Source organism: Phyllobates terribilis, unplaced genomic scaffold (genome assembly GCF_046119375.1).
Source record: "Phyllobates terribilis strain yellow unplaced genomic scaffold, ASM4611937v1 Scaffold_4__5_contigs__length_816908805, whole genome shotgun sequence".
Lineage (NCBI taxonomy): Eukaryota > Metazoa > Chordata > Amphibia > Anura > Dendrobatidae > Phyllobates > Phyllobates terribilis.
The window spans coordinates 215,056,377-215,200,555 of NW_027362764.1; the positions used below are offsets into that span (position 1 = coordinate 215,056,377).

The following is a 144,179-nucleotide window of genomic DNA, read 5'->3' on the forward strand; positions in this document are numbered from 1 at the left end:
TCAAGCTGTGCGTCGTCTGTCTGTTAATGTTTTATGGTTATGCATATTGTCTTTGTTTATTGTTTAGTCCCGGAGTACTAAATTTTACTAGGGGGGAATGTGTCACCCTGGCCTGGATGCCACAAGTGTAATAAAGCTGTGTCTGAGAGCAAGGGGGAGGTTCTCTAGTCAGGGGAACATAAGCATGCAATACCTCCTGTCTCAGGCCAGTAGGGGGAGCAGGCTGCCCCTATAAAAGCTGGAACTGGGGGCAGGGTTAGGGAGAACTGGACGACCTGTCTCAGGACTGAGACTTGTCCCAGAGCAGAGCAGGGACAGAAAGTTGTATTGCACCTAAGAGGAAGTGTGGCAGGAGGAGAGCCACAAGCCAGAGACAAGAGGCGAAGTGAGCCTGTCTTGGCAGATAAAGGACTTAATTTACCAGACTTTGGTGTCTGAGGCTGGGAGGATTCCACAGCCTACAGCAGATAACCAGTCCACAGGGGACTGTATATTCCTTGGCCTAAGAAGACTGGAGGCTCTGCCACAACAGAAGGGACCAGCACAGCCGTACCAGGCTGGGAGCAGAAAGGAACCCACGTCGCAGGCCATACAGGTGAGAATACACGGAGAGCTCGGAAACGTGGGCTGTTACCCTATAAGGAGGAGATAGCCAGAAGGAGCGCAGAAAGCACGGTAGGCCTACACCCTCACCCTGACCAGGGCCAATTTCCCCATTGCTCTCAGACATCCAGGTCCCCTCCTAGCCAGGACTGTTTGTGGGTCAGTTTACCTGTTCTAGTAAAGACCCTGGACTGCAACCTGTCGTCTGTGTGCTCCTTGCTCCTCCAGCACTATCAGCACTGGGACTCTAACCACCATCACTCCCACCATCCACTACACTGCCCTGGGGCCGCACTCTTCCCGTGGGGAGTCACACCATCCCAGCTGCATACATCATCAGCCCCAGCGGTCTGCCTTGCAGCGGCGGTTCCTAATGACCGCAAATCCACGGGTGGCGTAGTCGGACATAATCAACAGCACATAATGGACTACCACTGGCCTGACCCCCCTGAGCCACGGAACCGGGTTGCCACTACTACTCCCATCATTCCCCTACTGCCCGGATCCGAGTGCCCCACGGCCCAGGGGGCGAGTCAATTACACTTGGGGTTATTTACTTTGGAAAAGCGAAGGCTTAGGGGTGATCTTATTACTATGCACAAGTATATGAGTGGACAGTACAAAGACCTTTCTACTGATCTTTTTATTCTGAGGCCTGAGACGGGGACAAGGGGGCATCTTCTACTTCTGGAGGAAAGAAAGTTTAATCATAATCACAGATGCGGATTCTTTACTGTAAGAGCAGTGAGACTATGGAACTCTCTGCTGTATGATGTTGTAATGAGTGATTCACTACTAAAATTTAAGAAGGGCATGGATGCCTTTCTTGAAAAGTATAATATTACAGGTTACATATACTAGATTCCTTGATAGGGCATTGATCCAGGGAACTAGTCTAATTGTCATATGGAGTCAGGAAGGAATTTTTTTCCCCAATGTGGAGCTTAGTGTTTGCCACAGGTTTTTTTTTTGCTTCCTCTGGATCAACATGTTAGGCTACGGGTTGAACTAGATGGACTTGGTCTTCCTTCAACCTTAAAAACAATGTTACTATGTTACTATGTTATGTAGGTGATGGGCATAAAAATTCAAAGATTGAAAATTGCAAAATGTTCAATTTTTCGTTAAATTTCCAATTTTTTTCATAAATAAACGCAAAAAATGTTGACCAAAATTTACCAGTAGCATGAAGTACAACATGTCACAAAATGTTCAGTCTCAGAATCACTGGAATATGTTGTAGCATTTCAGAGTTATTACTCTATAAAGTAACACTGGTCAGAATTGTAAAATTTGGCCTGGTCAGGAAGGCAAAAACAGGCTCAGGGCTGCAGGGGATAAAGATCCCGTTCCTGTCTGAGACTCTTCCTGTCACTGAAATTTCTTGGTCTTTTACTTGTGGTTTGCGTGGTCTTTATTTGTTGTTATCTTATAATATGCTGGCTGATTTATACAGCAATTAAAGATGCAAAATATTGCAGTAATCATATTATATAGGACTATATACTTACTATATACTCATATTGCCCTTCTACCCAGCTAATTATATTTACTCTGCTCTATGTAGAAACAGGAAGCCTCTTTTCCCTGCTTGAATCATCCCCTTCTTCAACCCCTGATCAAAAAGCTCTGCTCCTTTTCCCTTACATGGATTTTTGCAGTGATTCATGCAGGGAAAAGAGACCTACTGTTTCTACATAGAGCTTAGATGGATTCAACTAGCCTGTTTTTAATCACATGATATCATGGACCTAATGGAAAAGAAAATAATTACTGTATATACTCGTGTATAAGCCGCCTTTTACAGCACATTTTTTATGGGCGTGAAGAGGAGTGAATATTCATTCTCTTTAGTAGCGGGCACACAGCATCACTGAGCAGCAGCAGAAAGCCTGCGGCTGTGACTGACAGTGTGCTCTATTAAGGAGAATAAATATTCACTCCTCTCCACTCTCATAGTCCTGGCAGCTGATATCAGAGTGTGAGGGCGCATGGCAGTGACGTCATGCGCTGCTCGCATGCTGGCAGAACAAGACGCAGCGCTAGAGCAGAGGCAAGGAAGGTGAGTAGAACTATTTTTTTTTCATGTGTGCAGTGATGGGGGGCCATGCATACCAGGATTGGGATGAGGAGCCCATGCATACCAGGATTGGGGATGAGGGAGCCATGCATACCAGGATTGGGGATGAGGGAGCCATGCATACTAGGATTGGGGATGAGGGAGCCATGCATACCAGGATTGGGGATGAGGGAGCCATGCATACCAGGATTGGGGATGAGGGGGCCATGCATACCAGGATTGGGGATGAGGGGGCCATGCATACCAAGATTGGTGATGAGTGGGCAATGCATACCAAGATTGGTGATGAGTGGGCAATGCATACCAGGATGGAGAAATTTAACACCCTAGGCTAATACTTGAGTCAATAAGTTTTCCCATTTTTTTGTGATAAAATTAGGTGCCTTGGCTTATATTTGAGTTGGCTTATACCCGAATTTATACAGTAACTGGGTAGAAGAGAAAATGAGCAATTGTAAGCACACAATGCTATATAATATGATGATTGCAATATATTAAGTTTAAACTCACCTCATTTACATTGCATTGTACATAAAAAGCATTTTTATGTAATTTTAGTTTCCTACATTTTCAGGAAATTCACATGTATATAAAGGAAATTATTTGTGAAATACAAAAACTATAGCACATACTTGTTCTCCTTGTGGCCCAGCATACCCCTTAGGTCCTCTTTCCCCTTCTTTTCCAGATTGGTAATTCTGTAAAAAATAAAACACAGTGTGAGGGTGCAGACAAACTGCTCAGATTTAAAGCATGTTGCATTGATTTATCTATGACAAATGAAGCAAGTAGGGCAATACTGTCACAGCACATGTTCTGACTTTCTGTTAGAAAAAAACTTTAAAGGGTTTTTCCACAACAATTTCAGAACAGTGGGTGTCCAAAACACAACACCTGCATCGATAAGCTGGGATATTTGAGTATGAGTGTACCTGTACTACGTGGCAGCAGCTGGATATAGACAGTGTAAGGAGCAGAACACCACAGCTCTGTTACACTTTTTAGTGGCCACTGCTGGGTGTTACAGATCAGCTCCTATACAAATAATAACATCTGATAGGTGGGCGTGCTGGGTGTCAAATGTGCATTTCTCTAATAATGATGACTTATCTTGGTGATAGGTCATAAATATGGAAGTGGTGGAAAACCTTTTTAATTCGAGGTGATGTTTGCCTTACACTGTATATCATTATTGCAATTTCATGCTGCAGGTCCGTTCAATTGTACATATGGAAGACCAGGTTCTCACAGAGCAGGTTTGGTAAAGTTTTTCCTAAAACTGGGACTAGATATAAACATTGTGAATAAATGGACTTACATCACCTCCATCATCTCCAGCTAATCCTTGTTCTCCTTTCATTCCAAGAAAGCCTTTTATTCCCTACAAATAGGAAACAAATTTTTTAAGGAGTACCGTTCCCAATATTTTATTATTTAAACTCTATATATCACTAAAATGGGAGAGACTGGCTGATTACAACCTTTTTTTCCACTGCATTGTGGAGATATTGTCTTTTGAAGGTAAGTGCACCCAATGGGTAAGTTTCCCTCCAACCAAAAAGGCGGTAGATTCTTCTTTCGTGAGTCAACTTTTTCCCTCTATGACAATGCCAAATCATAAGAAGACAGCATCATAAAGGGGCAAACAAGCAAAAGTTATATAAGGCATTTTTGGCATGATCTCATGAGACTTGATGTGTCTCATTTGAAAACGCTTCACTCCTATCGCTTCCTGTCATTACAGCTCCGGGAGAGGACTAGAGCTGCACAGGGAGTGCCAGAGCAGAAAAGATCATCATATTAATAATATGAATATAAGAAGAAATAGCTGAAGCGTGTCACAAAGCTATGCTGCAAGCTATGGCAATGAAAGTTCAATGCAAACAGTACAAATCAAGTTTCACAAGCTACTCTAGGCTAATTATCTGGCTTTCTGCTAATTGGGTCACGCTGCTACAGCTTCCTAACTAAATAGAAAACTGAGCTAAACCATAACACAGTTCAACACTGGTGTTTCACTCACAATTGTGCAGATCAGGAATAGATAGACAGCTGCTGCTTAGTTCTGATATAGCTGAGCCAGATGAGTTATGCTTGAGTTCTTTCTCCTATATTGGATCTCTTTCCCTCTGCAGGTCAGGGAAGTCTTGTTTCACTTTCAATGATGAGAGATAGTTGACACTCTGTGTTATCTGTTACCTCAGGTCACCAGTATTCAGAAAAGCTGTTCTAGAGAAGTGATTCAGCTCTTTACTTTTGGACACAGTCCTGACAAAAAATCTTGTAACAGTCCGAACTTTATCTTTCCCCAGAGAATATCAGTTCCTCTTATTATCTCTCCTTGTCAGGACACCGGCAAACGTCCTGTAAGTTACCTCAGACACACACACGAGGTCTCTCACTTCCTGGTTATTCTTCCTTCAACAGCACACACCAAAACAACAGGGGGAGAGTCGACTAGTCCAAGAGCAATAATCAGAGGTGAGCAAGTTCTCTTAAAGCCACAGTGTCATTCAATGTCAAGTAAGGGCTGAGCCCCAACATGCCTCCCCACTTAAAGGCGGCCGTCCTTGGCCTTGCTGCATAGTCAGGAAAAGAATAAAGACTATGCAGCGGTATACATAACAGGGCCACCTTCATCACAATACATACGAGTGGACCAAATAAACGGATCAGCATTGTACCTGTCTGGTGGAACCCCTGCATTAGACCTACTGGATCTTTGGAGATCTTGACTGTCCTCCATGGGAACAGCAGCCATAGGACTGTCCTCTTCAGCTGAAGGTTCGGATGGAGCCTGAGGTTCCTCCCCTCTGCGAGCTGGCAATGGTTCTGTGTCAGGAAGGTCAACATCCATGGACTGAGGACCTTCCGCGGTCTTAGGAACGGTACACCAGTCTTCACCAAAGTCACTGTCCCGGAAAGCCGGTCTTGATGAAGGAATAGGAGGAGTAACTCTTGGGACAGATGTAAGATCTTCAGAACAGCATGCCCGTAACACATTCCTGTGTAGAGTTCTCAGATCAGACTCCTCATTTCTAGCTTGCACTTCGTACACTGGACCGTTGGGATACACTCTTGATCACTTTGTATTGTTGTACCTCCCAACGTTTGATCAGCTTCCCTTTGGGGCATTTTTCCAGTTAAAGCGCTAACAGGCCCCATCAGTTGTCTGGACCTTTCGATTCCGTACAGTCGGTACTGTTCAACGATCACTTTACCCTGAAAACACTCTCCTTGATCTAAATGAATCCACTTCGGACACCCGTAGACCCGGACGAAATCCTGACAGATGGCTCGTACAGCAGACTCAGCCATCTGGTCCCAAGTCGGGGTGACCACACGCAAACTTGGAGAAGAGGTTGGTTACGACCAGGCAGTACTGTGGACCTCTATTCGATTGTTCCATGAGGAGGTAATCTATCATCAACACTTCAAGTGGTTCTTTGGTTTGTATGGTCTGTACGGTTGCACTCTGTTCTGTGCTTTTGGTGAGGTCACACACTCGGCACTGTCGGCAAGCGTCCTCATCCGTGTCCTCCAACCGGGGGCAATATGCATAACTCTGCAGCCACTGGTAGATCTTTCCTGGTCCAAAGTGAGGTCCAACCTCATGAGCCTCTTTGGCAATTACTCGTGCTACTCTTTCAGGGATTACTACTTGCCACCTTGCCTCTAAGTCAGCCAACTATTGCCATTTATGATATAGAACGGCTTCTTGAACTTCTAACCTATCCCACTGGCGCAGTACGGACTTCATTTTGAGATCTAGGTCAGCTCTTTCTTCCTTGTCAGGCACTTATCCCTGGGCTACCCAGCTTTTCACTTCCTGCAACCCTGCATCTTCATCTTGAACTCGACCCCATTCTTCGTTAGTCCTCTCTAGTGGCTTGGGTAGAGATCGAGCCTCACCACTTGACTGTGCCGCTACTGGTGTGAATTTGTGGAAATCTGGGATCTCCTCTTCTTTTAGATGTTCATCACAGTCTTCTCCCAGATTCTTGAAGGTTACTCTTGACAATCCATCAGCATTGGTATTCTCCGTGGCAAAGCCGTAGCGAATCGAGAAGTCAAATTTTGCAAGGCGAGCAACCCAATGTTGCTCCAGGGCCCCCAGCTTGGCAGTGTCCAGATGGGCCAACGGGTTGTTATCAGTCCACACTAGGATCTTGCCTCCCACTAGGTATTACAAAAATTTCCATTTCATGGCCCACACTAGGGTGAGGAGTTTCAGCGGGACGTAGCTGTAGTTGTGGGGGTTCCGTTCCATATCCCTACTGGCATAGGCGATAACTCTTTCATGCCCATCTTGAAGCTGTGAAAGGACTGCTCCTAGTCCATGAAGACTGCCATCCGTATGTAAGAGGAACGGCCGGTCAAAATCTGCATAGGCCAAGATGGTGGCCGATGTCAGGGCACCTTTCAGTGTCTGGAAGGCCTCCTCCTGTTTCTGTTCCCAGGGTATGCCCTGACTCTTTGGTCCCCCAGCAGTTCCTCATCAGTTCGTTCAGAGGGCTCACTATTTTTGCATAGTCTTTGATGAATCGCCGGTAGTACCCGGTCAATTCGAGGAAGGTCTTCAACTGCCACAGGGTTCTAGGTGCTGGCCATTGTTGTATCGCAGCTACTTTGGCTTGGGAAGGCAAGACTCCATCCTGAGACAATATGTGGCCCCGGTTCTCGATCTCTTTCTTGAAAAGATGACACTTCTTCAGCTTTATCTTCAGGCCATGGGCCCGTAGTCATCCGAGCACCTTCCAGAGTCTGTCCAGATGTTCCTGAAAGGTATCAGAGTACACAAATATATCATCCTGGTATATCAGAGTAGCTTCAAAGTTTAGGTCACTCAAGCACTTCATCCACATGACCCCTGTGACTGGGATCGGTTGCTGATTAGCCGCTGTTACTCAAATCAACGTCTCCCGCTCTGGCTTGACCATCGCTTGAAAGTAACGGTTGAAGTATGACTCAGGCATAGTCATTACCTGTGATCCAGGATCCACCAAACAGTCCACTGGGATTCCTTCAAACTCGGTTCGCAGGATGGGACAGCTTGCAACCAGACGTTCAGAGTTGTGCTGGGTGGTTTGTCCTTCTAACTCTCCTTCTACCTCCCCTGCAGTACACCCCACTACTGCAGAGGCCGGAATTTTAACGGCGGCTCTGGGAATCTCTGCAAATTGCTCCGACATTCTCTAGCGAAGTGTCTTTCACTTCCACATCACCAGCACTGTGCGATATGACGATCCTCTCTTTGTTTGAGTGTGGGAGGCGCCCTTGACATCCAACTGGCTGGTCGCGGTGAAGAATGCTGGGGTCTTGGGTACAGTGGCTCAGACCGAGAGACCGCTGGTGGGTGATATTGAGGAACTTGGTAAAACGGCCAACCCACATACGTTGTAGGCGGGGGACCGTAAGGGTTCAATGGACCAGCATAAAGAGGCCCAGGTTCAGGATCCTGAGGAAAGGTCCGATAAGGATTTGGTAGGGCTGGGTAGGTTGAATCAGTGGCAGAGCCAGTCCCCATCCTCTTTTCCATTTGCGTCACTTTTTCTTGTATAATATTCAGGGAACTCTGCAGGTCTTGCACTACCCTGAACAGAGTCTCATTATTCCCTCCACCCCTGACGATTGTGATGGCCTAGGTCCGCACCACTCCGGAAGCACAACTGTCTTCTTTGCTTCGGGCCACCGCTTCTGCTAATATTTGTTGAAAGCTTAAGGTAGAATCCACTCTTACTCGCTCATGCAGAATCTGTCTCAGGAAAGTACTGTAGAGTCCGAGAATAAATTGTTGTCGTAATATCCCGTCCACAGATCCCATGCTGCATACTCCGTCTGCCTCTTTCTTTTGTACCTCTCCAAGAATTTCCTTTAGTGCTGTGGCGTATTGGGAGACTCCCTCCCCTTTTCGCTGCAATTGGTAGAAGAATTTTGCCTGGAGATGCCCCACACTAGCTGTTTCACCGTATATCTCTTCCAGAAATTTTACCATCTATTCTAAGGTGTTACGTGTGGCTTCCAGTTGCAGGAAGACATTTCTGCACGCCTCACCCTCCAGGGCAGTCAGAGCGATCTCAACTTGTAGTTCTGGGCTAACATTATTAATCTCTGCAATCTGGTGACCCAGTCCATCAGTGGCATATTCTGGCCATCGAATTTGGGCAGCACACTAAACAGCATGCTTATAGGGAGGGCCCTTGCAGGGGTTCTACCATTGCCCGCGGTACTCACATTAGCCACATTGCTGACGGCCGCCTCCATCTCTGTTACCAAACCCAGCTCGCAGCACCAAAGAAAAGTGTCCAAAGAACACCGCAAGGCAGGATTCAAGTACGGCACAGCAGACGATGAGGCAGAAACAAAGCACCGGCTTTATTGTATAAAAAGGGATTATGTGCCGGAAGATAACAATAACAGTGTTTTCAATGGTAATATTAATAATATGAATATAAGAAAAAAGGCCGAAGCGTGTCACAAAGCTATGCTCCAGCTATGGCAATGAAAGTTCAATACAAACAGTACAAATCAAGTTTCACAAACCACTCTAGGCTAATTATCTGGCTTTCCGCTAATCGGGTCACGCTGCTACAGCGCCCTAACTAAAGAGAAAACTGAGCTAAACCCCAACACAGTTCAACACTGGTGTTTCACTCATAATTGTGCAGATCAGGAACAGATAGACAGCTGCTGCTTGGTTCTGATATTGCTGAGCCAGATGAGTTATGCTTGAGTTTTTTCTCCTGTATATTGGATCTATTTCCCTCTGCAGGTCAGGGAAGTCTTGTTTCACTTTCAATGATGAGAGATGGCTGACACTCTGTGTTATCTGTTACCTCAGGTCACCAGTATTCAGGAAAGCTGTTCTAGAGAAGTGATTCAGCTCTTTACTTTTGGACACAGTCCTGAGAAAAAATCTTGTAATAGTCCGAACTTTATCTTTCCCCAGAAAATATCAGTTCCTCTTATTGTGTCTCCTTATCAGGACACCGGCAAATGTCCTGTAAGTTACCTCAGACACACACGAGGTCTCTCACTTCCTGGTTCTTCTGCCTTCAGCAGCACACACCAAAACAACAGGAGGGAGAGTCAACTAGTCCAAGAGCAATAATCAGAGGTGAGCAAGGCCTCTTAAAGCCACAGTGTCATTCAATGTCCAGTAAGAGCTGACCCCCTACAACTAGGATGACTAGTCCAAGACATAAGTCCCCTAAGGCTTCTCCCCACCATGCTCCTCTTGACTGACAGATCTTTCCTTATACACAGAGAGAGAGAGAGACCTGTCAGTCAAGGGGAGCAGGTTGAGGAGAAGCCGACAGAAACCTGCCTCTCGGGAGAGGGTCAAGGAGAAGCTGGCAGAGACCTGCCTCTTGTACTAGTAATCCTAGTTGCATGGTGCCTAGCCACCATTTCCAATTATGCATTCTCTGAAATGCTGCATCCTTTCAGAGTGAAACATACATGGCTGCAGTAACAGAGGCGGTCACTGATTCATGCTGCCTGGGGTTCTGACATCATGGATCAGCAGATAGACTCTATTTAAGCATTATAGAAACATAAAGGTAATGCAATTAAAAAAAAAGAACACAATTAAAAACTGGCTTTGCAATAACATAATGAATGTCTCACAAAGGAAGCACTTTTCTTATTTGAGCCTCAGAATTTAGCTTGGACAGACTTTTGTTATTGAAATGTGTGGCATCACCATATTCAAAATTGTTGCTAAATAGTGGGTCACCTGGTTAACCACTATACAGAGATCTTTAAAATGGAGTCTTTGATTGGAAAAATTCTGAAATAATGCACTCTAGACAGACGAGTCAAAAGTAAAGGGTTTTGTTCCCAGCACCCGAAGACATGTTGGGTGAAAATCAAAAAATGGCAGCTGTGCAACATGTTGATAAAAATGTTATGGTTAGGTGTTTGGCTGCATCGGGGCATGAATAGCTCACAATTAGAGAATCTATAATGGACATTAGTTTCAGCACTTAGCAGTCTACATCACATGATGCGTAGCACGTGCAGGATGGTAAAATATTGTATCATTTATACATGCTGTTAAGTATGGGACAAGAATAAAAATTAAGATAATTCTGGTAGATAATTATGTTTCAGTTTATTATTTTTTTTTGAATACTGTATCTTTCATATTGTCTGTATGTCACGGATTTCTTGAATACACACACATAAAAACCAAGCATTTTAAAGTATGTACCTTAGGACCATCTGCACCCCGTAGTCCAGGAAAACCCTAAAAGAAAATATTGAAATTAAACCTTTAGACTGGGCTTTTTTTGCCAAGCAAAACAACATATTCTGCTGACAAATGAACAAAATATAAGAATTTGGCCTGCGAGCATGACTTATGGTAGTTGAGGAAGGTCAGATGTTCGCATGTGCTCAAGCTCTTTCAACTTTTTTCAAGAGATTTTTTTACTTTTTTACAACTTATAATCTCCCTTATTTAACCCTTTCCTGACATCCGCCATATATGTACAGCGCATGTTGGCGGCGGATATATTGAGCTGGCTCAGGTGATGAGGCCCAGGCATATGCGGTAGGTGCTGGATGTGCTATACAGCCGGGACTTGCCTCTGACAGCAGTAACTGGAGTTAGCTCCAAATTTCTGCTATTTTAACAATTTGAATACCATTGTCAGTCACTGATATTGACATTTAAATAGGCTGCTTGCCGATGTGCACACAATCACAGGATATCCATAGGTTGCCATGATAACTGGGGGCCTAGTTAAGGCCATGTCACTGTCTTCTTGAACCTACTACGAAGCCCTGCTACAAGACTGTCATTTTCACTCCATGCTTACATGTGTAGTCTAAAGTAAAAAAAAAACTATAAAAATATAAAAAATAACCTTAATATTATTCTTCAAATAAAAAAAACAGATTTCTATCATCACATCTGTAAAAGTCCTGTCTATCAAAACATAAAATGATTTAACCAGTTGGGCAAATGTTGTAAGCAAAAACAATTAGAAATGCCATATTTGCCATTTTTTTGTTGAGGCACAGCCCCTCAAAAATGCAATTAAAAAGAGATAAAAACATAATATAAACAAAAAAAAGAAGCTCTCACGCAACTCAATCAACGAAAAAAATCAACATTTACAGCTAGGTTTCAGAAAATGTACCCCATAATGAATCCTGTAAAAACAAAATCCAAAAATCAATTGTGGAATTGCATTTTTTTTTTTACAACACTTCGCCCAATGGCACTTTCAAAACTACAACTCGCCTTGTAAAAAACAAGCCCTTATGTGGCTTTATCATCCTGAAATGAAAAGAAAAGGGGTTGAAAAGGAAGAAAAAAAAAATGAAAGCTAAAATATGAAAATTGTCAGCAGCGAAAAGGAGTTAAAAAATGAGTTACAGTAAAAATATTTTTGCTGGCATCTCTCTTATAAACATCAGTCTCAATCATTCCAGCAGTGATGGGTAACAACTCTGGTGATCTAAGGGAGTGAAGAGGTTAATATCATCTCTGGTGGTCTAAATCAGTGATTGGTGGGCTGGGATAATGAAATTAGACTCAGGGAATGTGTGAACAGGGACTAAAGGAGAGAAACACATTATTAGTTTTCAAAGGGTCATCAGCTTTTGAATCTTTGAACAAATGCCACCACCTTTATCTGCTCTTATTTTGAGTTCCACAACATGTCTATCATCTCCTAACTAGAAATGAGCGGTGTTCGACTCGAACTGTTCTCCAATCTCAAATTTGAGCTGTTTTGGGCGGTGTTCGAGTCGTTCGACGAATGCGAACGATTTGCAAAAAATTCGGCTGTTCGAGGTTATGTTCGATAACTGTTCGTGCACCAAAAGCGTAACTGGATTTTTTCACATCATGCAGGGATTGTCTGCCACTCACTGCAATGCCACAGCCATGGTGGTTGTGGCATTACAGTGGTTGCCCAAATCGATGGGAACAGTGCTCACAGTGAAACATGAAAAGCCGCCAATTCAGCAGCGGCATACACCGGTACCCGACAATTTAGAACAGAAAGAATAGAGCATCACACATAGATTAGATAGATAGAAACATTTCAGTCACATATATAAGAAGTACAGTGACAGTGTTGGTTACTGTACTTGTCATTTAGTGTTAAAGGATTTATTTAAAAAAATAATAGTGTTTTCATGCACCGTCTCTTTAAAAAAGCTGTCCGGCAATTCAGCATTGGTACCCGACAATTTAGAACAGAAAGAATAGAGCATCACACATAGATTAGATAGATAGAAACATGCCAGTCACATATATAATAAGTACAGTGATAGTGTTGATTACTGTACTTGTCATTTAGTGTTAAAATAAAGGATTTATTAAAAAAAAAATTGGCATGGGGTTCCCCGTAATTTTAGTCTCTAGCGGAGGTTAAGCAGATGGCTGGGGCAGATGTTTGAAGCCTGGGAAGGGGGTAATACCCACGGAGCTTCCCAGGCTACTAATATCAGCCCCCAGCTGAATACCTAGCCTTTATTAGCTATTAAAATAGGGGACCCCCCCAAAAAATGACGTGGGGTCCCCCCTATTTTAATAGCTAGCAAAGGCTAGGCAGACAGCTGGGGGCTGATATTAATAGCCTAGGAAGGGTGCCATGAATATTGGCCCCCTCCCAGGCTAGAAACACCAGCTGTCAGCCGCCCCAGAAATGGCGCATCCACAGGATGCGCCAATTCTGGCACTTAGCCTCGCTCTTCCCACTGCCCTGTAGCGGTGGCAGTGGTGTAATAGGGCTGGGGTTGATGGCAGCTTATAATGTCCGCATGCCATCCTTCATAGACACTGCAGAGCGCAGGCATGCTTGCGCTCTGCAGTGTCTCTGAAGGGTGACAAGCTGGATGGCAGCGCTCAGCTGCGATCCAGCCTGTCATCAGAATGCCATCCCAGCATGGGAGAATTCTCCTACTCAAACGCTGAGCGCAGAAGAATTCTCCCATGCTGGGATGGCATTCTGATGACAGGCTGGATCGCAGCTGAGCACTGCCATCCAGCTTGTCATCCTTCAGAGACACTGCAGAGCGCAAGCATGCCTGCGCTCTGCAGTGTCTATGAAGGATGGCATGCTGGATGGTAATGCTCAGCTGCGATTCAGCCTATCATCTCAATGCCATTGCAGCGTGGGAGAATTCTCCTGCTCACCGCATGCGCAGGAGAATTCTCCCACGCTGTCAGTGACGTGCATGAGGTGAGCTGAGGTCATTGGAGATGAACTCGGCTCATTTGGATGCCGTCACAGTGAGACACTGAGGAGCGCAAGCATGCCTGTGCTTCTCAGTGTCTGCGGCATGGCAAGCTGGATGGAAGCTTTCGGCTGCGATCCATCCTGTCATGTGAATGTAGCAGAGCTGGAGCTGTCCTGGGAACCATGGAAAGGTAAGGATGAGGTTGATTTATTATTTTACTTTTATTGCAGAAGACATTGGCTTCAGCTGGAATGGGCGTGATGGTAAGTATGGTTTAATTTAGAGCATTAAAGAATTGTGTGTTTATTTCAATTAAAGGATCTTATTCTGGGTGTTTGTGTTTTTTTAACTTTGACTATGGGGTTAGTAATGGGGGTGTCTTATAGACGCCTCTCCATTACTAACCTGGGCTTGATGTCACCTGGCATTTTAATCTGACATCAACCCCAGCCCTATTACCCCACTGCCACCGCTACAGGGCAATGGGAAGAGCGAGGCTAAGTGCCAGAATTGGCGCATCCTATGGATGCGCCATTTCTGGGGCGGCTGACAGCTGGTGTTTCTAGCCTGGGAGGGGGCCAATATTCATGGCACCCTTCCTAGGCTATTAATATCAGCCCCCAGCTGTCTGCCTAGCCTTTGCTAGCTATTAAAATAGGGGGGACCCCACGTCATTTTTTGGGGGGGTCCCCCATTTTAATAGCTAGTAAAGGCTAGGTATTCAGCTGGGGGCTGATATTAGTAGCCTGGGAAGCTCGGTGGGTATTACCCCCTTCCCAGGCTTCAAACATCTGCCCCAGCTGTCTGCTTAACCTCTGCTAGAGACTAAAATTACGGGGAACCCCACGCCAATTTTTTTTTTTAATAAATCCTTTATTTTAACACTAAATGACAAGTACAGTAATCAACACTATCACTGTACTTATTATATATGTGACTGACATGTTTCTATCTATCTAATCTATGTGTGATGCACTATTCTTTCTGTTCAAAATTGTCGGGTATCGATGCTGAATTGCCGGCCGGCTTTTTTAAAGAGACAGGTACATGAAAACACAATTTTTTAAAATAAATCCTTTAACACTAAATGACAAGTACAGTAACCAACACTGTCACTGTACTTCTTATATATGTGACTGACATGTTTCTATCTATCTAATCTATGTGTGATGCTCTATTCTTTCTGTTCTAAATTGTCGGGTACCGATGCTGAATTGCCGGCCGGCTTTTTTAAAGAGAGTTTCTTCTGAGCAGTTTGTCAGCTTTTGGACACCTTTGAAGGTATTTTCTATGTCGTTTTGTTTGCCTGCCATTGGTTTTAACGGTGTTCGACGGTGTTCTAAGGTGTTCGATGAACAGTTCCACGAACATTCTGGTGTTCGACGAACCGAACCGAACCCGAACACTACGGGGGTGGCTCAACACTACTCCTAACTCCCCCTGTATACCACCAAAAATACCATATTAATTGTTCCTGCACTGTAAATGAGGATGGTCTGGTCCGATGGGCGTCCTGTCGCGGCATCTGTTCCTCCTCACTGATCCTAATCACTGTCCTACGGCTTTGATTGATGTGGATGACGCGTCCTGCGTCACTCACACAGAAAAGGAAATATTGCGCCTGCAAGTAGCCTCGTAGGCGCATTTTGGTCTGCCCTACAGCAGGTAGAGCGTAAAACATCAGTGTGCAAGCCTCTAATTAACTTTAAAGTTTCTCCTAACTAGTGTGTGCCATGCAGTGTTATGCAGTGTATATAAAAAAAGCCATACAGATAACAAATGCATACTACATCAGATATTGTGCAGTTAATTCAATAGGTAAAAAGCATTTGATGCCATGCTGTAAAACTCATTTTTCATCAGTGTCATAACTAGAGTCCAATGGGCCCTGGTGCAAAATTTGGACCTGGGCCCGAAACTTCATGTTGGTCAGATGCATGGGCCCTTGTAGAGTTCTAGATCCTATAAAGACATGCATGTTTGCCCCCCATGTAATAATGTCCCCACCCTGGCCCCTTCTTGTAATAATGTCCCCCTTCCTGGTCCTTTCCTGTAATAATCTCCTCCATCCTGGACCCTATCTTGCATTAATATCCCCCATTCTGTGCTCCTTCTTATATTAATGTCCCCCCACTCGTATTGGCCCTTGTCAACCTTGCTGCCGGAAAAAAATGACATGTCTGTGTGTGTTTTGCACAGACACACGTTTTTTGTAAAAACACGGACATGTTCACAGCAGCATAGGTTATAATGGGTACATGTGTATCTATGAGAAAAACAGATGCCACATGTACTGGAAACACGAACGTGTGAAGAAGGCCTTACAAAGACTTTTTAAAGGCTGGTTAACCTCTTCTATATTTTGTATCTGGCTGCGTGCCCACGATGCGTTTTTCATGCGTTTCCGCTGCGGAATTTCCGCAGCGGAAACGCATCAAAAACACATGGTAATCCGCACCACATGGTCCTCAATGGCATTCCGCAATGTCAATGCACATGCTGCGGATTATTCCGAAGCGTTTCTGCGGCGCTCAAAAATCCGCAGCATGTTCATTAATTTTGCGGAAGCGCAGCGGAATTGCCGCCATTGACTTGCATTGAGACGCATATAATCCGTGTCTGTACATTTGTACACGCGGATTATATGCGTTTCAATGTGCGGATGGTACCCAGTTCTGGAGGAGAGAAGACTCTCATCCAGACCTGGGTACCATTGTACCTGTGAAGAAAAGAATAAAATAATAAAGTTTATATTCACCTTCTCGTGCGCCGGCAGCTCTTCTCCATCCAGGACCTGAGATGACGTCGCGATCATGTGACCGCAGGCTGTCTCACGAGATGCCGGCAAGCCAGGAAGGAACCAGGAAGGAGCACGACAGCGCACGCGGCGGCATCGGTGGTAAAGTATAGCTTTATTTTTTTATTTTCACGGTCACACTATATAAATCCATGCTGGTTGCATGGATTTATACAGTGTGACCTAGTTGTCAAGCACTTTCCAAGTGATGCTATCGCCTGGAAAGTGCTTGTCAGTCCACATGCGGAAACACATGCGTTAACGCATGTGGATACGCATGTGAATCCGCATGTATTCTGCCGGAAAAACGCATGCACAATCTGCATGCGTTTTTTCTGCCAGGGAGATGCAGAAATGCTGCAGAAATTTTCTGCTTCATTTCTGTATCGTGGGCACATAGCCTCTAAGTACTGTATTGTGACGGCTGACTGTCTTTCTGACATATAGGCAATATTCAGTATGGTAGCCTGATCTGAACTAAAACCTCAATATCCCTTAAGCATAAAAAACATTGGACATCAAAGAGGGTGCTGAAAATAATGACAACAGCTTGAGCATCTGGGCCTACTACATTAGAGCCTTGCCAATGATTGATAAGAACCGTGGGCTATCATGTTCTTCCAAACCGGGCATTTTCAATTTTTGCTCTTTCATTTTTCATCTCCTTTTAATAGCCATAACTCTTTTATTTTTCCATCGACATAACCATAGGATGCTTTGGCTTGCTTTTTTGGCGATGACTTGTAGTTTAAAATGACATTTATTTTAGCATACAATGTAGTGGAAAAAATTCCAAGTGTATTGAAATAGCATATAAAACGCATTTCTACCATTGTTTTTTGGGGTTTTGGTTTACAGTGTTGGGCAGTACAAGGTACCTGGCAATTCTGGCATTTTGATTTTTTTCACTTTGTGGCTTTTACCGTACAGCTTAATTAATTAAACATTTTGATTGATCACACTTTTACAAATGCAGCAATATCAAATATATATTTTTTTAATTCTTAATTTTTAATAGGGGAAAATGTTGTGATTTTAATTTTTATATATATATTTATATTTATTTTTTTGTTTCCTTTGGAGACTTGAACCTGTGATCGTTTGATCATTTGTTCCATACAGTATACTGCAATACAATAGTACCGTGGTTGATGACAAATGCACCGACAATAAAAAGCTGGTACCCTGATATTTTTGTAAAGGGTATAGAAATACGAGATTCCTACACAGGTATTAGACAAGTATTAGCTAACAATGATGGGTCTGCAATATATAGGGTGGTCCAAAAGTAGGTGGCAGAAAATAATAACATTTATTTTGATTTATATATAAAATTATATTTACTAACACAAGCATAACATTGACAATTAAATTTTATTTTGAACAATAATACAAAAGCCCTTAAATTTTATCAACGCAGGCGCTCAAACTGTTTTCCATTACAATTTGCACAGCTTTAAAGCCTGCCTCTTACGCTTCGACAAACTTTTTTGCACAAGTCTCTTTGGGTATTAATTTCTTGAAATGCATCTCTTATGTAATTTTTCAAATAACTGACACTTTTGTCCTTCAGTACTCCCCAAAAGAAAAAATCAATTGGGGTCAAGTCTGGTGAACGTGCCCGCCAATCAAGTGGGCCTCTTCGGCCAATCCATTTATTAGGAAATGTTTCATCAAGATACTTGCGGACTACTCTTGAATAATGTGGAGGGGCCCCATCTTGTTGGAAATAAAGGTCATTTGAATTAGGCTGTTGCTGTAACTGGGGAACAACTTGATTCATTAGAATTTCGAGATACTTATCTCCTGTGACTGTTCCATCAAAAAATATTGGTCCTAAAACACCAAAACTTGAAATACCACCCCAAACATTGACACCAGGCTCATTTAGTTGTTGCTCTAATGTTAAATGCATGTTCTCATTATACCAGTAAATATAATTATGTCTGTTAATATGGCCGGATAATTTGAAAGAAGCTTCATCACTCCACATAATGTTATCTAAAATTACTGGATTTTCTTCAATTTCGTTAAGCAGAATCTCACTAAATTGCAGCCGCCTGTCTGCATCATCCTCCAATAAACCATGAATTAGACGTGGACATATCTTTGTATATATTCATACAATAGTATTGCAGGATATAGAGAAAATCATGGTCTCTTATGAAGCCGAGCCTCAGGTGTAGCAGAAGGGACAGATGGGCATGTGGAATGGTGCTCCCACAGACCACATGCTTTAAATGCTACTGTCAGAGATTGATTGTGGTGTATAAGTGGTTAATAGTAGCCAGCGGCTCACAGCCTGCGTTTGCCGGTTATGGAGAATGATGCCAGTACGTCCAATATTGGGATGGGGTAAAGAGATAAGCGCTTACATTGAACATGCAATACTTTCTGCAGGCTATAGACCAGGTGGAATATAACAGTTATATAGTTTTGTAGTGAAAGATTGAGTATAACGTGTATTTTAAGTGTCTCTGTATTTAAAAGTGACTATCACATTTGTTGTATAAAGTCACCCCACTTGGTGCCCTCCATTTACTTCCTGCTGTTTGCTTCACTGAGTCCTGCTATTTGATCCACTTGCATTCAAGAAAACTGGTGATCACAATGGTAGTTCTTAATCCCACCTCCCTGCCTTTCAATGCTGTGAAGTCGTTGTTGAAACTTTCCACTGCTCATTATACCACTGCAACGGCCATCTTGGATGAAGAAGATCTGGAAAGCCGGTCACATATTAGAGGTGAGGGCACCAGGTAGAGTGACTATGCATGACAAATGTATAGTTACATTTCAGTGGCAGAAAGTAACTTTAAATCTCTGCTTTTTTATGGTTAGGAGTCCAATGGGTGGTCCTACTCAGTGATTGAAAGCTATCTCTGTATACAATCATATAAGGCTGGCTAGTAATCACTAGTTAGGACTACCCACTGGACTCCTAAGCACAGAAAGAGCAAAGACTTAAATACATGAAAAACATGTTATACTGAATCTATAAGGTTGCTTTTTTCATAACTAATACACAAGTAAATACACTACAAGAAATAATTATTTAAGTGGGTTATCCAAAAAACAGCAGCTCTTCTGTGTATGGGCAGTATCTGCCATTAAAGCTTGGCCTTATTCACTTAAATGAGGGTGTAACATACGCTGTATGCATAATTATTAGGCAAATGAGTATTTTGATCACATGATACTTTTTATACATGTTGTCCTACTCCAAGCTGCATAGGCTTGAGAGCCAACTACCAATTAATAAATCTGATAATGTGCATCTCTGTAATGAGGAGGGGTGTTGACTAATGACATCAACACCCTATATAAGGTGTGCTAAATTATTAGGCAACTTCCTTTCCTTTGGCAAAATGGGTCAGAAGAGAGATTTGACGGGCTCTGAAAAATCCAAAATTGTGAGATGTCTTGCAGAGGGATGAAGCAGTCTTGAAATATCCAAATTTTTGAAGTGTGATCACCGAACAATCAAGCGTTTCATGGCAAATAGCCAACAGTGCCGCAAGAAGCGTGTTGGCCAACAAAGGCCATTCGCCACCAGTTTTGCCATATTTCAGAGCTGCAACGTTACTGGAGTATCAAAAAGCACAAGGTGAGCGATACTCAGGGACATGGCCAAGGTAAGGAAGGCTGAAAAACGACCACCTATGAACAAGAAACATAAGATAAAACGTCAAGAATGGGCCAAGAAATATCTTAAGACTGATTTTTCAAAGATTTTATGGACTGATGAAATGAGAGTGACTCTTGATGGACCAGATGGATGGGCTAGAGGCTGGATCAGTAAAGGGCAGAGAGCTCCACTTCGACTCAGACGCCAGCAAGGTGGAGGTGGGGTACTGGTATGGGCTGGTATCATCAAAGATGAACTTGTGGGACCTTTTCGGGTTGATGATGGAGTGAAGCTCAACTCCCAGACCTACTGCCAGTTTCTGGAAGACAACTTCTTCAAGCAGTGGTACAGGAAGAAGTCAGTATCGTTCAAGAAAAACATGATTTTCATGCAGGACAATGCTCCATCACATGCATCCAACTACTCCACAGCGTGACTGGCCAGTAAAGGTCTGAAAGAAGAAAAAATAATGACATGGCCCCCTTGTTCACCTGATCTGAACCCCATAGAGAACCTGTAGTCCATCATAAAATGTGAGATCTACAGGGAGGGAAAACAGTACACATCTCAGAACAGTGTCTGGGAGGCTGTGGTGGTTGCTACACACAATGTTGATCGAAAATAGATCAAGCAACTGACAGAATCTATGGATGGAAGGCTGTTGAGTGTCATCATAAAGAAAGGTGGCTATATTGATCTCTAATATTTTTGTTTTTTGTTTTTGCATGTCAGAAATATTTATTTCTAAATTTTGTGCACTGATATTGGTTTACCTGGTGAAAATAAACAAGTGAGATGGGATTATATTTGGTTTTTATTAAGTTGCCTAATAATTCTGCACAGTAATAGTTACCTGCACAAACAGGTATCCTCCTAAGATAGCCAAATCTAAAAAAAACCCACTCCAACTTCCAAAAATATTAAGCATGGATATTTATGAGTCTTTTGGGTTGATTGAGAACATAGTTGTTGATCAATAATAAAAATAATCCTCTAAAATACAACTTGCCTAATAATTCTGCACACAGTGTATTATATGTTGTGAGGCAGTGACGGGAATTATATGCGAGGGACGGTATGTATCCCCTAGGATGCACATAGAGGTTTACTGAACCCGCTGGAGTGCACTGCAATCACAGAAACACCTGTGGTTGCAGTGAAAAATAAAAGCAAAGTTTGGACTTGGCCAAACTATTTGATCAAGTCGGATTTAAGAAAATCCGGCATGGGCTTTTATTTTGGGAGTGATCTACAGGTGGCAGTGGGGCGGGTCACTCCCTCCAGCCAGGTCTTACAAGTGGCTCATGGCCACAGATTCCATTTAAAAATCTTCAGCAAAGGTTTGGGTGTGTCAGTTTTTGGTTTGCAAGCTGCAAAGCAGGAGGCTCTGTGCTATACAGGCCTGTGTGAAGTGAACACAGAGCCCTATGAAAGCAAAGCTTCTGACATACCTCGGAGTGATACGGTGGTGCAATCACCCATGGCAACAGTGTTTTGTTTGTGCGGGCTATTGTGGACATCCCGGCTGCGATCCAGAGGATAAAGCTGCCTTCACTGTGTGAGTTTTTGGACAATAAAAACTTTAAGTTGGACATTTTTGGGTCACTGCCTGTTAAATTGCACTGTGTGAACACCACCGCACTACAATATGGTGGAGAATGTGGGCAGTGTCAACTGAGGCATAACCCAAAAGCTGTATGTCTGTGATCAAGCCTACAAAGCTACAGCTCAGGCCTGCTGACAACATGGAGGAGCTATTAAAGCAGTTGGTCCTCACCCAGCAGCAGCTACAACAGCAGCGCAATCAGCAGCAGAAGTTACTGTATCAACAGCAGCAGAAAACTAACGAACTGATTTTGCAACAAATTGCAGCCCTACAAGAGACGCTCCCAACTCCGACCCCGATTCGTTCTGAGTCTTGGGACAAAGTCAGGTCAGCACTGAGAAAGATGAGTTCTGAGGACAACATGGAAGCTTTCCTCACCGTGTCTGAATGCACAGCGGAGTGAGAGAGCTTACCAATTTCTCAGTGCGCTGAGGTGGTGGCCCTGTTCCTAATGGGAGATGCCCAGAAGGTATACTTTGACCTCCTCTTGGAGAATGCCATGAAATACGGGAAGCTGAAAGATGAGATCCTTGCCCGACTGGGGGTTAACACTTATGTGCGGGCACAACGTGTGTACCAGTGGTCCTTTGCGAAGTCCCGACCCGCTAGGTCTCAGGCATATGACTTGTTACAATTAGTCAAAAAGTGGCAGAGACCTTGAGCCCAGCCCAAATGGTGGAAAGGGTAGTGGTTGACCTGTTGGTGCGAACTCTGCCACCAGCCATACAGCGTTGGGTGGGGCAAGGGGACCCAGGTAACCTAGACCAGGTGGTTGGCCTGATCGAGCGATATACAGCCACCCAGGAGTTTGTACGGGACACTGCCCCACTGCGGGTAGCACGCCGGCCCCTGCAAGCCCAGGAGCCTGGAAGGAGGTCATGTCCCTCTGCGGGGGACAGTCGAAACCAAGCCCATACTGAGGGGGTATCCCGAAGTGAGGGTGGCAGGAGACCAGTTTCCCCTAAAACGGTCTCAAGGACTAGTGGTGCCACTGCTATTAAGTGCTGGCGATGCCAAGGGCCAGGACATATGGCTGCCAACTGCCCCCTGACTGTGGAACCCATAGACTGCGGGTTTAACCGCAGGTAGTCTATGTATGCTCGGACCGTCTACACCGCAGACCCCGACAGTCCAACGGGTGAACCCCGTCTGTACCAGATGCGCGTCAATGGACATCGAGTGGAAGCTCTCTTGGACTCAGGGAGCCTAGTGACCCTCATCCATGGGTCCTTGATCTCTGGGCTGGAACCCACTGGGGGAAAGGTCGGGGTCATATGCATACTCTGTGAGTATCCAACGTCTTAGGTTACCTTTTCCACTCCGTGCAGAGAGGTTAAACATGTGGTTGAAGTGGTAAAGACTCTTCCTTTTGGGACTGTGCTGGGAAGAGATTTACTCCTATTTTGGACCTTGCGGGAGAGGAAGATTAACCCTCCCAGAATAAAGATTTGTCTGGTACGGAACCCAAACTTCCCGATTCAGGGATACCTGCTGTAGGGGTCGCCAACCTAGGGACAGAGTGTAACCCCGATAGGTTTCCCCTAGAGGTATTAGCATGGGAGGTCGAGGAAACGCTATCTATCCCAGAGCTGGAAGTGTCTCCTGGTACTCTTGGGACAGCTCAGCTCCAGGATCCCACTCTAGCCCGGGCACGAGAAAGGGTGGTAGAAATAAATGGGGTGTCTCAGCAACCGGGTGCCGAGGTGGTTTTCCCACTCATGGCTGTCAGCCAGGATTTAGTATATAGAGTTGATAAAATCCCAGAAGAAGTGATGGAACAGCTGGTAGCACCCCAGTCGTACCGTCGGGCAGTGCTAGAGATGGCTCACACACACATGGTGGGTGGATACCTAGGGGTGAAAAAAACATAAGAACGTATTTTGCAGTGGTTCTTTTGGCCCAGGATTTATGCTGAGGTGCAGAGGTATTGTGAATTGTGTCCCAAGTGTCAACTTACCACACCCACTGCAAATTTCCTGAGTCCATTGGTACCTCTACCCATTATAGAGGTACCTTTTGAGTGGATTGCGATGGATCTGGTGGGGCCTATAGTAAAATCTGCCCGTGGCCACCCGTTACCTGGAGGCAATACCACTTCGCCACACTTCGGCAAAACTTATCGCCCGTGAGCTGTTTGCTATGTTCTGCTGCCTTGACTACCTAAGGAGATCCTTACAGATCAGGGGACTCCTTTTATGTCCAACGTGACACGGGAACTGTGTAAGCTGCTCCGGATAAAACAGTTATGCACATCGGTGTACCATCCACAGACCAATGGGTTAGTGTAGAGATTTGACAAGACTCTTAAATCTATGTTAAAAAAAGTGGTCTCCAAGGACGGGAGGGATTGGGACATGTTACTGCCCTATTTAATGTTCACTATTAGTGAGATACCACAGACTCCCACGGGGTTCTCACCCTTTGAGCTATTGTATGGCAGGCATACAAGGGGGCTGCTGGATGTAGTCAAAGAGACGTGGAAACAGGAGCCTACTCCACATAGGAGTATAATTGAGCACGTGGCAAGTATGCAGGATCGGATCGCGGCGGTCATGCTTGTAGTGAAAGAGCATCTAATGGATGACCAGGCAGCGCAGAACCGAATGTATAATAAAAAAGCCACGGTCAGGTCCTTTAAAGAAGGGGATCGGGTGTTAGTGTTAGTGCCCACAAAAGTGAGTAAACTCATGGCCAAGTGGCAAGGGCCATTTCAAGTCCGGGAAAAGGTGGGGGAGGTGTATTACAGAGTGTACCAGCCCAGAAAGAGAAAACCGGAACAACTGTATCATGCGAACCTGCTAAAAGCATGGAAAGACCGGGAGTGTATGCTTACAGATGCGACTCCAGTCGTACCATCTGAGAACCCTCTAACACCGGCCAGGGACGAGGCTGGGGGAGAGGTAAAGATAAGTGACGCTCTCACTAAACAGCAGCGACGGGAGGCTCAGAATTTGGTGCAGCAGAATACGGACGTATTCTCAGGACTGCCAGGCCGGACCTCTGTGATCCGATATGACATTGCCATCGAGCCTCGGGTGAGGGTACGAATGAAACCGCATCGTGTGCTGGAGGCCCGGAGGCAAGCCATCGCGGCTGAAGTAAAACAGATGCTCAAACTAGGAGTTATCGAGGAATCGAGGAGTGAGTGGGCTAGCCCCATTGTGCTAATTCCGAAGCCTGATGGGTCGTTACAGAAAATTTAATGAGGTGTCAAAATTTGACCTTTATCCAATGCCCCGTGCGGACGAGCTGATTGAGATACTGGGGCACGCCCAGTACTTCACCATGCTCGATCTGACCAAGGGTTACTGGCAGGTGCTTTTGACAGAAGCGGCGAAAGGAAAAAAACACCTTTATTACACCGGAGGGTCTCTATCACTATGTCATCTTGCCTTTTGGGTTACATGGGGCCTCGGCTACATTCCAGAAGCTGATGGACATAGTGTTGGAGCCCCATCAGAAGTATGAGTCCGCATATTTGGATGATATTATCATCTTTAGTATTGACTGGCATACTCACTTATCCCAGGTACAAGCAGTAGTGGATTCACTCAGAGCAGTGGGACTGACAGTGAACCCAAAAAAATGTGCGATAGGTCTTGAGGAAGCTTAGTGCTTGGGGTACATGATTGGCCACGGAGTTATCAAGCCTCAAATAAACAAGATTGAGGCCATTCAAAACTGACCCAAACCTTTGACTACTAAACAGGTAAGAGCATTATTGGGTATTACCGATGGTTAATAACTAATTTTGCTGGGAGATCGGCACCCTTGACCGATCTCTTAAAGGGAAAGAAGTCGGTCATGGTTCGGTGGAACCCTCAAGCGGAGGAAGCGCTCCAGTCCATGAAATTGGCATTGTGACGACAGCCGGTCCTCACCAGCCCCAACTTCAAGAAGGGCTTTATAGTGCAAACAGATGCTTCAGAGGTTGGCCTAGGAATGGTACTGTCGCAAGAGGAGAACGGAGAGGAACATCCTGTCACCTACTTGAGTAGGAAACTTACCCCGGCAGAGAAAAATTATAGCGTAGTGGAGAAGGAGTGTTTGGCCATTAAGTGGACCTTGAAGTCCCTACGCTATTATTTGCTCAGGTGACAGTTTCGCTTGGTGATGGACCATTCACCCTTGCTATGGATGAGGTATGCCAAGGAGAGGAATGCTCGAGTCACCTGATGGTTCTTGTCACTACAAAATTTTAGTTTTTCAGTGGAACATCGAGTTGGGAAGTCGCACGGGAATGCAGATGCTCTGTCACGGGCACCCTGTATGGTGACAAGTGTTCAACCCCTCAAGTTTGAACAGAGGGGGGGATATGTGAGGCAGTTAGGGGAATTATATGTGAGGTACGGTATGTATCCCCTAGGATGCTCATAGAGGCATATTGAACCCGCTGGAGTGTACTGCAATCACAGAAACACCTGTGGTTGCAGTGCAAAATAAAAGTAAAGTTTGGACTTGGTCAAACTATTTGATCAAGTCGAATTTAAGAAAACCCGGCATGGGCTTTTATTTTGGGAGTGGTCTACAGGTGGCTCAGGGTGTCACGGGTGTGTCAGAAATGACAGACAGTCGCACTGCAGTTAGTTGCAGAAGATCTCTACGTTTGGCATTACAGGTATCTTCTTAGAGGCTGTCTCTAGGACCCAGCGACTCCCTTCGTCTGGCTAGTTGACACCCTGTCTGGGTGTATAAATACCTGATGTGTTTCAGAGGGAGGTGCCGGCGATATTCATTCCTGCTTGTGAAGGCTTTAGCAAGATAAGTACTTCGTCCTCTGGACTAGTGCTCATTTCCTCCCTTCCCTATCCTTAGACATATGCCAGGGAAAGGGAAAGACATGGCGAGGCACGAGTGCGGCGATAGGTGAAGAGCCAATACAGGGACGTTAGGGGAGACAGGGTGACGCTAGATCAACTTAGGAGGTCTCCACTTCCCCCCTTTCCCTAGAGCCTGGGCTCTCTTTCCCTCCCTTGGCTGAGTCTAGGCTACGTCGCCTTCAGCAGGGGAATCGGTCAGTGGAGACGTACAGATCGGAATTCCGTACATGGGCAATAGATTCCAAGTGGAATGACTCTGCCTTTAAAAGTCAATTTTGTGAGGGGCTTACTGAAAGGTTGAAAGATGCCTTGGCAGTATATGACACCCCTCAGTTCTTGGAGGCTGCCATGTCGTTGGCCATACGTCTTGATAGACGCCTTTGGGATAGACATGTGAGACCACCTTCTCCGGGGCCTTCTTGTTGGAGGTTGTGTACCTCTGCCGGGGGAGCGGTCTGGGGTTAAGCCAGTTTTGGGGGAGGTGGAGGAACCCATGAGGTTAGGGGGTGTCTCTACATCATACATTTCCCCGGAGATTCGCAGGAATAAAGGCGTATGTTTTTTTTTGTGGGAAAAAGGGACATTTTGTTGGGACCTGTCCTGCAATTACTAAGCAAAAGGAGTCTCGATTAACTCTTGGTAGTCTGGAGTTGGATAAACAAGGGGTGCATTTGTTACCAACCTGCAGTTCCTGCTTTGTCCTGTCAGCAGAGGTGATGCTAGAGAGAAAACCCGAGAAAATTTCTGTGTTTGTTGACAGTGGAGCCGGTGTCAGCATGGTTGATGCTGAGTTTGTGAAAACTCATGGTCTTGCTTGCTGTGCTTTAGCTGAACCTATTTCCATTTTTACCACAGACTCGGCGCCACTTGCACAGAAAGCATTTACTCAGATTGTACATAATAAAATTGAGGGTGGGGTCAGTTCATTGTGAAATAACCCCTTGCTGTGTCCTGGACAATCTTCCCACACCGATTGTTTTGGGTATTCCTTGGCTTGTTAAACATAATCCGTTGATGGATTGGCAAACTGGGGATATTATTGAATGGGGAGATTACTGCCATGAGAACTGTTTAGATATTTCCCTTGCTACTGTCTCTACGGAAATATTACCTGCTTTTCTGTCTAGTTTTAAAGAAGTTTTTTTCTGAGAGGGGGTGTCAGGATTTGCCTCATCGTGCTTATGGCTGTCCTATTAACCTGGCCCCCCGGCGCTAAACTACTAAAATCCAGACTGTATAATCTTTCTGGCCCTGAGAGAGAAGCCATAGAGGATTTCATAGCGGAAAGTCTGGAGAAAGGACAAATCAGACCCTCATCTTCGCCCATGGCGGCAGGGTTCTTCTTTGTGAAGAAAAAAGATGGTGGTCTACGACCCTGTTTAGATTTCCGGGAATTAAATCAAATTACCATCCATGATCCATATCTCCCTTCTTCTGTTTCCTGAATTGTTCAGCCAGGTTGTAGGAGCTAATTTGTTCCTGCTCTCCGGCGAGGTGGTGATAGGGTTAAACTACTCCAGATGACTGAAGCTCGATGGATTTTAAAACTAAATACCAGATACCCAGCAGGACTAAATCTAAAACATGAATTGATGTATCTATATTAAAAAAGTTGGGACAAATTGAGGTATTTATTAATCATGAAAATAAAAAACATTCTGCATTTTTTTATTTTTTTTGCAGAGTGTTTTTTATTTTCATGATTAATCTAGGGGAGACTGCAAATAATAGTATACAAAACAAAACATGCTAATTACATTTTGTAATAATTTCAAGCCATTCTTATATGGTTTTAAAATAGAGATTAGTATTGGAAAAGTATGCCCTTGAAATTAAATGTTAGAACAGTAATTTTTAGAAAATAGGTAATTATATCTTTAGAAGCTCTTCTAGTTACAGATTTATTTAAATAGTGCATTAATTGTTTATTCAATGAATTCACAGATATAAAACTTGGGTAAAAAGTGATCAAATAATTGGTGCAGTACTAAGTGACAGTTCACATTGTAATACGCTTGTAGAGGATGGATGTACTATAGGGTTAAACTAGTGTTTAGATCACTGCTAGCCTTGAATTAATGATGCTGATATCACAGCTGATTTTGGTGGGTGTTACCCTTGGCAGCTTCCTTTGACTGTTTTCCTTGAAAAGTGCAACATTTATTCAGTATTTCATGCTATGACTAAGGGTCAAATATGATCTGAAACGCGTAAGCCTACATATGCTTTTATCTTCGTTGGATTTGTATTTTTTAACAATGGATTAAATACAGGCTTTTTTTAAATTTTTCTAAATCGTGTGCTGGAAAACTATTTTTTACTTTAATTGTAGAAGCTAAGGTATTCTCCAAGTTGTATTTAAGGGGGAGCCTACAACCTGGTTAGAATCAGAGAAGGGGACGAATGGAAAACAGCGTTCAATACCCCGGAAGGACATTTCAAGACTCTGGTTATGCCTTTTGGTTTGACTAGTGCACCTGGGGTATTCCAGCATTTTATAAATTATATTTTCCATCATTTGGTGGGGAGGTTTGTGGTGGTCTATCTGGACGATATTTTGGTTTACTCACCTGATTTTGAGACTCATCGGGGACATGTTAAGCAGGTGCTTCAGATATTAAGTGTTACGCTCACGCCCGGACTGACTGGTGTGAGCGTGATTAGTGATCCCACTGTACCATGAACCGAGGAGTGCCTGGAGGGGCGTAACTAAGTATCAACCCGATCCGACCAAGGTCGCACGGCGGCTTAGTCGACTCCGTGGACCAAGGAGGAACCGAGCAGAGGGACCAGGTGCGACTCCAGGTCAGACCCTGGTCACAGTTGTTGACCCCCACCGGGGAATGCAGGAACAGGCAGGTTAGACTGGCATACAGGCAGGTGGGTATTGGCAAGTACGGCTGGTATGCAGACAGGTGGGTACTGGCAAGTACGGCTGGTATGCAGACAGGTGGGTACTGGCAAGTACGGCTGGTATGCAGACAGGTGGGTACTGGCAAGTACGGCTGGTATGCAGACAGGTGGGTACTGGCAAGCATGGCTGGTATGCAGACAGGTGGGCACTGGCAAGCACGGCTGGTATGCAGACAGGGAGATACTGGCAAGCACGGCTGGTATGCAGACAGGGAGAAACTGGCAAGCACGGCTGGAGTGCAGACAGGGAGGTACTAGCAGGATGGAGCGCAGGCTGGATAGGGTCCAGTACAGACTGGGAGACAGGTACAGAGCTGCAGATGCAGTAGACAAGCAGAGTAAAGCGAAACCGCCGGAGCGGAGGACAAGGCAGAGCAGAGAGGAACTGCTGGTGCGGTGATCAAGCAGAGCGGAGCGAAAACCGCGGTGCGGTGGGCAAGGCAGAGCAGAGCGGAACCTTCGGAGCGGTGGACAAGGCAGAGCAGAGAGAAACCGCAGGTGCGGTGTACAAGGCAAATCAGAGCGGAACCGCCGGAGCGGTGGACAAGGCAGAGCAGAGAGAAACCGCTGGTGCGGTGAGCAAGGCAGAGCAGAGAGAAACCGCTGGTGCGGTGAGCAAGGCAGAGCAGAGAGAAACCGTTGGAGAGGTGGGCAAGTCAGAGCAGAGAGAAACCGCTGGATCGGTGAGCAAGTCAGAGCAGAGAGAAACCGCTGGATCGGTGAGCAAGGCAGAGCAGAGAGAAACCGCCGGAGCGGTGGGTAAAGCAGAGCAGAGGGAAGCCGTCGGAGCGGTGGGCAAGTCAGAGCAGAGAGAAACCGCCGGAGCGGTGGGCAAGGCAGAGAAGAGGGAAGCCGCCGGAGTGGTGGGCAAGACAGAGCGGAGCGAAACTGCAGGTACGGTGGACAAGGCAGAGAGGACAGGGCTTTGTTCACATGGAACAGACATGAAAATGCAGGAAGATGGCTAGAACACAGGAGGAAGATACGGAGGAAGGGAAAAGGGACAAGCAGAACCAGATACTTACAAGGTACTTCACATGAAGTAGTGAGTGGACACAAAACTCACAAACAGAAGTACAGAGACAACGACTTGGAGTTAGGTGCAGGTTCAGATACTGCAGGAAAAGGGAAGGTACGGACATAGAGACAAACAGGTAACAGGCTAGGATACAGTTCAGACAGGAACTGCTACTGCAATGAGATACAAGAACGAGCCTGGGTATACAGCTCCCAGAGTGGCGGGAACAGACTAGAAGTCAGAGATAACAGGTCTGGGAATGCAGCCCCCAGAATGGCGGAGACAGACTAGAAACAGGACAGGACCTGGCAATTCAGTAGCAAAGACTAACTGAGTGAAGGTGTTGCTCAGGCACCTCCTACTGGGTGGAGGGGGTTTAAATATCCAGTGACTCACAGCAATAGGCTGGAGACGCATTAGGGGTGCGCCCACAGCAGCTATAAGAATCAGGAAGTAACCGGGCCGCCGCCCTAAACAGTCAGTCAAGAGACATGCACATAGCATGAACTGGAGCAAGGTTTGTTGGCTGGACTGACAGGTAAGATTGCGATCTTGCATAGTGGGAGGTGGTGCACTATGCAAGCACGCCGCCAGGGATGTTACAGTACCCCCCCCCTTTACGCCCCCTCTTCTTCAAGCCAGCAAGGGTCTTCTGCAGAGAATTTGGAGGCCCATCCTTCTCTTCAAGAGGATTACCTCTTCTGTCCATTAGAGGAAACAAAACTGATCTCATCATCTTGGTGACTAGGATGCTTCCTCCTATCAAGCCATCCTCAGCAACAGATGAAATGGGTGAAGAACCAGGAACAGCACACAGGAAAGTCTCTCTTCATTTGTTATCAGGTAGCACCCTGGTGGAATCAGGAGACAACTGGAGGTCCTCCGCCTGGTTGGAGGGGTGCAGAGACTCGGGGGTAACCACCGTCTTGACGTACACTTTACCAAGCTTACTGGATGAAATGGACGGCGTACCAGGTACCGGGTGTAGGAAAGTCTCTCTCCATTTGTTATCAGGTAGCACCCTGGTGGATTCAGGAGACAACTGGAGGTCCTCTGCCTGGTTGGAGGGGTGCAGAGACTCGGTGGTAATCACTGCTTCGATGTACACTTTGCCAAGATTACTGGATGAAGTGGCGAAGTACCAGGTACAGGGTGTAGGAAAGTCTCTCTCCCTTTGTTATCAGGTAGCACCCCAGAGGATTCAGGAGACAACTGGAGGTCCTCCGCCTGGTTGGAGGGGTGCAGAGACTCGGGGGTAAACACCGCCTTGATGGACGTAGGACCAGATTTATTAGAGACGGAGGGTCCTTGCTTTAGGACCATCTTCAGACTGGTTTCAGAGATGACATGTCTGTAAGGCGGGACGGTACCTGAAGCCAGATCATTGGTACAATCGTCGAGACTGTGTGGGGACATCACCTCCGCTTCTCTTCCCTCGGAGACTTCAGCGCACAGCGAGTCAGCGACTAGCAGATCTGGTGAAGAAGAAGAAGAAACTGCTGACTGTCCTGAAGATGTGGGGACTGGACACCCCTTGTACCTCAGCAATCCCCCAAGATACACCATGCAGGATCTCCAGACCTGAGCGGGCACTAGATCTCTCGGCTCTGGACGAACTGTGGGTAAGCCAGTCAGCACCTGGAATGTGAACTTCTTCATGTGTAATGCTCCAATCTGGAGCTTAATTTGTACAGACATATTTTGACTGTTTCTGAGTAGGGCTCGTCCTTCTGCTGACAATGCCCAAACCAGCTTCTGGAGTTGTCGGATGGGAATCAGACACCGACTCTTCAAGGCTTTAAGCCCGAAACTTCCGGTTAATCCGAGGCCTTCACTTGCCACAGAGATAGTCATGGTCATCTGTGGAGAGAAAACACTAACGCCAAGGGCAGCCTTTCCTACAGGCCTAATGTCTTGGGATTCTCCAACCTTCGCTGGACAAAGACCGTCAGGGGGTCCCAAACCACCGCAGCGGGACCGCAATCAGATTTTGTGACTGAGTTCTGGCTACTGCTTTGCCTGACGAACATAGTCATCCTTCATGGATTCTGTGCAGAAAGTTCCCTCTACAAGCTGTGGAACAGAGGTCTTTTCCCCAGGACAGAACCTGGCGTGACGGTTTACCTCTACGCCTTGCACGTCTGGACTGCCTCTTGAGGTTGGGAAGAGAAGTATTCTGTGGAGCATAGTCATCCTGTGTGGATTCTGGGTGGGCAGCAGTCTATTCGGGCTGGAGGACTGGTAGGCTACCTACACACATTACCCATCGGGGCTGCTCCGGGATATTGGGAAGGGAAGCTTTAGCAGAGGCTTCAGGATTAGGGTCATCGAAGACCATTAGAAAGGCCACCAGGAAAGCCTGCAGGTCAAAGACGATAGGATCCCATGCTTCCCATAGGGGGGTGATCCATTTCAAGGCGTCACGGGCTAGGTAGGACATCATAAATGCCACTTTAACCTGATCGGTAGGAAAATAGTGAGCATAGAACTTAAAATGCAACATGCATTGCTCCACAAATGCACGGCTTCGTTTTGGATCCCCATAGTACCGTGGTGGATCCGCAGGAACGAGTGCTGATAGATCCATTTGGGCTGATGCGTAAATCGCCTGGGCCATAGGTTGAGAAATTTTTTTTTGTTGGTGCACGTATTCGCCAGACAAGGATTCAAAATGTCTCTGAGAGCGAAAGTCCGTGGGGCTCAATGGGAACCATGGCCTGAGCAAACTGTTACGCTCACGCCCGGACTGACTGGCGTGAGCGTGATTAGTGATCCCACTGTACCATGAACCGAGGAGTGCCTGGAGGGGCGTAACTAAGTATCAACCCAATCCGACCAAGGTCGCACGGCAGTTTAGTCGACTCCGTGGACCAAGGAGGAACCGAGCAGAGGGACCAGGTGTGACTCCAGGTCAGACCCCGGTCACAGTTGTTGACCCCCACCGGGGAATGCAGGAACAGGTAGGTTAGACTGGCATACAGGCAGGTGGGTATTGGCAAGTACGGCTGGTATGCAGACAGGTGGGTACTGGGAAGTACGGCTGGTATGCAGACAGGTGTGTACTGGCAAGTACGGCTGGTATGCAGACAGGTGGGTACTGGCAAGTACGGCTGGTATGCAGACAGGTGGGCACTGGCAAGCACAGCTGGTATGCAGACAGGGAGATACTGGCAAGCACGGCTGGTATGCAGACAGGGAGATACTGGCAAGCACGGCTGGAGTGCAGACAGGGAGGTACTAGCAGGTTGGAGCGCAGGCTGGATAGGGTCCAGTACAGACTGGGAGACAGGTACAGAGCCGCAGATGCAGTAGACAAGCAGAGCAAAGCGATACCGCCGGAGTGGAGGACAAGGCAGAGCAGAGAGGAACTGCTAGTGCGGTGAGCAAGCAGAGCAGAGCGAAAACCGCAGGTGCGGTAGGCAAGGCAGAGCAGAGCGGAACCGTCGGACTGGTGGACAAGGCAGAGCAGAGAGAAACCGCAGGTGCGGTGTACAAGGCAAAGCAGAGCGGAACCGCCGGAGCGGTGGGCAAGGCAGAGCAGAGAGAAACTGCTGGTGCGGTGAGCAAGGCAGAGCAGAGACAAACCGCCGGAGCGGTGGGCAAGTCGGAGCAGAGAGAAGCCGCCGGAGCGGTGGGCAAGTCAGAGCAGAGAGAAACCGCTGGAGCGGTGAGCAAGGCAGAGCAGAGAGAAACCGCAGGAGCGGTGGGTAAAGCAGAGCAGAGGGAAACCGCCGGAGCGGTGGGCAAGTCAGAGCAGAGAGAAACCGCCAGAGCGGTGGGTAAGGCAGAGCAGAGGGCAGCCACCGGAGCGGTGGGCAAGTCAGAGCGGAGAGAAACCACCGGAGCGGTGGGCAAGTCAGAGCGGAGCGAAACCGCAGGGGCGTTGGACAAGGCAGAGAGGACAGGGCTCTGTTCACATGGAACAGACATGAAAATGCAGGAAGATGGCTAGAACACAGGAGGAAGATACGGAGGAAGGGAAAAGGGACAAGCAGAACCAGATACACACAAGGTACTTCACATGAAGCAGCGAGTGGACACAAAACTCACAAACAGAAGTACAGAGACAACGAGTTGGAGTTAGGTGCAGGTTCAGATACTGCAGGAAAAGGGAAGGTACGGACATAGAGACAAACAGGTAACAGGCTAGGATACAGTTTAGACAGGAACTGCTACTGCAATGAGATACAAGAACGAGCCTGGGTATACAGCCCCCAGAGTGGCGGGAACAGACTAGAAGTCAGAGATAACAGGTCTGGGAATGCAGCCCCCAGAATGGCGGAGACAGACTAGAAACAGGACAGGACCTGGCAATTCAGTAGCAAAGACTAACTGAGTGAAGGTGTTGCTCAGGCACCTCCTACTGGGTGGAGGGGGTTTAAATATCCAGTGACTCACAGCAATAGGCTGGAGACGCATTAGGGGTGTGCCCACAACAGCTATAAGAATCAGGAAGTAACCGGGCCGCCGCCCTAAACAGTCAGTCAAGAGACATGCACATAGCATGAACTGGAGCAAGGTTTGTTGGCTGGACTGACAGGTAAGATTGCGGTCTTGCATAGTGGGAGGTGGTGCACTATGCAAGCACGCCGCCAGGGATGTTACATTAAGGGATAACAAACTTTGTGCCAAACTGGAAAAATGTGTTTTCGCTGTTCAAGAGGTGCAGTTTTTGGGGTATTTGTTGTCATCTTCAGGTTTTCGGATGGATCCAGAGAAGATTTGTGCAGTCCTTGATTGGGAACGTCCCGAGAACCTGAAGTCTCTACAACGTTTTCTGGGCTTTACTAATTTTTACCAGAAATTCATCCAAAATTACTCTGTTATTGTGAAACCCCTTACTGACATGACTAACATACTGACATGACGAATGGTCGGATGCTTCCCTCCAGGCATTTTCTTCCTTAAAGAATCATTTTGCCACTGCACCTATGCTCAGTCAGCCTGATGTTTCCCAACCCTTTATTGTGGAGGTTGATGTGTCGGGTGTCGGGGTTGGGGCTGTATTGCCTCAGGGTTCGTCCCCTGGTAAATGGCATCTATGCGCCTTCTTTTCTAAAAAATGCCTTCGGCTCCGAGAAATTATGATGTGGGTAATAGGGAACTTTTGGCGATCAAATTGGCGTTCAAGTAATGGCAACATTGGTTGGAGGGGGCTGTCTATCCTATTACTGTTATTACTGACCATAACAACCTGTCATATATCCAGTCAGCTAAACGTCTCAACCCTAGGCAATTCATATGGTTCCTGTTTCTTAGTAGGTTCAATTTTATTGTCACTTTTCGTCCAGGAGTAAAACATGTCAAGGCTGATGCTTTGTCCCGGAGTTTCCCTGGTGGTGGTGACCATAAGAACCCTGCCCCGATTTTACAGAAAGGGGTAGTCATTTCGGCACTGTATCCTGAACTGGAGGGTCAAGTGTTGGAGGCTTAGGGGGACGCCCCTGCCCCCTGCCCTTCGGGAAGGTTACTTGCACCATCTAATCTGCGCCGCAAAGTAATTAAGGAACATCATAACTCTGTGCTTGCTGGGCATTCAGGTGGTAAGGCAACCGCGGACCTCCTCTCTCGTCATTTTTGGTGGCCGGGGTTAATCGGGATGTGATTGAACACGTAGCTGCTTGTAGTATTTGCATGCGTTCTAAGGTTTCGCATACCCGTCCGTCTGGTACTCTTCTTCCACTACCTATCCCTAGTAGGCCATGGACACACTTGTCCATGGATTTTATTACTGACCTATCGGTTTCTGCAGGCACGGTGGTTTTGGTGGTAGTAGATAGGTTCAGTAAAATTGTTCACTTTGTCACATTGCCTGCACTTCCAAATGCCAAGACACTTGCTCAGGTGTTCATAAATGAGATCTTGAAGCTTCACGTGATTCCCTCCGATGTGGTGTCAGATCGGGGGAACCAGTTTGTTTCCAAGTTCTGGAAGGCATTCTGTTCTCGACTGGGGGTGCAGCTGTCTTTTTCCTCTGTTTCCACCCTCAGTCGAATGGTCAGACTGAGCATGTCAATCAGAATTTGGAGACCTACCTCAGGTGTTTCGTCTCCAAAAATCAGGAGGATTGGGCATCCTACTTACTGCTGGCAAAATTTGCCATTAATAATCATCGTCAATAGTCAACTGGCAGGTCACCATTCTTCGGTGCATACCGTTATCACCCACAGTTTGGTACCTTTAGTGGACGAAGAGCTTCAGGAGTTCCTGAGGAGGAACGGTTTGCTTCGTTGCTCTCCTCGGTATGGCAGGGTGTTCTGAGTAATTTATCATGGTAGACAGGTATAAACATATGGCTGACAGAAAACACTTGCCAGGTCCGGACCTGAATGTGAATGACTTTGTGTGGTTGTCTACCAGGAATATAAGATTGAAAGTTCCTTCTTGGAAGCTGGGACCTAGGTTTATTGGTCCCTATAAAATAACTGCCGTCATTAACCCAGCAGCGCTTCGTCTTGAACTTCCTCAGGCCCTTAAGGTCCATAACATGTTCCACAGGTCCTTACTCAAAAAGTATGTGGAACCTCTTAAGCCCTCACCTCTACCACCGCCCCCAGTAGTGATTGATGGTAATCTGGAGTTCCAGATTTTGAGGATTGTAGATTCTCATCTCCAACGTCATTCTCTACAATACTTGGTGCACTGGAAAGGCTATGGTCCATAGGAGAGGATGTGGGTTTCAGCGTCAGAGGTAAACACTCCCAGGTTGGTTTGCTCATTCCACACCTCTTATTCTGAGAAACCTGGTCCTGAGTGTCCAGAGGACACTCGTAGAGGGGGCGGGTACTGTCACAGGTGTGTCAGAAGTGACAGACAATCGCCCTACAGTTGGTTGCAGGAGATCTCTGCGTTTGGCATTACAGACATCTTTCTAGAGGCTGTCTCTAGGACCCACGGCTGCCTTCCTCTGGCTAGTTGACACCCTGTATGGGTGTATAAATACCTGCTGTGTTTCAGAGGGAGGTGCCAGCGATATTCATTCCTACTTGTGAAGGCTTTATCAAGAGAAGTACTTCGTCTTCTCTGGAGCTTGAGGACGTGTGCGCATTTGTCTGGAGTTCGTCTAAAGCTAAGCAATTTCTCCCTGTTTGTTCACCCCTGTTGTCTATAGTGTTTAGTGGAGATCGACTAGTGCTCATCTCCTCCCTGCCCTAGCCTTAGCCATACGCCAGGGAAACACAGGGCGAGGCACACGTGTGCCGATTGGTGAAGAGCCAATACAGGGACATTAGGGGAGACATGGTGACGCTAGATCAATCTAGGAGTTCTCCACTTCCCCCCTTTCTCTAGAGTCTGGGCTCCCTTTTCCCTCTTCCCTTTGTGTTGCACTAAGTCTTTCCCACACCTTGCGTGACACATGGCCGCAGATTCTATTCAAAAACCTTCAGCAAAGGTTTGGGTGTGTCAGTCTTTGGTTTGCAAGCTGCAGAGCAAGAGGCTCTGTTCTATAGAGGAGGCCTGTGTGAAGTGAGCCCCATGAAGGCAAAGCTTCTGACACACCTCGGAGTGATATTGCTGTGCAATCGCCCACGAAAATAATGTTTTGTTTGTATGGACTATTGTGGACAACCTGGCTGCGATCCATAGGATAAAGCTGCCTTCACTTTGTGAGTTTTTTGGACAATAAAATAAGTTTGACATTCTTGGGTCACTGCCTGTTAAATCGCACTGTGTCAACAGCGCCGCACTACAACATGTAAATATGGCCCTGCTGCTTGGCCTTTTTTTTTAATTCCATACAAACACTTTAATTATCTTACGTGAAATCCAATTGATCCAGGTATTCCTTGACCAGGTTCACCTTCTTCACCCTGGTAAAAAGAAAATGTTATATTTTTTTCAGGAGACAAAAAAACATGCCAGATCCTTATACAAATGACTTTTCTTCTGTAATGTTGCAGAAGATTGTCACGGTTTAATAATAACATTATGCCCAGTTGCATTGAGATCTCTCATAGAAGTGAATGGAGAGAGACACTTTCCCAGTAGCATTAGTGAGTCAGGTGACTACTGTTCTAGACATAGGTATGGGTCCTTGAGGTAGGACTAGGGGTACTTATGGCATATCCCACCCTGCTAAGATGAGGTTACCCCTTAATATTTATCAATAGATGAAAATAATACATTAGTCATACATCCGCTTCCCATCACATACCAGTGGCTTATTTCCTGCATTCCTAAGATTTGTGCATGACTAGAAGAGCTTCTAATTCTGCAGTGTATAACTAACAAAGTGTTGGTATTTAGTTAATAAAGCTTTGCTGTCATTGTGATAGATAACATATGTTGAAGTCCTGAAAAAGTAGCTTCTGATAGAGCAGTTTTAGGTGACTTTTTTATCCTTTCTTTGACATTTGCTGCCCCTGTGCAGATCCTGTTGGGTAATCAATGCATCTTCATTCTGTATTCTCACGCACAGTTTATGTGTCTCCATGGTGAACTACATGTCTCCAAACTATGTAGGCTAATTTAGCTATAGCAAGGAAGGTGTAAGTGTGACCCAGCCAATAAAACTATTAAGCCCCTTACTCCTTGTAGCAATATTACACTTTGTGTGTAATTTGAGGGGCAGTTATCAATTGTTTTAGTTGTTTTTGAAGCCTGACAATTTAGCTTCGATTCATCAAAGTATTTATACCTAATATAAAACTAGCATGAAACACTTTGAAAAGTCGCAACAGTTTTGCACAATACAAAGTTGCCAAAACTTTTAGCAACTTTGGACATTTTTCCACCAGTTTCAGTAGCTCCACCAAAAAGGGCAGAGCTGGGGAGGAGCCAGGGCAGGACATGGTACGGCTATGCCAGCCCATCAAATTCATTAAAAGTGGCGACCTTTAGACCAGTATTCCCCAACTCCAGTCCTCAAGTCCCACCAACAGGTCATGTTTTCAGGATTTCCTTAGTATTGCTCAGGTGATCATTGCATCACCTGCACAGGCAATAATTCCATCACCTGTGTAATAGTAAGGAAATCCTGAAAACATGACCTGTTGGTGGGCCTTGAGGACTGGAGTTGGGGAACCCTGCTTTAGACGGTCACATTAATTTCATAGTACATCCCAAATACCTACCAAATTGCCTTCCTCTCCAACTTCCTCTCCTCTGGTGCCTTGTGCATGGGGGAGCAGGCGCAAGGCACCACACTACTCTACAGAAACTTCCAATTACCACTAAAAAGCTCCACACCGCCACAACTCTCTACAGATGTCGCATCCCTCTGTAAGCAATTAATGGGTAGACATATGGAGATAAATGCACCTGGCAGTTAATGATAACAGTTATTTTTCTCCACACCACTCCATATTCACTAAAATAGACCATAGTAAATCGAAAATGGTTTCAGAACTCACTGCATATATTGCGATCTTTCCACTACTGAATGAATGGGTGCCACTCCACTGCTACCTGGCAGTACATAGGAAAGGACGAAGAAAAAGAGCTGGCACTTCCAAGAATATTAAAAATTCACTTTCTTTTATTAGTGCATTCGTCCAAAAAGTTACATGCATGGCTCCATATTGCACTTTTCCAGCTTAATAAACATCCTTAATGGGGTACTCCCAATCTCCAAGATCCTATCCCAATATGTAGTAGGTGTAATAGTAATAATATTAGCAAATACCTCCAATTAGAAATGTAGTATAGTATTTTTGATTCGCTGTTACTCTTACCTCATGTGCAGGCATCGTAGGACCTTAAGTATCCATGGTTACGACCACTAGCAACTAGCTAACTAACTGTGACTTTATCAGTGGACGTAACCATGGATACCTAAGGTCCTGCAATGCTTGCACATGAGGAAAGAGACATAGGGAATCAAAAATACTATACTACATTTCTAATTGGAGGTATTTGCTAATATTATTATTATTACACCTACTACATATTGGGATAGGATCTTGGAGATGGGAATACCCCTTTAACCCCTTAATAACATTTGACGTACTAATACGCGTCTGTGCCCTGGGACTTAAGAGCCAGACTCATATTAGTACGTCATGGCGATCGCGCGCGCACACAGGCTGTGCGGGCGCGATCGCCGCCGGGTGTCAGCTGATTGTCACAGCTGACACCCGGTACTATGTGCAGGGAGTGGTCCTGCACCGCTCCCAGCACATTAACCCCCGCTATGCTGCGATCGAAGTCGATCGAAATCGATCGCGGCATTGCGGGGGCAAGGGGAGGTGATCGGCGATACTCACCTCCTCTTCCGGCTTCCAGCGCAGACTGCAGCGGCTTCCCGGGTGTTGCCATGACGACCCGATGTCGTCATGACAACATCCGGGTCACCAGAGAGCAGGAAGATTGCTTGGACATGCGCAGTGCATCTCCAAGCAATCTTAACACTGTGCACTTCTGACAGCCTGCATGGCATAGGGATGGTGCTCCATTCCTATGCCATGCAGGCGATCAGAAAAAAAAAGTGAAAGTCCCAGAGTGGGACAAAGTAATAAGGTGTACAAACTGTCTGAAAGTGGAAAAAAAAAAAAAAATGTGCAAAAATATTATAAAAAAATAAAAAAAATAATACACCAAAAATAAAAATATAATGTACCCATCAATAAATATTATTATAAAAAAAATAAAAAAAAAACAATAAAAGTACACATATTTGGTATCGCCGCGTCCGGAACAGCCTGACCTATAAAACTGTCCCACTAGTTAACCCCTTCAGTGAACATGGTAAAAAAAAAAAAAACGCAGCAAAAAACAATGCTTTATCACCATACCGCCAAACAAAAAGTGGAATAACACGCGATCAAAAAGACGCATATAAATAAAAATGATACCGCTGAAAACGTCATCTCGTCCCACAAAAAACAAGCCACCATACAGCTCCATCAGCCGAAAAATAAAAAAGTTTCAGCTCTCAGAATAAAGCGATGCTAAAAAATATTTTTTTCTATAAAATAGCTTTTATTGTGTATAAGCGCCAAAACATAGAAAAATTATACAAATGTGGTACCGCTGTAAACGTACTGACCCAAAGAATAAAGCTACCTCATCAATTTTACCACACGCGGAACAGAATAAAAAAAAAAAAAACAAAACAATTCCTGAATTGTTGGTTTTTGTTTATTCTGCCTCCCAAAAATCGGAATAGAAAGCGATCAAAAAATGTCACGTGCCTGAAAATGGCACCAATAACAACGTCAAGTCATCCCGCAAAAAACGAGCCGTCACATGACTGTCTGCCAAAATCTGGAAAAATTATAGCTCTCAAAATATGGCGATGCAAAAATTAGATTTTACAAAAAATGCGTCTTTTAGTGTGTGACAGCTGTCAGTCATAAAAACCCCATATGATTCTGGCATTGCTGTAATCACACCGACCCGAAGAATAAAGTCGTCTAATCACTTATACCGCACAAGGAACGGCGTCAAAAATAAACTCTTGGGTTAGGATTGGGCTAGGGTTAGGGCTGGGTTTGGGGCTAGGGTTGTGCTGGGGCTAGGGTTGTGCTGGGGCTAGGGTTGTGCTGGGGCTAGGGTTGTGCTAGGGCTAGGGTTGTGCTAGGGCTAGGGCTGGGGTTGGGATTTTTTTCAAAAGTAAGAAAAAAAGATGACGATATGGTGACTAGTGTTGAGAGCAAGTGCTCGCTACTTGAGTTTGCATCGGGTGCTCTGGTATGCATTAAGTATCGTGGGTATTTGAGTGACATGCTCGAGTCTCTGCCCCATATGCTTCGCGTCCAAAAAACTTTACGGGGATTGCCTGCCATGCACGAGCGATCCCCGCATGTTTTTTTTTGGGTGCCTAATAACCGTGAAACATGCGGAGCAGGGACTCGAGCATGTCACTCAAGCACACGCTGTACATGGTGCATACCTGAGTACCCGATGCAAACTCAAGTAGCGAGCACTTGCGCTCAAGAATAATGACAACTTATTCAATATGATGACCTAATGTAAACAAATTCTGTGCCGTACCTCTGGGTTCAAAATGTTCACTATACACCTTAATAAAATCCTTGAGGGGTATAGTTTCCAAAATGGGGACACTTGTGGGGGAGCTCCACTGTTTAGGCACATCACGGGCTCTCCAAACGCGACATGGTGTCCGCTAACAAATTGAATGGAAAATCGGCTCAAATTGTTAGCGGACGCCATGTTGCGTTTGGAGAGCCCCTGTGTGCCCAAACATTGGAGCCCCCCCACAAGTGACCCCATTTTGGAAACTAGACCCCCCAAGGCACCTATCTAGATGCATAGTAAGCACTTGGAACCCCCAGGTGCTTCACAAATTGATTTGTAAAAATGAAAAAGTGAAAAAAAAAAACACTTTTACATTTTTATGAATCAATTTGTGAAGCACCTGGGGTTCCAAGTGCTCACTATGCATCTAGAAAGGTGCCTTGGGGGGTCTAGTTTCCAAAATGGGGTCACTTGTGGGGGAGCTCCAATGTTTGGGCACACAGGGACTCTCTAAATGCAACATGGTATCCGCTAACAAATTGAATGGAAAATCGGCTCAAATTGTTAGCGGACACCACATTGCGTTTGGAGAGCCCCTCTGTGCCCAAACTTTGGAGCTCCCCCACAAGTGACCCCATTTTGGAAACTAGACCCCCCAAGGCACCTATCTAGATGCATAGTAAGCACTTGGAACCCCCAGGTGCTTCACAAATTGATTTGTAAAAATGAAAAAGTGAAAAAAAAAACACTTTTTCATTTTTATGAATCAATTTGTGAAGCACCTGGGGTTCCAAGTGCTCACTATGCATCTAGAAAGGTGCCTTGGGGGGTCTAGTTTCCAAAATGGGGTCACTTGTGGGGGAGCTCCAATGTTTGGGCACACAGGGACTCTCCAAATGCAACATGATATCCGCTAACAAATTGTCGGCTCAAATTGTTAGCGGATATCATGTTGCATTTGGAGAGTCCCTGTGTGCCCAAACATTGGAGCTCCCCCACAAGTGACCCCATTTTAGAAACTAGACCCCCCAAGGCACCTTTCTAGATGCATAGTGAGCACTTGGAACCCCAGGTGCTTCACAAATTGATTCATAAAAATGAAAAAGTGTTTTTTTTTTCACTTTTTCATTTTTACGAATCAATTTGTGAAGCACCTGGGGGTTCCAAGTGCTTACTATGCATCTAGATAGGTGCCTTGGGGGGTCTAGTTTCCAAAATGGGGTCACTTGTGGGGGAGCTCCAAAGTTTGGGCACAGAGGGGCTCTCCAAACGCAATGTGGTGTCCACTAACAATTTGAGCCGATTTTCCATTCAATTTGTTAGCGGATACCATGTTGCATTTAGAGAGTCCCTGTGTGCCCAAACATTGGAGCTCCCCCACAAGTGACCCCATTTTGGAAACTAGACCCCCCAAGGCACCTATCTAGATGCATAGTGAGCACTTGGAACCCCTAGGTGCTTCACAAATTGATTCGTAAAAATGAAAAAGTGTTTTTTTTTTCACTTTTTCATTTTTACGAATCAATTTGTGAAGCACCTGGGGGTTCCAAGTGCTCACTATGCATCTAGAAAGGTGCCTTGGGGGGTCTAGTTTCCAAAATGGGGTCACTTGTGGGGGAGCTCCAAAGTTTGGGCACAGAGGGGCTCTCCAAACGCAATGTGGTGTCCGCTAACAATTTGAGCCGATTTTCCATTCAATTTGTTAGCGGATACCATGTTGCATTTAGAGAGTCCCTGTGTGCCCAAACATTGGAGCTCCCGCACAAGTCACCCCATTTTGGAAACTAGACCCCCCAAGGCACCTATCTAGATGCATAGTGAGCACTTGGAACCCCTAGGTGCTTCACAAATTGATTCGTAAAAATGAAAAAGTGTTTTTTTTTTCACTTTTTCATTTTTACGAATCAATTTGTGAAGCACCTGGGGGTTCCAAGTGCTCACTATGCATCTAGAAAGGTGCCTTGGGGGGTCTAGTTTCCAAAATGGGGTCACTTGTGGGGGAGCTCCAAAGTTTGGGCACACAGGGGCTCTCCAAACAGAACATGGTGTCCGCTAATTATTCAAGCAAATTTTACAATCAAAAAGTCAAATGGCGCTCCTTCCCTTCCGAGCCCTGCCGTGCGCCCAAACAGTGTTTCTTCCCCAAATATTGGGTATCTGCGTGCCCAGGGGAAATTGCACAACAAATTTTGGTGTCCATTTTTTCTTGTTACCCCTGTGAAAATAAAAAAAATTGGGTCTAAAGTAACATTTTTGTGAAAAAAGTTAAATGTTCATTTTTTTCTTCCACATTCAAAAAATTCCTGTGAAGCACCTGAAGGGTTAATAAAGTTCTTGAATGTGGTTTTGAGCACCTTGAGGGGTGCAGTTTTTAGAATGGTGTCACTTTTGGGTATTTTCTGTCATAAAGACCTCTCAAAGTGACTTCAAATGTGATGTGGTCCCTAAAAAAATGGTTTTATAAATTTTGTTGGAAAAATGAGAAATCGCTGGTCAACTTTTAACCCTTATAGCTCCCTAACAAAAAAAAATTTTGGTTCCAAAATTGTGCTGATGTAAAGTAGACATGTGGGAAATGTTATTTATTAACTCTTTTGTGTGACATATCGCTCTGATTTCAGGGCTTAAAAATTCAAATTTTGAAAATCGCAAAATTTTCAAAATTTTCGCCAAATTTCCGTTTTTTTCACAAATAAACGCAATTGATATCGAAGAAATTTTTCCACAATCATGAAGTACAATATGTCACGAAAAAACAGTCTCAGAATCAGGGGGATCCGTTGAAGCGTTCCAGAGTAATTACCTCATAAAGTGACAGTGGTCAGAATTGTAAAAATTGGCCCGGTCATTAACGTGCAAACCACCCGCGGGGCTTAAGGGGTTAATTGTAGAGAGATACCTCTATACTATGGTCAAATTGCAGTCCCATCTCTTAATATATGCCTCCAAGAGCTAGCAAAAATATTGTCTCAATACCGACCTAGGCAAGCGTAAATTAGATACAATGGATTTATTTCTTGATAAAAATGCTTTCTAGTGTCTCTTGGACCTACCAGTTTGTGGTGTTATGGAGATAGAACTTCCCTGATCATTTCTTATCCTGGATCCATGCTTTATACAGTCACCCTTCAGCTCAAGTACAATACAATTGACGCGCCCCCTGGGCCGTGGGGTACTCGGTGCCGGGCCGGTCGTTGCTAGGGTAGGTGTCACAGTGACGGTGACCCAGTCCGTGACCCAGGGCGGTCAGTAAAAAGGGGATATTTACAGGGGATTTATAGTTTTTATATACACTTCGTGACCCCACCTGTGGTATGCGGCTATATGGAGCCGCCACTGCGGAGCAGGTCCTCTGGAGCTGTTGTTAATGCAGCCGAGTTGGTTCAGCTCTCCACAGGTAGAGCTTAGCTCCAGGGCTGTGCTGAGATGTTATGGATACTGCGGTGTAGTGCAGGGAGTGATGAAACAGTAGTAATTCACGGAGACAGGGGGGGCAGTCTTCAGAGTTTACTCACAGTTGTTGCAATCCAAGTTACAGGTACCGCTGTAACTTCCCACGTCGTCCTGTGCTTACTCAAGGAGGGGTTCAGCAATCCCTCAGGTAATTCAAGAGCACTTAACGGGACCCCCTTCTGTGTGCCTTCCTCAGTCGTCTTCCTGCGCTGGCTCTCACCCTCCTGCCCTGTGCCTCACAATCAGTGTCCCAATCCGGTAGCCTCGGGTCTTGTCGGGCGACTTGCAGTCCCCTGGACCCTCTGTGGCCACCTTTTCGGCGATGTAATTGTGGCTATGGCAACCGCACCTTAAAAGTACAGAAGCGTCCGGTTTCTAGCTGAGCCTTGTAGTTCTCCACTAGTTTAGGGGCCGGTCCCCTCTCTGCGGCCTGATCACTCCACGTTCCTGCAGATTCAGGCGTACGGGTGGCCTCCAGCACTTCCCGTACCCCTAGGATCCCCTCATTCCTCCTGGAGCCTTCCTTCCTGCTCCTCTCCTCTCTTCAGTCTGTCCTGGGCCTCTCTCACTAGGCCCTGCTCCTGAGCAGAGCTCCTGCTGAGCTCCTGCTCCACACACTCTCCTCCTCTGACTGAACACACTCTCTCAAGATGGCTCCCCTTTTTATACACCTACTGAAGTGCTCCCCTAAACTACGTTCTCCACCAACACCCACTACATGGTTCCAATATCCAGCCAGGGACCAGGGACTGTGCTCTCCCTTAGGAGCAATCTTGCCCAGCCCCCACTGAAGGGAATGTGTTGGATGCAGGTGTTAGGGTCCCAGGCAACACTCTATCCTTACCTGAGAGTGAGATACCACACCTCTGGGTGAGATGCAGTACCTCTGTGGCAACTGAACCCACAGAGGCGCCACACAATGGTTTCTCATACAACCCAGCCAGGAGAGAAAACATATATAGGAATATATTACCTAACTTTTATTAGAATAAGGTTAAGATGGAACTAAGCTTAAATATAAAATAAATAAATGAAGGTGATTTATAAGTACTGTGATAGGAGTGATCTATAAGGCAAAGTGCAGTTGTGGGAAAGAGTATGTGGGAAACACTCTGTGGAAATTCAGGAGGAGGGTGGGAGAACATTAGGGAAACACATGAATAATAAACATGGAGGTGATTTTAGGGCCATCAAATTAATTTATGGACATTGATGTGGTTAAACCACCAAAGAGAGGGGAGATTTGGATAAACTACTGTTGTAAAGGGAGAATTGGAAATTTCATCTTCGTACATCCACACCCTATGGCCTTAATGAACAACTAAATTTTAGCTGTTTTTTCGTAAAATTTGCTTTCCTCCCATCTTGTTTTCCACTAGCCACATAATCTTGGTGGTACTGTTTCATTAACATGATAAATCCTAAATTAACTCTAGTAAACTCTCTCATAAGCTCGAATAAGTAGGCAGCGTGAACATAAATGTAGATGGCAGATGCCCTTAGACCTGAAATAAAACAGCAACGTGGATGTCCATATAAATCACAGAGACCCCTAGAAAATGTTCACAAAAATCCTTCAAACCACTAAGCCACTGCTTCTCATTGGTTAGATACACCATAAATAGCTTGCATGTCAGCCCTAGCATTACCCCTCAGAAGAAGCTGATCGTGAGGGGTGTTCCTTGGCCGAACTGCCACACTGGTTTGCACCTTCAAATATCCAACATTAATGTTATGCTGCCATGTTTTGTATGACTGTATGTTTCTCAGTATGTGCATCTCCTCCAGATCTTTGGAGTGCCTTGTGATCTCTGTGCGCACCTCCTTACACCTAACTATTAGGGTCTTTGACCTACAATACTTGATTATGTATAGGTGTATTTCAGTCTAGCTAGCATGATTATACCATTATATGCATAGTGATTCTTTTTTCTATATTAATCTCTTGTGTTGTCCATAATCTACCAGTTGGTAGAATATCCTTTTTCTATGATATTTATGGATGGGCATTGATCTCCCTGTTTGAACAAAATGAGTCATAATGTATTCTCTTGGCAGCTGTTATACATACTCCTAAAAGGTGTCTAGTGTGGCGTTATTCTGTTTTAACATCTTCTTTTATCTTTTTTATATGTGTGTTCTGTATTGTATTAAGTTATCTAATAAAATGTATACATTTTATTGATTTTGGTTGTTATACTCCGTGGTTAATATAGGATTTATTTATCATTTTGAGTGCCTTATTATATAAGTCCGCTTATAGGCTCCTTCATTAACATGATGCTGCTTTTTAAATTAATCCCCTTTTTCTGTTCCCTGCTCTCTACAATCCCCCTTTCTCATTTCCTACCTTATTATGGTCATTAATTGCATCTACAATAGGCCATTGATCACTCATGGTTTTCTTATTTCTATTTAGTGATTCAGTAGTCTATATCTAAATTGCAATATGTTTTGTGTTTATTCTTATTGTCCTTCTCACACACCTATCCCATTTACATCATAGTATTTCGCATTTTTGTTCCTCTATTCTTGTTGTCTATTATATATACTGGCCCTATTGGCACCCGCTGCTAAGGGAACACACTTTTGCTTCAAGTACCGAAAATTGCTTTAGGTAGACATGTGTTGCTATGATGACGCACTTATTAGGTCATGCCCCTTGCCGACTGCATCATAGTCAATGTCATGCTTCAACCAGTGGGAACTTTCCCGGAGTGACGCTGGATGCATCAGCATGTAAGCAGACCCTAGACAAGCCTACCAACATGGCATGTCATACAGGTGCGTTGCCAAGGAAACGTGCGAATCTCGCAATGTTGTGAGAACCTCAGTGAGGGGATATTTTGACATACTCCCTCACTGACGTCAGACGCCCAGGCTGGGGGAGAGGATACTCACTCTATGTATACCCTCTATGGACAAATGTACCCTCATATCATACATTTATTTAGGCTGTACAGCACTCTCATTGCCATATCAAGGGTTTCCTGTCACTGTATGTCCCTGTTGTGAATCCCCCTGGAAACAGAGGTATTGTTTAGCATGTGGCAGGACGACACTTGGGTACTGCCCTTGTGAGGGTGGGAGCTTTTACATGGGGCACAACAGGGTATTTAACTTATGGAGCATTTTTGACCCATTGTCCCCTGATCTCATTGAATAGTGACATATCATCGCAAGGACGGATTGTGTGAGATCTTACCATTATTTACATGAGCACTTTTACAGTTGGGCACTTTCATACTATAGTACAATTTACTGCTATGTGTTACTAGTATCTCAGGACTCGCCCATATTTGTTTTGTTATTGTATATTTAGATTTAACTACTTCTTGTCCTTATTTTAATAAAAGTTAGGTTTTATATTCTTATGTATCTTTTCTCTCCTGGCTGGGTAGTATCATATATATTTTGAGAGATTGGAAACCTCTATTACCACCAGGTGTTCACATTTATGCTGTTCATTACAATGGTTTCTCCTCAGACTCCTTTTCCATCAAAACAGGCTGCTCCCTTTCTCCTCTACTATTTTTACTTGCTATCTAATCCTTGGCTATCAGCCTTCGCCTTCATTCAAACATTATGCTCAAACTGCACAACTGGCCCAACTAACATTATATCAATACATCCTATGAACCACCTCTTTGGCTTTCCCTGGAAACCCATGAATGCCACCCATATGGTACCTTAATATGGCTCTTCCCAACTCAACGTAAACATTTGTCAAATCCTATAATGTCCCAATTCACTTAAAATCTGGATTACTTAAAATACTTTTCAGCCCTTATCTTTACCTTTTTACTTTTAGCACCCTTGTGGGTTAACACTCAACTCCCTCCAGGCTCAGAATCCCCCCAAGCATTCCGTGCATGGATAATAGCTGGGCTTCACCACCTATTAATATAGTTGGTATCATTCCATTTCCTCCTCTCCAAGAAAAATGTAATCTCCCCTCTACAGAAGTGTTTTGATACTTGCTGCTCAAACATTTAATCACGTCGTTATTGTGGAACATAATTCCACCATGCTTTTTACCCCATTTGAACAGAGATGCCTCCTAAATCTTCACGCTCTGGTCATTATCTCACTCTTCTATACTCGTTGAAACCATACTACCCACAAACGTAATCTTACCTACACCTCCCACTGGGAATCTGATATTGGTACCACTTTAACCGACACAGACCGGACATAAATCTGGTCCTCTACCACAAGTGTCTTACTCAACACGTTGATGCTGGAAACAAATTCTAAAGTTAGGATGAGCTGGTATCCTGACTCTGGTTGGAGTAGCCAAAGCTGTTCCTAACTACTCATTTCAGTGCTTCAGTGACTGTAAATCTACAGGTGACACGTACCATATATGTTGGCTTTTCCCCAAAGCACGTAGGCTCTGGATTAGTGTATGCTTCCTCATTATTTCAGTCACAGGTCATAACCTAAAGAAAAACCCCATGTGAGGCTTTGCTAAACAAACATTCACAATATCCCCTAATATTTCCACACCCTTATTTCCTTTATTTTTCTAGCTGCTAAACAAACTATCACCACAACTTGCAGAAAACCTGGGTTAGACCTCTTGGAAATTAAAAGACCAATCTTCTGGTATATGATCAATGAAAAACTATCAGTTATACTAACAGACAAGCTACATAATATCTGGTCCTCCTGGACAGAATACAGAATCCATACTCCTTTTGTCACACCATCACTATTCTTATATGTTCTGTCAAACCCTGATTTCTCTTTATAAACTACATCCATTGGGCAGAACTCGACTCCCTCTCTGGTTGACCCTGCCCTCCCATCATTTCCTTTCCCTCAGCCATTCCCCTTAATGCTCTTCTTTTCACAATTCCTAAACAAAATATTGTACTTTGTTATCTTGATGCATTTTTACTCTGACTTTAAAACTTTCAATAAAAATCTGTTAAAAAAAAGTTACTCTAGTTCTTCACTGGAGAAAAATTTCTGGTAAGGCACACAAAGACGCCCACCAACTGATAAGATCGCCAAATTCATTAAGTGAATTACGCCTTTTAATGAATTTGGTACATCTCAGTCCTGCATGCACCTTTTTTAGATTGGCTTACGAAACACTGGTCTTAATGAAACAGGGCCATAGTGTTACATCTGACTAAGACACTGATGGTTAATCGGCCAAACTATTTGGTCCTCAAATATGGTCTTTAACTCCTTCTAAGAGCCTCACATTACATTTAGCCAGGGCTGAGTAAGAGGGTAGGTGCACACAGTCGTTTACACGGCAGTACAAAAAAGGGCTTATTCACAACATCATATTTTACTTCATTGTTACAATTGCAGGTTTAGGGACCAGCAGTTATTAATTGTGGCCTTACCACAAATACGGCAGTTATATGGTTATGCGAATAACCTTTATGATCCAGCACAGCACTCAGTACACAGGGACACTCATGTCTAATTATATTCTAGGTTGACTTCCAACTTGACTTACACTGAGGGCACATCAGGCTGATATAGGAGCCATGTGACTTTAATAGAAATCAAAAAGCCTTATTGTCATCTGCTGATTGACCGCAATCAAACGGAATCAAGATGCCTTAAGAATGTTGAAGGGGAAACAGATTTGAACGTGAGACCCAGTCAGGTGACGTCCAGTGAGGCGTTTTCAAATATAACGGTCGAGGTGATTTCGGCGCCAAGCTGCAGAGAGAAGGAGACGCATGCTGGATGCGCTGAGGAAACCAGCCTGACAAGTCGGAGTCAGAGACCAGCGAGGCAGGACAGGGGGACGCCGATGAACAAATGCCGGATTCACCGCAGAGATACCCCGAGTGCCGAGGCCGCTGAGGAGAGCCGGGATCTGCTTGTGGTACTGAGTGACTTCACAGTACCCGACATTGCCCGTCAACCGACAAGGTCTGGACCCCGCTATCCAAGGCGTGAGAGACCGCCTCCAATGGCTGAGCAAAGGGGAGATAAGAGAGAACTGCGTCAGAGGAGTCACACCAGCAGAAACAGAGGAGCTGCATTGTTGAACAGGGCCGTCACTTCAATTGATCATCCACGGTGCCGGGGGCAGTGGGGTTTAGGATGTCAGGTTGGGAGGGGGACGGGCGAAGTGGAAAAAGCTAAACTGGATTTAATTGACTTTGTTAGAAAAAGACTTGCAGCCTAGCGGGAATAACCGGTGACCCCTGCTAGGGCCATTCACAGAGTTAAAGAACTGCCGTGGTGACTCCCACACCAGGGAGCATCACATTATTTTGGGAGATTGTTCATTGTTATTGTAAATTACCTGCTCATCCTTGTTACTAACCTCTTGTTTAAAGCCTGGTTATATATATATAAATTGTTTTTACACAGCTCTGACTGCCCTCACTTCGTGTCTCTGCGCGTTGCATTTCTGACACCTGCTTTACATTTAGACCCAGAGAAATTAATTGATCATCCCTGGGCTAAGTGCAATTGGTAATAGGGCAATTAATAAAAGGCTCCAAGCTGATGGCAAAATAGGTAATCTGCCCCTAAGCCCTACTGCACTGAAGGATGGAAGTACGGCTTTGTTTCTTTCCCAGCCGCTACTCAAACATTATGTTACAACTAGAGATGAGCGTTGTTCTACTCGAACTGTTCGCCAATCTCAAATTCGAGCTGTTTTGGGCGGTGTTCGAGCCGTTCGGCGAACACGAACAATTTGAGAAAAATTCGGCTGTTCGAGGTTATGTTCGATAACTGTTCGTGCACCAAAATCATAACTGGATTTTTTCTCAGTAATGATGAAAATTAATGTTAATACGCAGTTTGAGTGTACAGCGGGGTGGGGGGAGGGGCAGGGGATGGATCTCTGCAGGAACAATGAAGATCTCCATTTTTTTTTCTCTTTCCCGCATTTGCAGTGGGGAGGTGCAATCTGTCAGCCTATCAGCAGCGCACACACGGAGCGAAGTGCTTTTTTTCACACAAGCAAGGGCATGTGTCATTGGCAGTGTATGTCACATGTCCTTGCCCTATAAGACCAAGCCATTTTCCCCGTCGCCACCATTTTCTCACTGCTGCAGCTGCGTGTTAGACGGCACCGCTGTTGCTGTGTGCGCTATACCTTGTTAATTTCAAGCCAATTTTCGCACAAATATACAGATAGCTTGGGAGTAGGGAATAGTTGTGATTGCAGTCCTTTTAAGGACTAGGTTACAGCATTTCCTACGACTTTTATCAGGGAGGTCTGTGCTCTTAAATAGATAGGTTGTGGGAGTAAAGACTAATTGTAATTGCAGTCCTTTTCAGGACTAGGTTACATCAGTTCCTATCAGTTTTTGCCAGGCAGGTCTGTGCCAGTGCTGTGCAAGTTTTTTTCACAGCATTTGGCTGAATCTAGCAAAGCTAATCCTTTTTGGCCTATTGCAGAGTGTGTTAGTCAGTGGAGTAGCCTATCTGTGTTGCAAGATATAACACCTGTGTATAGAATACCAATTTTTTTACTGCACCTAGTGAAGTAAAATCTTTTGGGCATAGCATCATTCTATTAGTCCATCTATACTGACCTCCATCAGGTTGCAAACTGAATATAATTTTTTTCTGCATCTAGCTCTGAAAAAATATTTGGGCTTCTAGCAGTGTGTGGGACTTGGTCTATTAGTCCATCTATACTGACCTCCATCAGGTTGCAAATTAAAAATAATTTTTTTCTTCATTTAGCTCTGAAAAAATATTTGGGCTTCTAGCAGTGTGTGGGACTTGTTCTGTTAGTCCTTCTATACTGACCTCCAGCAGGTTGCAAATTGAATATAATTTTTTTCTGCATCTAGCTCTGAAAAAATAGTTGGGCTTCTAGCGGTGTGTGGGACTTGGTCTATTAGTCCATCTATACTGACCTCCATCAGGTTGCAAATTAAAAATAATTTTTTTCTGCATCTAGCTCTGAAAAAATATTTGGGCTTCTAGCAGTGTGTGGGACTTGGTCTATTAGTCCATCTATACTGACCTCCATCAGGTTGCAAATTAAAAATAATTTTTTTCTGCATCTAGCTCTGAAAAAATATTTGGGCTTCTAGCAGTGTGTGGGACTTGGTCTATTAGTCCATCTATACTGACCTCCATCAGGTTGCAAATTAAAAATAATTTTTTTCTGCATCTAGCTCTGAAAAAATATTTGGGCTTCTAGCAGTGTGTGGGACTTGGTCTATTAGTCCATCTATACTGACCTCCATCAGGTTGCAAATTAAAAATAATTTTTTTCTTCATTTAGCTCTGAAAAAATATTTTGGCTTCTAGCAGTGTGTGGGACTTGTTCTATTAGTCCTTCTATACTGACCTCCAGCAGGTTGCAAATTGAATATAATTTTTTTCTGCATCTAGCTCTGAAAAAATAGTTGGGCTTCTAGCGGTGTGTGGGACTTGGTCTATTAGTCCATCTATACTGACCTCCATCAGGTTGCAAATTAAAAATAATTTTTTTCTGCATCTAGCTCTGAAAAAATATTTGGGCTTCTAGCAGTGTGTGGGACTTGGTCTATTAGTCCATCTATACTGACCTCCATCAGGTTGCAAATTAAAAATATTTTTTTTCTGCATCTAGCTCTGAAAAAATATTTGGGCTTCTAGCGGTGTGTGGGACTTGGTCTATTAGTCCATCTATACTGACCTCCATCAGGTTGCAAATTAAAAATAATTTTTTTCTGCATCTAGCTCTGAAAAAATATTTGGGCTTCTAGCAGTGTGTGGGACTTGGTCTATTAGTCCATCTATACTGACCTCCATCAGGTTGCAAATTAAAAATAATTTTTTTCTGCATCTAGCTCTGAAAAAATATTTGGGCTTCTAGCGGTGTGTGGGACTTGGTCTATTAGTCCATCTATACTGACCTCCATCAGGTTGCAAATTAAAAATAATTTTTTTCTGCATCTAGCTCTGAAAAAATATTTGGGCTTCTAGCGGTGTGTGGGACTTGGTCTATTAGTCCATCTATACTGACCTCCATGAGGTTGCAAATTCAAAATAATTTTTTTCTTCATTTAGCTCTGAAAAAATATTTGGGCTTCTAGCAGTGTGTGGGACTTGTTCTATTAGTCCTTCTATACTGACCTCCAGCAGGTTGCAAATTGAATATAATTTTTTTCTGCATCTAGCTCTGAAAAAATAGTTGGGCTTCTAGCGGTGTGTGGGACTTGGTCTATTAGTCCATCTATACTGACCTCCATCAGGTTGCAAATTAAAAATAATTTTTTTCTGCATCTAGCTCTGAAAAAATATTTGGGCTTCTAGCAGTGTGTGGGACTTGGTCTATTAGTCCATCTATACTGACCTCCATCAGGTTGCAAATTAAAAATAATTTTTATCTGCATCTACAGTACCTCTGAAAAAATATTTGGGCTTCTAGCTGTGTGTGGGACTATTTGTATTAGTCCATCTATACTGACCTCCATCAGGTTGCAAACTGAATATATTTTTTTCTGCATCTACCTCTGAAAAAATATTTGGCCTTCTAGTAGTGTGTCGGACTTTCTCTATTAGTCCATCTATACTGACCTCCATCAGGTTGCAAATTAAAACTAATTTTTATCTGCATCTACAGTACCTCTGAAAAAATATTTGGGCTTCTAGCTGTGTGTGGGACTATTTGTATTGGTCCATCTATACTGACCTCCATCAGGTTGCAAATTCAAAATAATTTTTTTCTGCATCTAACCCAGCCAATAGTTTTGGCCTAATACCACAGTTTGGCCACTCAGCTCTGCTCGGTTACCATCCATTGTTTTTTTGTGCAAACAACTCCAGAGTTGTGAATTAGTTAACCACCAAAATGAGTGGAAAAAGGCCTGCTGCTGGTGGAAAGGGGAATAGGCGTGTTGGGAAGGGGAAAAAAGGTTGTGTCCGTGGGGTAGGTGTTAAAGCAACAGTAACATCTGCAGAAGAAAGACCATCTTCCAGCCAAACTAAAATGTCTACTTCTTTTAGCGGACAATGTGATAAGATCCCTTTCTTACGGCCACGCCAATCGCTACAAATTCCAGATGAGGCACAAAAACAGCAGGTGCTTCAACGGATATCAAGTGCTCCTTTAAGTGGGCTCTCCTCCACATCAACTTCAACATCACAAATACTCCAGTCCTCAAAGGTGTCACCCAAATCGCACTTGCTTCCTCACAGCTCCCAAATCTCCTGCTGCCCGTCTGAGTATGAGGTAGAACAGATGGTTGAGTCTGCAGAGCTGTTTACTCATACTATAGCCTGGGAATCAGAGGTCGACTCCAGCGCTTCTGTGAATCCAGACGAGGAAATGATCTGCACTGATGCCCAGAATCTTTATGAGTCGGATCCAGGACCAGACGCAGAAGGTTCTGACCATAATGTAGACCCTCATTCCCAAACTGTAACTCCTGTTGGTGGAGACAATGAGGAAGACGATGATAAGACTCAAATACCTGATTGGAGCGACAACTTTAGTTTTTTGTCAGGGCAGGAACAGGTTGGCTCTGAGGACGACGGGTGTGATAACGCACAGGGTGATGATGATGAGGTCGGAGATCCCACTTACTGTCAACCCACAGTCAGCCAAGAGATGAGGTCAGCAGAGGAGGTGGAGGAAGATGCTAGTGACGACGAGGTCAGGTTGCGCCTTCCTGGACAGAGACGTAGTACTGGAAGCACGTCAACAACTGCATCCTCAAACACAACTCTGCCTCTCACCACAAGTCGTGGTGGCTCTTCAGGTCGCATGGGTGCTAAGCCTTGCATAGCCTGGGCATTTTTTCAGATCGATAAAGATGACCCAACTCGTGTTATCTGTAACATTTGTCAGCAAAAGCTAAGTAGAGGCCAAAAAATACATAGTTTGAGTACTTCATGCATGAACCGGCACATGGACATGAAGCATAAGTTGCAGTGGGAAGCTCAGTGTGCTACAATGCGGCCTAGCCGGCCGGGCCAATCACCGTCTGCCATATCTTGTGCATCCGCGGCCTCTTCATCCTCTGTGACTGGGGGGACAGCAGTCACACCTGTTTTGGGGCGCAGACCTGCCACCTCTTTACCCGCAACAGCCAGCGTGATTGGCAGGTCATCATTTTCTTTGGAGGTGGTAACACCAGCTGGTGTTGAGCGCTGTCCGACATCGATAGCACCACCTTTGGATCAAGGCAACCTAACATGTCCGCCTGCATCTTCCTCACAGACCGGCAGTTTGCCGGGGACACCCTTATCAACCCCGTCTAAGCACAATAGCCAGCCCTCGGTCCCTCAGATGTGGATGTAGCACCCTGAGGATTCGGCTGCTACAGGGGTATTACACCTCAAGCCAGAGGTGTGATATTCCACTCCCGGGTAAGGATGGAGTGTGGAACTGAGCTCAGTAGGCTGCATGCACTACACACATCCCATTTCCGAGGAACAGACCGATGGTACTCCCACTAGAGAAATGTGCAGGTACGACAGTGTCTGTTCCTGGCTGGAGTGGGAGGGGGGTGGAACATCCCAGTAGTGTAGGGGCAGATAGGGGGAGCAGTCTGGGTAGTGCTAGGAGCTCATTGGGTGCTGGTCACCTGAGCTCACACATAGAGGGAGTATATAAGGTGGGAACCATCTTAGATCAGGGTCAGTCTGTCAGTCTTTGTGCAGAGGAAGAGAGCAGAGGAGAAGAGCAGCTCCAAGGCCCAGAGAGAGAGAGAGGAGAAAGAAAGACCCAGAGGGGGAGAAAGAAGGAACTCCAAGAGCCCAAATTAGACCAGAGGGTGAAGAGTTGGCAACAGGGTACCGGATCCCAAGCTGGCAGAGGCTACAGCACACCTTAGCCAGGAACCGGAGGTCGTGGGCAGGATCGATCTGCCACGATCACCCACTAAATCCACCCGGAAGGCAGACCAGGAATAGGGTCAGGGAACCCAGAGACAAGGGTTTACCACCAAGAGGCCCGAGGGAGCCGGACATAGGTGGATCCCTGGTGGGGAAGGCCAGAGAAGAGGACAGGACAGAAAGGGAGCTCAGGACCACGCTCCAGAATCACCTGGGGGTTGGCCGAGTCCAGGACCTGGTGGACGCAGCACGGCTCGGGTGGTCACTCAAGGCCGGAGTGACCAGAACAACTGCAGTAAGTAAACAAACCCTGAACTGCACAGCCCGACTCTGACTCTCATTTCCATCCCCGCTGCACCACCACAACCCCCATCCTCTGCAACTGACCCCCTGAGGCTATACCCCTCCCGTTGGGGGTTATACTACCTAAGCTGCACCCACATCACCAGCCTCAGTGGACCCTGCTGCAGCGGCGGCCGTATTGACCGCAATTCAACGGGTGGCGTAGTCGACACAAAAGAACATCTAGTAACATCATAAGGACTGCCACACACTGAGATTGACACCCTGGGCACGGACCGGGTCACAGCCACTCGGAGACTACAACCCCCATCTGATCCGGCTCCGGGTATCCCCCAAACAACACTGGCCCAGGGGGCGCGTCAACTTTGGCGTAGTCGGCAGGATAACGTGCCCGCAACAACCGGGTACTGCGTGCCTGAAGAAAAGTTCACCGTTACCTCAAAAAGAAGTCTCCTGCCGGTTCCGGAGGGTCCCCGCCATCGGACCCCATCACAGGTCGTTTCCCGCCGGTTGTCCGCCATTTGCAGCTTTTTCCCGCCATCCATGGAGTTTCCCGCCACTGGGAGACGATTCCCGCCATTTCCGAAGATTTCCCGCCTTGGAAGAGCGGACGCCATTATGGGCGTGCCAGAGGGTGGCAAGAGGCCACCTCCCATCGTGGGCCAGGTCGAAGAATGGCGCCAAAAGCGGAAACCGCTCCCATCAACAGAGACTGTGATGCTGGAAGTGTCCATCAGCGTAAGAGAACTGCCCCTGGAACTGAAGTTGCCCCGGGACCACCCTCGATGTGGGCAGAGACAGAAGAAGAGAACAAAGATGGGTGTCGCCTGGAGCAGTCTGGAGAGAGCGCACCCGGAGACAAGACGTCTGGAAGAGAGTCCAGAGAGAGCCTCCCCGGAGATGGAGGGAGAGCCAGGCAGCACCGACCCAGTGGTCAGGAGCCTGATGCGGGCCGCCACTCCAGGCAGCACCGACCCAGTGGTCAGGAGCCTGTTGCCGGTCGCCACTCCAGAAAGCCTGCTGGAGATTCTAGCACAGCTCCCCCGAGACCGGGAGTGTGCACAGACCGCGCTGGAGGGCCTCGCACGGAGGATGGCCCGGGTGCAGCGAGAGACGTTGGCGGAGTGGAGCCGAGAGATGGCCCAGCAGACCGAAATCCGTCAGCGGAGCACGCCACCCGAGACGAGGAGACAGACCGCCTTTGAGGATGGCGCAGGAGGACTGAAGGCCGGAGACGGCGCCGAGAAGGGAGCCGAACGAATGGAGGCAGGTAAAGGGGACGTCACTACCCCGAGCAGGGAAACCGCGTGCCTGCCCCAGCTCCCCGTCGCAGAGCCCGAAGTACCCCCTGCGGTGCCCGTCGCTGCAACGTCACCGCCGCAGACTAGGCCTCAAACGGAAGCCGCGACCCCTGTGACGTCACACGCCTCGACCCCGAGCGTGGCCAAGCAGGAAGTACCATCGGCCTGGTCGCAAGGCCTAGTACCCCCGGGCGCCGCAATACCAACAGCGCCCCCTACCTCCGCGGAGCCACCGGCCTGGTCGCAGGGCCGAATAACCCAGGGCGCCGCCGTTCTTACGGTGCCCTTTGCCTTTAAGGTGCCCCAGGCCTGGTCGCAAGGCCTGGTCGACCCGGGCGCCGCTACCATCAACGCGCCCTCAACATCTAGAGTACCGCACCTGGGTGAAAATCTATTTGCCCAGCATACGGGCCCGGACGGGTCTGAAACTGAAACTGTCCACAAAGAAAGAGCAGGAGGACGCCGTCGTTGAAGTACGGTAGAGAGAGACTGTATAAAGTTGCCCGTCGGGGTACCAAGAACTGTTACCTAGTTAAAATATAGTCCCCGTTGGGACCAGCAAAGTGAACTGTTAACCCCGTGTGTCCCTATTCCCACTGACCGAGGACTGAGGGCGGTCAATCCTCCCTAATACCTGGCCGAGGACTGAGAGCGGCCATAGCCCCTTGTATATAGTTGCGCTTCCTAAAGCGCCCCCTGCCGGTTTTGTAGGAAACTGTTTTCTTCCAAAAGAGACTGTCGCACTTTACCCGGTCACAAGTTGCACCGTGACCGGAGGTACCAGAAGACAAGAATGTTTCTAATGAAAAGTTTTTATGAAAAGTTTTATATGATGTTTTATTATGTTGTTTATGCAAAAATTGTATGTTTTGGTGTTTTTTATATCTTACAGCCCGAGGACGTGCTGTGATTTACCAGGGGGGAATGTAGCACCCTGAGGATTCGGCTGCTACAGGGGTATTACACCTCAAGCCAGAGGTGTGATATTCCACTCCCGGGTAAGGATGGAGTGTGGAACTGAGCTCAGTAGGCTGCATGCACTACACACATCCCATTTCCGAGGAACAGACCGATGGTACTCCCACTAGAGAAATGTGCAGGTACAACAGTGTCTGTTCCTGGCTGGAGTGGGAGGGGGGTGGAACATCCCAGTAGTGTAGGGGCAGATAGGGGGAGCAGTCTGGGTAGTGCTAGGAGCTCATTGGGTGCTGGTCACCTGAGCTCACACATAGAGGGAGTATATAAGGTGGGAACCATCTTAGATTAGGGTCAGTCTGTCAGTCTTTGTGCAGAGGAAGAGAGCAGAGGAGAAGAGCAGCTCCAAGGCCCAGAGAGAGAGAGAGGAGAAAGAAAGACCCAGAGGGGGAGAAAGAAGGAACTCCAAGAGCCCAAATTAGACCAGAGGGTGAAGAGTTGGCAACAGGGTACCGGATCAAAAGCTGGCAGAGGCTACAGCACACCTTAGCCAGGAACCGGAGGTCGTGGGCAGGATCGATCTGCCACGATCACCCACTAAATCCACCCGGAAGGCAGACCAGGAATAGGGTCAGGGAACCCAGAGACAAGGGTTTACCACCAAGAGGCCCGAGGGAGCCGGACATAGGTGGATCCCTGGTGGGGAAGGCCAGAGAAGAGGACAGGACAGAAAGGGAGCTCAGGACCATGCTCCAGAATCACCTGGGGGTTGGCCGAGTCCAGGACCTGGTGGACGCAGCACGGCTCGGGTGGTCACTCAAGGCCGGAGTGACCAGAACAACTGCACTAAGTAAACAAACCCTGAACTGCACAGCCCGACTCTGACTCTCATTTCCATCCCCGCTGCACCACCACAACCCCCATCCTCTGCAACTGACCCCCTGAGGCTATACCCCTCCCGTTGGGGGTTATACTACCTAAGCTGCACCCACATCACCAGCCTCAGTGGACCCTGCTGCAGCGGCGGCCGTATTGACCGCAATTCAACGGGTGGCGTAGTCGACACAAAAGAACATCTAGTAACATCATAAGGACTGCCACACACTGAGCTTGACACCCTGGGCACGGACCGGGTCACAGCCACTCGGAGACTACAACCCCCATCTGATCCGGCTCCGGGTATCCCCCAAACAACACTGGCCCAGGGGGCGTGTCATGGACAAGTAAAAGACCATTTCCTCCTAGCCATGAGAAAGCTAAGAGGTTGAATTTCACCATCTGCAAGCTCTTGGCTACAGAAATGCTGCCTTTCCGCCTGGTGGACACAGAGGATTTTCGAGACCTTATGTCCGTCGCAGTGCCCCAGTACCAGATGCCCAGTCGGCACTACTTCTCAAAGAAAGGTGTGCCTGCGCTCCACCAGCATGTCGCACACAACATCACCGCTTCTTTGAGAAACTCTGTGTGTGACAGGGTGCATTTCACCACAGACACTTGGACGAGTAGGCATGGACAGGGGCGTTACATGTCGCTGACTGGGCACTGGGTAACTATGGTGACAGCAGGACAAGGGGCTGCTGTCCAAGTCTTGCCGTCCCCACGAGTTGTGCGTCAATCCTCTTTATGTCAAAGTTCCTCCACTGCTTCTGCCTCCTCAACCTCCTCTCGGTCTTCCACCTGCACCCAAAGCCTGTCTGGTCATGCCACAAGCTTTCTAACTGCGCAGAAGGGATCCTGCACACCTCCTTACTATGCTGGCAGTAGGGCTCAACGTCATCAGGCGGTTTTTACATTGAAATGTCTGGGAAATGTGAGTCACACAGCTGAGGAGTTGTGGTCAGCTCTGGAGAACCAATTTCATGAATGGTTGTTCCACTGGACCTGAAACCAGGGAAGGCCGTGTGCGACAATGCTGCAAACCTGGGTGCGGCCCTTCGCCGGGGCAATGTCACACACGTGCCTTGTATGGCTCACGTGTTGAACCTGGTTGTCCAGCAATTTTTAGCCCACTATCCCAGACTAGATGGCCTTCTGCAGAGGGCACGGTCGCTGTGTGCTCACTTCCGCCGTTCGCATCCCGCAGCTCAGCGACTTACATCTCTACAGAAGTCGTTGGGCCTGCCACTTCACCGGCTAAAATGCGATGTGCCTACCCGGTGGAATTCAACTCTGCACATGTTGCAGCGACTGTGGCAGCACCGACAAGCCCTGGTGCAATACGTTCTGACGTATAGCCTGGGCCAACGAGATTCAGAGGTGGGGCAAATCACGCTGGAGGAGTGGTCTCAGATCAGGGACCTATGCACCCTTCTGCACAGTTTTGAAATGGCGACGAAGATGTTTAGTGCTGACGATGCCATTATCAGCATGACTATTCCGGTGATTTACATGCTGGAGCACATGTTAAACAGAATTCGGAGTCAGGTGGTGGCACAAGAGGAGGTGGAGGAAGTAGAGGAGGAGGAGTTGTATGCGGAAGGGCTAACATCTGCAAGGTCCAGACGGTCGGCAGCACCAAGGCGGCAGGCATGTGAGGGTGGGGGAGATGGTTTTACCAGGGCGCATGGTAGCAGCCAAACTAGTGAGGAAGGTGCAGGAGCCCAGGAAGAAGTGGAGGACGAACTGATGGAAGACTCATCAGATGAGGGAGACCTTGATCACATTTCTGTTGTGCGAGGTTGGGGGGAGAGGACAGAGGAAGGAAGCATGATTGTTACCTCGCCACCAACACAACAGGGACTTGGTGCTCCTGGATGCGCAACACACATGAGTGCTTTCTTGCTGCACTACCTGCAACATGACCCTCGAATTGTGAGAATTAGAAATAATCCTGACTACTGGGTTGCCACACTGTTAGATCCCCGGTACAAAAGTAAATTTGCAGAAATTATTCCTGCCATAGAAAGGGATGCACGCATGCAGGAGTATCAGCAGAGACTGTTGCAGAATCTTACATGTGCTTTTCCACAAAATACCAGTGGTGCACGTAGTGAATCTCACAGTTCCAACTTGCCAACCGTGGGACCGTCAAGTGTTCAGCACTCAAACCGTAACAGAACCACAGTATCTGCTGGTAACATCAATTTTGCGGAATCATTTCACCACTTTTTTAGCCCATCCTTTGCAAGGCCACAGGAGACAAGAAGTCTGACACATAGTCAACGCCTAGAGACGATGGTACAGGAGTATCTCCAAGTAAACATTGAAGCCACGACTGTGTCACTGGACCCTTGCTCTTTTTGGGCTTCCAATCTGGATAAATGGCCGGAGCTAGCCACTTACGCCTTGGAGATCTTGTCATGCCCCGCAGCCAGCGTTCTGTCTGAACGTGTGTTCAGCGCTGCTGGTGGTGTGCTGACAGATAAGCGCACGCGGCTCTCCACTGATAATGTAGACAGACTCACGTTCATAAAGATGAACAAATCATGGATCCGAAACGACTTTTCTACCCCTGTGTCATCCTGGGGAGAGTAAAAGCTTGATGATTGGTTAAAATCACCCTACCAACCGTTTTAAGCTTTCAAATTACTAATCATGTTTATCTGTATCTTGACTGGAAAATAATTTGGGCTTTGTAGCAGTGTGCAGCACTGATCCTATTAGGCCATCTATACTAAAGCTTCACCAGATTTAAAATTAAAAATAATTTTTAGCTGCATCTAGCCCGGAAAATAATTTTGGGGCTCCGAGATGCGCAAGGCACATAAGTGCCTTCTTGCTGCACTACCTGCAGCATGACCCTCATATTGTCAGAATTCGAAGTAATCATGACTACTGGGTTGCCACACTCTTAGATCCCCCAAACTTTTCGATCAACCTTTTCATTTTAATAAAGACCAAAAAAATGGTCATTTTTGAAATTATAAGCATTAGCAGGTTGTTAGAAACTGAAATCAAACAGTTTTCAACTCAAAACTTTATTCTAGGTGATGTTACATTTTCACATAGGACCCCTTGTTCAAAAGGAGCTTCTGAACTCTCTCGTCCATTGAATTTGTCAGGTTTTGGATGGTTTCTGCTTCAATTGTTTTGCATGAGGACAGAATACCCTCCCAGAGCTGTTGCTTAGATGTGAACTGCCTCCCGCCATCATAGACACTCCTTTTAATGATGCTCCAAAGGTTCTGAATGGGGTAGAGGTCAGGGGAGCATGGGGGTCACACCATAAGTTTGTCCCCTTTTATGCCCATATCAGCCAGAGATGCAGATGTTTTATGTGCAGCATGAGATGGTGCATTATCATGCAGAAAAATGATCTTGCTGTGAAATACACGGTTCTTCTTCTTGAACCATGGCAGGAAGTGCTGTTTGAGAAAATCCACATACATTATGGAGTTCATCTTTAGCGCCTTCAGGGATCCTAAAGGGGCCGACAATCTCTCTCCCCATGATTGCAGCCCAAAACATTACTCCACCTCCTCCTTGTTGGCGCTGTAGCCGTGTTTGCGTGGGGTGTCCATCAACCAGCCATCCTCCACTCCATCCATCTGGACCATCGAGCGCTGCACGGCACTCATCCGTGAACAAAACAGTTTTGAAATCAGTCTTCATGTAATGTTTGGCCCACTGGAGCCGTTTCTGCTTGTGTGAAGTGGATAGAGGAGGTCGACAGGATGGCGCATGCACAGCTGCAAACCTCTGAAGGACCCTGCATCTTGTTGTTCGGGGGATGTTGGAGGCACAAGCAGCTTCAAAAACTTGTCTGCTGCTATGACAAGGCTTTTTTGCCGCTGCTCTTTCAACCTGACGTAATTGCCTGTAGGAAAGAGTCCTCAATTTGCCCTTATCAGCACGCACACGTGTGTACTGTGAATCAGCTACATACTTCTTGATTGCCAAGACACTTCATCCTGATCATCGCACAATGTTGATTGTAGTCATGCCTTGACCTAAACACTCCACAATTTGTTGCTTCTCAGCAGCCGACACATCCTTTTTCTTTCCCATTTTGGCAGAAAATGTAGGCTGCTTAATAATGTGAGAGAGCCTTCTTAAGTAGTCTTGCCTTTCATTGGACACACCTGCCAAACTAATTAGCACAGGTGTCTGCAATTGCTTACAGTGATATAAAGAGCCCTGACACACATCACCATCAATGAGTTTAACTGACAAACAAACAAATTCTTCCCTTATCACTCCTAAACACTTTTTGTATAATAATTTGGAACGCAGTGTACATGTGCTTTTCCACAAAACACCAGTGGTTCACGTAGTGAATCTTACAGTTCTAACTTGCCAACCGTGGTCTGTATAGAGTTGTTCAATAAAGGGCCCAAAATTAAGATAACATAGCTGGGAGAGGTCTCTATGAATAGGAATTCCTAAGTATTTGATACCCTGTGAGGGCCAGGCAAAGGGAAAGTTGGACTGGATGGAATCCTATATGGATTTGGGGAGGGAGACATCGAGGGCCTCAGACTTCGCTGCATTGATTTTAAAATTTTACCATGTAACAAAGTGATCTATTTCAGCCATAACAGCATGGATGGATATATGTGATTGAGTGATATATACTAGGACATCATCAGCAAATAGAGAGCACTTGTACTCGGTGCCTCCCACCTCAATCCACCTAATATTGGGGTTATGGCGAATTGATGAGAGCAGGTGCTCCGTCACTAGGATGTATAAGAGAGGGGACAGAGGACATCACTGCCTTGTCCCATTGGTGATTGTGAAAGGTGATGACAATGTTCTGACGCACCCCCTGGGCCTTGGGACACCCGGAGCCGGACCCTTTTTGGTGGATGCTGGTGGTTGTAGTCTTTGTGGCGGCGACCCGGTTCCGTGGCTCAGGGCGGTCAAAACAGTGGCGGAACTATTTATGTGGTTTTCATGTTTAAATGTCCGACTACGCCACCCATGGATTGCGGTCAGATTGAACCGCCGCTACAGGGCAGACCACTGAGGCTGGTGTTGTGGGTGCAGCAGAGCGTAGCATAACTCCCCACGGGAGGAGTATAGCCTCAGGGCAGTGTATGCGGAGGATGGGGGTGATGGTGCAGGGCAGCAGCAGTAACGACACGGAGTCAGTGATGCAGTTCAGGGCCTTTACTCACAGTTCTTATTATCCAGACCACGTCTGCAGGTAACGGCTGGCCACGTCGTACTGTGCTCACCAGGTGAGGGGCTCAGACAACTCCCAGATAACTTTGGAGCACTTCACAGGACCCCCTTTGTGTGTCCTTTGTCTGGCCTTTCTTACCAACACTTCTGTCCGGCTGCCTCGGGCCTCCTCTTGGTAAACTTGGCGCCAGTTTCCCTGACCCTATGTGGTGCCTTCCTAGCGGGTGTAGCGAGGGGCTGCGCCACATAAAATGTCAGAGCCTCCGGTTTCTAGCTGAGGGTCGTTTCCTGCCTCCACTAGTTCGGGGACCGGTCTCCCCCTTTGGCCTGACCCCTCCACGCAGGTGGATTCGGGCGTGCGGTGGCGACTCGCCCGTCCGCACCCCTGGGATCCCTTCATTCCTCGTTCCTGGAGCCTTCTCCGCTCCTCTTCCTTCCTTCTCCCTCTTCCAGGCCTGGGCCTCTGTTACTAGGCCCGCCTCCGGAGCAGAGCTCATGCAGAGCCCCTGCTCCCTGCCACTTCTGCTCAGACTTCTCTGCACTGAACTAAGATGCAGAGCCCACCTTTTATACTCCCTTCTCAATGCACCCAGGAACTGCTTCCTCCCTGCTCCTGCACTACAGGGTTCCCCTTCCTCAGTGTTCCCTCCCCCCACTCCAGCCAGGGACAGGGACTGTCGTGCCCATCTCAGGGGCATATTGGTCGCCCTGCCCCACGGCAATGTGGTGTAATGCATGTGACGCGCCCCTGGGCCTGTGTCGCGCTGCGTTGCGCACGCGGGAGCTTACCCGGAGCCGGATCTGTTTAGGGTTGTAGTCTCGTGGCGGTGACCCGGTCCGTGCCCAGGGAGTCAAACTGGACGGCAGTCTGTTAGCGGTAGAAAATGGTTGATGACTACGCCACCCGTTGAATGCAGCCAGGGGGCTGCTGCTGCAGGGCAGACCGCTGAGGCCAGTGGAAGGATGGTGCAGCGTGATAGTATAACCCCCAACGGGAGGGGTATGGCCTCAGGGCAGCCGACGTGGATGATGGGGGTAGCAGGAACCACTCAGAGACGGTATGGTAGCGTTCAGGGTCTTTACTGGTAACAACGATAGACCCTCCCGGAGTACTTGCTAGCGAACGGGGCCTGGTCAGTCCTTGAGCAGATGGGATCTCCCCTGGCCAGGCGTAGTTGTAGGCCTCCCAAGCTGACTGTACTCTTCTGGCTACCTTGCTAGAAGCTGATGTAAGTAGCCCACGTCCCTGAGTGTACCGTGTGGTGCTCACCCGTATGGCCGGTGACTCGGGGCCTTCTAATGGCTTCCGCTCCACGATGGCGGTGCTGGTCCCACGCGTGTGACCGGGCCTTCGGGCTTCTGGGCCAGGGGACCTGAAATCCCCTGCCTGACGGATTCTGCTGCTGGGTAGAAGTTAGTCCCCACAGCCTCGGACTCCGGGTCCGGTAAAGAATCTTCTTAGTCAGGGCGAGCTCTTTAGCTGCCAGCCCCTGACTCCTTGTGACTCTGCTGCTTCCTATGCTGCTCTTGTCTCTACTCTTCCTGGACTCCAGGCTCAGGCCCCAGGACAGGGCCTGCCTGTGGAGCAGAGCCCATAGAGCAGCTCTGCTCCCTGTCTTCTCCTCTCAGAACTCCCTACCCTGCCTCAGCCCCAGGTTTATATAGGGGAAGTCCTTCCCCTCCCAAGACTGGGCAGGAGGTGTGGCATGCACAGGATCCCTGACCAAAGGACCTCCCACCTGCTCTCAGACGTAATATCTCTATCACTGTGGCAACCAGACCCCTGGGGTGTCACATTCCCCCCTAGTGAAATTTAGTACTCCGGGACTAAACATATTTTTGTAACATAACAAAGTATAAACAATAACATTACAATAAGGAAACGCATAAAGCTGGTCACGGCGTGTCCGTAACCGGGTGCAGTCTTTGAAGAAAGCAAGGTGTCCATTTCACCAAAACAGGGAGACGTAACCAGGTAGGGGTCTGTCCTACCCCGAGTCCTTAACAGTCTTTTAGTCCATCCTGGGTTACGCTCCACTAACTGTACAAAGGATTCCCGGTAAATCCACCAAGGACTCCTATAAATAACTGGAAACACATAATATTTACAAGATATGGCCGCTCTCAGTCCTCGGCCAGTGGGGATAAGGATTGGCTGCTCACAGTCCTCAGCCTGTGGGGAGATGGGATGGCTGCTCACAGTCCTCAGCCTGGTTAAGGATAGGGGACACACGGGAACAGTTCACACTTGTCCCAAAGGGGACCATATTTTAATTAGCAACACAAGTACCCCTACGGGTAACTATGTACAGTACCACTTTACCGTACTTCAGTAACGGCATCCTCCTGCTCCTTCTTGTGTGTAGGCTTCAGACCCGTCCGGGTCCTCTTGGCTTTCCTCATATTGGTAGTACTGCAGCTCCTCCTTGGTTAACGTGGAGGGCGTACAGTCCTTTTGCACCTGGGGAGTTCAGGCCTTGCGACCAGGCGTGGAGAGGGTCGCCGTTGATGACGCCCGGGGTCAGAGGGTGCAACTTTGGGCCTGGGCGCGGGCTGGTGGTGGTAGTGCCCAGGGCTGGAGGGCTTGGCCGCAGGGCTTGTTGCGAGGGCTGGAGCAGGTCGGTGTCTGCAGCGCCCGGAATCGGCGGCTCCACCAGGGGGCCCGGGAGCAGGCTGACGCTGGCAGCGTCCGGGACAGGGAGACTCCTCTTACCTGCTCCCGCGACCGCTCCTGCGTCACGCGTCTTCTCCCGGCGCTGGTCGGGGCCGGCGACGACTGGGGCACTGCCGATGCTGGGCAGCTTAGTCTGCTGCCGGTCCGCCATCTTGCTGTCCGTTCCTGGTGTCCTCCTCCCCCCTAGTGGACCGTGGCCTACCTTCCGGAGATCCTCTTCCGTAGGCCGCGGCTCCGCAGTCAATCGTCGGGGTAGAGGACCTGGCGTCGCGCTCCTGTGACGTCGGCGTCTGCTGGGCTCCTTCCAGGACCTTACGCAACGTCCGGACGTGAGGCGGGGCTTCAGTTCTCGCGCGCTTTCGGAGTCCACGCCCCTCTTCTTCCCGCGCGGCGTCTCCAAGATGGCGTCCAATGGCGGGAAAACTCCACGGATGGCGGGAAGAAGGCTGAAGATGGCGCCGGATGGCGGGAAACTTCACCGATGGCGGGAAGAAGGCTGAAGATGGCGCCGGATGGCGGGAATCTTCACCGATGGCGGGAATCTTCACCACTGGTAAGTTTGAAAAGTCTCTTTTTCAGGCACGCAGTACCCGGTGGTTGCGGGCACGTGATCCTGCCGACTACGCCAAAGTTGACGCGCCCCTGGGCCTGTGTCGCGCTGCGTTGCGCACGCGGGAGCTTACCCGGAGCCGGATCTGTTTAGGGTTGTAGTCTCGTGGCGGTGACCCGGTCCGTGCCCAGGGAGTCAAACTGGACGGCAGTCTGTTAGCGGTAGAAAATGGTTGATGACTACGCCACCCGTTGAATGCAGCCAGGGGGCTGCTGCTGCAGGGCAGACCGCTGAGGCCGGTGGAAGGATGGTGCAGCGTGATAGTATAACCCCCAACGGGAGGGGTATGGCCTCAGGGCAGCCGACGTGGATGATGGGGGTAGCAGGAACCACTCAGAGACGGTATGGTAGCGTTCAGGGTCTTTACTGGTAACAACGATAGACCCTCCCGGAGTACTTGCTAGCGAACGGGGCCTGGTCAGTCCTTGAGCAGATGGGATCTCCCCTGGCCAGGCGTAGTTGTAGGCCTCCCAAGCTGACTGTACTCTTCTGGCTACCTTGCTAGAAGCTGATGTAAGTAGCCCACGTCCCTGAGTGTACCGTGTGGTGCTCACCCGTATGGCCGGTGACTCGGGGCCTTCTAATGGCTTCCGCTCCACGATGGCGGTGCTGGTCCCACGCGTGTGACCGGGCCTTCGGGCTTCTGGGCCAGGGGACCTGAAATCCCCTGCCTGACGGATTCTGCTGCTGGGTAGAAGTTAGTCCCCACAGCCTCGGACTCCGGGTCCGGTAAAGAATCTTCTTAGTCAGGGCGAGCTCTTTAGCTGCCAGCCCCTGACTCCTTGTGACTCTGCTGCTTCCTATGCTGCTCTTGTCTCTACTCTTCCTGGACTCCAGGCTCAGGCCCCAGGACAGGGCCTGCCTGTGGAGCAGAGCCCATAGAGCAGCTCTGCTCCCTGTCTTCTCCTCTCAGAACTCCCTACCCTGCCTCAGCCCCAGGTTTATATAGGGGAAGTCCTTCCCCTCCCAAGACTGGGCAGGAGGTGTGGCATGCACAGGATCCCTGACCAAAGGACCTCCCACCTGCTCTCAGACGTAATATCTCTATCACTGTGGCAACCAGACCCCTGGGGTGTCACACATGCAGGTGTCGGGTCCTGATCCACACTCCATCCTTACCTGAGAGTGAGATATCACACCTCTGGGTGAGGTGCAATACGTCTGTAGCAACCGAGCCCTCAGGGTGCTACAGTTCCATTTATCTTCAGCCTAGGTGACGTATTGCGATACAGGGCCGTGATTTTGGCTATAAAAGGGTCCCCTAGACCCCTACCCCAAGTTTTTTAAGAGAATCATATATGGCGTGCCAGGAGACTCTATGGAATGCTTTCTAAGCATCCAACGAGAGTATCTAATTACAAATTTTTAACTGCATCTAGCCCAGGAAATACTTTGTGCCTAGTAGCAGTGTCTGCTAGTGAGCGGATTATCCCGGCTGTTAAGCAAGCTGCACCACCTGTAGTTTAGACACTTAATTTTTTCAAAGGAAATGCTTCGGGACCATGGGATACTTAGTGAAGAGCATCAGGAGGCACCCCAAGGCATAGGGGCTGGGACTGGCAGTAGGATGCCTTGCGGTGGACAGCCGAGCTCGATCCTTATAAAAGCTTTTTAACTGCAGCAGCTTTAGTGGACGCTACTGGAGCTGGAATTACCGCGGCTGCTGGCATGAGACTTGCCCTCCAATAGATCCTTGTAAATGGATTTAAAGTGTATTCATTCAAATTAGAGAGACAATTTAAATTAAAAAGCTTAGAGCTGCCTCCACCACAGGGGGGCTCGCTCGACCCACCAGCGGACAGGCACCAGTATTGGGAGAGGGGGGCTGGCCGTCAGGGTTCACCGCGGCTCTGGCACAAACCCGGCGACACGGAGGTGGCACGGGCAGGAGCGGACTGGCCGTGTCGGCTTCTCACTTTTTGGATTTTAGAAGGGCATGACATGCCTATATCTGTGTCTCCCCCTCCTTTTACTCCTCCACCTCTTTTATTTTCGCATGACTATATGTACTTGTCACTTTTCCATGTGTTAGTTATGTCTTCTGAGCAGTTTGTCAGCTTTTGGACACCTTTGAAGGTGTTTTCTATGTGTTTCTATGTGTTTTTGTTTGCCTGCCATTGGTTTTAACGGTGTTCGAAGGTGTTCGACGAACAGTTCGACGAACAGTTCGGCGAACACACGGGTGTTCGACGAACCGAACCGAACTCGAACACTACGGGGGTGGCTCAACACTAGTTACAACCTCTCTTGTACAAATGCACATTCTCATACATTAGACGAATAAATGCATGAATGAGTCTACAATCCTTGGAAACCACATGCCTTATTTCCTGTTAAGATATAAGAGGATAAAACAGTCTGGTTGTTAAGAAACAGAATAAATCTAGATAACAACAATTACCATACATAGTAAATTATATCATCTTGAAGTAGTTTAAGTCAACAAAGTGGAAATTGTGAATTATTTTATCTATGTTTGATGCTTAGCCATTTATAAAAGTCAGATGTGGCTGAGACCAGAACAACTACTCTCCAAGATATAATCAGAGATATAGTCTATTAGAAATACGCTAATGGATATGCAATAGTTTTACATGACGCATATTGAATTGGTGCCAAAATAATTTAAAAGCTTTTTGTCTCAATTACATATAATTGAAAGACTTGTGTGTTCTTTTAAACAGAGGTCAGCAGTGTATACTGTGATTAATTATGCTAAGGGAGGCTCTGACAATATTTTAAATGCAGCATCCACCCACAGAAAAAAAATGTCTGCGTAGAGGCAAAAAAAAAAATTAGATCTGATCTGTCAATGTCCAAAACTTTGTAGAGTTTGCACAACAAGGAGCATATTTTTGGGATGTCAATAAACCCCTATTAGACTTGGTCTAGGGAACATATCACTTACCCTATTCCCAGGTGCTCCCGATTCTCCTAGTGACCCTGGGAAGCCTTTTGACCCCTTTTCTCCCTATGTAAATAAAAGAAGCAATGGTTTACCAATCATAAAATTATCAATCATGTCATCTATTATATGATCATTAACGAGAATCTGTCAGCAGAATTTCACTCCCAAAACTAGCTATTTATGTGCATGCGGCTCTTTCAAAGACAAGGCCAGCAATATCTTTATATGGCCAGTCCGTTCCTTCGTTATTGAGAAATCAGTATATTCTGCATAACTAATCATATGCTAAATAGCTGCAAGTCAAATTTATGTATGAGATAGCCAAGATGATTGTCTATAAAATTATGGTAGTCTCACGTTCAAAGCAGTAGTGGATGGTGAGATATGGAGCCTGAAAGACAAAAGTTCAAAATATTGCTTTTGATTGTCAGTGTAAATAAGGCTGAAGAGCTATAGTAGATTTGAAGCCTCTGTCACTCCAGGTCTATTCCCCGCCCAGTGCCACCTCCTCCTGAAGCCCTGGGCGGGGAATAGAGCTGTAGTGACAGAGGCTTCAGATCTACAAAAGCTCTTCAGCCTCATTTACAGTGGGGAAAGTGCCATTTTACATTGAAGCAGCTTTTTACATGGCTATTTCCCATCCTTACAGCAAATGGGATAGGGGAGGGGGTTTGAGTGAGAGGGATTTCAGAGATTTCTAATATTTTCTATGACACCGTGGACAAAGGAACATCAAGATCTCTGAAGATAGACTTTTAACCTTGAGATTGTTGATATTGTTCCACAATTTTGGTTCTCAAGTCCTCAGATAGTTCTATTCTCTTTCTGTTCTCCATGCTTAGTGTGGCACACACAGACACAATGCAAAGATTGAGTCAATTTCTCCCCTTTTTTTAATCTGATTTCAGGTGTGATTTTCATATTACCCACACCTGTTACTTGTCACAGGTGAGTTTGAACGAGCATAACATGTTTGAAACAAAGTTGTTTACCCACAATTTTGGAAAGGTTGGGTTTTGTGGTGTTCCATCACATACAAAGGAAATAAACATGTGTATAACAAAACATGTGTAATTGCAATAATTTTCTGGGAGAAATAGTTTATTTTCAGGAACAATTTCAAGAGTGCTAACATTTTTGGCCATAACTGTAAATAGTTTTTGAGGTGAAATCCTACTAACAGATTAACTATGTATTAATACGTATTTGGTGCATAGGATGTGAATAGTGCCGCAGCCTCCCCACCTCATGCAGCCTGATACAGATTCATCCATGGGGCATGCAACTTGCTTATCACTCCATCATGGTAAAAAAAGCACCAGATTAGGAGATATATTTGATAGAAAACCTTGATAACTGTGTATCTCACTGTGCAGTTATGAAACCCTGCTTGCTTTTTCTAACACGGACGAACTAGTTAAAAAAATAACATTTTGAAAAAAAAAATAAAGCCAAAGTACTGGAGGACAATGCATTGTATTAAATATTCTTTGGCAACCCGATTCCTTTTTTACTTAGCTTTAACCCTTTCACCTCGTAGCCTGTTTTCACCTTTCTGACCAGGCCAATTTTTTGAATTCTGACCACTGTCACTTTATGAGGTAATTACTCTGGAACGCTTCAACGGATCCTGGTGATTCTGAGAATGTTTTTTAATGAAATATTGTACTTCATGATAGTGGTAAAATTTATTTGATATGACTTAAATTTATTTGTGAAAAAATCGGAAATTTGGCGAACATTTTTAAAATTTTGCAAATTTCAAAATTTTAATCTTTATGCCCTTAAATCAGAGAGATATGTCACACAAAATAGTTAATAAATAATATTTCCCACATGTCTACTTTACATAAGCATAATTTTGGAACCAACATTTTTTTTCATTAGGAAGTTATAAGGGTTAAAAGTTGACCAGCGATTTCTCATTTTTCCAAGAAAATTTACAAAACCATTATTTTAGTGACCACATCACATTTGAAGTCACTTTGAGGCGTCTTTATGACAGAAAATACCCAAAAGTGACACCATTCTAAAAACTGAACCCATCAAGGTGCTCAAAACCACATTCAAGAAGTTTATTAACCCTTCAAGTGCTTCACAGGAATTTTTGGAATGTTGAAGGAAAAAATAAACATTTGACTTTTTTTAAAAAAATGTTACTTTAAAACCATTTTTTTTACTTTCACAAAAGTAACAGGAGAAAATGGTCCCCAAAATTTGTTGTGCAGTTTCTCTTGAGCACACCAATACCCAATATGTGGGGAAAAAACACTGTTTGGGCGTACGGCAGGGTTCGGAAGGGAATGAGCGCCATTTGACTTTTTGAATGTAAAATTTACTAGCATAATTAACGGACGCCATGTCGTGTTTGGAGGGCCGCTTATGTACCTAAACAGTGGAAATCCCCCACAAGTGACACCATTTTGGAAGATAGACCCCTCAGGGAACTTATCTAGATGTGTGGTAAGCACTTTGTACCCCCAATTGCTTCATAGAAGTTTACAACATTGAGCCGTGAAAATAAAAAAAGAAATTTTTTTTTCCCGCAAGAATGTTTTTTAGCACAAAATTTTGCATTTTCACAAGGGTAACAGGAGAAAATGGACCCCAAAATTTGTTGTGCAATTTCTCTTGAGTATGCAGATACCCCGTATGAGGTCAAAAACTTCTTTTGAGGCATAGTGCAAAGCTCAGAAGGGAAGAAGCACCATATTGGAGTTCAGATTTTGTTGGACTGGTTTGAGGGTGCCATGTCACATTGGTAGAGCCCCTGAGGTGACAGATCAGCTGAACCCCCCCATAAGTGACCTCATTTTACAAACTACACCTCTCAATGAATTAATCTAGGGGTGCAGTGATCATATTGACACCACAGGTGTGTCACATAATTTTATGCCATTGGGCAGTGAAGAAAAAAAATCACATTTTTACCACGAAAAAAATTTTTAGCCCCAGATTTTACATTTTCACACTGGGAAATGGGTAAAAATGGCATCAAAATTTGTCCCACAATTTCTGCTGAATGTAGAAATACCCCATATGTGGCTGTACAGTACTGCTTAGCCACACGGCGAGACTTGGGAGGGACGGAGCGCAGATTTTCCTAGAATAGTTTATATACAGAGAACCTACATGCTAGAAGAGCAGAATCCCCCTCAAGTGACCCCATTTTGGAAATTATACCCCTTTGTGACACAGGTATAGTGACAATTTTGACTCCATGGGTGTTGTCCAGAAACAAGCAGCAGTGGATGTTGCTAAGTGAAGCTTGAAAACTGCCATTGTAGTTACCAGTACGCTGTAGTGACCAGTACGCTGTAGTGACCAGTACATTATGCCCAGCTCATTCTTCTGGAGACATGCACCCATAAATTAGGAAGGCTCTCATTGCTACAGGAATGCCAAACATGTGGATTCTAACTGCGGTTTAGACACACACTGGAGCGCAGAATGGATGGGGGACATTTGGATTTGGGAGCACAGAATTCACTGGATTTCTTTTAGAGGGCGAGGAGCCATTTAGTTTTTCCAGAGCCTTTGTGCTACCAGTAATGTGGAAGCCCCTATATTTTTGTTAACAGATGACGGACCTGAGTGGGGGCTTTTTTTGTGAATGGAGTTGAAGCTTTTATTGGCAACATTTTACATAACATTTTCAATCACGTTTTTCCTGCACTCTACACTGAGCACTTATATCTGAGTTTCCATCTAAATCTCCGAGTAATGTGATTTAGATGAAATCCCCAAGGGATCCATTCACTATAATGAGACAGCAGAGTTAGTCTGGACTCCGTCTGGCCTCTGTTCAGCATCATCCTTCTTTTCAGAAGTGCACAGAACTGTGGCCGACGGCACTTTTATACACGCCTAATAAAAAGATAGACACCGTGGGATCACAGGTCCTATGACGTCCACAGTGCCTCCTTCTGCCTCATTACAGGGAATCGTCACATATTTCAGAGATTTACACGGAAACCCCGGTATAAGTGCTCAGCGCAGAACGCCAGATAAATGTGAGCCGAGTCTTACTGCAATCTTTGGGAGGCACAAAGAACCAATCAACAGCATGTGATGAATTGGTTTTATACATTTTTTAAGCCTTTCCTCGTGCATTATAAGTGATTAGATGACTTTTTTCTTCAGGTCGGTGCGATTACAGCGATACCAGATTCATATCGGGATTTTATGATTGGCTGCTGTCACACACTAAAAGACGCTTTTTATTGTAAAAACAAGTTTTTGCATTGCCATATTTTGAGAGCTATAATTTTTCTATATTTTGGCTGACAGAGTCATATAAGGTCTTGTTTTTTGTGGGACAAGTTGACATATTTATTGGTACTATTTTCGGGCACGTGACATTTTTTGATCGCTTTCTATTACGGTTTTTGCGAGGCAGAATGATCAGGAATTGTTTTTTGGGTATTTTTTTATGCTGTTCCTTGTGTTGTAAAATTGATAAGGCAGATTTATTCTTTGAGTCAGAGCGATTACAGCGAAACCACATTTAGATTTTTTTTATGTTTTGGCGCTTTTAAACAATAAAAACTATTTTATAGAAAAGATAATTATTTTGGCATCGTTTTATTCTGAAAGCTGTAACTTTTTTATTTTTCTGCTGACAGAGCTGTATGGCAGCTTGTTTTTTGCGGGACAAGATGACGTTTTCAGTGGTACCATATTTATTTACAGGCGTCTTTTTACTGTCGCATTTTATTCCCCTTTTTGTTTGGCGGTATGATGATAAAGCATCGTTTTTTGCCTTGTTTTTTCGGTGTTCACTGAAGGGGTTAATTAGTGGGACAGTTTTATTCTTTTTTTCCCCCCAGATAAATATATTTATTGGATTAATATTTTTTTCTTTTTTTCCTTTATTTTGTGATTTTTTAAAAAAAAAATATTTTTATAATTTTTATTAAATGTTTTATTACTCTTTTACATTGTCCCAGGGTGGGAGATCATTATCAAACTGGCAGATCGCTGATCTGAAGCTCTGCAGGGCATATGCACTGCAGAGCATCAGATCAGCGTCTCACAGGCAGGAAGGTGGCGTCTCAGCTCTGTGGAGGTGCTGGTGCCCTATCTGACTGGCGAGCCCCAAAAGGTTTACTATGACCTGGCCTTACAGGATGCCCAGGAATATTTAAAGTTATAAACTGAGAAATTGGCACGTGCTGGAGTGACTATGTCAGTCAGAGCTCAAAGGGTTCACCACTGGGCGTATTATGATGATAAACCCCCTCACTCCCAAATAATCGACCTTCTGCATCTGGCCCACTTCAGCCCAGATGGTTGAGTGGGTTGTCATGGACAGATTTGACAGATTTGTGAACTCCCTTCCTAGGCCTGTGCAGACCTGGGTTGTCCAGGGAGAACCCTGGAATGCAGACAAACTGGTTGGCTTAGTGGAGAGGTACCAGGTGGTCAAGAGGTCCCTAAGGAAGCCGAGTGTAGTTGCACCCCTGTACTGAGGTACCTAGAAGGAGCCTGAACCTCTAAAGAGGGGTATTAGAGCCACAACTAGGGGGAGTCCAAGGTCCCAAGGGCTTACTGAGGGGTTACCAAAGGCTGCCGGTAAAGACTTGCTTTGCTGGAGGTGTCATGGTCCTGGCCACATAGCCGCCAATTGTCCTATTTCCTCTGAACAAATAGAGTGCACCATAGGGAGGCGGTGCTCATACTATGCCTACCCCGCCTGCAATGTGGACTATCAGCCCGGTGAGGGGCCACAGTCATGTCCCGTGACCATAAATGGGGTATTGGTGTCGGGACTTTTGGACTCAGGGAGTTTGGTGACTCTAGTAAGTGCCACACTCCCCCACCAGTTGATCCCTGGGAAACACGTGTATCCACAGAGACGCCAAGGACTACCTCGTCACCCAAGTGACTATAAAAATAAACCGTGGTACTGAGTCCTTTTTACACCCAGTCATAATCGGGCGGGACTTCAGGCTGTTCTGAGACTTGTGGGAAAAAGCGGAGTGCCCCCTAACTCAGACCAGAGCCAGTTAATCCATGAAGAATCCCCATTACAGTCAGAGGCAGATGAGTTTCCCCTGTGTGTACTTGCTGGTGACGAGGACGAGACAGGGACCCATGAGAATGAGATTCCTGAACTGAGGGTTTCTGGGGGGAATTTTGGTACTGCACAAATGCAGAATCTTACATTGAAAGGTGCTTTTGACAATGTGACTGTAATAAATGGGGTTGCTCAAGAGCCGGCGACTGACACCAGGTTCCCATATTTCACCTTAAATGAGGAGCTTCTTTATCGGGTCACTAAACCAAGAGGGGAAGTAATAGAGCAATTGTTGGTGCCAGGTCCCTATAGACGTAGGGTATTAGATTTGGCCCATTCGCATGTCTTAGGCGGGCATCTAGGGGTAGACAAAACCCAAGAGCAGGTCCTGCAGAGGTTCTACTGGCCTAGGCATCATTGAGACATTGATAATTTCTGCCGGTCTTGCCCTACTTGTCAGCTAACAACTCCTGTGTCCCACTTCCGGAGTCCTCCGGGCCTGTTACCCAGTTGACCAAATTGCCATGGACTTTGTAGGGCCCTTAGTTAAGTCCGCCAGGGGTCACCAATACATCCTAGTGGTGCTGGACTACGCAACATGGTACCCCAAGGTGGCACCGTTGAGAAACTCCTCTGCCAGGAGTATAGCCCGAGAACTGGTAAATAACTTCTCCCGGACAGGCCTACCAAAGGAGATCCTGACAGACTAGGGAACTCCTTTCATGTTGAAAGTGATGAGGGAATTGTGTAAGGCTCTCCAGATTACACAACTCAGGATGTCAGTGTACCATCCGCAGACGGACGGCCTGGTGGAGAGGTTCAATAAGATCCTAAAGTCCATGCTAAAAAGGTCATGGAGAAGGATGGCTGAGACTGGGATTGCCTAGTTCCCTACCTGCTATTCTTCATTAGAGAAGTCCCACAGGCCTCTATGGTGTTCTCACCCTTCGAGTTGCTATATGAACAGCACCCTCAGGGACTATTGGACATTGGAAAGAGACCTGTGAAGCCAAGGTAACACCCCACCGAGTGTCATCGAGCATGTGGCCCAAATGCAAGACCGGATTGTGAGAGTGATGCCAATTGTAAGGGAAAGCCTCCTACAAGCACAAGAGACCCAGGCAAGGGTCTACAATCAGTTGGCGAGACTGAGACAGTTCAGCTCTGGAGACCGGGTGTTGGTGTTGATCCCAAGGGAGGAGAGTAAATTCCTGGCCAAGTGGCAAGGGCCATATGAAGTGGTCGAAAAGTTGAGTGACGTCAACTACAAGGTCCACCAACCAGGAAGAAGAAAGCCGTATCAGGTGTACCACGTTAACCTGCCCAAACCTTGGCGAGACAGGGAGCCGGTGGAAGCTATGTGCCTGGGGGCCAATCCTGAAACCTGAGTCGAGGATGTCACAGTGGCAGACACACTGTCACCGGCCCAGAAGCAACAGTGCTGAGAGCTGCTTCAGCGGAACCAGGACCTGTTTTCAGAGCTGCCAGGTTGTACGCAGGTGGTTGAGCATGAAATCTTGATAGAGCCGCATTTGAGGGTGAACCAAAGGCCGTATCGGATTCCTGAAGCCTGCTGCGAAGTGATCTCCAAATAGGTGAGGAGAATATTGAGCATGGGCGTCATTGAGGAGTCAAAGAGCGGCTGGTCCAGCCCCATTGTCCTGGTGCTGAAGCCGGATGGAGAATGGCGATTTTGTAATAACTACAGGAAGCTGAATGAGGTGTCAAATTTCGACACGTATCCGATGCCCCACGTCGATGAGCTTATTGAGAGGCTAGGGTCAGCCAGATATATCACCACACTGGACCTAACGAAAGGGTACTAGCAGATTCTCCTGTACCCAAGTGCCAAGGAGAAGATGGCCTTCTGTACTCCTGATGGGTGCTTTCAGTACACCAGGATGTCGTTCGGTCTGCAGTGAGCCCCAGCTACTTTCCAGAGGGCCATGGACCGGATCCTGGTCTCTCACAAAAAGTACACCGCAGCTTAACTGGATGACATTGTAATATTCAGCCCGGAATGGGGAAGTCATTTACAGAAGGTCCAGGCGGTACTGGATGCGCTAAGGAAGGCAGGGTTTACGATAAACCCAAAGAGGTGCGCCATTGGGAAAGAAGAGGCAAAATACTTGGGCTACATCGTTGGAAGGGTCGAAATAAAGCAGCAAGTAAATAAGGTGGAGGCTATCCGAAATTGTCCTCAACCGAACTCCAAGAAGCAAGTTCGGGCATTTCTAGGAATTGTGGGATATTATCGGCGATTTATCCCAAATTTCGCCAGGATAGCTGCCTCCTTGACTGATCTTCTTAAGACATGAAGACATCGATGGCCAAGTGGTCCCCTGAAGCGGAGATGGCCAGTCTTAGTAGTGCCTGAATTCACTAAGGAGTTCGTGGTTCAGACTGACGCCTCTGAGGTCGAATTGAGAACTGTGTTGTCCCAGGAAATAGATGGGGGACGAACATCCAGTCCTATCCCTGAGTAGGAAACTCTCCTCCTGTGAAAAGAACTATGCCATTGTAGAGAAGGAGTGCTTGGCCATCAAATGGGCAATTGAGACACTAAGATGCAACCTGTTAGGCTGAAAGTTCAGGCTAGTATCCGATTATACACCCCTGAGAAGGATGAGGGAAAGGAGGGGGAAGAATGCCTGGGTGACTACGTGGTTTCTAGCCCTTCAGGACATTAATTTTCACGTGGAGCACAGGCCTGAGAAACTGCAAATGTGGTACCAATATTCAAAAAGGGGTCTAAAAGTGACCCTGGGAACTATAGACCAGTCAGCTTAACGTCTGTTGTGGGTAAATTGTTTGAAGGATTTCTTAGAGATGCTATTGTAGAATATCTTAATGATAATAACTGTCTAACTCCATATCAACATGGATTCATGAGGGATCGCTCCTGCCAAACAAACCTGATGGCCTTCTACGAGGAGGTGAGCTTACAGCTGGACCGGGGAGAGTCAGTGGATGTTGTATATCTTGACTTCTCCAAAGCATTTGATACCGTGCCACACAAAAGGTTGGTATATAAAATGAGAATGCTTGGTCTGGGGGATAATGTGTGCAAGTGGGTAAATAGCTGGCTGAGTGATAGAAAGCAGAGGGTGGTTATCAGTGGTGTAAGCTCAGGGTGTGTCAGGGTTACTAGCGGGGTGCCTCAAGGGTCTGTCTTGGGCCCTATATTATTTAATATATTTATTAATGATCTAGTGGAAGGGTTGCATAGTAAAATAGCAATATTTGCAGATGATACTAAACTTTGTAAAGTAGTTAATACAGATGAGGATAGGGCACAGCTACAGGAGGATTTAGATAAATTGGGGAGTTGGGCCAAAAAATGGCAAATGGGGTTCAATGCCGATAAATGTAAGGTCATGCACATGGGAAAGAAAAACAGCAGTCACCCATACATATTAAATGGGAAACCGTTGGGGAAATCTGACATGGAGAAGGACCTTGGCGTCTTGGTTAATAGCAAATTAAATTGGAGTGCCCAGTGTCAGGCAGCAGCTGCGAAGGCAAATAGAGTCATGGCATGCATCAAAAGAGGAATAGGGGCATATGATGAGAACATTGTTCTTCCTCTGTATAAAGCGCTGGTAAGGCCGCACTTAGAATATTGTGCACAGTTCTGGGCTCCGGTGCTCAGGAAAGACATATTGGAGCTAGAGAGGGTACAAAGGAGGGCGACTAAGGTAATAAAGGGAATGGAGGGACTAGAATACCCAGAGAGGTTGTCAAAATTAGGCCTATTTACGTTGGAAAAGAGAAGGCTTAGGGGAGACCTCATAAACATGTATAAAAACATCATGGGGCAGTACAGAGATCTCTCCCATGACCTGTTTATACCAAGGATGGTGACAAAGACGAGGGGGCACACTATGCGTCTGGAGGAAAGGAGGTTCCTGCACCAGCATAGAAGGGGATTCTTTACGGTCAGAGCCGTGAGACTCTGGAACTCTCTGGGAGAGGAAGTGGTGATGTCCAACTCACTTAATGAGTTCAAGAGAGGCCTGGACGCCTTTCTTGAGAACAATAAAATTACATCTTATGCTTAGTGATAGTTAATTAATCCAGGGATTTAATCTGACTGCCAGATTGGAGTCGGGAAGTGAATTTTTCCTCAATGATGTAAATTGGCCTATACCGCATGTTTTTTTTTTTGCCTTCCCCTGGATCAACGCTGCGGAATACCTGCAGTGCACAAGAAATAGGCTGAACTCGATGGACGCTTGTCTTTTTTCGGCCTTATAAACTATGTAACTATGTAACTATGTACATAATAATGCCGATGCCCTGTCCAGACTTCCCTGTTTAGCGAGTGAAGGTGCCAAAAGCCCTGTCTTTGAGCAGGGGAGGGGGATATGTGACAAAGTCACTGGTAAAGTATTAGAGGGGAGATATGTTTCCCTGAACCTATTAGCTTTATTAGCTTCAGTGAATTAAAACTGTTATGTTTCCTCCAGCATGTTATGTACAAGGAGGGGTTAAGTCACCATTTGTAAAGGGCGTGTTTTTATGAGAACAACCAAGAGTAGGCATGAGGTTGTTCTCTATATCTCCACCTCAGGGTGTGGTCTGGGGTTTAAATACTCGGCCTGCTGAGGCATTAAGTGTTCAGTGTCTGGAGAAGCTAGCTCCAGAGAGGAACTTGTGTGTTCTGTGCTATTCTGAACCCTGTGTTTGCTGGACTTTGAGCGGGTGGATCACCACTACCACAAGGACTGTGTTTGGTATCACCACTTTGTTTTGTTTTTCCTGTTTTTGAGCCAATCTACCACACTATCTATCTCAGATAGTGCAACCTTTCAGTTTAGATTGATACGTATAGTAAGAACTAATAATGGTAAATACCTCATTTCCATCAAGACCTGGCTCACCCTTAAAACCATTTATTCCAATCTCTCCAGCATCCCCCTATAATTAAAATATAAAAATATATATATAAAAATAAATTACATTATTGTAACATTGGATATAGTAATTTTAATAACTATTATCAAATGTAGACAAATGTTCTTACAGTGCATCCATTTTCTCCAGTCATGCCTTCGTGTCCAGATGGTCCTAGGGGTCCATCTTTACCCTACAAAACAAATCATAATTTACTAAATAAAACATTGACTACAACTCTTTCTTTGGTTATTCTGATATGGGTGACTGTGATGCTGCCTTTGGGTCATGTCACGCTTGCTGTGGTAATGTTTCTGGTATGTGTAGATGTAATATTGTTGCAGTCCCCTAAGTAATTGATGAGTGCCTCTTGAGTTGTGCTGCACGTCTATGCATGTTAATAATATTGAGAAGCTTACTGTCAGTATAAGCAGTCATAGTGATGGGATACTAGAGAGTGTCCATGTGTCACAGCTTCAATCTAAACCAGAGAGGACAACATCGCATTGTAATCGTCATGATCATTACCTTCTCACCTCGTGATCCTCGATTTCCAGGCGGACCTCTCAAACCTTGTTCTCCTTTTGCTCCCTGGAAATACCGTAAATTGTATTTGTAATGCTTTGATGTCTCCTTGAAGCGGTTGTCCATCTTTGTGGATATTTTTTTTTTTTTTACTTAAATGCATGCAATTGTGGAAACCCCCTTTAACAGTTATGTAAAGTCTTACATCTTCTGTAAAATACTACAGTCGACAATCATTTTACATTAGTTCCTGTTTAGATGTGGGGAATTGGTTGACTTCCAATGTGGTTTCTACACTGACAATCTATGACATAATAAGGTGCAATAAATATGAATTGTGTTTTTAAAACCCCTTCGCATGTAACAGATTTTTCTGCTGTGGATTTTAGGGCATGCTCTAGATTTTCAATCCGCAGTAAGCCTCGAGCAAAGGATAATATCCGTGGCAGATCTACAGCTTTTACTTTTCTGTCTGAATATGACCATAGGGAAAGACATCAAATGTGTAAAATAAAAGGTCTACATAAAATGTTACTGTTATACACAAAAAAAAGCTAATTTGTGTATTCATCCAACCTTTTTTCCTGTAGTGCCACTCTTGCCAAGGTCACCCTGTGAAGGAAAAGTATTCAATAAAAATTGGAATATTTCAAATTGAATGATTGAGAAGTTAAAGAGAATGAAGCCACAATAATGATTTGACGGTAAGTAGTCTATTATGTATTTGTGATTGCTTTCAACTTACAAGGATTTCAATGACAATATCCATAACACTGGTGAAATAAAATCACTAACTAAAGAATGTTTGACAATTATGGAGATTCTACAACATCTCTATGTATTCTTAATTGTTTCCCATCATACATTTTATTGTTGTAGGGTATATAAAGAAATGTGCACAGGGCGCTGATTTAACTTACATGTGATGGAATAAGTCCAGAAAACTTACCTCATCACCTCGTTCTCCCTTGTTTCCCTTCAGGCCCAAAGGTCCTTGTGTTCCCTAAAGGTTATATGGAAAAGATAAATTGCACCATGTTTTTCCACACTTTCTCATGTAATTTTTATCCTCTAACAGGCTCTTTAAGGCATCAGTGATTTTTCTCAAAAAACCAAGCCAAGTTTCATCCTCGTTTTGGATCAGATTTTCATGAGTGTTTGATCAGTGTGTCAGTTTTTACCATTATTCTTTTTCTTGTTTGCAAAAAATAAGTACTGATTGTAATTTTCAAAACTTCTCCTAGCAAATGTTCAGTGAAAATAGGAAAGCTCATGGATGGTATCTGAATGCTGTTCAATTTTTTCACGAATCTATAGACTTGAATTGGTGAGTTTGATCCGAGACTCAGATCAAAATAGAACATACCTCCATCATTTCGTGTGGAATGCTTGGTCCACAAAAATACATCAACAAATACATCAACTCTCATACGTGAAAAACTGACTTCTGAATGAATCTTAAGGGTATATGAACATGACATCTGTTCCAGGAAAGCAAACCCCCCAATTATTTCAAGAGGAAGATGCTTCAAGAAATGGCAGCTTTTTTTAGATTTTATTTGGTTGTTTCCTGAGCGCTATTTCAATATTTTGGACCACCAGCGGGGTTTTTAAGCACTTTTTCAGCATTTTTGTGACATCTTTTTCCTGACATTTTTTGGAGGTTATTTACTCCATTCAACAATGAAGGAACTGCTAGCAGGTTTTTCAAGCAAAAAAATGGCAAAATGCTCAGAAAAAACACCCAGGTGTCTTCTGGGCATCAATTGAGGCTTCTCATTGACTTCTATTATAAAGTATAGAGTGTCTTCAGATCAGAAAACATCTGATGAATGGTCAGCTCACTTTTTTTAATCACGTGGCATAATCTGCCTGAAAAAGACGTTATGTGCTCATACCCTAGAGCAGGGGTCCTCAAACTACGGCCCGCGGGCCACATGCGGCCCGCGGAGGACTTTTATCCGGCCCGCCGGGCTGTGGGCAGAGGAGAGTGGTGTCAGCGCCCGCCCTTCCCCCCGCTTTCTCAGAGCCCCGGCAGCCCGATACTTACCTCTCCACGTGCCTTCGCAGATCCGCTGTCTTCCTGGTCTGCGCTCCCTGTGACGTCTCAGGTCAGAGGGTGCGGTGACGTCTTTCCACCGCGCCCTCCCCTGAGCCATCACAGGCAGCGCAGAGAGGGACAACGCCGGAGAAGCTGGACTCCGGACCTGAGCAGCGGCAGCAGGCAAGGAGGTAGGTGAGTATTGTTTTTTTTAATGTATGGAGGCATGGGACATAATATTAGGGGTGACATCCTGAATGTGGCATTATATGGGGGGGGGGGGTGGCATCCTGAATGGGCCATTATATGGGGGGGTGACATCCTGAATGGGGCATTATATGGGGGGGGTGACATCCTGAATGGGGCATTATATGGGGGGGGTGACATCCTGCATGGGGCATTATATGGGGGGGTGACATCCTGCATGGGGCATTATATGGGGGGGTGACATCCTGCATGGGGCATTATATGTGAGGGTGACATCCTGCATGGGGCATTATATGGGGGTGGGTGACATCCTGTATGGGGCATTATAGGAGGGGGGGTGACATCCTGAATGGGGCATTATATGGGGGGTGACATCCAGCATGGGGCATTATATGGGGGGGTGACATCCTGAATGGGGCATTATATGGGGGGGTGACATGCTGCATGGGGCATTATATGGGGGGTGACATCCAGCATGGGGCATTATATGGGGGGGTGACATCCTGAATGGGGCATTATAAAGACAGGGGAGTGATATCCTGCATTTGTCATTATATGGGGGGGGGTGACATCCTGAATGGGGCATTATATGGGGGGGGGTGACATCCTGAATGGGGCATTATAAAGACAGGGGAGTGATATCTTGCACGGGGCATTGTATGGTGGGAGAAAGGGAAATCCTGCATGGGGCATAATAAGGGGGGAACAGCCTGCATAGGGCATTATAAGGGGGAAACAGCCTGTCTATTGAGGACATTTACCTGCCTATTGGGGACATTTATCTGCCTATTGGGGACATTTACCTGCCTATTGGGGATATTTACCTGCCTATTGGGGACCTATGCTGCCTATTTGGGACATTTACCTGCCTATTTGGGACATTTACCTGCCTATTGGGGACCTATGCTGCCTATTGGGAACATTTACCTGCCTATTGGGGATCTATGCTGCCTATTGGGTACATTTACCTGCCTATTGGGGACCTATGCTGCCTATTGGGTACATTTACCTGCCTATTGGGGACCTATGCTGCCTATTGGGTACATTTACCTGCCTATTGGGGACCTATGCTGCCTATTGGGTACATTTACCTGCCTATTGGGGACCTATGCTGCCTATTGGATACATTTACCTGCCTATTGGGGACCTATGCTGCCTATTGGGGACCTATGCTGCCTATTGGGTACATTTACCTGCCTATTAGGGACCTATGCTGCCTATTGGGTACATTTACCTGCCTATTGGGGACCTATGCTGCCTATTGGGGACCTATGCTGCCTATTGGGTACATTTACCTGCCTATTGGGAACCTATGCTGCCTATTGGGGATATTTACCTGCCTATTGGGGACATTTACCTGCCTATTGGGGACATTTACCTGCCTATTGAGGACCTATGCTGCCTATTGGGTACAGTTACCTACCTATTGAAATACCGGTTGATTTAACTTTACTTGTTCTTCATTTTAAATATTGTATTTGTTCCTGTATTGTTTTTTTTACTACAAAATAAGATATGTGCAGTGTGCATAGTAATTTGTTCATAGTTTTTTTTAAAAACTATATTCCGGCCCTCCAATGGTCTGAGGGACCGTGAACTGGCCCCCTGTTTAAAAAGTTTGAGGACCCCTGCCCTAGAGTTACCACTATCTTGTGTCATGGGAAAAATAATTGTTTATAATCAAGTTTTTACACTGTGCAAACAAATAGTGAAATTATCTAAATAACCAGACACTGAGGTACAAAGGTGTTACATTTTAATGGGGTTATCCACTAGTAGGACAACCCCTTCTCAATCTGAATATTTGGCGCCGATAAAACAAAAACACTTATACTCACCTCCTGTGCCGGCACCATTCAAGCAGGGGTGTCAACACTCGCGCCCAATCAGTGCTGGCATGATTATCCCCACCTTTGTACAAATCGAATACCATGAGAAAGTCAGTGAGCAGCAGCCGTCACTTCTTATTGATGTCCGATTTGTCCAAAGGCGGGGACAGTGACGCCAGCGCTGATTGGATACGAGTGCCGACACCGCTGGAATGGCGCCGGCACGGGAGGTGAGTATGAGTGGGGTGAGTATAAGTGCTTTTATTTTATCTGTGCCAAACATTCAGATCAAGAATGGGTTGTCCTAGTAGTGGACAACCCCTTTAATGACACTATAAAATGCAGAGAATTGTTGAATTCCTTCCATTAATTTTTTGGTAGAAAATAGAATAAAATTGTAATTCCACCATTGTTTTTTAGAAAATAACACTGCAAGGAAAATATTTAAAAAATGCGACGTGAACATACACTTAGGATTTTATATACTGCAGACCTGGGACCCTTATTATATCCCAGCTGCCATAAAATCTCATTAGTGCATTGCAATCGAGTCATGGAGGTGCAGAATGCACTTATAGGCCATGGCCCCACTATCAGTATTTGGTCAGTATTTTTTCTCAGGAGTGGGAGCCAAAACCAGGAGTGGGTGGTAAATGCAGAATTGGTGACTTGTTCCTATTATACCTTTTCTCTGATTGTTCCTCACCTGGTTTTGGCTCCCACTCCTGAGAAAAAATACTGACCGAAATAAAAATTATTATTATTATTATTTATATTGTCCACATCTGTGGCGTAACTAGAGTCTGTGTCACAATGCGGTCTGGCTGAATTACTAAAAGTGTGTCTTCTGAGAGAAAATGAACATATCTTCCCACAACAATCTTTTAGTTATGGGGCGGTGCAAGTGCACTGCAGACCTGGCTGTCAATCAAAGTGTCGGGGTGTGCTTACAGCCGCCACTGGTTTTATAGTGAGCAGGGTTGTGAGGGGTGACTATAGCTGCTCCATGGACCACCCCAATGACTGAAAGGTGATGGCTCATGGGAGAAAATAAGTTCCTTTTCTCCCAATAGCTGCTCTTTTTAGTAAGGGAGCCTGGCAACATGGTAATGCTATTTACCTGCAGAACCTTCTATCTACAGGTACTGTAAATAGCATTTCTAAGCTGACAGGTTCCCTTTTACTAGATCCACTGACATTTAATACATCCTTACTAGTGTTGAGCGAACATGTTCGACACTGCTCGGTACTCGCCTGAGCATCACGCTATTCGGGATGTTGGGCGAGCACCGAGCATTTCCGGGTTACTCGAGCGGGAGCTCGGGTCTCCGCCCTGCATGATTGGCGCTCTTTACAGAGCCAATGAACATGCAGGGATTGGCAGCCAGTCACTGTAATGCTGCAGCCATGTTGGTTGTGGGCATTACAGTGATTGGCTGGCCGCACAGCGTCACCTCGAGTATTTAAAACGGGGCGCCGCCATCTTGGACACAGTCGCTCCGGATTAGACAGTGTAGGGACAGCGCTGCTGATTTAGGGAGAGATATAAACTGCGAAATAGTTAGTGTAGGGTCTGTAAAGGCTGCCAGAACAAACAAACAGTCCTTTTCAGGACTAATATCCATCCCAGATACCAGGCAGGCAGGTTGTATAGGAGACACATTGGTTATACCAGCAAACGCTGCATTACAGTCCTGTGTGCTCCTGTTGCTGAAATTGCTGGACTTAGCACCAGGTGTCGGGGGCCAGGAAAAATCCTTTTTTTTTCATCTAAATCCTCCTTTTTTTCCCTCCTTCACACTGTACAAATACCCGTCTTATTAACCTTTTGGTGTGTCCCCCCCCCCCCCAAAAAAAAGCGTGACTCTGATTTTTCAGACACAAATATAACTGTTGAAAATAGTCTGGTGTAGGCTAGAGAAACAGAAGTGTTGTTTTGCACTTCCACGGTTCAAACCTCTGTATTCTCCATTTTGGGCCATTTGTATCTAAAAAAAAAAACTGTTTGAGTGTGTCGCTCACTGTTCAGCCGCAAATATCTCTATTTAAAAAAGTGTGGTATACCCCAGTAAACAATAACTGTGGTTTTGCCATCCCACGGTAAAAAATCTCTATTATTCAGGTTTTGGTATTTTTTTCCGTAAAGAAAAACAGTAGTGTCTCCTGACTGTTGTGACACAAAAATATATCTGTTGAAAATAGTCTTGTGTACGCCCAACATCCCAGTGTGGTTTCGCAGTTCCACGGGTCAAATCGCTGTACTATCCAGTTTTGGGCCTTTGGTATCTAAAAAAAAAGCAGCTTGAGTGTGTCGCTCACTATTCAGCCTCAAATATCTATTTAAAAAAGTGTGGTATACCCCAGTAAACAATAACTGTGGTTTTGCCATCCCACGGTAAAAAATCTCTATTATTCAGCTTTTGGTAGTTTTTTCCGTAAAGAAAAACAGTAGTGTCTCCTGACTGTTGTGACACAAAAATATGTCTGTTGAAAATAGTCTTGTGTAGGCCCGACATCCCAGTGTGGTTTCGCAGTTCCACGGGTCAAATCGCTGTACTATCCAGTTTTGGGCCTTTGGTATCTAAAAAAAAAGCAGCTTGAGTGTGTCGCTCACTGTTCAGCCGCAAATATCTCTATTTAAAAAAGTGTGGTATACCCCAGTAAACAATAACTGTGGTTTTGCCATCCCACGGTAAAAAATCTCTATTATTCAGCCTTTGGTAGTTTTTTCCGTAAAGAAAAACAGTAGTGTCTCCTGACTGTTGTGACACAAAAATATATCTGTTGAAAATAGTCTTGTGTAGGCCCGACATCCCAGTGTGGTTTCGCAGTTCCACAGGTCAAATCGCTGTACTATCCAGTTTTGGGCCTTTGGTATCTAAAAAAAAAGCAGTTTGAGTGTGTCGCTCACTGTTCAGCCGCAAATATCTCTATTTAAAAAGTGTGGTATACCCCAGTAAACAATAACTGTGGTTTTGCCATCCCACGGTAAAAAATCTCTATTATTCAGCTTTTGGTAGTTTTTTCCGTAAAGAAAAACAGTAGTGTCTCCTGACTGTTGTGACACAAAAATATATCTGTTGAAAATAGTCTTGTGTAGGCCTGACATCCCAGTGTGGTTTCGCAGTTCCACGGGTAAAATCGCTGTACTATCCAGTTTTGGGCCTTTGGTATCTAAAAAAAAAAGCAGTTTGAGTGTGTCGCTCACTGTTCAGCCGCAAATATCTCTATTTAAAAAAGTGTGGTATACTCCAGTAAACAATAACTGTGGTTTTCCTCTTCCACGGTTCTAATCTACTCTTTATTACCCTTTTTCCATTGATAGTGCAAGTGTAAGCTATTTTACTTCATTTACAATGGGCAAGGCGCGTGGCAAGGGACGTGGAAGTGGACGTTCTGGTGATGGTTCGTGCAGAGGACGGGGCCGTGGCCAAGGTGAAAATGTGCCACAACCAACAGCCACATCTTCTCGCTCCCACTTCTTGACCGAATTACTAGGGAAGCACAGAACAACACCAGTATTGAGAACTGATCAGTGTGAACAGGTTATTAATTGGATAGCAGATAATACTTCCAGTTACCTGGGCACCACCACCTCCGGTCTGTTTTCCACACGGTCAACTCTTAGTAGCCGTGAGTCTCGACCGCATACTCCTCCTCACCCTGATGCTCCTTCCTCCCACCATGCCGAGTGTCGTCAGACAGCAAGTGATCCCACACTTGGACACTCTGAAGAGCTGTTCACTGGTCCATTTCTATATTTGGGCCCCTCGCCTGATACGCTTGAAGTGGTGGAAGAGGAGATCCCATGTTGCGATGCCCAAATATTTGAACAGCCACGGCCACAGGAAGTCGACGTTGGCAATCTGTTACAAGAGGTGGACGATGACGAGACACAATTGCCAGGAAGTGAGGAGGAGGATCGTGGTGCGCAAGTGGAAGAGGAGGAGGTGGTGGATGATCTAGTAACTGACCCAACGTGGAAGGAGGACATGCAGAGTGAGGCCAGCAGCACACAGGGGGAGGGAGGCCGAGTACCCCAACAGGCAGGAAGAAGCAGTGTGGTGGCCGCAGACAGAAGGCAGGCAACCGTTCCCCGTAACACCAACACGAGGGACGTTGCCAGTACAAGCGGTAGGTCTTCCAGAGTCTGGAATTTTTTTAAAGACTCTGCTGATAACCCCAAAAAGGCCATATGTTCCACCTGCCATGCCAGCATCAGCAGGGGTGACAAAACTACCAGCCTGACCACCACCAGCATGATCAGGCACATGGCAGCAAAGCACCTGACTTTGTGGGGCAAAACCCAGGGTCCACGACCAATGTCAGCGGGTGTCACCACTGCTTCTTCCACTGTTGTGAGTGCAATAGAACCCCCTGTTGTGTGTGCAAGGCAATCCCCTGTCCATACTGCATGTAAAGATGCCCCCTCCTCTCAGTCTTCATTTGTTATGGTAGTTTCTCAAGAAACAGCATCAACGTCCACGTCCACGTCCCACCGCAGCGTTCAATTGTCCATATCCCAGACCTTTGAATGAAAGCGGAAATTCGCAGCTAACGCCCCACAGGCCACAGTCCTAAATTCGCACATTTCACGACTGCTTGCATTGGAAATGCTGCCTTTTAGGCTGGTGGAGACGGAATCCTTCCGCAATCTTATGGCGGTGGCCGTCCCTCGGTACTCGGTCCCCAGCCGACACTATTTTGCCCGGTGTGCCATCCCCGCACTACACAAGCACGTGTCCCAAAGCATCTGCCGTGCCCTCAACAACGCAGTTACTGGGAGAGTCTACCTGACAACGGACACGTGGACAAGTGCTTGTGGCCAGGGACGGTACATCTCTCTGACGGCACACTGGGTAAACATAGTGGAAGCCGGGACCCAGTCGGACCTTGGGATGGAACACATCCTCACCACACCGAGAATTGCGGGCCCTATGTCAGTCAGAGTTGCCCCCACAGTGTACAGCTCCTGCGCATCCTCCTCCTCCTCCTCATGTTCAGCCTCCATCTCAGATATCACCACATCAGTTACAAGCTGGAAGCATTACAGTACTGCCTCCGTTAAGCGGCAACAGGCTGTGCTGAAACTCATAAGCTTAGGTGATAAACCTCACACTGCTTGTGAGTTGTGGACAGCTGTGAAAGAGCAGGCATATCTGTGGCTGAGACTGCTGAACCTACATCCCGACATGGTCGTGTGTGACAATGGCCGTAACCTGGTGGCGGCTCTGAGGCGAGGTGAGATCACACACGTACCATGCCTGGCTCATGTGCTTAACCTCGTGGTTCAGTGGTTTCTTAAATCGTACCCCGAGTTGCCAGATCTGCTCGTGAAAGTACGCCGCCTGTCAGCTCATTTTCGCAAGTCGGCTACAGCTTCCGCCGCCCTTGCTGTGCTGCAGCAGCGTTTGCAGCTTCCGGCACACCGACTGGTGTGTGATGTCCTCACACGTTGGAACTCTACCCTCCACATGTTGCAAAGGATTTGTGAGCAGAAGAGAGCAGTTGTGGAGTACCAACTGCAACAAGGCCGTCGATATTCACTTCAGACTCCACACATAAGACCTCAGGAGTGGACCTGGATGTCTGACATATGTACCATCCTGACAAACTTTGAGGAGGCCACCAAGATGGTGAGTGGCGATGACGCCATCATTAGTGTCAGCATCCCACTTGTCTGTCTTTTTCAATGCTCTCTGCAGAGAATTAAAAAGGAGGCATTGCAGCCAGAGTATGATGAGATGGATCAAGAAGCCGTAGCGGGCGATTACACACAGCCCAGCCTCATCTCATCCCAACGTGCATTGGGGGACAATGAGGGAGAGGAGGAGGAGGAGGAGGAGGAAGAACAGGAGCTACTATCATGCGTTGTAGACGGTAGTACCTGTACAAGTGTCATACCTTCGGTTCAGCGTGGGTGGCCTGAGGACAGGGGGGAGGAGGAAGAGGAGGAGTAGGAGGAGGAGAGCATGGTCAGTCGTCATCTTGGTGAGGACACGGAAATCTTGCCCATTACCAGTCTGGCACGCATATCTGACTTTATGTTACGCTGCCTTAACCGTGACCCTCGCGTTGTCAAAATGTTGGGTTACAGTCATTACTGGTTGGTGACACTTGTAGACCCCCGCTACAAGGAGAACTTTCACTCTCTTATTCCTGAGGTGGAGAGGTCTACAAAAATGGGGCAATACCAGAAGGCCCTTGCTGCAGAACTCTTAAAAAAATTCCCATCTGAACACGCTAACGGCAGAGGTCACAGTTCGTTGCCCAACCAAGGCGTACAGGCGAGAGAGATGCAACTCCAATCCAGCAGAGGCAGGGGAACACTGTCAACATTCTGGGACCGTTTTCTGACACCCACCCAGCTTACAGGCCCTGAGGCGCGGGGTACTCTCACAAGGAGTGGAAAGTTTCAAAAGATGGTGAGGGAGTATCTTGCCGATCGTACCAGCGTCCTCCGTGATTCCTCTGTGCCTTTTAATTATTGGGTATCCAAGCTGGACACTTGGAATGAACTCGCTCTGTATGCCTTGGAGGTCCTGGCCTGCCCTGCCGCTAGCGTGTTATCGAAGCGTGTTTTTAGTGCCGCTGGGGGAATTATAACTGATAAGCGCACTCGCCTGTCAACTGACAATGCTGACAAGCTGACCCTTATCAAAATGAACAAGGGCTGGATTGGGCCAGACTTCTCATCACCACCAAATGACAGCAGAGTAACATAAAGTCAAATCCACTGTGTTATTTCGGGAGGTGTATTCACGTGCACCGCTTCACACCCACACATGGGTATACGCTTCCTCGTTTCGGCTGTTTAATCTTCTTCTCCTTATCCTCAGCCTCCACCACCACTATACCACCAGGGTGCCAGCATTGCAAGTTCCTCCGTCCTTATTTTTGGCAGCTTTTGCTTGCAAGGCATAAGCAAATACTATGGGACACCCACTCCCCAATAATGGGACTTATGTTTGTAATATGCTGTACTGCATGGCTCTTGTAAGGGGCATTGCAAGTTGCTCCGTCCTAATTTTTGGCAGCTTTTGCTGGGAAAGCATAAGCAAATACTATGGGACACCCACTCCCCAATAATGGGACTTATGTTTGTAATATGCTGTACTGCATGGCTCTTGTAAGGGGCATTGCAAGTTGCTCCGTCCTAATTTTTGGCAGCTTTTGCTTGGAAAGCATAAGCAAATACTATGGGACACCCACTCCCCAATAATGGGACTTATGTTTGTAATATGCTGTACTGCATGGCTCTTGTAAGGGGCATTGCAAGTTGCTCCGTCCTAATTTTTGGCAGCTTTTGCTGGGAAAGCATAAGCAAATACTATGGGACACCCACTCCCCAATAATGGGACTTATGTTTGTAATATGCTGTACTGCATGGCTCTTGTAAGGGGCATTGCAAGTTGCTCCGTCCTAATTTTTGGCAGCTTTTGCTGGGAAAGCATAAGCAAATACTATGGGACACCCACTTCCCAATAATGGGACTTATGTTTGTAATATGCTGTACTGCATGGCTCTTATAAGGGGCATTGCAAGTTGCTCCGTCCTAATTTTTGGCAGCTTTTGCTGGGAAAGCATAAGCAAATACTATGGGACACCCACTCCCCAATAATGGGACTTATGTTTGTAATATGCTGTACTGCATGGCTCTTGTAAGGGGCATTGCAAGTTGCTCCGTCCTAATTTTTGGCAGCTTTTGCTGGGAAAGCATAAGCAAATACTATGGGACACCCACTCCCCAATAATGGGACTTATGTTTGTAATATGCTGTACTGCATGGCTCTTGTAAGGGGCATTGCAAGTTGCTCCGTCCTAATTTTTGGCAGCTTTTGCTGGGAAAGCATAAGCAAATACTATGGGACACCCACTCCCCAATAATGGGACTTATGTTTGTAATATGCTGTACTGCATGGCTCTTGTAAGGGGCATTGCAAGTTGCTCCGTCCTAATTTTTGGCAGCTTTTGCTGGGAAAGCATAAGCAAATACTATGGGACACCCACTCCCCAATAATGGGACTTATGTTTGTAATATGCTGTACTGCATGGCTCTTGTAAGGGGCATTGCAAGTTGCTCCGTCCTAATTTTTGGCAGCTTTTGCTGGGAAAGCATAAGCAAATACTATGAGACACCCACTCCCCAATAATGGGACTTATGTTTGTAATATGCTGTACTGCATGGCTCTTGTAAGGGGCATTGCAAGTTGCTCCGTCCTAATTTTTGGCAGCTTTTGCTGGGAAAGCATAAGCAAATACTATGGGACACCCACTCCCCAATAATGGGACTTACGTTTGTAATATGCTGTACTGCATGGCTCTTGTAAGGGGCATTGCAAGTTGCTCCGTCCTAATTTTTGGCAGCTTTTGCTGGGAAAGCATAAGAAAATACTATGGGACACCCACTCCCCAATAATGGGACTTATGTTTGTAATATGCTGTACTGCATGGCTCTTGTAAGGGGCATTGCAAGTTGCTCCGTCCTAATTTTTGGCAGCTTTTGCTGGGAAAGCATAAGCAAATACTATGGGACACCCACTCCCCAATAATGGGACTTATGTTTGTAATATGCTGTACTGCATGGCTCTTGTAAGGGGCATTGCAAGTTGCTCCGTCCTAATTTTTGGCAGCTTTTGCTGGGAAAGCATAAGCAAATACTATGGGACACCCACTCCCCAATAATGGGACTAATGTTTGTAATATGCTGTACTGCATGGCTCTTGTAAGGGTTATTGTAAGTTGCTCCGTCCTAATTTTTGGCAGCTTTTGCTTGGAAAGCATAAGCAAATACCATGGGACACCCACTCCCCAATAATGGGACTTATGTTTGTAATATGCTGTACTGCATGTGACGCTCCCCCTGGGCCGTGTGTACACGTGTGTGGGATACCCGGTGCCGGGTCTCTGGGGTCTGTAGTCTCCGTGGCGGTGACCCGGTCCCGTGGCTCAGGCTGGTCAAACCAGTGGCAGTCTTTCTTAGGTTTTGAGGTTAATTGTCCGACTGCGCCACCCGTGGATTGCGGTCAGGGAGTACCACAGCTGCGAGGCAGACCGCTGAGGCTGGTGTTGTGTGCGCAGCATAGAATGGGATAACTCCCCTCGGGAGGAGTATAGCCTCAGGGCAGTGAGTGTGGATGATGGGGGTGATGGTGCACGAGCGCAGCAGGAATGACTCAGAGTCTTTGCAGTGCAGTTCAGGGTCTTTACTGATGATTATAAGGTAGACCCTCCCAGGAGTACTGGCTAGCATAAGAGGCCTGGTCAGTCTGTGAGCAAGCAGGAGTTCCCCTGGCCAGGTGGAGTTTTAGGCCTCCCCGTCTGTCTGCACTCTTCCTGGCTACCTTGCTGTAAGCGGGTAGAAGTAGCCCACGTCCCTGAGTGTACCGTGTAGTGCTCACCCGTATGGCTGGTGACTTGGGGCCTTCTGTTAGCCTCCGCTCCACGATGGCGGTGCTGGTCCCTTGCTTGTGACTGAGCCTCCGGGCTTCTATGGCCAGAGGACCTGAAATCCCCAGCCGGCTGGTTTCTGCTGCTGGATATATAAGTCCTCACAGCTTCGGACTCCTGTGTCCGGTTCCTATTGTCTTCTGCCAGGGCGAGCTCTGCTCAGCTTCCAGCCCCTGGTCTTTAGCTCCTAGCTCCTACAGAGCTCCTTGCTGTTACTTTCCCTTGCTCTCACTCTGACTCTGATTGTTCTCTGACTCACTCAACCCCGCCCCAGATCCAGTTTATAAGGGCAGAATTCTCCCCTCCCAGGATTGTAGCAGGAGGATGTTGCATGTTTAAGGGATCCTGATCAGGAAACCTCCCACTTGCTCTCCGACCTAATATCTCTATTACTGTGGTGACCAGACCCCTGGGGTGCCACACATGGCTCTTGTAAGGGGCATTGCAGTTCCTCATAATTTTTGGAAAGCCTTCCATTCACTGCTTAGGCCAACAGTGCACGGGAGACCCAGTTGCTATAAATGGAAAAAAAGGTTTAGTTAACGCACTCTGACCTCCATGTCATTTCCAAGGGGCATTGGAGTGGCTCGAAATTTTTTGTAGGCATTGCACTCACTGTATGCCCTTTAACTGTGTAGCCGAACCGCTCCTTTTGTTACAGAAACATATCCTACAAGACATATCTGGTTGACTGGCCTGATATTGATGTGAATGGTCCCTGTTCCTCCTGCTCTTTCTCCTTTGCCACTACCTCATCCATCATTTATCACCTGAAGCTTTGTTTTAACGGGAGTCATGGAACTTGGATAGTAGCAGGAAAACATCCAGCAATCCTCGGAGGAGGTAGGATATTCGCCAAAACGCTGACCACCTCAGGCCTAGCCGCTACTACATACATGCGCTTGCATTACAACAAAACAAAGCAGATGCTAACTTCTATCATCCTCATCATGCTCCTCACCTTGGCACTCTCAACTCCCCTGATGGAGAAGCCAGGGCCCACCGGAGGAGTCTGATAGTCCGGTGGGCTCGGCCAATGCTGCCCTAAATCAGGCCATGCTAAGAAAAGTGTGGGAAAGGTTACCGGGACAAATAGGGGTGGCTGGGGACCGAGTATGGCCACCCGGCCACCCCCTGGAGGCTGGGGAGCAAGCGGGGACACCCGGCCACCAGGTGGCTGGGGACTGAGTATGGATACCAGGCCGCCGACACAGCCATGGCGTGTTGGCCAGATTCCGCCTCCACATGCCTAAAAGGCCCAATTTAAAGTGCAAGCAAGCAAGCAGTATGGTATTGCAGCCTGGGGGTGGGTGGGTGGCAGGCTGCATACTTGCGCTTGCATTGCAAGGAATGGGAGAGGTACAATTGAACACTGCCCTGGGACAAGGACTTGAATGGGGATAGTTGCAAGTCTGCAACGACAGGTGCAAGGTGGGAGGCATCTTTGCATGTACCATGAACAGGGGTTTGGCATGCACACACTACAGCGGAATAGGCTCTCCTTCCCACTAAATGCACTGGGGAGGGCACAGGTAATGTTTTGGTATACGCGCTTAATCTTATGTATAAGGCACACCAGGACAAATATGGGCGGCTGGGGACTGAGTATGGATACCTCGCTGCCGAAGCAGCCATGAGGTAGTGGCCAGCTTCGGTCTCCTCCAAACTAAAAGGCCCCATTTCAAGTGCAAGCTAGCAGTATGGAATTGCAGTCTGGGGGTGGGTGGGTGGCAGGCTGCACACTTACACTTGCATGAAAAGAAAACATAGCTGATGCTAACTTCTGTCATCATCATCATGCTCCTCACCTTGGCACTCTCAACTCCACCGATGGAGAAGTCAGGGCCCACCGGAGGAGTCTGGTTCTCTGGTGGGCTCGTCCAATGCTGCCTAAAGCAGGCCGGGCTAAGAAAAGTGTGTGGGGGGATGTTCCAAGGAGAAATAGGGGCGGCTGGGGACCGTTTATGGACACCCGGCTGCCCCCAGGCGGCTGGGGACCGTATGTGGACACCCGGCCGTGGGGCGGCAGGGGACCAAGTATGGACACCCGGCCGCCGGGCGGCTGGGGTCTGAGTATGGATTCCAGGCCGCCAACACAGCCATGACGTGGTGGCCAGATTCCGCCTCCACATGCCTAAAAGGCCCAATTTCAAGTTCAAGCAAGCAAGCAGTATGGTATTGCAGCCTGGGGGTGGGTGGGTGACAGGCTGCATACTTGAGCTTGTATTGCAAGGAATGGGGGAGGTACAATTGAACACTGCCCTGGGACTAGAACTTGCATGGGGATAGTTGCAAGTCTGCATCTTCTGATGCGGTAAGGATCACTTATGATGGGCACACTTTTAGACAGTGACCTGGGAGTCAGAGATGCTTCCAGGGGTCTTCCCCATGCTGTTCCCTTGTCTTTTCAGCACTTTATGCATGTGTCACACAGCACATGGCCAGATAAGGTTGTAAAATGTTAAAATGACATTTCACGGTGAATGCATTTGTCATAGTTGAAAGCAATACAAAAGTGCAAAAACGCATAAAAAATGCTACTTGTGAACATAGCCGAAGGTGTGGAGGAGTATTTTTGTTTTTGGTCATTTATTTTAACCTATACACAAGTCTTTACCCTGGAAAGGATGTTCCTTAACATATTTCACAGGAAAAAAGTTTCACTTTCGTTTTTGAACATTTTATTGTGAGCCTGTAAAAGTGGCTTAATACCTCTGACCACGTTGTTGACAGCAGTGACCTGGGGGTCAGAAATGCTTCCTGGGGCGATCCCCATGCTGTCCCCATGTCATTTGAGGACTGTCACTATCGTTTTGGGCACTTGTTAGGCTTTTAAAAGACTGCCAGGGGTGCCACCGCAAAAATGCTCGAGTCTCCCATAGACTAACATTGGGCTCGTTGCTCGGGTCGAGCACCCGAGTATCACGGTGAGCTCGGCCCGAGCTTCGAGCACCTGAGCATTTTAGTGCTCGCTCAACACTAATCCTTACTTTTCAAGAAGGTGTTTAGCAGCCTATTCTTACTGTTTACCATTATATGGTTTTCTTTTTTCGTGATTTAAGAACTGCATTTTCTGAAACGTACCTTAGGCCCAGTGACTCCGGAGACTCCAGGTAACCCTTGGGTTCCAAGTATTCCTTGATCACCCTGAATTTGTAATCCAAAGACATAAAGTAGTGTATAATAAATTATTTTTATGAAGGCACACTTTGGAGAAGGCTTGCCTGACCCTCCAGTATGAGATCTAATCTTGTACTATATATAGCTCATACCTTCTCGCCTTTTGCTCCATAAGGACCTGGATCTCCTTTCTGGCCCACATAGCCTGGCATCCCCTACACACAGACATAATGTATAATTAATACAGCTTTAAAACATGTTCATATTGAAATATTGATAGGTAAAAAGAGTCATAGTGAAAAGTGTAGTGCAATACATAATAGAAGCTAGAATATGTTTTTAATTTCAGATCTCCCATAATAAGCTAATCAATAAAATCTATAGCATGCATTGTGGGTTAATTTCTATGTAATTTCAAAGATCTGCTAAATTCATGCTATAGTTATTTTGCTTCGTTGATCCATTACACATATATATTAGTCCTATATCGGGTTTTGATTTAGAATCCAATTCAATTTATACTTACCCTGTTGTGCTTCTCTAACTTTGCAATTATTAAATTCATGCTCAGTAAATAATATACATATTATGAGGTTTGATGTCAGCTGAGTGGACTGAACTTCACAAACTACCAGAGAAAATTATTCTCCAGAAAATATTATGCATACAATAATGCATGATTCGTTGTTATATTACTCATTAAATAAATTGAACAATCTTAGAACAATCGTAGAAAAAGCAAGAACAGGAACATTCATGTTATTAATTTGCTCTCTAAGGGGCAACATTTCTCTTTACGGAGAGCGACATGTTAAGCATGTCATGGTGAGGAGACTTTTAAAGCCGCAATGCTCCCCTGGGCAATATGCAAGTTGTCTCTTCAGAGAGGAAGAGTACCAGAACTCTAGTGCCACCTACAGGAAGTAGAACTCCTAAAAGTCAATAGTGACCCTTTAACAGGCCTTATCACATGACTTAGGATATAAGCCAGAACCAGAAACTCAATTTGCAGACACTGTGTTTCGGGGTACTGCCTCTTGTCAGTGCAATGGAGCATTGCGGCTTTAAAAGTCTCCTCACTGTGACATGCTTAACATGTTGCTCTCTGCAAGGAGAAATGTTACCCCTTAGATACCGGTCTGACGCCTATCACCCAGCAAAACCACAACTCACACTTTGGATCGCTACTTCCTGTAGGTGGCACTAGAGTTCTGGTCCTTGTCTTCTCTGAAGAGAAAATTTGCATAATTTGTTCTCAATACACTTAATATACAAGTAGCTTGATCCCAAAATATTTAGCCAGATGTGAAAGTATCTAATTTCTTATGAAGACACTGTATCATTTAGGTATTTTAGGTGGTTTGTCAATCTAAATGTCATGCATTTAAGCTGGAAATAGATTATTTTACTGTATTTCATCACATACCACCTATGAAAAAAATAATATACATTTACCAATAATACAGCTTCAAACAAGAGGTATACAGTACTGGTCAATTTGAACATTTGCTCAAAGGGGTTGTCCGGTGGTTGTATGGCAGTCAGGTATGCGATATGCATACTCCCGGGCAGAGCCTGTCTAGTCGGCAACGATGTCCGTGGGAACAAGTGTATTGAGCGAGGCTGTGCCCACTAGACAGATTCTGTCCTGAATATACATATCGCATACCTTACCACCGTTCCCGGGGAGGTATGCGTGTGCTGGGAGGGTTCAAAAGTCACAGAGTTTTAATGACTACATATGCTTCAAAACATTTGTGTATGTTAAAAACTTAAATTGTACGTAAATGAAAATAATTCCATAATTCACTCACTGTAAATGGCAAAGAGTTGTCCTGGGACAATTTAACCCCTTTACAACCCAAAGTGGTTTGCACATTAATGACCAGGCCAATTTTTACAATTCTGACCACTGTCATTTTATGAGGTAATTACTCTGGAACGCTTTAACGGATCCAACTGATTCTGAGATTGTTTTTTCGTGACATATTGTAATTCATGATTGTGGTAAAATTTATTGAATATCACTTGCGTTTATTTGTGAAAAAAACGGAAATTTGGCGAAAATTTGGAAAATTTTGCAATTTTCAAAATTTGAATTTTTATGCCCTTAAATGAGAGAGATACAGTATAGACCAAAAGTTTGGACACATCTTCTCATTTAAAGATTTTTCTGTATTTTCATGACTATGAAAATTGTACATTCACACTGAAGCTATCAAAACTATGAATTAACACATATGGAATTATATACTTAACAAAAAAGTGTGAAACAACTGAAAATATGTCTTATATTCTAGGTTCTTCAAAGTAGCCACCTTTTGCTTTGATGACTGCTTTGCGCACTCTTGGTATTCTCTTGATGAGCTTCAAGAGGTAGTCACCGGAAATGGTCTTCCAACAATCTTGAAGGAGTTCCCAGAGATGCTTAGCACTTGTTGGCCCTTTCGCCTTCACTCTGCGGTCGAGCTGACCCCAAACAATCTCGATTGGGTTCAGGTCTGGTGACTGTGGGGGCCAGGTCATCTGGCGTAGCACCCCATCACTCTCCTTCTTGGTCAAATAGCCCTTACACAGCCTGGAGGTGTGTTTGGGGTCATTGTCCTGTTGAAAAATAAATGATGGTCCAACTAAACGCAAACCGGATGGAATAGCATGCTGCTGCAAGATGCTGTGGTAGCCAAGCTGGTTCAGTATGCCTTCAATTTTGAATAAATCCCCAACAGTGTCACCAGCAAAGCATCCCCACACCATCACACATCCTCCTCCATGCTTCACGGTGGGAACCAGGCATGTAGAGTCCACCCGTTCACCTTTTCTGCGTCGCACAAAGACACGGTGGTTGGAACCAAAGATCTCAAATTTGGACTCATCAGACCAAAGCACAGATTTCCACTGGTCTAATGTCCATTCCTTGTGTTCTTTAACCCAAACAAGTCTCTTCTGCTTGTTGCCTGTCCTTAGCAGTGGTTTCCTAGCAGCTATTTTACCATGAAGGCCTGCTGCACAAAGTCTCCTCTTAACAGTTGTTGAAGAGATGTGTCTGCTGCTAGAACTCTGTGTGGCATTGACCTGGTCTCTAATCTGAGTTGCTGTTAACCTGCGATTTCTGAGGCTGGTGACTCGGATAAACTTATCCTCAGAAGCAGAGGTGACTCTTGGTCTTCCTTTCCTGGGGTGGTCCTCATTTGAGCAAGTTTCTTGGTAGCGCTTGATGGTTTTTGCAACTGCACTTGGGGACACTTTCAAAGTTTGCCCAATTTTTCGGACTGACTGATCTTCATTTCTTAAAGTAATGATGGCCACTCGTTTTTCTTTACTTAGCTGCTTTTTTCTTGCCATAATACAAATTCTAACAGTCTATTCAGTAGGACTATCAGCTGTGTATCCACCTGACTTCTGCACAACACAACTGATGGTCCTAACCCCATTTATAAGGCAAGAAATCCCACTTATTAAACCTGACAGGGAACACCTGTGAAGTGAAAACCATTTCCGGTGACTACCTCTTGAAGCTCATCAAGAGAATGCCAAGAGTGTGCAAAGCAGTCATCAAAGCAAAAGGTGGCTACTTTGAAGAACCTAGAATATAAGACATATTTTCAGTCGTTTCACACTTTTTTGTTAAGTATATAATTCCACATGTGTTAATTCATAGTTTTGATGCCTTCAGTGTGAATGTACAATTTTCAAAGTCATGAAAATAAGAAAAATATTTAAATGAGAAGGTGTGTCCAAACTTTTGGTCTGTACTGTATGTCACACAAAATAGTTAATAAATAACATTTTCCACATGTCTACTTTACATCAGCACAATTTTGGAACCAAATGGGGAGCTATAAGGGTTAAAAGTTGACAAGCGATTTCTAATTTTTCCAACAAAGTTTACAAAACCATTATATTTGAAGTCACTTTGAGGGGGTCTTTATGTCAGAAAATACCCCAAAGTGACACCATTCTAAAAACTGCACCCCTCAAGGTGCTCAAAACCACATTCAAGAACTTTATTAACCCTTCAGATGCTTCACAGGAATTTTTGGAATGTGGAAGGAAAAAATTAACATTTAACTTTTTTCACAAAAATGTTACTTTAGACCCAATTTTTTTTATTTTCGCAGGGGTAACAGGAAAAAATGGACCCCATAATTTGTTGTGCAATTTCCCTTGGGCATGCAGATACCCCATATGTGGGGAAAAACCACTGTATGGGCACACGGCAGGGTTCGGAAGGGAAGGAGCGCCATTTGACTTTTTGAATGTAAAATTTGCTTGAATAATTAGCGGACGCCATGTTGCATTTGGGGAGCCCCTGATGTGCCTAAATAGTGGAAACCCCCCACAAGTGACAGCATTTTGGAAACTAGACCCCTCAGGGAACGTATATAGATGTGTGGTGAGCACCTTGAACCCCCAGGTGCTTCACAGAAGTTTATAACATTGAGCCGTAAAAATAAAATTTTCACATTTTTCCCACAAAAATGTTTTTCAGCCCCCACTTTTGCATTTTTATAAGGGTAACAGGAGAAATTGCACCATGCAGTTTGTTGTGCAATTTCTCCTGAGTAAGCAGATACCCCATATGTGGGGGAAAACCACTGTTTGGGTGCACGGCAGGGTTCGGAATGGAAGGAACGCAATTTGATTGACTTTTTGATTGTAAAATTTGCTTGAATAATTAGCGGATGTGCCCCTGATGTGCCTAAACAGTGGAAACTCCCCACAAGTGACACCATTTTGGAAACTAGACCCCCTCAGGGAACTTATCTAGATGTGTGGTGAGCACCTTGAACCCCCAAGTCCTTTACAGAAGTTTATAACATGGAGCCGTGAAAATAAAAAAATCAAACTTTTTCCACAAAAATGATGTTTTAGCCCCAATTTTTTTTAATTTCACAAGAGTAAGAGGAGAAAATGGACCCCAAAAACTTTTGTGCAATTTCTCCTGAGTACGCCAATACCCCATATGTGGGGAAAATACAGTGTTTGGGTGCACGGCAGAGTTCAGAAGGAAAGGAGCACTGTGTGACTTTTTGAACGCAAAATCGGCTGGAATCGAAAGCGGACACCATGTCGCATTTGGAGAGCCCCTGATGTGCCTAAATAGTGGAAACCCCCCACAAGTGACCCCATTTTGGAAACTACACCCCTCAAGAATTTTATCAAAGGGTATAGTGAACATTTTGAACCCAGAGGTACGACACAGAATTTGATAACATTAGGTCATCATATTGAGTAAGTTGTCATTAGTCTTGAGCGCAAGTGCACGCTACTTGAGTTTGCATCGGGTACTCAGGTATGCACCATGTATCACGGGTGCTCGAGTGACATGCTCGAGTCCCCATCCACATGTTTCACGGTTATTAGACACCCAAAAAAAACCATGCAGGGATCGCTCGTGCATGGCAGCCAATCCCCGCGATGTTTTTTTGGCCGTGAAGCATATGGGGCGGAGACTCGAGCATTTCACTCGATCACCTACGATGCTCAATTCATAACCAAGCACCCGATGCAAACTCAAATAACGAGGACTTGCACTCAACACTAGTTGCCATATCGTCATCTTTTTTTTTTTTTTTTTTTTTACTTTTGAAAAAAAAAACCAACCCTAACCCTAGCACAACCCTAACCCCAACCCTAACCCCAACCCCAGCCCTAGTGTTTATTTTTTACGCCGTTCCTAGTGCGGTATAAGTGATTAGACGACTTTATTCTTCGGGTCGGTGCGACTACAGAGATACCAGAATCATATCGGGTTTTATGATTGACAGCTGTCACACACTAAAAGACGCATTTTTTTTTGTAAAATCTAGTTTTTGCATCGCTATATTTTGAGAGCTATAATTTTTCCATATTTTGGCTGACAGAATCATGTGATGACTTGTTTTTTGCGGGATGAGTTGACGTTTTTATTGGTGCAATTTTCAGGTCACGTGACATTTTTTGATCGCTTTCTATTCTGATTTTTGGGAGGCAGAATAAACAGAAACCAACAATTCAGGAATTGTTTTTTTTAAAAAATTTTTATTCTGCTCCGCGCGTGGTAAAATTGATAAGGTAGCTTTATTATTCGGGTCAGTACGTTTACAGCGGTACCACATTTATATCGTTTTTCAATGTTTTGGCGCTTTTACACAATAAAAGCTATTTTATAGAAAAAAAAAATTTTTTTGCATCGCTTTATTCTGAGAGCTATAACTTTTTTATTTTTCAGCTGATGGAGCTGTATGGCAGCTTGTTTGTTGTGGGACGAGATGACATTTTCAGCGGTACCATTTTTATTTATATTCGTCTTTTTGATCGTGTGTTATTCCATTTTTTGTTTGGCGGTATGATGATAAAGCATTGTTTTTTGCTTAGTTTTTTTTTTTACTGTGTTCACTGAAGGGGTTAACTAGTGGGACAATTTTATAGGGCACATCGTTCCGGATGCGGCGATACCAAATATGTGTACTTTTATTGTTTGGTTTCTTTTTCATAATAATATTTATTGATGGGTACATTATATTTTTATTTTTGGTGGATTATTTTCTTTCTTTATTTTTTTATATTTTTACAATTTTTTTTTTATTTTTTTTCACTTTCTTACAGTTTTTTTTTGTATACTTTGTCCCACTATGGGACTTTCACTTTTTTTATTCTGATCGCCTGCATAGCATAGGGATGGAACACCATCCCTGTGCCATGCAGGCTGTCAGCGCTGCACAGTGAGAAGATAGTTTGGTCATGTACTGCGCATGAGCAAAAAATCTTCCTGCTGTCTGGTGAACCGGATGTTGTCTTGACGACATCGGGTCGTCATGGCAACATCCGGGAAGCCGCGGCAGACAGCACTAGAGGCCGGAAGAGGAGGTGAGTATACCGATCACCTCCCCTTAGCCACCGCAATGTTGCGATCGACTTCGAGGGGGTAGGGCTTGTCTCTGTTTTCCCTGTTAGCCATGTTCTCTCCATTACAATGTGCGCACACCCTTGCGAAAGAGGGTATGCAAAATGCATGTCGGGGCAGCTGCTGTCATATGTGCCACTATTGTTATGCATACCATGCATAAGATTTATATTTTCATTTATTGAACTTAACATGTACTGAGATTATGCATCGGCACCTTTGCATTACATGCATTCTACTTGATTAGGGTATTTTACCTTAAACTGTATGTGCACTTTTGTAGCCTGCTCTCCATAAACTGACACTTTATACCAATTTCTATAGAATTATGTCTTTGATATTGCTTTAATCATATTAATATGCTGCTATTATATCCTATTTTCCTTTGTGATCTTTATATGGCTATATGAACTTAGTTCTGTTTTAATGTGATATAAGAAAGCTGTTAATTTTGATATGATAAATCTGTGACTCCATTTTTCTTTAGTTTGTGATATTAGCACAGAGCCCTTATCAGTAATGTTTTTGTATGTAGAGAAAATACTCTATATATGCTATGTACCGTATATTCCGGCGTATAAGACGACTTTTGAAGACTGAAAAATCTTCTGTCTAGTCTGGGGTCGTCTTATACGCCGGTAATGCTTTTGAACTTTCAGAAATTGACATGCGGGGATACTCTGGGGGTGTTAATAAGCTGCCGTGGCCGTATCCCTGCCATGTCGGAGTTAATATAAGGTGGAGGGAGTTAAAATACGGCGGCGGTAGGTCCAGACAGTCAGCGCTTCTGTGCTGAAACTGACACATCGCTGCGTATTCCCAGCTCCGGACACAGCGCAGGGCTTCTGTGCCGACAGCTTTCACTTGTCACAGAAGCGCTGCGCTGTGTCCGGAGCAGGGAAGTTCGCATCGCTTCTGTGACAATATATGAAAAGCCGGCAATTCAGCAGCGGCATAAGCCGGCACCCGACAATTTAGAATAGAAAGAATAGAGCTTCACACATAGATTAGATAGATAGAAACATGTCAGTCACATATATATGAAGTACAGTGACAGTATTGCTTACTGTACTTGTCATTTAGTGTAAAGGATTTATTAAAACAAATAATAGTGTTTTCATGCACCGTCTCTTTAAAAAAGCCGGCCGGCAATTCAGCATCTGTACCCGACAATTTAGAACAGAAAGATAGAGCATCACACATAGATTAGATAGATAGAAACATGTCAGTCACATATATATGAAGTACAGTGACAGTGCTGGTTACTGTACTTGTCATCTAGTGTTAAAATAACGGATTTATTAAAAAAAAAATTGGCGTGGGGTTCCCCTTAATTTTAGTCTCTAGCGGAGGTTAAGCAGACAGCTGGGGCAGATGTTTGAAGTCTGGGAAGAGGGTAATACCCACGGAGCTTCCCAGGCTACTAATATCAGCCCCCAGCTGAATACCTAGCCTTTACTAGCTATTAGAATGGGGGACCCCCCCCCAAAAAATGACGTGGGGTCCCCCCTATTTTAATATGTTTATGAGTGACAGTTTTCCTGCTATATACCTGCATGTCATAAGAATTTAAATTAAAAAAGGACCATGTTAAATTCAAATCTGTTTTTTTTTAATTTTTACCGGTGTTTGGTATGCGTTGGAAAAGGGGTAGTCTTATACGGTGAATATATCCTAAACTCTATATTTTAACAGGAAAGTAGGGGGGTCGTCTTATACACCAGGTCGTCTTATACGCCGGAATATACGGTATCTGTTCCCTATATATACAGTTGAAACCAGAAGTTTACATACACATATGCATGTTTTTCTCAATATCTGACATGAAATCAGAATAAACCTTTCCCGTTTTAGGTCAATTAGGATTACCATCATCTTTAATATTTGCCAAATGCCAGAATAATGAGAGAGAGAGAATGTTTTAAGGCATTTTTAATACTTTCTGCAAAGTCAAAAGTTTACATACACTAAGATTACTATGCCTTTAAGCAATTCTGGACTGCGCATATGATAATGTCATGTGTTTGGAAGCTGTTTTTTGGCAACATCTGAGTTAATTAGAGACACATCTGTGGATGTATTTAAATACACACCTGAAACACACTGCTTCTTTGTGTGGCATCATGGGAAAGTCTAAAGAAATCAGCTAATATATCAGGAAGAGAATTGTGGACTTGCACAAGTCTGGCTCATTCGTGGGTACAATTTCAAGATACCTGAAGGTGACTCGTTCATCTGTACAAACAATTATACGCAAGTACAAACAAGATGGGAATGTCCAGCCATCATACCGCAGTAAGGAGACAGGTTCTGTGTCCCAGAGATGAATGTGCTTTGATCCGACATGTGCATATCAACCCAAGCAAAAGACCTTGTGAAGATGATGACAGAAGCTGGTAAGATTGTGTCAATAACCACAGTGAAACGAGTTCTGTCTCAACACAATTCTGTCAGATAATACTCAGTTTCTTCCTGAAAATGATTGCAATCACAAATTCTTTGGTATTATTATCTTCATTTAATTTGCTTGCAAGGAAAAAAACACAAAAGAGAATGCAGCACTTTGAACACATTTTATAAGTGGTCATAAACTTGTAAAAAACTCATGAAAGAATAAAGTTATGTTAAAACCAAGCACACCATTGTTTTTCTTAGGAAATTCTCAATAAGTTTAATGGGTCACATTACCCTTTCCCATTGAAAAAAATAAAGTTGGATCCAAAATGGCCAACTTCAAAATGGCCGCCATGGTCACTACCCATGTGGAAAAGTTTTCCCCCTCCCGTATACTAATGTGCCACAAACAGGAATTTGATATCAGCAACCATTCCCATTTAATTTAGGTGCATCCAAATAAATGGCCCACCCTGTATATATACACTGCTCAAAAAAATAAAGGGAGCACTTAAACAACACAATGTAACTCCAAGTCAATAACACTTCTGTGAAATCTACCTGTCCAGTTATGAAGCAACACTGATTGTGAATCAATTTCTCCTGCTGATGTGCAAATGGACCAGACAACTGGTAGAAATGATAGGCAATTAGCAAGATACCCCCTATAAATGAGTGGTTCCGCAGGTGGTGACCACAGACCATTTCTCTGTTCTCATCCTTTTTGGCTGTTGTTTTGGTCACTTTTGCCATTGCTCTCACCCCTAGAGGTACAGTAGCATGAGGCGGTGTCTACAGTGCAACCCACAGAAGTTGCTCAGGTAGTGCAGTTCATCCAGGATGACACATCAGTGTGAGCTGTGGCAAGAAGGGTAGCTGTGTCTGTCAGCACAGTGTCCAGAGCATGGAGCAGATACCAGGAGATGTGGAGGGAGCCATAGGAGGGCAACAGCCCAGCAGCAAGACTGTTACCTCCTCCTTTGTGCAAGGAGGAACAGGAGGAGCACTGTCAGAGCCCTGCAAAATGACCTCCAGCAGGCCACAAGTGAGCATGTGTCTGCACAAACGGTTAGAAACCGGCTCCATGAGGGTGGTATGAGGGCCCGACGTCCACAGATGGGGGTTGTGCTCACAGCCCAACACCATGCAGGACGCTTGGCATTTGCCACAAAACACCAGGATTGGCAAAGTCATCACTGGCGCCCTGTGCTCTTCACAGATGAAAGCAGGTTCACACTGAGCACATGTGACAGACGTAACAGAGTCTGGAGACGCCGTGGAGAGCAATCTGCTGCCTGCAACATCCTTCAGCATGATCGGTTTGGCAGTGGGTCAGTAATGGTGTGATGTGGCATTTCTTTGGAGGGCCGCACAGCCCTCCATGTGTTCGCCAGAGGTAGCCTGACCGCCATTAGGTACCGAGATGAGATCCTCAGACTCCTTGTGAGACCATATGCTAGTGTGGTTGGCCCTGGGTTCCTCCTAATGCAGGACAATGCCAGCCTCATGTGGCTGGAGTGTGTCAGCAGTTCCTGCAAGATGAAGGCATTGAAGCTATGGACTGGCCCGCCCGTTCCCCAGACCTGAATCCGATTGAGCACATCTGGGACATCATGTCTCGCTCCATCCACCATTGCACCACAGACTATCCAGGAGTTGGCGGATGCTTTTGTGATGCCTCTTACTCGGAAGCCCTTGTCTTTACCTTGGGAGATGGGGGACTCAGAGTTGGGTCCTGTGATGGAGAGATGGGGTGCAGCCATGGCCCGGACCCGACCCGTGCTCAGGACCATCACATTAAAAAGGATGGTGTGGGCTTATCTGGGTTGAGTGGCGGATTTATGACTATGCCACCTGTGGCACCTGGTGAAGGCCATCAGCGCCGCTGCAGTCTGATGAGGCATGGTGTTATGGCGGCCAGAGTCATTACTACTCCCCACAGGTGGAGCAAGGCCTCAGGACAGAGGGAGAGGATGGAGGGGGTAGTAGTAGAGGAGAACTGGCGCCGCGTCGTGCGGTGTAGCGCAGAATAAACAGTCCGGAGGCCATAGGGGTGAACTTCCAAGGCTTTACTCACTTTAGAGATGGCAGAAGGAAGGCGACTCCCTGCTCCCCACGGGGTCCTGCGGTCACCAGGGACGGGGGTCCGACATCCTCCGAGCAAGTTCAGTGTTCAATCGGGACCCTGCACCAGAGTATTCCTGAACTACAGACCGAATCCTTTCCTGTCCGTGTGTGTAGATAGGCCGGGTCTCCCTCTGAGCTCCTCTCAGAACAAGGGTACGGGTGGCAGCTCCGCTCCTTCCGATACCCGGTGGGATCCTCAGGGCCTATCGGGCTTTCCCGACCAGGACGTGGAGTAACGAGGTCGGGTGTCTGGGGCCGGTACCCCCCTTGCAGCCGGACTCCCTCTGAATACATCAGCATGGCGAGGACAGGTGGTGGACACCGCTCCTTCTGCATCCTGCCTGGGATCCATTTGCTGTGGAGCCACACTCTTAAGCTCCAGGCCTTCTTGGTCCTGGTCCTCTACTGGGTTGAGACATTCCTGGTTTGCTACCTGCCCTTCGACCCAAGGCCAGGGTACGAGGGCTGCGTCTTCATCCGCTGTAGGCCCACACAGGATCCACTAGCAGGGTAGGAGAACACAGTACTTGACCGCCAAGAGACTTGACCTTCAAGGTCTAGGCTTCCTTGGACTGACAGCACTAAAAAGGACTAGGCAAAAGGACCAAGAACCAAAATGGTTCTTTATTAAATATGAAATTTACAGTGTCACTAGATTGTGAGTCCTCCACCCTCACCCACTAACTGGTTTCCCTATCTCTTGGTTCCCTAGTCTCCCTGTAACCTAGAGGGCAGCACCTAGTGCATTCTAGCCCCCTCTGGTGGAGAAATGTGGTGTTGGGTGCAAAGGTTGGGTCCCGACCATCACACTGTTCTTACCTCAGAGGAGGAATACTACACTCCATTAAAGAAGTGCAGCATCCCTGTGGCGGTCGAACCCTCAGGGGGCCACACTTTAGTCGAGGTCTGGGAGGAGATCCCACAGGAGACCATCCACAACCTCATCAGGAGCATGCCCAGGCATTGTAGGGAGGTCATACAGGCATGTGGAGGCCACACACAATACTGAGCCTCATTTTGACTTGTTTTAAGGACATTACATCAAAGTTAAATCAGCCTGTAGTGTGTTTTTCCACTTTAATTTTGGGGGTGACTCCAAATCCAGGCCTCCATTGGTTAATAAATTTGATTTCCATTGATGATTTTTGTGTGATTTTGTTGTCAGCACATTCAACTTTGTACAGAACAAAGTATTCAATGAGAATATTTCATTCATTCAGATCTAGGATGTTATTTGAGTGTTCCCTTTATTTTTTTGAGCAGTGTACAGTATATTAGTGAAGAAGGCAATGAAAAATATAAAGTAAATAAGAACTGTCTTGATAACAAATACATGAATACATATTGTAATTCATGAAATATTAATAAATATATATAAATGTAAATAGGAAACTCAATTCAATGACTGAAAAATCATGCAGAATTACATCTTCTTTAATATCCAGACCTGTTAGGAGATGTGTACTATTAGGTATAGTTGCCTTTTCTATTTCCCAAAATCTGAAGCCATTACTGTCTCCTCATGTCACTAAAATGTCAGGAGACTGATGAAGAGTTAAATGAGTATTTCCAATATCAAGATTTCAGGATTCCTCACTTTCAACAGGTTAACAGTGCAATATATATTGAACACTACTGGTGAAATCAATCAAACATATAAGAAAAGTCGTGATACCCCTATATGATTTGAAGAATAATCCAGTGTATCACTATTCACAGTGCGCAAAAGGGTGGTTAAATAGTTGTTTCAGATTCATGTGTGTTTAAGAATAGAAATTGTGACATATTATCAGATTCGATAACCTATAGGAAACTTCTTACTGATCTCACAAATGCTTTCTCCTTAATTCTGAATCAGTTGTTCATGAAGGAGTAACTCTGGAAGTGTTATCTAATGAAAAAGCAGATTATTTGTTGATTGACAGCCCAGTGATACCAGTGTTTCTTTGCCTAAAATTCAAAAGACAATTTCACCCCGCCATGTGTTCGATTGTTATGGGCATAGGCTCTTTGAATGAAAAAGTTGGATCCTGAGTTGATAGCTTGCTGCAAGCATTGGTGAAAATCATTCCAGTCATTTACAGGATTGTAAGCATGTCTTACAAACATTATCTGATTTTGATTGGTCACCTGATTACATCTGGTTTACATATGTTCATGTGTTTTATCATTTTTACAACACGATGAACGGCATAAAAAAGTAAAAAAGCAATTCCTGATTTGATGGTTTTTGTTCATTTTGCCTACCAAAAATCAGAATAGTAAGCGATTAAAAAACTTTATGTGACTGAAAATGGTACCAATAAAAATGACAACTCTTACCATAAAAAACAAGCCCTCACATGTCTCTGTCAGCAGAGAAAAAATATAGCTCTCAATTAATGGCGATGCAAAATCTTTGTTGTGCAAAAAAAGCATTTTTTAGTGTGTGACACCAGCCAAACATAAAAAACTGCTATAAATATGGTAGCGCTGTAATCACACCGACCCAAAGAAAATATCTCTCATGAGGAATGTCGTAAAAAAATAAATAAAACCAATTCTTCACCTGCTGTTGATTTGTTCATTCTGCCTGCCAAAGATCACAGTAAGGCTTGGTTCACATTTATCCTGCGCTTCACGCTGAGCGCTTATACCGGGGTTTCCGTGTAAATGTATGAAATACATGTTTCAGACGGAACCCCCTACGTAAGATTCTCTATAATGAAGTAGATGGAGATACTGTGGATGCTTTTTAAGCATGCATAAAGGCATGGTCGACCACGGTTTTGTGCACCTCTGAAAAAAAAGACACCACTGAACAGAGATCAGACGGAGTCCAGAGTAACTTTGCTATTTCATTATAGTGAACGGATCCCTTGGGAGGTTTCATCTGGATCACATAATTCGAGGACTTTGATGGAAACCCTGATTTAAGTGCTCAGCGTAGAGCACAGGATAAATGTGATCCAAAATGTTATAGCTCCTCACCCCCCAAAAAGAAATACCGTGAATTCGGCTCTCCGAAATCCAAATGCCCCTTCCCTTCTGAGCCCCACAGTGTGCCTAAACAGCAGTTAGCATCCACTTTTGGCATTCTTGTAGCGATGAGAACCTGCTTAATTTATGGGGTCCATCGCTACCGAAACACGAGCTGGGCACTACAATGTGCGGGCACTACAATGGCAGATTACAATTTTCACTCAGCAACATTCAGTGCTGAGTGAAAATTTGTTTCTGGCAAACACCCTTTGAGTAAAAATCGTCACTGCACCCGTAGATAAATTCCCAGAGAGGTATAATTTCCAAAATGGGGTCACTTGAGAGGGAATTTCTGCTCTTCTGGCATTTAGGGGCTCTGTATATGGAGTTTGCAAACAATTCTATGATAATTTGTTCTTTAAGAGTCAAATAGCGCTCTGTCCCTTCCGAGTCTCGCTGTGTGTCTAAGTAGTACTGTACAGACATACATGTGAGGTATTGCCACGTTCAGCAGAAATTGTATGACACATTTTTGTGCCATTTTTACCCAATTCCCCTTGTGACAATGTAAAATCTGGGGCTAAAACAACATTTTTGTAGTAAAAATTTTATTATTTTTCCTTCACTACCAATGGTATAAAATTCTGTTTCACACCTGTGGTGTCGATATGATCACTGCACCCTTAGATGAATTCATTGAAAGGTGTAGTTTGTAAAATGAGGTCACTTATGGGGGCTCTGCTGTTCCGGCACCTCAGGGGCTCTGCTAATGTGACATAGCACCTTCAGCAAAATGTGCCTACCTTTAACCAAAATGTGCACTACAATATGGCGCTTCTTCCCCTCTGAGCTTTGCACTATGCCTCAAAAGTAGTTTTCGACCACATATGAGGTTTTGGCGTACTCAGGAGAAATTGCATAATATACTATGTAGTCAATTTTCTTTTATTATCTCTTTTGAAAGCTGAAAACTTGGGGCCAAAGTAACATTTTAGTGGAAAAAATGGTAATTTTCCATTGACTCAGCCCAATGTTATACAATTCTGTGAATTGCCTGAGAATTTAAAATGCCCACTACACTGCTAGATGAATTCCTCAAGAGGTGTAGTTTCCAAAATGCAAAAGTGGAATCCAGCAGATAAAAAGTAAAAAATTCCGTTTACTGGTACAGATTAAAAATCATGGCAGTAGTACACACCAGCAGATAGAGAAACCAACGCGTTTCTACCTATATGGTCTTATTCATGACTGTTCACTACTGTGTACAAGGAGATCACTGTTGAATCTGATACAGCAGTTAGTACTCCCAGTATTCGGACTACTCTGGTCTCTGTTGCATTCTTCATGCTTGTCATTTGATGATATTTGGTATTAGCCACTGCGGCCCTTGTGATTTGCCAATTTTTAGCTTTTTCTAAATAAAAACTAAATTTTTTATCAATTCATTTGTTGGAAGCTGTAACAATTTGTTTCTCTCAAATTCAGGACCTAATTTTGCAATATGTTTGAATTATTTGAATTACTTAAACTTTTCATACATCTCTAGTTGTTGATTCCTTCCTTACACACATGGATGTATATATATATATCTTTTGGTTAGATAATGAATATGATAAATGGGTTATCAGTCATATATAACTGTTACACAAAATTTCCATTTTCATGAATACTTTTGCTCAAGTTTGGATACACTGTTGTAGTGCTATGCTTTTTGAGCCTTCTGTCATACCCTATTTATGCTATCTGTATGCACATTTTGCATTCAGTCGTATTTCTCTCAACATGATTGTTCCTACTGCATGCAAAAGGTGCATTTTTCTGCATAATTAATGTTGGAATGTGATTGGCTTATTTTAACATGTGATTTGTGTGTGTTTTTCATTTAAATAGTTACCCTGTCACAGTAGTGAACAGCCATGAATAAGATCATATAGGTCGAAACGCATTGGTTTCTCTATCTGCTGGTGTGTACTACTGCCATGATTTTTAATCTGTACCAATAAATGGAATTTTTTACTTTTAATCCACTGGATTCCAATTTTGCATGTTGTGTCTTCAGCTGAGTTCTAGGCTCTCCTTGCGGACCTTCTGACTGCATCGCAAACTACGGAACTGGTGAGCTGCCCCTCCCTTCCCCTCCTCCCCCATGTGTTGAATTTTTTTGTCTTGCTCCCAGTCTTGGACGAATTTGTTAAATGTCACTATACAATATGGATGCAGACTTCGAATCACGGAGAAGCAAGTTTTTCTCTTCTATGTTTAACAATAAAGAATCTGTTACGGATGTTAGTACTACCAGTAGTACAATAGATCAAGACCTTACTAGTCTTATGAAATTACTTGAGCAAAAAGTGTTGAAAGAAACCAAAATCTGGTGTGACGTCAGTACTTTGAAAACATACATCTCTAAAAATATGATACCTAGAAGTTTAAGATTACGCAAAAACTGCACCTATATATATACAGTTGTGCTCAAAAGTTTACATACCCAATTTTTCCTTTCTTGGCCTTGTTTCAGAGAATATTAATGATAACAAAAAAGTTTTTCTCCACTCGTGGTTATTGGTTGGGTGAAGCCATTTATTGTAAAACTACTGTGTTTTCTCTTTTTAAATCTTAATGACAATCAAAAACATCCAAATGACCCTGATGAAAAGTTCACATATCCCAGTTCTTAATACCGTGTATTGCCCTCTCTAACATCAATGACAGCTTGAAGTCTTTTGTGGTAGTTGTGGATGAGGTTCTTTATTTTCTCAGATGGTAAAGCTGCCCATTCTTCTTGGCAAGAAGCCTTCAGTTCCTGTAAATTCCTGGGCTGTCTAGCATGAACTGCGCGCTTGAGATCTCCCCAGAGTGGCTCAATGATATTGAGGTCAGGAGACTGAGATGGCCACTCCAGAACCTTCACTTTGTTCTGCTGTAGCCAGTGACAGGTCGACTTGGCCTTGTGTTTTGGATCGTTGTCATGTTGGAACATCCAAGTACGTCCCATGCGCAGCTTCCGGGCTGATGAGTGCAAATTTGCCTCCAGTATTTGCTGATAACGTGCTGCATTCATCTTTCCTTCAACTTTTACCAAGTTTCCTGTGCCTTTGTAGCTCACACATGCCCAAAACATCAGTGATCCACTCCGTGCTTTACTGTAGGAATGGTGTTCCTTTCATCATAGGCCTTGTTGACCTCTCTCCAAATGTAACGTTTATGGTTGTGGCCAAAAAGTTACATTTTGGTCTCATCACTCCAAATTACCTTGTTCCAGAAGCTTTGAGGCTTGTCTCTGTACTGTTTGGCGTATTGTAGGAGAGATACTTTGTGGCATTTGTGACCCTGACGAAGCCGCTGGGACGGCGATACGCGTGGGACCCATGTAGACCCACCTGTCTAATACTCTGCTCCTGACAGGTTTTTTTTACCTTGTCGGTCCTGACTTGTACCTGATAGGGGCTTATTTGACCTGCCCTGATGAAGCCGCTGGGACGGCAATACGCGTGGGCCCCATGTAGACCCACCAGTCTAATATTCTGCTCCCCACAGTTTTTTTTACCTTGTCGGTCCTGACTTATACCTGAAAGGGGCTTATTTGAGCAACCTTGATCTGGACACACTAGGTCTTGCATCATAGTTCATCTCTTAGCCTGTCTTTTTACTCTTACTGCTACATGTTATTACATTCTCACATGAGACTATGCATTTTGGCTAAGATATCTCTGGTACTTGTTTACTCTCTCCCAGGGACGACTTGGTTTGGGTTTATATATGTGTATATGTACTACCCTCATTAGCTACTTATACAGCAAGAGTCTGCTTAATATTGTGGTTACATTTTGATACTATGGTTGTCTACTGCTCATGGTTATATATACCCTGTATGACACTGTGGGGGCACATTAGTCTCTGACTCATTATTATTATTATTATTTATTATTATAGCGCCATTTATTCCATGGCGCTTTACATGTGATAGGGATATACATAACAAAAGCATTTACATAATCTTAACAAAACGAGTCAGCGACTGGTACAGGAGGAGCGAGGACCCTGCCCGCGAGGGCTCACAGTCTACAAGGGATGGGTGAGGATACAGTAGGTGAGGGTAGAGCTGGTCGTGCAGTGGTGTTTACTGCAGGTTGTAGGCTTGTCGGAAGAGGTGGGTCTTCAGGTTCCTTTTGAAGGTTTCCACGGTCGGCGAGAGTCTGATATGTTGGGGTAGAGAGTTCCAGAGTAGGGGGGAAGCACGGGAGAAATCTTGTATACGATTGTGGGAGGAGGAGATAAGAGGGGAGTAGAGCAGGAGATCTTGTGAGGATCGGAGGTTGCGTGCAGGTAAGTACCGGGAGACTAGGTCACAGATGTATGGGGGAGACAGGTTGTGGATGGCTTTGTATGCCATGGTTAGAGTTTTGAACTGAATTCTCTGGGCAATGGGGAGCCAGTGGAGAGATTGACAGAGAGGAGAGGCCGGGGAATAGCGGGGGGACAGGTGGATTAGTCGAGCAGCAGAGTTTAGGATAGATTGGAGAGGTGCAAGAGTGTTGGAAGGGATGCCACGGAGCAGGAGGTTGCAGTAGTCGAGGCGGGATATGATGAGGGCATGCACTAGTGTTTTTGCAGAGTCTTTGCTGAGGAATGCACGGATCCGGGAGATGTTTTTGAGTTGGAGTCGGCAGGAGGTGGAAAGGGCTTGGATATGTGGCTTGAAGGAGAGATCAGAGTCCAGGGTTACCCCAAGGCAGCGAGCTTGTGGGACTGGGGAGAGTGAACAGCCATTGACGTTGATGGATAGGTCGGATGGGGGATGTGAATGAGAGGGTGGAAAGATGATGAACTCTGTTTTATCCATGTTGAGTTTTAGAAACCTGTCGGAGAAGAAGGATGAGATGGCGGACAGACATTGTGGGATTCTGGTTAGTAGGGAGGAGATATCGGGTCCAGAGAGGTAGATCTGTGTGTCGTCAGCATAGAGGTGATACTGAAAGCCATGAGACTCTATGAGCTGTCCCAGGCCGAAGGTGTAGATGGAGAAGAGCAGAGGTCCTAGAACTGAACCTTGGGGGACACCGACAGATAGGGGGCTAGATGAGGAGGTGGTGCGTGAGTGGGAGACGCTGAATGTCCTGTCTGTTAAGTATGAGGATATCCAAGATAGAGCCAAGTCCGTGATGCCAAGAGATGAGAGAATCTGGAGTAAGAGGGAATGGTCCACTGTGTCAAAGGCAGATGACAGGTCCAGAAGGAGGAGGATGGAGTAGTGTTGCTTGGATTTGGCATTTAGTAGGTCATTGGTGACTTTGGTCAGGGCAGTTTCAGTCGAGTGATGCGGTCGGAAGCCAGATTGTAGACGGTCGAAGAGGGAGCAGGAGGAGAGGTGGGAGGACAGTTCAAGGTGGACATGTTGTTCTAGAAGTTTTGAGGCAAAGGGGAGGAGTGATATGGGGCGGTAGCTGGTCAGAGAGGAAGGGTCAAGGGAGGGCTTTTTGAGGATGGGTGTGATTGCGGCATGTTTGAAACATGAGGGGAAGACTCCGGTTGTTAGTGATAGATTGAAGAGGTGGGTTAGGGTTGGGATGAAGACTGTGGTGAGGTTAGTGATGAGGTGGGATGGGATTGGGTCAAGTTCGCAGGTGGTGAGGTGTGATTTGGAGAGTAAAGAGGAGACTTGACCTTCTGTAATGGTGGAGAAGTGGGGTTTGGAGGAGGAGGGTTGAGTAGATATGAGGAGGGGTTGCGTGGACTTTAGGCCAAAGTTTTGTCTGATGGTGTCAATCTTCTGTTTGAAGAATGAGGCAAAGTCGTCGGCTGAGATGAGAGAAGAGAGAGGAGGTGCTGGGGGACGAAGGAGAGAGTTGAAAGTGTTAAATAGCTGTTTAGGGTTGTGAGATAGGGAGGATATGAGAGATGAGAAGTAGGTTTGTTTTGCTGTAGTGAGTGCGGACTTGAAATTAGTGAGGGATTGCTTGAATGCGATGAAGTGCTCGATGGAGTGAGACCTTTTCCATCTCTGCTCCGCAACCCTGGAGGCCCGGCGCAGTTCTTTGGTAAGTTTAGTGTGCCAGGGTTGCCTGTTGAATGTGCGAGGTGTGGTGTGTGTGAGAGGGGCGATCGAGTCTAGAGCTGAAGCTATTGTGGTGTTATATGAAGCAGCAGCAACGTCTGCATCGTGTAAGGAATTTATGTCTGTGAGAGGAAGGAGGGATTCAGAGAGAGAGTGTAGGTCAAGGTGTTTGAGATTTCTGCGAGGGTGTGTGAGTTTGTGGAGTGGGGATTGTGCACCCGGAGAGGAGAGGGTAGAGAATGTGAGGAGGTTATGGTCAGAGAGAGGGAGTGGTGAGTTAGAGAGGTTAGATAGGGAACAGAGGCGGGTGAAGATGAGGTCCAGTGTGTGGCCATCTTTGTGGGTGGGTGTGGAAGACCATTGAGTGAGTCCAAAGGAGGAAGTGAGGGATAGGAGCTTAGAGACAGACGAGTGGGGAGTGTCAATGGGGATGTTGAAGTCACCCATTATGATAGTGGGGATGTCAGTGGAAAGGAAGTGAAGCAGCCAGGTGGTGAAATGGTCTAAGAAGGTGGTGGCTTGCCCTGGGGGTCGGTAAACGACGGCCAGTTGGAGGTTGGAGGGGGAATAGATGCGCACACAGTGCACCTCAAAAGAGGGGAGTGTAACGGAGGGTGGCAGTGGGATTTTGGTGAAAGCGCAGAGTTCTGATAGGAGGAAACCTACGCCTCCACCATGTTTGCCATTGGGGCGGGGGGTGTGGGAAAGGTGGAATCCGCCATATGAAAGTGCAGCTGGGGAGGCTGTGTCAGAGGGGGTGAGCCAGGTTTCGGTGATGGCGAGGAAGGAGAGTTTGTTTGTAATGAAAAGATCGTGGATGAAGGAAAGTTTGTTGCAGACAGAGCGAGCGTTCCAGAGAGCTCCTGTTAGTATAGCTGAGGAGGTGGGTATTAGTTGGATGGGTATGAGGTTAGAAGGGTTGCGACAGTTTGAGGAAGGTCGTGGATAGGAGGTAGAAGTGACTGTGGGGATATGGCGAGGAGGACCAGGATTTGGAGAGATATCTCCAGCAGTGAGGAGGAGTAGAGAAAGTGTTAGCAGGTGGGAGCAAGAGAGAGCATGAGGTGGCTGTCTGTGTTTGGAGATCCAGGATTGAATGTTGAGGAATAATTTGGAGGAGGAGGTGAGATGAATGGGGAGAATAGAGGGAGAGATGAAGAGTTTCTTACTTGGTGTAGGGATTTGAGGGGTTATTAGAAAGTGGAGGACTATAGAGGAAAAAGTGAGAGCTAACAGAAACATAGTTAAAGGAGAGTAAGTGGTCAAAGTGTTGGTTACCTGACTCCTGCCCTGACTAACTGCCTCTGAAATAACTGCCACTTCTCTCCGAAGCCACTTTGCACAAGAAGACGCGTTTTATTATCAACAAGGGTGATTCCTTGGATATGGTCTACATTATGGTCTTTGGTCGTTGTTTTTAATTGTTTTTAGTGTGTTAGTGTGCATTAATAAAGCTATTATTTTTTATACGATTCACTTGCAATTTTATGCGCATATCTGTCCTGTGCATTGATTCTTTCTTCTCTTGATGCTACAAGTGTCCTTACTCTCACGAGAATTGAGTTTTGCACTCACTAACAGGTTTAATGTACAGTATTTAATACTATCCTGGATATAAATAAATTTGCTAGAAATTTGACACTTAGGTGTCATTTTTTGGATAATCCAGTTCAGGAGCAACCAATGAACAATAACGCTGCTGAAGTTGGGATGTGTGTCCATTATCACACATTTAAAGAACTAATGGTATTGTCTAATTTGAGATTATTACATGCTGAATCCTTAACTGGACCAGATTCTTTAAACTCCTCATTTGCTCTTTCCAATCCGTGTTTTTATCCGGTGCAATCAAAACCTGCAGTACTTGGCCAATGCCAAGAATGGGTGGAAAAGGAGCTTATTCTTGTGGATAAAAAGGAACTTTGGAATACAAGAAACAATCTATCTTCATAAGAAATTAAGGATCTTAATACACTTAGGAACAACAGTGATCTCCTTGTACGTCCGGCGGATAAGGGGGAGCACTGGTTGTGTTAAATGCCGGTCTTTATAGACATCTCAGTATGGAACTATTGAATGACACTAGTGTGTATAGAAGACTTCCATCTGATCCTACACCTTTCTATGTAAAGGAACTTTCGTCTATATTGTCTGAAGGAGTGTGTATTGGGGCCATAGACGATAAAATCAGAGACCATTTATTGGTCTTGGACCCAGTAATACCCATATTTCATTCCGTACCGAAGGTCCATAAAAATAGTATTCCCCCTCCCCTCAGATCAATTGTAACGGGAATTGGATCTATCAATGAAAAACTGGGAGCCTAGTGGACCACCATTTACAACCTCTTGTGGTCATTATCCCGAGCTACATCAGGGATACCAAAGCCATAGTTTCCACCTTTTCCAGCTTTGTATGGCATGCAGATTACTCATGGCTTATCTGTGATGTCACTCACCAGCCTTTATCCATTAATTCTCCATAATGTGGCCATAGAGTGTTTGACTGTCTTCTTAGACAAATATAGCATGTATTGTACTCTGGTTCAGGATTTTTTGGTTACTGCAGTGCATTTTTTATTGAAACAATTATTTTCTTTTGATAATCAATTTTTTTTGCAGGAACAAGGAGTCAGATGTCCCCTGCTGTTAGTAACATTAGTAACGTTAGTTACATGTGACGTACTGTATCACGTTTGTCACAAAAAATATATATTTTTTTACTCTTGTTAGCAACAGAAAAAAAAATAGTTTGTTTACTCAGTCTACACACAGCTTAATTTTACCGCCACAAAAGGACTAGGTGGCGTATAGTAGACTGTATGACGTTTGTGACAGAAAAAAATATTTTTTGTAGTCTGGCAAGCAACAGAAAAAATATATTTTTTTATTCTGAAAACAGCTGAATTTCAATGCCACTAAAGGACTAGGTGGCTTATTGCAGACTGTATCACTTTTGTGACAGAAAAAAAATATTTTTTGTAGTCTGGCGAGCAAGAGAAAAAATAAATTTTCTTTACTGTGAATACAGCTGAATTTCACCCCCAAAAAATGACAAGGCGGGCTATTATAGCTTGCGCTATCACATTAGCAAATGAAAAAAAAAAGATTTTTGTACTCTGTACTCAGGAGCTCTGCCTGCAGCTGAATTTCAACCCCACAAAATGAAAAGGTGGGCTGGTAGGGCTTGCTTGCTGTATCACATTAGCAAGTGAAAAAATAGATTGAAGGGATACTCGTGCATGTGTAAGGGGGTGAGCAAAACGGCCATGCGCCTCGTCTCTCTGTATGCACAAAGTGATGGACTCGGTTTATTATATATATATAAACATTCATTTGACTACTGTCGGACGTGTTAGCTACAGATTTAGTTTAGGTTTAGGTATATAAGATTGGGCTAGTGCAGAGGCAGGCACTTTAATATAAGAGATAGTTAAGTTAAGAAATGGTTAAAGAGTTAGGAGCTGCTCAGTGTGGGAGGAGCAGGGCAGTGAAGAGAAGTGGAAGTTCCTGTTTCATAGTTACTTGAAGATCCAGGGGGGCAGGAGTGACACGGCCTGTCCAGCAGCAGAGTAAAGTCGGTCTGTAAATCTGACACATACTTTCCCATAGCGTTTGGGACCCCCGGTCCATAAGAGGCAGCAGTGAAGCTTTCCTCAAAACCTCCCCAGGCTGGGGGAATAGTCGGATGGGGATTAGTCCAGAGAAGACTGTGCGGTACTCTCAATGCTGCGAGCGTCTTAAGCATCTCAAGAGCCGAGGCGTCCCTTATGGAAGGGATAGCTCAGGATGGACAGACAGTGACCAACAACATGTGCTATACAAAGGACTGTAACCCTGGAAAAGTAACGATCCCTTAGTTACACACTAAGTCCCTTAGTGTGTTTGAGGCAATTCCTGAAGTGACAGAACCAGAGACCTGCAACCAAAACGTGAGTGACCTGCATCATCCACACAACACAGAAGGATTGGAACATTTGTCTTTGTCTGGGAGCCAGGGTGAAGGTACACTGCATTCTCTTGCCATCACAGCCACGCTAGGCCCCTTACACATGGAGAACAATAGAAGCAGTGCACAACAGAGTTCTATGTGTGACATGCAGAAGTAGTGCTGTTGCTTTAAAAGCATTCAGAAACTATTAGCAGTAACACAAGCACATGAGACAGGAAGTGTTGTGCTCCAGAAGCAACCAGCAACTAGAGCGGTTAACACAATCACAGGAGAAGGGGAGTGTTTTAGAAGAGCCCCAGGGGGAATGTGGGGAAGTTGTTTACTGTCTGGCTGGAGCTGAAGACAAAGGTGATGTCTGTGTTCTGTATCTCACAGAAGCGCCCCTGCTAGTGAAAAGGATTCAAGTCAGGAGTGAAGCTAAGCACAGGTCAGGTAGAGTTCCTGAACTAACAGTGCAGAGTATTGTCAGGCAGAAAGATAAGGATTAGAAGAAATGGTGTCACAGGGATCATCTACCTCAGCAAACCCTCCCCCCTCCTCCATCTCACTGTCCTGTAAAGAATGTTGTGTTCATTAATGTGCCTTTGCATTAGAACTGTGCTGTCCTGTACTACTGAGAAGACTGTGAACTGCTGTGCTGCTAAGGAAACTGTACTGTTTGTCACTGGAGCTTGTTGCACATAAGACTTAACTTGCACTGGCTGTGCGCCTTCTTATTAAATGCTACTGTTCTACCGTTTATGAGGACTCTTGTCAAGTGTGTCTGGTCAGCAAGTGAAACAACCTACGTGTCTGTGCCTGAGGGTCGATACCCCTGTGTGCCTGAGAGAAGCTGAAGCACATGGTCTATGGTCACCCTGAGTAACGGTTCCCCCAGGGTTCCAAAGAATTCATGTAACCTGTCTCGCCCCTATCTGAACCTAGCGGCGTACGTGTAATATATGACATGGGCCCTGCTGTTTTTGTGTGGACCTCAGTAATAGCACAAGAAAAAAAAATCAGCTGGAAGGTCGATTTCACAGTCACACAGGACACTATATAAACTATCTGACTTCCAAGCAACCGCCTATCTATCTAGCTAAAATCTCTCATTACACAGGAGCAGGGTCCAGCAGCAGCGTCTGTGACCAGTTACATGCATAAAATGGTGCTCAGAGAACATGGTCGCTCTTTATATAGAGAGGACATGTGATTTCAGCAGCCAATGGCATAAGCCCTTGTGTCTGGACAGTGTGGATGCTTCCTGATTGGCACACATAAAGTTAGAGAAAAAAAATTAGAAGCACGGCACTGCTCTCAGCTTGTGTCTGCTCTCCCCCAGTCCCTCCCCTCATCAAACACATCCCCCCGCTCATCATACACAAGCAGTTTGCTAGCCAAACTGTTAAAAACACTTTAGTTGCACCGCAATAATTTTCCCGCACTTGTTCGCCGAATGTTTCAGATTTTTGCCAATTTTAAGAAAAAATGCTTGTGTTTCCAATCACGAATCCAAATGTGCTATATTCGTGTCGAATTTTAACATTTGAGATAGGATTTCAAAAGTATTCACTCATCACTAGTTAGTAACAGACGAAAGTATTTTTTTACTGTGGATGACGCCTGTATAACATAGGAGATATGCTCGAAACTTTTTCAAACAGAGATGTCCCCTGCTGTATCATGTTAGTAACAGAAGAAAGTATTTTTTTACTGTGGATGAGGCCTGTATAACATAAAATATATGCTCCAAGATATTTCAAACTCAGATCTAGCCTGCTGTATCACGTTAGTCACAGAAAAAAAAATTATATTTTTTAATCTTCATAAGATCTGCATACAGCTGAATTTCACCTCCACAAAATGACAAGGTGACATATGACGTAATGTATCACGTTTGTCACAGAAAAAAAACATTTTTTTTACTCTTGCTAGCAACAGAAAAAAATTGTTTGTTTACTAAGTCTACACACAGCTTAATTTCACTGCCACAAAAGGACTAGGTGGCTAATGTCAGGCTGCATCACATTTGTCACAGAAAAATTTTTTTTTACTCTGGTTAGCAGCAGAAAAAATAGATTTTTTTACCCTGAAAGCAGCTGAATTTCAACGCCACAGAATGACAAGGTGACATATGACGTACTGTATCACGTTTGTCACAGAAAAAAATATTTTTTTACTCTGGTTAGCAACAGAAAAAAAAATATTTTTTATTATGAAAACAGCTGAATTTCAATGTCACAAAATGACAAGGTGACTTATGGCGTGTACTGACATGTTACTCACAGAAAAAAAAAGATTTTTTTACTCTGAAAACAGCTGAATTTCAACATTACAAAAAGACAAGGTGACATATGACGTACTGTATCACGTTTGTCACAGAAAAAAATATTTTTTTACTCGTGTTAGCAGCAGAAAAAATGTTTTTTTTTACTGTGCATACAGCTGAATTTCACCCCCCAAAAATGACAAGGTGGGCTACTACAGCTTGCAGTATCACATTAGCAAATGAAAAAAATAGATTTTTGTATTCTGCACTCAGGAGCTCTGCAGCTGAATTTCGACCCCACAAAATGAAAAGGTGGGCTAGTAGGGCTTGCTGTATCAGATTAGCAAGTGAAAAAATATTTTTTTAAGGGATACTTGTGTATGGAGCACAATAGAAGCAATGCACAACAGAGTTCTATGACATGGGCCCTGCTGTCTTTGTGTGGACCTCAGTAATGGCTCAAGAAAAAAAAATTGCTGGAAGGTCGATTTCACAGACACACAGGACACTAGTTATCTAAACTATCTGACTTAGAAGCAACCGCCTATCTATCTAGCTAAAATCTCTCAGTATGCATGAGCAGGGTCCAGCAGCAGCGTCTGTGACCAGTTACAAGCATAAAATGGCGCTGACACAACATATCCACTCTTTATATGGAGAGGACGGGTGATTTCAGCAGCCAATGGCACAAGCCCTTGTGTCTGGATAGTGTGGATGCTTCCTGCGCTCTGATTGGCTAGCTGCAATTTGTACACATAAAGTTAGGAAAAAAAAAATTAGAAACACAGCGCTGCTCTCAGCTTCTGTCTCCTCTCCCCCAGCCTTTCCCCTCATCAAACACATCCTCCCGCTCATCATACACAAGCAGTATGCTAGCCAAAGTGTTAAAAACACTTTAGTTGCACCACAATAACTTTCCTACACTTTTTCCCTGAATGTTACAGATTTTTGCCAATTTTAAGAAAAAATGCTTGTGTTTCCGATCACAAATCCAAATGTCCCATATTCGTGTCGAATTTAACATTTGTGATCGGAATTTAAACATATTCGCTCATCACTATTAATGACCTACCACAATATGAGATCCGTGGGAGTTTGACACTCCTGAAAGCTGCCCCGCGAGGGGCCTGAATTAGTCAATGTATGGGTGGAACACAACAGCTCAGCGCATTGCTTGCTGACCGCTGCAAAGCACCGCAGTACTTGAATGGCAGATAAAGGGCAGTACTTGTTTGTGACCAGTAAAGACAGAACACAGCAGCCCCATACATTGCTTAAATCCAACCGCTGCTGGAGCAGTTTACAGCTGATTAGTGGGTGTTCTGGGTGTTGGAACCTCACCAATCTTGTATTGATGATCCATCTGTGTACAGCAGTTCACAGTAGAAGCAAAGTCCTGCCCCTCTTTATTTGATCCGTCTTTGTTTCTCTGTGACTACAGATAGATTTAACCTAAAAAACAGTGAACAACTAGTTACAGAGGAGTAAGTCCATGTGCGCACGTTCAGGATTTGAATGCAGAAAATTCCTAAGGTTGCTGCATCTCTTGGCAGGAAAAACGATGCATAAAAAATGCGTTTTGCTGCGATTTTGATGTGTTTTTGTAACAAAATGAATGCTTTTTGGAGCTAAATAAAGATATTTGAAAAAAGAAACGTGGGACATCGCTTTAACCCCTGGATTACCGTCAGACCTGGGGTGAGTATATTGCTTAATTTAAATGATTAAAGAATGTGCCTGTTGTATTTCAAATAAAGTGTTTTACTCTGTGTGTGTGTTTATTTAACTCTTTACTTTAATTAGGTTTAGTAATGAGAGGGCCTGATTGACACCTTTTCATTACTAAACAAAGTCAGCTAATCCCATAAACCTTAATCCCATTAGCATTCACATTCATATAATTTCTGGGGCAGCTGGGAGCTGCTATTTTTAGCCTAGGAAGGTGCCATTAGGCAAACATGTTCCCTGGCTCTTAATAACAGCTCAGAGCTGTTTGCTTAGCTGCGTCCAAAACGCTGTGTTCTAATGCCGCACTTTTGTTGTCAATACATGTAATGACATTTCAATCTGTCAAAATCTGCAATGGAGACTAGCGTGTCCGCTACAGAAATATATGTGCTGTGGGTGAGTTTGGGTACGTGCCCATTATCAGGAGCCGCTGCAGGTTTGAAGCTGCTTGTTTATGCAGAATCAAACCCACAGCGTTCAGATATTACAGCATAGTGGATGGGATTTCTAGAAATCCCATGTCCACTATGCGTGCATCTGAGGCTGCGGATCACCTGTGGACACTGACATGTGGCGCGTCTTTCAGGACAGCAGCATGTCAAATGCTCTTGTGGATTCGCTAGTCTCTGTAACAGAAATTTGACCACTAGAATGTATTGAATGTGGTAAATCCGCATGGTTCAGTGAAAACATGTGGATTTACCTGCGTTCAATAGAACGCAGCGTTTTGGATGCAGCAAAAATATGCTGCGTCCAAAGCGCTGCTATGTCCGGATCGTGGGCACATAACCTTATATTAAAAAACATGGCGTGGGCTCCTTCATCATTTTCATAACCAGCAGAGGGAAAGCCGACCACTGGGAGCTGATATTAGTAGCCGGGGAAGGAGCCATTAGCCAAAAATGTTCCCTGGCTATTAATAACAGCCCACAGCTTTTTGCTTAGCATTTACTGGCTAGATTACAGGGGGACCCCATAAAAAAATAGACATATGGTCCCCCTATAAAATCTAACCAGCAAAGGCTAAACAGACAGCTGTGAGCTGATATTAATAGCCAGGGAAGGAGACATGGATACTAGCCCCTTCCGAAGCTAATAATATCAGCTCTCAGCAGCCCCAGAAATGGCGTATCCATAAGATGCGCCAAATCTGGCGCTTAGCCTCTGCTCTTCCCACTGCCGTGTAGCAGTAGCGAGTGGGGTAATAAGGTTGGGGTTCATGTCAGCCTTGTATTGGCGGCTGACATGAAGCCCAGGTTAGTAATAGGGGCATCTATAAGACGCCCCCATTACTAACTCCGTAGCAAGGTTTTTAACGTATTTCATTTTTCAAATAAAGACATGGCCAATAAAGTCTTTTATTTTAAACAAAATTACACACGGTTTTAATCTTTTATTTAAAGATACAAAACAATGTATACTGACCTAACGCCCAATCCCTGAAGCCCCCGTCTCCTGTAAGAAACCAAAAATAAAAAACAACCATATCCCTCACCTGTCTGCCGCCAGGACGTAATCCCAGTGTCCCGCGATGATCTGGGTCACTTTCACAGCAGTCACACTAGCAATCACTGATGTGACTGCTGTAGAAGACACACTTTATACGTTGACAGGAGTGTAATTACTCCTGTCAGTGTACATAGCTGTGCTGCTGGGCTGATTTCACCAGAGTTCATCAGTGTTGCGAGGGAAGACTCCCAAAACAGCACAGAGACAAGCTTCAGAACTTCTGGAACAAGTTAATTTGGAGCGATGAGACCAAAATTGAACATTTTGGCCACAACCATAAACGTTACATTTGTAGAGATGTCAACAAGGCAGCTCACAGAAAAGGACAAAAATTAAAAAAAATCACAGAAAAATAAATAGCCTTACCAACACCAGGTCAGATTACCAAAGCACAAGCAGCCCAAAAATTCAAACATTTTTTAAATTTTTGTCCTTTTCTGTGAGCTGTTTATAATTTTAGCATAGGGATAAGCAAGTATGGGGACCCGTGATGTGGGTTGCAAGCTTGTGTATTTTGGCCAAAATATCGACCAATACCTCATATAGTGTATTTATCTTATACATTATTTTTCATCTTTTTGCACATTTTCCATTTTTTGCAGGATGCAGCCAGGCCCTTCATTTTTGGGTGGGTTTATTGGGACATCTGTCCTGTGTGGTGCACGTATATAGTGCTGGGCAGCCCACTCGATTTAAAATTATGGGCGTCATTAATAGGCTGTAAGCCAGACACAGTGCACCACATCTATCTGTGAGACTGACGTCCTATATAAGTTGCATTTGTGTGCAATGTTAATACTACACAGCCACTCACATATCTGCCAATTCATGGAGGGGGTGGCTGTTGCATCAGCATTTCGCACCTGTGCGGCCGCCTTTATCATGGGGTCTGCAGCGTCGTGCTTGTGCTTTGGTAATCTGACCTGGTGTTTGTAAGGCTGTTTTTCTTTTGTGAGATGTCAACAAGGCCTATGATGAAAGGAACACCATTCCTACAGTAAAGCACGGAGGTGGATTGCTGATGTCTTGGGGATGTGTGAGCTACAAAGGCACAGGAAACTTGGTAAAAGTTGAAGGAAAGATGAATGCAGTACGTTATCAGCAAATACTGGAGGCAAATTTGCACTCATCAGCCCGGAAGCTGCGCTTGGGACGTACTTGGACGTCTCAACATGACAACAATCCAAAACACAAGGCCAAGTCGACCTGTCCTTGGCTACAGCAGAACAAATTGATGGTTCTGGAGTGGCCATCTCAGTCTTCTGACCTCAATATTATTGAGCCACTCTGGGGAGATCTCAAGCGCGCAGTTCATGCTAGACAGCCCAGGAATTTACAGGAACTGGAGGCTTTTTGCTAAGAAGAATGGGCAGCTTTACCATCTGAGAAATTAAAGAACCTCATCCACAACTACCACAAAAGACTTCAAGCTGTCATTGATGTTAGAGGGGGCAATACACGGTATTAAGAACTGGGGTATGTGAACTTTTGATCAGGGTCATCTGGATGTTTTTGGTTGTCATTAAGATTTAAAAAGAGAAAACACAGTAGTTTGACAATAAATGGCTTCACCCAACCAATAACCATGAGTGGAGAAAAAGATTTTGCGTTATCATTCATATTCTCTGAAACAAGGCCAAGAAAGGAAAAATTCTGCTGGGGTATGTAAACTTTTGAGCACAACTGTAACTGTAGGGCATTTTTACAGGGATAAGACAATATTTTCTGCAAGGTGATTTACAATTTTGCTATTTAATACACTGGCTATCTATCAAATGGTGGTAAGTTTGTTGAAACAACAGTGACTTTTTAATTTTGTTATGGAGTACAATCAATAGTGATGGCAAGGCATCACCAAGTTCTGACTGGTAATACTTCAATGGACGATGCCCAAGTTGGACATTTTCATGTTGTATTGCATTGTTACAATGATTAACCATTGTAATTGGGCAGTTGTTGCCCAACAATTCCCTTGTGGTTTGGGGATTGAATATCAGCGTGGATGATGGAGAACCCATAATAAAAGCTCATGTTGATTTTTCTTCGGGGCCTTCACCTCCTTGATTTAAAATATTCCAAGATAAAACTTAAATATATTTCTCTTCATAAAAAAAATCTGTGTCATGAATATTTGTTGTGCTGTCTAAACAACGGAGAAAGGTGAGGCGGATTCACCTACAGTATCTACCTATACTTGGTGGTTGTGACATAAGCAACCCTAAACAAATATTTCCCTTAGCCTCTTTAGCTGTTCTGCACCAACAACAGAAAATAAGATTTTGAGGGTAATATGTTTCAAACAGCCTAGATGGTTCAGTATAGAAACCACACCAAGCAATGCCTAATTTCTGTTGCTCAGGGTCTGCTCTTTTCCCTCTGTCAGTGTCGATGGTAATCAACTACTTTCTGCTGATTCTAGTGAAGTAAAAATATCAAGCTCTTGTGTTGCCTTCTTTTCTCTGGCCTCCAGACCAGCAGCAGCTTGTACTTGTTGCTGCGCAATGTGACTCATACCTGGCTGGCTGAAATGTACATTTCATATTGAGAATTCTAGAAGTGAGGGAAGACAGAAGTGAGGAGCTGAACAAGTTCATCAATGGTCTTGGGGTCTATTTCTACCAGCTTAAAGGGGTTTTCCCATAAACAAAGTTAATTTTAATCAACATTTTAGTCAACAGATCTTTGAATAATAGTAAGTTCCATAATTGGATGTGTTTTAAGAAAATGTCCATGTGCCCCTGCTATGTGCTGTGTAATGGCGGTGTCTGACCGTGCTGGATCATGGTCTGATCATAACACAGCTCCGGAGCAGGGGAGAAAGCAAAAGAGAGTATACAGACATTAAGGCAAACCTGTCAGCAGGATTTTGCTAAGTAAACTACAGGCAGTATCATGTTGGTGCTGCTTCATTGATAACTATGATACCTGAGGTCAGGCCCGACGTCGGCACCCAGCGCACCCGGGCAAATGCCGGGGCCCTGAGCAGGCGTGGGGGCCCACTCGCCATTGGCAACCCGGCGCGCTATAGGACCTGTGAGCGGAGGAGAGTGGTGCCAGCCCCCCCCCCCACTTTCTCAGGGCCCCGACACAATACTTACCGCTCCCCGTGCCTCCACAGTAGGTCCTGTATCTTCTTGTGCACTGTGACGTCTCAGGTCAGAGGGTGTGTTGACGTCTTTCCACCGTGCCCTCTGCTGAGCAGTCACACTGCAGAGCGGGAAGATGGCGACGCAGCTGAGGAGTCCGGAGGAGCGGCAGCAGGTGAGAAGATGAAAGGGGAGTATTTGATTTTTTTGATTTTTTTTTTATGTATGGAGGCATGGGGCATTATAAGGGGCACCTACATGGGGCATTATATGGGGCACCTGCATGGGGCATTATATGGGAGCCCAGGAGGCATGGGGTATTATATGGGGCGCCTGCATAAGGCACCTGCATGGGGCATTAGATAGGCACCTGCATGGGGCATTAGATGGGACACCTGCATGGGGCATTAGATGGGGGCCCAGGAGACATGGGGCATTATATGGGGGCCCAGCCTACATGGGGCATTATATGGTGGCCTGGGAGGCATGGGCATTATATGGGGGCCCAGCCTGCATGGGGCATTATATGGGGGCCCAGAAGACATGGGGCATTATATGAGGGCACAGCCTGCATGGGACATTATATGGGGGCACAGCCTGCATGGAGCATTATATGGGGGCCAGTATTCTGTATAGAGCATTATATGGGGGCCAGTATCCTGTATAGAGCATTATAAGGAGGCCAGTATTCTGTATGGAGCATTATATAGGGGCCAGTATTCTTTATGGAGCATTATATGGGGGCCAGTATTCTTTATGGAGCGTTATATGGGGGCCAGTATTCTGTATGGAGCGTTATATGGGGGCCAGTATTCTGTATGGAGCATTATATGGGGGCCAGTATTCTGCATGGAGCATTTTTTGAGGGCCAGTATCCTGTATGGAGCATTATATGGGGTCCATTATTCTGTATGGAGCATTATATGGGGTCCATTATTCTGTATGGAGCATTATATAGGGCCCATAATACTGTTTGGAGGACTTAGTGGTGCTCATAATACTGTATGGAGGACTTAGTGGTGCCCATATTACTGTATAGAGGACTATATTGTCCGGTCTGCACTGTGTGCTGTGAGGATTTGCCAGTTTCTGAGCTATTGTAGAATTTACCATTAGTGATGGGCGAGCACTAAAATGTTCGGGTGCTCGATGCTCCGGTCGAGCACATTCGAATACTCGGGTGCTCGACCCGAGCAACGAGTCCAATGGAAGTCTATGGGAAACTCAAGCATTTTTCAGGCGGCTCCCCCCCGGCAGTCTGCAGAGGGCCTAAAAATTGCCCAAATCGATGGGAACAGTGCTCAAATGACATGGGACCAGCATGGGGAAGACCCCGTGGAAGCATTTCTGATTCCCAGGTCACTGCTGTCAACAACGTTGTTGGAGGTATTACGCCACTTTTACGGACTCACAATTAGTGTTGAGCCACCCCCGTAGTGTTCGAGTTCGGTTCGGTTCGTCGAACACCCGTGTGTTCGCCGAACTGTTCGTCGAACTGTTCGTCGAACACCTTCGAACACCGTTAAAACCAATGGCAGGCAAACAAAAACACATAGAAACACATAGAAAACACCTTCAAAGGTGTCCAAAAGCTGACAAACTGCTCAGAAGACATAACTAACACATGGAAAAGTGACAAGTACATATAGTCATGCGAAAATAAAAGAGGTGGAGGAGTAAAAGGAGGGGGAGACACAGATATAGGCATGTCATGCCCTTCTAAAATCCAAAAAGTGAGAAGCCGACACGGCCAGTCCGCTCCTGCCCGTACCACCTCCGTGTCACCGGGTTTGTGCCAGAGCCGCGGTGAACCCTGACGGCCAGCCCCCCTCTCCCAATACTGGTGCCTGTCCGCTGGTGGGTCGAGCGAGCCCCCCTGTGGTGGAGGCAGCTCTAAGCTTTTTAATTTAAATTGTCTCTCTAATTTGAATGAATACACTTTAAATCCATTTACAAGGATCTATTGGAAGGCAAGTCTCATGCCAGCAGCCGCGGTAATTCCAGCTCCAGTAGCGTCCACTAAAGCTGCTGCAGTTAAAAAGCTTTTATAAGGATCGAGCTCGGCTGTCCACCGCAAGGCATCCTACTGCCAGTCCCAGCCCCTATGCCTTGGGGTGCCTCCTGATGCTCTTCACTAAGTATCCCATGGTCCCGAAGCATTTCCTTTGAAAAAATTAAGTGTCTAAACTACAGGTGGTGTAGCTTGCTTAAGAGCCGGGATAATCCGCTGACTAGCAGACACTGCTACTAGGCACAAAGTATTTCCTGGGCTAGATGCAGTTAAAAATTTGTAATTAGATACTCTCGTTGGATGCTGAGAAAGCATTCCATAGAGTCTCCTGGCACGCCATATATGATTCTCTTAAAAAGCTTGGGGTAGGGGTCTAGGGGACCCTTTTATAGCCAAAATCACGGCCCTGTATCGCAATACGTCACCTAGGCTGAAGATAAATGGAACTGTAGCACCCTGAGGGCTCGGTTGCTACAGACGTATTGCACCTCACCCAGAGGTGTGATATCTCACTCTCAGGTAAGGATGGAGTGTGGATCAGGACCCGACACCTGCATGCATTACACCACATTGCCGTGGGGCAGGGCGACCAATATGCCCCTGAGATGGGCACGACAGTCCCTGTCCCTGGCTGGAGTGGGGGGAGGGAACACTGAGGAAGGGGAACCCTGTAGTGCAGGAGCAGGGAGGAAGCAGTTCCTGGGTGCATTGAGAAGGGAGTATAAAAGGTGGGCACCATCTTAGTTCAGTGCAGAGAAGTCTGAGCAGAAGTGGCAGGGAGCAGGGGCTCTGCATGAGCTCTGCTTCGGAGGCGGGCCTAGTAACAGAGGCCCAGGCCTGGAAGAGGGAGAAGGAAGGAAGAGGAGCGGAGAAGGCTCCAGGAACGAGGAATGAAGGGATCCCAGGGGTGCGGACGGGCGAGTCGCCACCGCACGCCCGAATCCACCTGCGTGGAGGGGTCAGGCCAAAGGGGGAGACCGGTCCCCGAACTAGTGGAGGCAGGAAACGACCCTCAGCTAGAAACCGGAGGCTCTGACATTTTATGTGGCGCAGCCCCTCGCTACACCCGCTAGGAAGGCACCACATAGGGTCAGGGAAACTGGCGCCAAGTTTACCAAGAGGAGGCCCGAGGCAGCCGGACAGAAGTGTTGGTAAGAAAGGCCAGACAAAGGACACACAAAGGGGGTCCTGTGAAGTGCTCCAAAGTTATCTGGGAGTTGTCTGAGCCCCTCACCTGGTGAGCACAGTACGACGTGGTCAGCCGTTACCTGCAGATGTGGTCTGGATAATAAGAACTGTGAGTAAAGGCCCTGGACTGCATCACTGACTCCGTGTCGTTACTGCTGCTGCCCTGCACCATCACCCCCATCCTCCGCATACACTGCCCTGAGGCTATACTCCTCCCGTGGGGAGTTATGCTACGCTCTGCTGCACCCACAACACCAGCCTCAGCGGTCTGCCCTGTAGCGGCGGTTCACTCTGAGCGCAATCCACGGGTGGCGTAGTCGGACATTTAAACATCAAAACCACATAAATAGTTCCGCCACTGGTTTGACCGCCCTGAGCCACGGAACCGGGTCGCCGCCACGAAGACTACAACCACCAGCATCCACCAAAAAGGGTCCAGCTCCGGGTGTCCCAAGGCCCAGGGGGTGCGTCAGAACATTTTCATCACCTTTCACAATCACCAATGGGACAAAGCAGGGATGTCCTCTGTCCCCTCTCTTATACATCCTAGTGACGGAGCACCTGCTCTCATCAATTCGCCATAACCCCAATATTAGGTGGATTGAGGTGGGAGGCACCGAGTACAAGTGCTCTCTATTTGCTGATGATGTCCTAGTATATATCACTCAATCACATATATCCATCCCTGCTGTTATGGCTGAAATAGATCACTTTGTTACATGGTAAAATTTTAAAATCAATGCAGCGAAGTCTGAGGCCCTCGATGTCTCCCTCCCCAAATCCATATAGGATTCCATCCAGTCCAACTTTCCCTTTGCCTGGCTCTCACAGGGTATCAAATACTTAGGAATTCCTATTCATAGAGACCTCTCCCATCTATGTTATCTTAATTTTGGGCCCTTTATTGAACAACTCCATACAGACCACGGTTGGCAAGTTAGAACTGTAAGATTCACTACGTGAACCACTGGTGTTTTGTGGAAAAGCACATGTACACTGCGTTCCAAATTATTATGCAAAAAGTGTTTAGGAGTGATAAGGGAAGAATTTGTTTGTTTGTCAGTTAAACTCATTGATGGTGATGTGTGTCAGGGCTCTTTATATCACTGTAAGCAATTGCAGACACCTGTGCTAATTAGTTTGGCAGGTGTGTCCAATGAAAGGCAAGACTACTTAAGAAGGCTCTCTCACATTATTAAGCAGCCTACATTTTCTGCCAAAATGGGAAAGAAAAAGGATGTGTCGGCTGCTGAGAAGCAACAAATTGTGGAGTGTTTAGGTCAAGGCATGACTACAATCAACATTGTGCGATGATCAGGATGAAGTGTCTTGGCAATCAAGAAGTATGTAGCTGATTCACAGTACACACGTGTGCGTGCTGATAAGGGCAAATTGAGGACTCTTTCCTACAGGCAATTACGTCAGGTTGAAAGAGCAGCGGCAAAAAAGCCTTGTCATAGCAGCAGACAAGTTTTTGAAGCTGCTTGTGCCTCCAACGTCCCCCGAACAACAAGATGCAGGGTCCTTCAGAGGTTTGCAGCTGTGCATACGCCATCCTGTCGACCTCCTCTATCCACTTCACACAAGCAGAAACGGCTCCAGTGGGCCAAACATTACATGAAGACTGATTTCAAAACTGTTTTGTTCACGGATGAGTGCCGTGCAGCGCTCGATGGTCCAGATGGATGGAGTGGAGGATGGCTGGTTGATGGACACCCCACGCAAACACGGCTACAGCGCCAACAAGGAGGAGGTGGAGTAATGTTTTGGGCTGGAATCATGGGGAGAGAGATTGTCGGCCCCTTTAGGATCCCTGAAGGCGCTAAAGATGAACTTCATAATGTATGTGGATTTTCTCAAACAGCACTTCCTGCCATGGTTCAAGAAGAAGAACCGTGTATTTCACAGCAAGATCATTTTTCTGCATGATAATGCACCATCTCATGCTGCACATAAAACATCTGCATCTCTGGCTGATATGGGCATAAAAGGGGACAAACTTATGGTGTGACCCCCATGCTCCCCTGACCTCTACCCCATTCAGAACCTTTGGAGCATCATTAAAAGGAGTGTCTATGATGGCGGGAGGCAGTTCACATCTAAGCAACAGCTCTGGGAGGGTATTCTGTCCTCATGCAAAACAATTGAAGCAGAAACCATCCAAAACCTGACAAATTCAATGGACGAGAGAGTTCAGAAGCTCCTTTCGAACAAGGGGTCCTATGTGAAAATGATACATCACCTAGAATAAAGTTTTGAGTTGAAAACTGTTTGATTTCAGTTTCTAACAACCTGCTAATGCTTATAATTTCAAAAATGACCATTTTTTTGGTCTTTATTAAAATGAAAAGGTTGATCGAAAAGTTTGGGGGATCTAAAAGTGTGGCAACCCAGTAGTCATGATTACTTCGAATTCTGACAATATGAGGGTCATGCTGCAGGTAGTGCAGCAAGAAGGCACTTATGTGTCTTGCGCATCTCGGAGCCCCAAAATTATTTTCCGGGCTAGATGCAGCTAAAAATTATTTTTAATTTTAAATCTGGTGGAGCTTATTATAGATGGCCTAATAGGATCACTGCTGCACACTGCTACAAAGCCCAAATTATTTTCCAGTCAAGATACAGATAAACATGATTAGTAATTTGAAAGCTTAAAACGGTTGGTAGGGTGATTTTAACCAATCATCAAGCTTTTACTCTCCCCAGGATGACACAGGGGTAGAAAAGTCGTTTCGGATCCATGATTTGTTCATCTTTATGAACGTGAGTCTGTCTACATTATCAGTGGAGAGCCGCGTGCGCTTATCTGTCAGCACACCACCAGCAGCGCTGAACACACGTTCAGACAGAACGCTGGCTGCGGGGCATGACAAGATCTCCAAGGCGTAAGTGGCTAGCTCCGGCCATTTATCCAGATTGGAAGCCCAAAAAGAGCAAGGGTCCAGTGACACAGTCGTGGCTTCAATGTTTACTTGGAGATACTCCTGTACCATCGTCTCTAGGCGTTGACTATGTGTCAGACTTCTTGTCTCCTGTGGCCTTGCAAAGGATGGGCTAAAAAGTGGTGAAATGATTCCGCAAAATTGATGTTACCAGCAGATACTGTGGTTCTGTTACGGTTTGAGTGCTCAACACTTGACGGTCCCACGGTTGGCAAGTTAGAACTGTGAGATTCACTACGTGCACCACTGGTGTTTTGTGGAAAAGCACATGTAAGATTCTGCAACAGTCTCTGCTGATACTCCTGCATGCGTGCATCCCTTTCTATGGCAGGAATAATTTCGGCAAATTTACTTTTGTACCGGGGATCTAACAGTGTGGCAACCCAGTAGTCAGGATTATTTCTAATTCTCACAATTCGAGGGTCATGTTGCAGGTAGTGCAGCAAGAAGGCACTCATGTGTGTTGCGCATCCAGGAGCACCAAGTCCCTGTTGTGTTGGTGGCGAGGTAACAATCATGCTTCCTTCCTCTGTCCTCTCCCCCCAACCTCGCACAACAGAAATGTGATCAAGGTCTCCCTCATCTGATGAGTTTTCCATCAGTTCGTCCTCCACTTCTTCCTGTGCTCCTGCACCTTCCTCACTAGTTTGGCTGCTACCATGCGCCCTGGTAAAACCATCTCCCCCACCCTCACATGCCTGCCGCCTTGGTGCTGCCGACCGTCTGGACCTTGCAGATGTTAGCCCTTCCGCATACAACTCCTCCTCCTCTACTTCCTCCACCTCCTCTTGTGCCACCACCTGACTCCGAATTCTGTTTAACATGTGCTCCAGCATGTAAATCACCGGAATAGTCATGCTGATAATGGCATCATCAGCACTAAACATCTTCGTCGCCATTTCAAAACTGTGCAGAAGGGTGCATAGGTCCCTGATCTGAGACCACTCCTCCAGCGTGATTTGCCCCACCTCTGGATCTCGTTGGCCCAGGCTATACGTCAGAACGTATTGCACCAGGGCTTGTCGGTGCTGCCACAGTCGCTGCAACATGTGCAGAGTTGAATTCCACCGGGTAGGCACATCGCATTTTAGCCGGTGAAGTGGCAGGCCCAACGACTTCTGTAGAGATGTAAGTCGCTGAGCTGCGGGATGCGAACGGCGGAAGTGAGCACACAGCGACCGTGCCCTCTGCAGAAGGCCATCTAGTCTGGGATAGTGGGCTAAAAATTGCTGGACAACCAGGTTCAACACGTGAGCCATACAAGGCACGTGTGTGACATTGCCCCGGCGAAGGGCCGCACCCAGGTTTGCAGCATTGTCGCACACGGCCTTCCCTGGTTTCAGGTCCAGTGGAGACAGCCATTCATGAAATTGGTTCTCCAGAGCTGACCACAACTCCTCAGCTGTGTGACTCACATTTCCCAGACATTTCAAAGTAAAAACCGCCTGATGACGTTGAGCCCTACTGCCAGCATAGTAAGGAGGTGTGCAGGATCCCTTCTGCGCAGTTAGAAAGCTTGTGGCATGACCAGACAGGCTTTGGGTGCAGGTGGAAGACCGAGAGGAGGTTGAGGAGGCAGAAGCAGTGGAGGAACTTTGACATAAAGAGGATTGACGCACAACTCGTGGGGACGGCAAGACTCTTGGACAGCAGCCCCTTGTCCTGCTGTCACCATAGTTACCCAGTGCCCAGTCAGCGACATGTAACGCCCCTGTCCATGCCTACTCGTCCAAGTGTCTGTGGTGAAATGCACCCTGTCACACACAGAGTTTCTCAAAGAAGCGGTGATGTTGTGTGCGACATGCTTGTGGAGCGCAGGCACACCTTTCTTTGAGAAGTAGTGCCGACTGGGCATCTGGTACTGGGGCACTGCGACGGACATAAGGTCTCGAAAATCCTCTGTGTCCACCAGGCAGAAAGGCAGCATTTCTGTAGCCAAGAGCTTGCAGATGGTGAAATTCAACCTCTTAGCTTTCTCATGGCTAGGAGGAAATGGTCTTTTACTTGTCCACATCTGAGGGACCGAGGGCTGGCTATTGTGCTTAGACGGGGTTGATAAGGGTGTCCCCGGCAAACTGCCGGTCTGTGAGGAAGATGCAGGCGGACATGTTAGGTTGCCATGATCCAAAGGTGGTGCTATCGATGTCGGACAGCGCTCAACACCAGCTGGTGTTACCACCTCCAAAGAAAATGATGACCTGCCAAACACGCTGGCTGTTGCGGGTAAAGAGGTGGCAGGTCTGCGCCCCAAAACAGGTGTGACTGCTGTCCCCCCAGTCACAGAGGATGAAGAGGCCGCGGATGCACAAGATTTGGCAGACGGTGGTTGGCCCGGCCGGCTAGGCCGCATTGTAGCACACTGAGCTTCCCACTGCAACTTATGCTTCATGTCCATGTGCCGGTTCATGCATGAAGTACTCAAACTATGTATTTTTTGGCCTCTACTTAGCTTTTGCTGACAAATGTTACAGATAACACGAGTTGGGTCATCTTTATCGATCTGAAAAAATGCCCAGGCTATGCAAGGCTTAGCACCCATGCGACCTGAAGAGCCACCACGACTTGTGGTGAGAGGCAGAGTTGTGTTTGAGGATGCAGTTGTTGACGTGCTTCCAGTACTACGTCTCTGTCCAGGAAGGCGCAACCTGACCTCGTCGTCACTAGCATCTTCCTCCACCTCCTCTGCTGACCTCATCTCTTGGCTGACTGTGGGTTGACAGTAAGTGGGATCTCCAACCTCATCATCATCACCCTGTCTGTTATCACACCCGTCGTCCTCAGAGCCAACCTGTTCCTGCCCTGACAAAAAACTAAAGTTGTCGCTCCAATCAGGTATTTGAGTCTTATCATCGTCTTCTTCATTGTCTCCACCAACAGGAGTTACAGTTTGGGAATGAGGGTCTACATTATGGTCAGAACCTTCTGCGTCTGGTCCTGGATCCGACTCATAAAGATTCTGGGCATCAGTGCAGATCATTTCCTCGTCTGGATTCACAGAAGCGCTGGAGTCGACCTCTGATTCCCAGGCTATAGTATGAGTAAACAGCTCTGCAGACTCAACCATCTGTTCTACCTCATACTCAGACGGGCAGCTGGAGATTTGGGAGCTGTGAGGAAGCAAGTGCGATTTGGGTGACACCTTTGAGGACTGGAGTATTTGTGATGTTGAAGTTGATGTGGAGGAGAGCCCACTTAAAGGAGCACTTGATATCCGTTGAAGCACCTGCTGTTTTTGTGCCTCATCTGGAATTTGTAGCGATTGGCGTGGCCGTAAGAAAGGGATCTTATCACATTGTCCGCTAAAAGAAGTAGACATTTTAGTTTGGCTGGAAGATCGTCTTTCTTCTGCAGATGTTACTGTTGCTTTAACACCTACCCCACGGACACAACCTTTTTTCCCCTTCCCAACACGCCTATTCCCCTTTCCACCAGCAGCAGGCCTTTTTCCACTCATTTTGGTGGTTAACTAATTCACAACTCTGGAGTTGTTTGCACAAAAAAACAATGGATGGTATCCGAGCAGAGCTGAGTGGCCAAACTGTGGTATTAGGCCAAAACTATTGGCTGGGTTAGATGCAGAAAAAAATTCCATTCAATTTGCAACCTGATGGAGGTCAGTATAGATGGACTAATACAACAAGTCCCACACACAGCTAGAAGCCCAATATTTTTTCAGAGGTAGATGCAGAAAAAAATATATTCAGTTTGCAACCTGATGGAGGTCAGTATAGATGGACTAATACAACAAGTCCCACACACAGCTAGAAGCCCAATATTTTTTCAGAGGTAGATGCAGAAAAAAATATATTCAGTTTGCAACCTGATGGAGGTCTGTATAGATGGATTAATAGAACAAGTCCCACACACAGCTAGAAGCCCAATATTTTTTCAGAGGTAGATGCAGAAAAAAATATATTCAGTTTGCAACCTGATGGAGGTCAGTATAGATGGACTAATACAACAAGTCCCACACACAGCTAGAAGCCCAATATTTTTTCAGAGGTAGATGCAGAAAAAAATTATATTCAGTTTGCAACCTGATGGAGGTCTGTATAGATGGATTAATAGAACAAGACCCACACACAGCTAGAAGCCCAATATTTTTTCAGAGGTAGATGCAGAAAAAAATATATTCAGTTTGCAACCTGATGGAGGTCAGTATAGATGGACTAATACAACAAGTCCCACACACAGCTAGAAGCCCAAATATTTTTTCAGAGGTACTGTAGATGCAGATAAAAATTATTTTTAATTTGCAACCTGATGGAGGTCAGTATAGATGGACTAATAGAGAAAGTCCGACACACTGCTAGAAGGCCAAATATTTTTTCAGAGCTAGATGCAGAAAAAAATTAGATTCAGTTTGCAACCTGATGGAGGTCAGTATAGATGGACTAACAGAGAAAGTCCCACACACT

At 45.6% G+C, this 144,179-nt stretch overlaps 1 protein-coding gene across 1 annotated transcript; it reads right to left on the minus strand.

Moving 5' to 3' along the window:
- Nucleotides 1–3,072: 3,072 nt before the first annotated feature.
- On the minus strand, nucleotides 3,073–101,240 carry LOC141264639 (uncharacterized). The gene is made up of 14 exons (XM_073676912.1): nucleotides 101,202–101,240; nucleotides 100,828–100,890; nucleotides 100,640–100,702; nucleotides 84,978–85,031; nucleotides 84,605–84,640; nucleotides 84,032–84,094; nucleotides 83,634–83,696; nucleotides 83,465–83,527; nucleotides 72,589–72,651; nucleotides 38,425–38,475; nucleotides 10,899–10,934; nucleotides 4,002–4,064; nucleotides 3,316–3,381; nucleotides 3,073–3,111 (listed from the first exon to the last, which is right to left on the minus strand). The coding sequence occupies exons 1-14, from the start codon at nucleotides 101,238–101,240 to the stop codon at nucleotides 3,073–3,075; spliced, it is 762 nt and encodes a 253-aa protein (XP_073533013.1).
- Nucleotides 101,241–144,179: the final 42,939 nt, after the last annotated feature.

Coding starts and splice junctions, on each gene's coding strand:
- LOC141264639 (XM_073676912.1), bottom strand. CDS start 101,240: ATGAATTTAATAATTGCAAAGTTAGAGAAGCACAACAGG. Junction 10,935..38,424: donor CTGGATCAATTGGATTTCAC/GTAAGATAATTA, acceptor ATTTTCTTTTAG/GGTTTTCCTGGACTACGGGG. Junction 3,382..4,001: donor CTGGAGATGATGGAGGTGAT/GTAAGTCCATTT, acceptor TATTTTTTACAG/AATTACCAATCTGGAAAAGA.